Genomic DNA, 144,179 nt, shown 5'->3' with positions numbered 1-144,179 from the left:
TCCTATTTCATAAAGTCACAGTGATTATTATGTATATATATGGAGGACAACATGACGTATTTTAGAACTATGATAATAGTAATGGTTTTGTCTCTCGTATTGTATCTATATTTGATGAAATTTGGAAATTCCATTTTGGTGAAATATAGCAACGTGTTATAATTGGTTCGAAAAGGTCGTAAGCGGTGAAATAAAATGTTTGTGTCCTGTGATGTATGTAAGCTGATTAAAAATGCAGAAGAGAAGCTGGAGATCAATTTCACGTTTCAATACATTCCTGAAACACAACTGATTTCTCTTGCACGTCATTATATCCTAAACAATATGAGTAGATTCACAGCAATTGCATCGTTATAGAGATACCATTGAAACCTTGCTGTGTAGACAAACTAGACACACATCATACCAAATATAGCAATGAGTTTAGTTTTAGCCGCTTTTAGCAATATGCCAGCAATATAACACCAGAAATGGGCCCTTGTGGGTAATCGAACCCGAATCTTCGGTGTGACTAGCGAACGCATTAACCACTAAGCCACCCCACCGTCCCTACCAAATAAAGGAAGCTGTAGTCAGTGGTAAAAGGTGCTTAAAATACAATCAGTGATGTCGTTGTTGGAATTAATCCACACTCGACAGAAGGAACGGTTGGAGGTTTCCCCAATGGTTTTGTAAAGTTACCCACCCTTTTTGCTTACATAAACGTCGCATGCTCAATCATTCGGGACATTTTGAAATAGGCATTGTTTTAAGTTTGGTTGTATATGAGAAAAGCAGGAGGGAAATCCAATGCCTTTTTCGAGGGTGATTATGCAAAGAGGCTTGTTGTTCAGGCCTAGAACAGCGAGTAATATTGAACCTAGGGAAGCAACTCCGTCTTATACATCCCATGTAGGTGTCTCTACTTTTTGACAATGCTGACTTGCTTGAACTTTTCTACACGATTACACGTCCTCGTAGGATGCGCATCTATTGCAGTGGGCCATTATATAGCATCATTACATTACTTTCTTCAAGCTAATAAATACTTAGTCTAAAATGGTATATACAATTTACAATAAGGACTATTACATTTACAAAGTAAATATGGGCTAAAACACAAGTTTAGAAACAATTGGTTACATGCATACATATTTACATGAAACAAAGGGCAACTAATGTCTGTAGTTTTGTCAGAATATGATATCGGACATGAAATAGACAAGTTGCTGAAAAAGGAAAAGAAGAAAGTAGCTATCCACCTCAGATACACCTTGAGAGAACAGTGTAAAACACCCTCGGCCTGCAAGATGCTGATTTAGACATCTGTTGAGTCTTTTCGGCGCCATAATGATACACTTTGTGTCTTTATTTGGCATTTCAAAAAGGGATATTTTAAGAATAAATGTAATCTGATAGTAAATTCGAAACGGATCAAAGAGCAGGTAATCATATTGCAAAGCTTGATGATATGTGTAAATTGTTTTTCCCCGCTCTCACATTTACATTAGGTTTGAAAACATATGTGAGCCTCGTTAACAAGAATTGATGAGGTTTCATCTACATACAGTGTCGGGGAAAGAAAACTAGTCACATGGCAACTGGATTTGACCAAATATACTAGGCACATAAAGAAACTGTGCATACAAAAATTTAAAATCTAAATTTACCAAACCTGTGTAGACACATAAGGATTTAAACTCAGAGATTAGTGACATGTATCCAACATGCATGCACGTGCCACGTTCCGTGACGTCAGTGGGTTCGTCCTTGAGACGTGCAATACGTTGTTGCACGTGCATTCCGGGAAAGAGAAACAGAGCAAATGAATGTCACACAATACTGTCACTTTAGAAAGCTCAACCCCTGCCCTTGCGATCGTTCAAACAATTAAACAACTATTGAAACGCATAGCATGCCAAGGCTCACGTCTGCACAACGTCATGAGGCCATTGGGATGGTCTGTGGGGGAATGTCTCAACGACAAGTGGCTGCACATTTCCACTGCCACCGGAACACCGGTGAGACGCTACCAGAACACAAATGACGTCATCGATCGGCCACGTTCTGGACGTACACGTGTAACAACACCAAGACAGGACATATGGATAAGGGTTACCCATCTTCGCCACAGGTTTCAGACTGCAGTGATGACTGCACGAACCATCCCAGGACTTCGCCGTATCCACCCCAACACAGTTCGACAACGTTTACGTCATCACGGGATCAGACCACGAAGTCACGCCATACGGCCTATCCTGACACAATGTCATCGACAAGCTCGCCGAATGTGGTGCCGAAATCATGTCCGCAGACCCTTGTTTTGGTGGAGAAATGTTGTGTTTAGAGATGAGTCCAGGTTTAACATTTCCCATAGTGATGGACGTCCACGTGCCTATAGACGCGTGGGAGAACGTTATGCACAGGCCTGTGTCTTGGAGAGGAATCGCTTTGGTAGTGGTTCCGTGATGATTTGGGGTGGAATAACAGCACGCCAAAGAACTCCTTTGGTGATTGTTCAGGGCAGATGGACTGGTGTGGGCTACAGGGATCAGATTCTTCGACCTGTGGCAATTACTTTTCTGCAACGTCATGGCCCTGGGTTAACCTTCCAACAGGACAATGCCCGCCCTCATACGGCAAGGGTTGCTATGGATTTCTTGCAACACCACAACGTTGACTTACTGCCTTGGCCTGCAAATTCACCGGATCTCTCCCCGATAGAGCATGTTTGGGACGAGATGGATCGACGTCTACGCCGTCGTCCTCATCCGCCAGATAACGTCCTTAACCTTGCAACAGAACTTGAGAGAATCTGGTGTGACATCCCACAAGCCTTCCTTGCACGTTTGATAGGCTCTATGCGTCGTTGATGCACTGCTGTTCTCAATGCCGATGGTGGACATACTCGTTATTGAGCTTGTGACATGATCGTTTGACCCCTGTCCCGCTTGTGGACTCGTGACGTCATTGTGATTGACTTTTCAATTGAAATTCTCCCGACTTGTTATGGTCTCATGATCCCTCCATTAAAGTTTATATGTACCTTTGACATTGTTATCGTACTTATCAACTGGGATAATATTTTGACAATGCACAGTTTCTTTATGTGGCTAGTATACTTACAAACGTTATAATCAAACATTTCTAGGCTGAAAACATCTACAGAAACACTGCAAACTTAACGTCCAAAATACAACAATGATATCAGTTGCATCACCTTGAATAACCACTATCTCGTTTATTTCGATTTTAGTCACAATCAAACATGGATGTACTCTTTCTTTTCATTTGCACGACATTTACAGATCGAGGACGCAAGAGTTCATTCCAATATTATTCCCCAAAACAATTCCAATATATTATCTAACACCAGACCCTGTCATTTGGCAGGAGCAATATGTGCCATGTCACCGTTGCATTCGATGCTCAATGATCAATGCTTATCGGTATTCCTGGCCGCAAATAACAAGCAACGACGTGAAAGACGCATGTTCCTTCCATGACTGATCGAATGCACTTTCACAAGATATGGAGGCTACCCTGCTCTCGAGGCATAATCATATCAAACTCCACTTGTAAATATACAAGCACCAGAGGGAACACGTCCGTGATCAAAGTCCGGTTCAGTGCTATTACATAACAGTTGGGTGGAACAGCGTGGCAAAGAAATAACCATTGCTAACTGTCTGAGTGTTCAGTACCAATAGACTACGATGAATTAGCCAGTACTCACTACCTGGTTCATCATTATGTGGTTTGAGCTGACAACTGGTGCTTCTGGGTACCGAGATAGCAACATTAGCACAACAGCTTTCTTTTCAATATGATGTCACACATGTTGAGGGATGTGTTGGCGCATGTTCGTTACCATTATCTGGGTCCTTTTCACTTCATACAAAAATGTTAACAAGATGAGTGATACCCGTTCTGAGCCCCTATAAAAGGTATAAGATTGGCGCGGCAGTTAACACTGAAGTCCCCAGTGCAATTCCCACTAATAACATTCATTTTGAATTTGACATCTAGGTGAAACCAAAAATAATAAAGAAATATACCCCCAGAGACATATCATATCCTGAACACATTACAATGTCAAAACTTATGTGACACCGTCACTCTCTTCGCCAGTGAGTGGTCGATGGAACGCCTATTTGTTCCGTGTGTAACTTGTTCCATAGCTCTTTTTTCCATTTTAGAACTGTTAATTTTCCTTTTTGGAAATGTGCCAACTACAGTTATTATTTCCATTGTAAAACTGTGTATGTTCATGTCTTGGTTTTCTTATCAAAAGCCTGAGTTCTGATCTGTCATGATCTTCTTTTCACGTGTGCAGACCAATGAATTATTCCTTTTACAATGCAGATTAGTGCAAGCTTACATTAGACCAGTTGCTTGTACACCCCTATGTACCATGAATACCTCGTAGACCATGAATAATGTGGCACTGGTATACAGGTTTGATCCACTAAAGAAAATTCAAGGCCGATATGGAAATATCATAACTCGTTTGTCCACTGTTTCTGATATGACCCGTTAGATATACACGTAAGGACCTTGCAATAAGAGCACAAGGATGGTAAGGAGTGAAAGAGGATGTAGGAGACTTGGCGAGTGATCGCCAGTCAAAATTGCTGTCATGCTGTACCTAGACGATCATCAGTCAACGTACACTGCTGTGGCCTGTTTCCTGTTGCGTTACAGCCAGGCTGTGGAGATAAGTAGCTTCCAAATATACTAGCGTATAAAAGAAAGTACACACCTGGTGTTTTGGGACTATTCCCAATAAAATCATAAATGTTTTTCTGGCAATGTTGTAAATGGGCACAATGTCTGTGGTATTTTGGAAGCCCTTGCACAATGTTTGTGACAAGGCAGAATCAAAACACTATTTAAATATTAATGCTGTTTTCATGAAAACCAAAAGAATCAGGTGTGTACTTTCTTTTGAACGTCAGTTTATGTTCCTTTTAAATGGAAGTCGTGTCTTCGTAATGTGAGACACATTACTATATAATTGTATTCGTCTTGATAAGTCCCGTCTGTTGGTTTGCTGGCAACCCTCGAGCTCATTACCTGAAAAATAGATATGAACAGAGACAGACACGATCATGTGTTTTGTTTGAAGAAACTGCAATGATAGACAATATACAGACATTTGATCGATATTTATGTCAGATACTTTACACTTTGTCAGTTCATTTTCGAGGATTGCTGTACCATTCTGGGAAGTGTGTTTATACTTATGTCGATCAGATACTGGTCAGTAGTCTGTTCTGTCAGAGTTTACTCGAAGCTCTTTAATAAAATTGTAAGTGTTTCGGTGTATGATTAGCAGTGACCAAATGTAGATTCATCTCCAGTATCCTGTTATAATTAGTAGTGTATCTTGGGGAAACACCTTCAGAAAAGTGATCGTGTGAAGCGACAATTTATTCGTGATGTGACAACCAGTTGCCCTTCAAAATAATAATACTTATCCAAAAAAATAAGTATTTTATTTGTGCCCCATGTGTTCAGAAAATTGACAAATATTAATAGCTTTGGTCGGTAACCAAACCACCTTAAAACAAAATCATGCTAATCGTGATAGGGTACCTTACATTATTCTTGACTGAATATTCAAAACAGTATTTACAACAAGTTTATAAAGTATTGTATTAGGACGAAACATATTTACAAGGAGTGTAACAAATTATAAAAGCTAAACGCTACAGGCTCTTTCGTCACTGCTGACCATACCAACTGAGTTCCTTTCATGAACAGACCGCCTCCGTGGTGTAGTGGTTAGAGCGTCCGCCCGGAGAGCGGAAGGTCGCGGGTTCGACCCCCGACAGCGTCATACCAAAAGATGGTACTTGTTGGTCCCTGCCTGGCGCTCGTCATTAATGGGTACATCAAGGACTGGTCGGCTCGGAGTCAGTATAATGTGTCTCAGTAGGGTATTCATGCTTCACTGCGGCATGGTATCTCAGTGGGCTAGCACTATAAAACCAGCTTCAGTCTGGGCTAGTACAAGCAGCCGCACATACACATACACACGCATGCACGTCGTCATATGAGCGAAATATTCTCAAGCACGACGTTAAACCCAATTTCACCTCACCTCACCTTTCATGAACGTAAATTCGACACATGAATGTTCGACACAACAGGTTTAACTGAAATTTATATCTGTGTGTAATACCTTTTTTATAGTTGCCTATGCTTCAGACAGTATAAGGAATACCATAAGTGATCATCGTGTGAACCTTGGGACGTACATACAGCATGTCAGTTTCAAGTCAATATCCATCACATTCTGCAAAACTTTTGTACACCGCTTTATTCTGTGACAGTTCTGGTGAAACACATTCGTAGTGTTGCGTTGTACAATCCTATAAGTATACGATTTGGGCTTTAAGGGAACTTTTATAAATTATACGTTCATACAAATTTCGTGGCAGAATCAATGCATCTCAAACAGCCGTACATCATTTTCCGCTCACAAACAGAGGTGCACACTTTTAATGTCGCGCCATAGTGCATGTTTTTCTTGCCTTATGCCCTCCACCCGCAGTTACCACCCCTTTCCAATCTTTTGACAAAACTAAGCCATTCAACTGCATACCGCTAAATAAAGAAAAGTACCTTTCCGTCATCTGCACATCACATTGATCCGCTGATGTCAAATACGAGAATATACTTTCGTTCGTATGGTAGGCAATACGCCACTCACTGATCAAGAGAGTAATAGCCTTGTATAGTAATAAATCTAAGCTTGCTGCCTGAACAGTGTTACATTTTTTCCACAGATTGTGACCGGAATAGGTTCAACAGAATAATTTCTAGTTAAGGGCTTTTATCTAATGTAGAGCTGAATAAAGATTTCCTCTATATGTCTCCTAAATGATCCCTTGTATGAGATATTAATTGTCAATCTTTACCTCTACAATAGTTTTAATGTATGGACTTTACCTTCATCATTGTTGTTCAGCTCACCCAGCTATGTTGTCTCCCCTAATACTGTATAATTTGGTAAAACAATTCTCCTTCATATCCCTGGAAAACCTCTGCTTTGCAAAACGTCATCCTCAAGGATATATAATCATGTATAAATGCGTTAGTTCAGGGTCATGAGGCAGCTACTGTGGTGGACAGTAATTACAAATAATCACATTCACAGTTTTATCATTTTGTATTGTATTGTATTGTATTGTATTGTTTTTAATACAAACTGACTGAGATACGACAGCTGTATTTACAAATGTTACATGTATATGACAATGTTCTGTAAACATAGTACGGATACGACAGCCGTACTGACAAATATTACATGTATATGACAATGTTCTGTAAACATAGTACGGATACGACAGCCGTATTGACAAATATTACATGTATATGACAATGTTCTGTAAACATAGTACGGATACGACAGCCATATTGACAAATATTACATGTATATGACAATGTTCTGTAAACATAGTACGGATACGACAGCCGTATTTACAAATATTACATGTATATGACAATGTTCTGTAAACATAGTATGGATACGACAGCCGTATTTACAAATATTACATGTATATGACAATGTTCTGTAAACATAGTACGGATACGACAGCCGTATTGACAAATATTACATGTATATGACAATGTTCTGTAAACATAGTACGGATACGACAGCCGTATTGACAAATATTACATGTATATGACAATGTTCTGTAAACATAGTACGGATACGACAGCCGTATTTGCAAATATTACATGTATATGACAATGTTCTGTAAACATAGTATGTAAACATAGTACGGATACGACAGCCGTATTTACAAATATTACATGTATATGACAATATGAGTTGGTTGACATTTAAAGTCACATCGACAATATTTCAGCCATATTGTGAAACCGACAGATTAATAAAAGACAATCATTAATGATATGAAAACCTGTCAACAAATGACAGTAAAATAACTAGAATATCACAGCTTTAGATTGAAAACAAGTCACCACAAAATGACATTTTATAAACTACACAATAGAAAAACGGGCTATATAACGCCATCAACTGACGGTAGATCACCGTACCAGAGAACACATCATGGAAAGCCATGTCATGACATTGACAATTGAATTACGAAGGATGTCCAATGCTCAATGCTCAGTGCTTATCGGTATTCCTGGCCACAGAAACATCGACGTGAAAGACGCATGTTCCTTTCATGACTGATCGAATGCACTATCACAAGCGTCCCCGCTCTCGACGCATCTGAGGCGATGATGGATGTCCTAAGTCTCTTTACTATGTGGTGATATATTTCATATCAAGCTCCACTTGTAAACATATGAGCCCCAGACAGAACAACGGCGTGCATCAAATATATTCTTTCCCACTACTTAGATAAGCTAAATTGCCCCCTGCCTAATGTTTACATTCCATCCGAACTACTTAGATAAAAGGTATTGTTCATTGCCTGATTGTTTGAAGATTGCCAAATGATAATAGGCCAGGAGCTGATTCTGACACCATGTGTATGAGTGTGGCCAAGTACCCAGCCAGTGACGACTACCTTGAGACCAATCCGTTCATCGCCCGTCTACTGGAACTGTGCTCTGATATTGAGTTAAATCCTGGACCACCAAATCGTCAGGTGAAAGATAAATCCAAGCAGGCGAAGCTTACTTTCAGTGGTGAGTGTGACTCGGAGGGTGAGTTCGAACCCAACGACAATGATGTGCTGGCAATGTTTAAGGAGATCAAGAAGGACATGGTGAATTTGAATAACAAATTTGATAGAGTTGCTGCCGAAATGGAACGTGAACATGAGCTGTTGAAACAGGAAAACATCGAACTTAAAGGAAAATTAAGAGAGTTGGAAAGTAGAATAGATAACACAGAGGCGCAGAGCAGACGGTCGAATCTAATCATTCATGGACTCATTGGTAAAGCTGGGGAGACATGGGACCAGTCTGAGAGACTTGTACGAGACTTCATGAAGGAGAAGCTGGACCTGGACAACGCCGAGTCTGTTTCCATTGAAAGGGCTCACCGTCTCTACTCAAAGGCTAAAGTGAGGCCATTGATCGTCAAGTTCACCCTATACAAGGACAAGCGTCGTGTACAGGAGGCGGCCAGGGCACTACTGAAAGGCAACGCAGAGCTCCGAGTGAGTGACGACTACACCGACAGGGTGAGGAAGATCAGGTCAGCTCCCTAGGATGATAAATGAACGAGATGCGGGGAAGGAAGCCTACCTCTCCTATGACAAGCTCGTCGTGGAGAACAAGGTATTCGTGCTGGACGATGTCAACGATGGAAACAGTATCAGGCAAGTTGCGACAAGACGTAGTAATCAGAGAAACAGAGTTCCGGTTGACCCTGGCTCCGGGAGAAACTCGGGGACCAGGGCCAGCCGGAGCTCTACCCCGCTGTTTTCCTCCGCAGGTCGCCAGCCAGCTGCAGCTGCAGATAGACGGGCTCCAGACGTGACGTCATCTCCCAGGGGAGACCAGTCCACATAGGGCGTCGGCCGTGGTCCCAACAGGGATGATCAACACAGCTCACACTGTGAGCTGAGTGACGTTTGTGTATGGAATATACCCGGACTCCTGTCGGAGTTAGACGATGGAGACTTTATTTCTTTTGTAGAAACATTTAAGCTATTTTGTTTGGTTGAAACCATGGTTCACGATGCAGACAAATTAAAAGACCTGTTCTCCAATTACTGCTGTTTCGCAACACCTGCCAAAAGGTGTAGTCAGTATGGCCGTTTTTCAGGTGGGGTAGCAATGTATGTGCATAAGAGCTTGCAGCACATCTGTACACGATTGTATCAGGAGTTTGATAATGTTGTTGTGCTGAAGCTGACATTTGCAGTTAGACAGTTCATACTATTTGGCGTATACATCCCACCGGAATATAGTCAGGTATATGATAAACAGGAGGATGACGGTATTGATTATCTAGAAAACAAACTATCAGTGGTTGCAGCAGATTTTGATTTGGGAAAACATGACGTTCCCGTGATGGGAGATTTTAACGCCCGAACCGGGCTACTTGATGATTTTATCTTGGAGGATGAGGATGATATCCGATTTCTTAATCTCGGTTCTCTGTACCATGTGGATTCATTCTGTCAGCCAAGGAGTTCGATGGATGAAAAAGTTAATAGGTTCGGAAAATCTTTAGCATCACTGTGTAAAGCTTGGGGTCTTCACATTGTTAATGGAAGAAAGCCAGCGGATAGTGATGGTTCTTTTACTTTTATTGGGAATAATGGTACTAGTCTAGTAGACTATTTCCTTGCATCAGCTAGTCTGTTTTCGTTAATAACGGATATGAGAGTACATTCTTCTACAGTGTCTGATCATTTACCTATATCATGCAGTTTGAACTACGAATCTACGTCTACGTATACTACGGCTTCAACTAATATTCCATCTTTTGATGTACTTAAGTTCCGATGGAAAGAGTATGGAAAACATCTCTTTAGTGCTAATTTTGAAAATATCAGAGCTAAAGAGCTAGTATCAGAGTTTACATCTCTTCTTGAAAAAACTGATGTTAATGGTGCGGTTGAAAAATTATGTCAGCTTTTCTACTTTGCTGGGAGCACTTTAAATCCAACAGGGGTTGCTATGAAATCTATGAAAAAACAACCGATTTGGTTTGATAAAGAATGTTCTTCTTTAAAACGTTTAAAGTATAGCACTTTAAAAAAGCTACGTATGAACAGAAACAGAGTCAATATCAATCAATACTTGGAGGCCAAACGTATGTTCCGGCGCATCTGTAACAAAAAGAGGAAACATTCATTGCCGAAGCTTTAAATAACTTGTCAATAGCTGTAAATAATAAAGACTGCAGAAGTTTTTGGAAACAATTGAAACGTCTCCTTGCTAGTAAACGTGATGAAAATAATATAACACCAAGTGAATGGTTTGTATACTTTAAAGGTCTTTTAAATCCTACTGATAGTCAAACTGAATTTGATCACGATGTTGCACATTTTCTTGAAAATCATGATAGTTTTCCATGTGAAAAATGCTTGAACATTGATATGTTATCAGATACCATCAGCCATGAGGAAATTATTAAAGCGATCTCTGATATTAAATCGGGCAAGTCACCAGGAATAGATGGCCTTCTGCCAGAATTCATGAAGAATGCACCTTCCCTTGCTGATCATTTCTATGCATTGTTTAATGTCATTTTAGATTCAGGAGTATTTCCCTCTGCTTGGAATGTTGGTTTACTGGTACCTATCTATAAACAAGGAAATATGTCTGATCCCAACAACTATCGGGGAATATCCGTGTTAAGTGTTATTGGTAAAATTTTCACTTATGTTCTTGAAAACAGCTGGGCCGAGTTTAATGCTTTACTTAATGAAGGGCAAGGAGGCTTTAGAAATGATTATTCTACCATAGATAATATGTTCTCACTCCATTCTTTAGTTCATAAGTACCTGCGTAAAGCAAAACATCGTTTTTATGTAGCTTTCATCGATTTCCGCAAGGCATTCGATCTTATTGATAGAAAAAAAGGTTATATATTCTACTTGAAAAGGGTGTACACGGCAAGATGTATAAAATCATTGAGAACATGTACTCAAATGTATGTGTCTCCGTTCGTTCTGGTAAATCTAGAACAGATTTCTTTTCAACCAATAATGGTGTTTGTCAGGGCTGCATGCTCAGTCGCTACTTTTCATCCTATTCATCAATAAACTTGCAGACGATCTCCATCATGGCAATACTCGTGGAATTTATGTAAATGAATACATAGAAGCCATTAAGATATTAAGATGACGTTGCACTACTAGGAGATAGCATTGTTGATTTACAAAGAAAATTAGACATTCTTGAAGATTTTTGTAACACGAGGGGCTTTGAAGTAAATCTGGATAAATCTAAGGTGGTTGTTTTTCGAAACGGAGGACGCGTTAAGAGAAATGAAAAATGTTTTTTTAAAGGTCTACCTGTAGAGGCCACCCCTTATTATAAATAATTAGGAATTGTATTTTCATCTCGTTTAGTTTGGTCCAAAGCCTGTGAAACGCTATCTTTACAAGCCAGACGTGCATGTTTCCCTCTGTTTCAACTGTTCACCAAGTATCAAAGTATGTCTTTAACTATTGCTAATAATATATTTGTCAGTAAGATACTACCAATTCTAACCTATGGAAGTGAAATTTGGGGCTATACTTATAGAATAGAACTTATAGAACGTGTATTGAAAAGGTTCATAGTGAGTACTATAAAAGATTTCTGTCACTCAGTAAAAAACTGCATCATGTGCTGTACTTGGAGAAATTGGCAGATATAACTCGTGTGTACATTACCATTCAAGGTGTATTAAATATTGGTGCCGAATTATTCGTATGGACTAAAATAGATACCCGAATGCCTGTTATAAGATGATGAAAGCCTATGATGATAACGGAGGCACAAACTGGGTTTCACATGTTCGAATGCTTCTTTTTACTACAGGTTTCTCCTATGTCTGGTTAGCCTAAGATTGTGGCGATGTAAATCACTTCATGTTTGAGTTCAAACAACGCTGTATAGATATTAATATACAACACTGGAATAGTAAAATAAGAAACTCATCATTTCTTGTAAATTATAGTACATTTAAGTCACTTCTTGAACCTGAACTGTATATTTCCTGTGGCGCATTAAACAAAGATCTTATGCGAATTGATCAAATTCCGATGCCAATCACATAACTTGAATATACAAAAACAAAGTTTTTCAAAGATAATTGTCCCATATAAAGAATTAGTTTGTAACAAATGTACTTTAAACGTGCTTGAAGACGAATATCACTTGTTGCTAATATGTCCATTTTATAACCGATGCAGATCCCAATGTATTCCAGCCTATTTCTACAGCCCACCTTCAATTGTCAAATTCCGAGCCCTTATGAAGATACACAGTGTCACTGTTCTTAAAGGAATATGTATATTCCTGAAGCAAAACCTACGTTAAAATAACTGTATTATGAATTATATTTCAACTCTACACACCATGACAATGTTGTATTACCTGTTGTACTCTTGGCCACATGGCCTTCAATTCTGAATAAAGTGAAGTGAAGAATAGGCCAGGAGCCAGGAGCTGAAAATTGACATATTGGTACCACTCAAAGGGACCAAAAGATTTAGTGTTTTTTATATTCCTTTATGTCTCTATATATCAAACATATACGATGGCTATGTCAGTTTGGTAGCTCAAACTCAGAACGAGGCTAAATCCAAGATGGCCGCAAAAAAACCCAAAACTTTCAAAAAGTGTCGATTCAAAGCTCTAATCGTGAGTAAAGTTCAATAATTAGGTTTGAAATGAAAAAAGGGAGATAAAATAGTGCTAACATGATTAAATAGGTTAAATTAATATCAAGTTGTGTTAATTGATACCTTTAAATCATATCGTTTCCGGATTTTGTAAGAGTCAAAATTGTAAGTTCAAAGAGCTTTTTCGAAAACTCATCATTTTATTTATTTTGAAGACAGCTCTTTAATTTCAAAGAGTGAGAGCACCTTCAAGTTCCTTAAATTGGTTAGTGATAGTCACTGTTTCGCATCATAAACATCAGCTGCATCATCAGTATCACTCTTCGGCATGTCATGGTCCTCGCATACCATCTTGTCACAAGTCTGGTTCCAACATATCACAGTGCATTTCAGTCCATTGGTAAGGCATTGACAACTTGGCAGCTTACAAACTGTTGTGCACTTGCAAGAAATGAACTCAAGAACAGGGAAATACGTCACGGCGTGTTTGTATCCATTAGTTGAATCATTAGTACCAGTATATTTACAAGTATAAATGTTATAGCAATACCATATAGACTATTGTAATTGCAAAGACGACAGTGTTCTACATCATAACAACGTCTCAAAAAGATTTTTGACGAAACCCCGGGAAAATCAGACCGAGAAAGTATAAAAGTGCTGAGTGTAAATTATGTGACATCAATATTGATCAAATGTCTGTGTACTGTCTATCATTGTAGTTTCTTCAAACCAAACATAAATCATGTCTGACTCTGTTCATTTCAACAAAAGGGATTGATCAAGACAATTAGAATTATATAGTAACACGTCTCACATTACGAAGACACGACTTCCATTTAACAGGAACATATCTGGAACCTGGAATTTCGACAGCCTGGTGGTAATGGCACATGAAACAGGTCATACTAATGTAGGCTGACTGAGGATGCTGCAACGTTGACAGGTGATCACTCATCAAGCCTCCTACTTCTTCTCCATACCACCCGCGTTTTATTGTTTCAAGGTCCATTACGTGTATATCTAACGGGTCATATCAGACACAGTTGACAGGTGATACATACCTTTTCAAATGATTTGTTCTCCCTTGACACACTGATAATCTGCATTTTAACGCTCACATTACAGCCTAACGAAATGGGAGAGAGGGTATAATCAACTAGGTTTAATGGACAAATATAGCAATTAGTGGGTTATTCTTTCCTTTCAGTGAACTGCAAGTAATAAGGCATGCAGAAATAACATCGGACTACACAACACTGGGGTCAAAGTGTTTAATTCGACGCAAAATGGAGTCGGGGTTTAAGACAAAGAAGCAATACTGACCCCTAAGTAACATTAATGGAATCACTGACATCGGTTTCTTGTATGGGAGCTCTGAGGAAACAAAGTCATCAAGATGGTCAGGGATACTGGTAACTGATCCTTGGCTTGCGTTAGACCCGATGGGGATGTCGGTTAAGAACATATCAGCCTCTGCTTGCCGTAAGGTTCGACTAAATTGATCGGAAGGTGAACTTCGTGTGGTTCATTTCAGGCACTCCCGACCTCACAACACACAAATTAAGGTTGAAAACATCTTTCTGTGAACAATTAACTCTGCATATTTACTGTGAATTGAGTGACACACTGATGAATCCTAGTGTAGCCGGGTGTGGTATGTAATGTCCAGCCGCTGGGCTGCTAGTCATAACAAGAGCAGTTCTTGATGAAAGATGAAGTTTACTTTGTTGAAAGTTGGGGAGGAAGGTTGAAAAGAGAGAACCTCTCTCCTATAGGAGTTCATGCAGAATAAGGTATGAATTAAGCCAAATAATTCAAATGGATGTAGCACATGGTTGAAGGCCATGTGCTCAGTCAGAGTTACAAAGTATGCTGGTAAATATTTGGATAATGTAGGAAATTATATTGTAATTAAATATATTTTACAATTATGAAGTTGTGAGATACCCTTTAATGAATAGCATTTGTTTACAGAACAAAGTACAGAAGATAAGAATATTGAAATCTTTCTCACCTGAAAAGAGAGAACCTCCCTCCTATAAGAGTTCATGAAGAATGCATGAGGAGGGCAGGTGAGAAAGGAAGTTCAGAGAGGGGAGCCAAAAGGCCAACCAGAATACAGGTAGCATCTGACAGGTGTCAAAGGAAGTCAGATGATGGACAGTTACATTAGATGGTGGAGAGGGGAAGTCTAGGAGAAGCTGGAGAACTCAGAGGCTGCTAAGGGTATTGAAGATTGAAGATGTTAGTGGGCTGACATTCAACTGCAGACAAGGACAACATACAATGAAAACAGCATGAAATGGTGTTGTTGATGATGATGATAATGTGGATGACAATGTGTATATATAGATCTGATGTTTATGATAAGACTGTGGGGGATTATGAGAGGGTGGTACTTAAGTGGTCATAACTCAGTCAGAGGTAAAGCCACCACCCTGCTACACTAGCATGGTGATAGTCTCATGTTCTGTAGACATAGCAATACTGTTTGTCCTGCCACAAGACACGTACGCCCACGACGTACATTCAGTACCTGGAGTGATCACCGTATGCTGGAGCAGACTAATTACGTCTACGGATTCAATCCAGAGGATGTCTCCTGCATTCCTCAATGCCAGTTATCAAAGTGTCTTGGTGTATTTTTAAGTTGATGTACACGTCATGGAAGGCCATGCCATTACACTGACGTTTGAGTGAGTGAGTTTAGTTTTATGACGCTTTTATCAATATTCCAGAAATATCACGGCAGGAGACACCAGAAATGGGCTTCACACATTGTACCCATGTGGTGAATCGAACCCGGGTCTTCGGCGTGACGAGCCAATGCTTTAACCAATAGGCCCCACACTGACGTTTGAGTTACGAAGGACGTTCACGGTGACACGGGCTGTGTGTGCTGTAGCGTTATAATTTGAAAACAAAAATTGATATTTGGAAGAAGTAACGTAGACTGTAAAGATCCGCAATAGGTTTGGTCTTCAGCAACCCATACTTGTCTTTAGAGGCGACTGACCCAATCCTGATTTGGTTGCTGCATGCCATTGTGTATCATTAGCGAAGATCGATGGTGATGTCAGTCACTTTCTGTCTGAGTCAGAATCGATCGTTTACAGACGGTCGCCTGTAGCTGGAACAAACAAACATCCGATACTCGAACAATGATGATTGCATCAGGGCACTGATAAGGGATACCACTCTGCATGCACGCACATACATATGTCCACAGTCTTCACTGCAATAGTCAGTTGACCGCTGAAGTATAAGCAACATTGCGGATATAACCACAAGATTTCCATCTTAAAGACCGTTAACGAAATATATATGGATCGATACCCGTTACACTCGTAGAATATCGGGGAGTAATTGAATATTAATATTGCATGAAACGCAAGGTGCACCATATTGGTATTTCAATAGTTATTACAGTTCAGGTGCAGGGTTAAGTCATGTTGCGATTTGATTCCCCAATGAAAATTTAATTTGCATTAGTTAACCGGAAATCCGTTGTGGGACAACAACAAACAACACGGAGATGGGATGTAATTAACGATTGTCCTCCAGAATTAACAGAGTTTACTAATCAGTAGAAACTACAACAAAAGTATACCAGCGGCAGTACCAAATAAGTCTCAGTAAAAAAGTCAAAGGCAGTGATCCTTGCATTAATTAAAGAGGGAAATGGTAATATTCACCCAACTTTCTATGCTTAGTGTCCAGAGTAAAACTGATTTCCACACAAGTGCTGGTCATCTAGTGACTCGAGATGTGATGTGATATAAGAGGTAAGATTTAGCTACCCTTAAATACCTAAGAAAAAAACTCCCTGGGTGAGAATGTAGTCGAAATCATTAACAGTACAGGTAGTCAATCGTATTTTGATGTATGTATGTTAAGTCTTTTTCTCTTCAAACATCGTTAGACTTCTCGTCCGTGTAATAATATATTCTTGTATCAAGAGCAGCTGCATACCTGATTAAGTCGACATCGTCAAGTCCCGCAAGGCAGGTCACGTGAGCCTGCAACCTTGGATTGTGTGATGGAGGGGAGGTATTTGGTCCTGTTGGTAGCCAACGCACAACTTTCAGATCAACAAGAGGGAATATAGGTCAACCGCACTACAGCTGAAACGCTAACATCTGGTATCACCATTAATCGACAGAGATTCAGACACATGTTCATGATATGTATTTGGAAAAGGAGAATCAACTCGGCTTGTGGTAAATATGTCTTATGGATGTGCAAATGTCATATTTACTTTGTTTGTAGTGTAACATCGCCCTCATAAAAATGTCTACAAAGAGCCTTGTGGTAATTTCAAATCTGTAAAATGAAACCATAGAAATGTCAGAAAATATGAGCAACAACCAACATACCTCATTACATAGTAACACTGTTTTATTTGGGATTACACATTCTCAGTAAAGTACAGAGTCTAGTACTTTTGTTGTGTTGAGTCTCATCCGGGATTCGAACTACCTCGGTAGCAGAATGGCTCTGTGTCCTGGCGATTAGGTGTGTGACTCTGAGGGTGTGGGTTCAAATCCCGAAAGGGACTCAACCCAGCAGAAGTACTAGAATCTGTACTTTACTGAGAAAGTGTAATCCCAAATAAAACATGCGTTACATTTGACCACTTACCTAAATGGCATTGTGAATTCATAGCTTTCGGTCGTGGGAGCCGTGCCAATTAACCTTTAACAGAGGGGTACACTCAGAGGGGTAAACTCGTGGTTTAGACTACCAGTTGTCAGACTTTGTGTGGAAGTGACTGTTCACTCATTTAATAAAATCAGAGTGAGCGAGTTTAGTTTTACGCCGCACTCAGCAATATTCCAGCTATATGGCGGCGGTCTGTAAATAATCGAGACTGGACCAAACAATCCAGTGATCAACAGCATGAGCATCGATCTGTGCAATTTGGAACCGATCGCATGTGTCAACCAAACCAGCGAGCCTGACCACGCGATCCCGTTAGTCGCCTCTTACGACAAGCATGGGTTACTAAAGGCTCATTCTAACCCGGACCTTCACGGGTTTCATAAAATCAGGTTTTATTGTGCAGTTCAAACTATACTAGCCACATAAAGAAACTGTGCATTGTCAAAATATCATCCCAGTTCATAAGTGCGATAACAATGTCAAAGGTACATATAAACTTTAATGGAGGGATCATGAGACCATTACAAGTCGGGAGAATTGCAATTGAAAAGTCAATCACAATGACGTCACGAGTCCACAAGCGGGACAGGGGTCAAACGATCATGTCACAAGCTCAATAACGTTCTCCCACGCGTCTATAGGCACGTTGACGTCCATCACTATGGGAAATGTTAAACCTGGACTCATCTGTAAAAACAACATTTCTCCACCAAAACAAGGGTCTGCGGACATGATTTCGGTACCACATTCGGCAAGCTTGTCAATGACGTTGTGTCAGGATAGGCCGTATGGCGGGACGTCGTGGTCTGATCCCGTGATGACGTAAACGTTGTCGAACTGTGTTGGGGTGGATACGGCGAAGTCCTGGGATGGTTCGGGCAGTCATCACTGTGGCGAAGATGGGTCACCCTTATACATCTGTCCTGTCTTGGCGTTGTTACAAGTGGACGTCCAGAACGTGGCCGATCCATGGCGTCATTTGTGTTCTCGTAGCGTCTCACCAGTGCAGAAATAGTGTTCCGGTGGCAGTGGAAATGTGCAGCCACTTGTCGTTGAGACATTCCCCCACGGACCATCCCAATGGCCTCATGACGTTGTGCAGACGTGAGCCTTGGCATGCTATGCGTTTCAATGGGGTTGAGCTTTCCAAAGTGACAGTATTGTGTGGCATTCATTTGCTCTGTTTCTCTTTCCCGGAATGCACGTGCAACAACGTCATGCACGTCTCAAGGACGAACCCACTGACGTCACGGCACGTGCATGCATGTTGGATACATGTCACTAATCTCTGAGTTTAAATCCTTATGTGTCTACACAGGTTTGATAAATTTATATTTTAAACTTTTGAATGCACAGTTACTTTATGTGCCTAGTATATATCATAAAACTTTATTCGTAATCTCTGTCAATTAGGACTAATGCGAGGTTTTTTCATGAAGTGGGTGCATCCTGCATTACTCGCGGTACTTGTCACAAATACTTACAAAGTGAACAGCTGATATGGCAAAATTAGAGAGTGAAGCTTAAGAAATAGCAGTTTCGTTTCTTAAATTTGTTTCTTTTTATTTAATAATTAATCCGTAATGATCATAGACGCTATATGTGTACAGCATTATGAAAATATGATACCATCTGCGACAGAAAATCAGCTACACACACCCTTAAAGCATATTTCTTCTTGCCAAATTTGTATAGATTAAGAATTCACGTCGAACGAAAAACTCATGTTAGACCAATTTTCAGTCGATGGGGTCTCACATGAAATCATGACGGCTGTAACGCAATTAACCAATAATACACGCTTCCTTGGAGGACTGTCTGATTGAAGAATTGCCCGTGTATTCGTGGCACTTGTAAATTTGTAAACCTTCCCATTGACACAGCTGAGGTAACCAAATCATTATGGCTGCAGTAAAAGTCATAGAAACAAAAACATAAAAATAATCTTGATTCTGGAATTGTTTGGTAAATTCGACACAATTCCGTAGTGAGCATTCACTATTCGATAATGTTGGAATAATATCATTTGCATGGTGAACGCACCCAATATGTACGGCTCACAAATAGACATGGCACTCAGCAGCGTGATTTCTTCCCATTGGATGATCCATCTGTTCAACCGGTCATGCCTCTGTCTTTTAAGTTGATAGACGGAACAATTGGCTTTCCGGTGGAACAGCACCGTATCTGCACAAGTTTTGTGTGGTACATTTCATGGCGGGTTTTTTTCCAAATAACATGATCCATTCCATAGGCGTTACGATTTTAGAAACAGGCACGTGGAATAGACCCATTTTACAGACAATTCATGTGTCAACGCGTACATACGGTCGACTAGGGAATTAACTCATACGGAAGACGAAGAATGTGTTGACAAAGACGAAGGAATGGTTCAGTTCAAACTTCTTTAGTTGGATACACAAGACATGGCAAAGAAGTATACAAGACGGAACTGAGCTGGGTTGCCGGCAGACATAAATGAGGTGAGCGGAGTTCCTGCTCAAACCCAGGGCGTTTCCTACAAGCGGCATTATCCTGCTCGCTGTCGTCCCAACACAGACAGTCGGACTCCTTGACAATATAGAGGTGAGCATATATACAGTTTTTGACAACAATGGACAGGCGAACACTCAACAATGGACAAATAGAGAAACAATAGCACTTCCTTGAACCAGTTGATGTGATGGCAGTGGGATTACCAACTAAGCTTATAAATGTCACATACAGTAATTATTGAAAGTGACAGAGTGGTACAGGGTGGCTGACAAGACAATGCAGTAATAAGGATTAAACATTCAGATTAAATAATTACAATTAAGTCTCACATGGCTTGGCTACATAGTTTCTGAAGAATCGTGTCAATTATTATGGATATACAATGTCTTATGAGTCCTGTGAATTACGTTGACAGATGAACAGACGCAGGAGACCTGCAGCGAGTCACTGAAGCTTCAGATCGATCTCGCTGTTGAATACTTTCATGACTCCTCTTGCTCAGTCGACATCATTGTATCCCTGTTTAGCATGGATAAAAACATAACGATCGTATCACAATACGGACACCATTGGAATACTGTTATGAAGACGAACTACATCGACATTACACGATTCTATATAACAAAACTGAAATCAGTGGGGAAAGATTAAAATACAATCATGACCAGAATAGAACCGTAAAGTACATTTGCCATTTTTGTTGTCATAAATGTAGCAGGCTTTATCTCTTGTGATGTTTCGGAGTGGACATTTGTACAAGATGGCGATCCAATGCTTGCATTCAGGCCTTGAACAGCGATTAATACTGAACTTGTCAGAGTCAAGTTATTCAGATACAACAACAACATATTCGTCTCATGTACCAGCTATGTGTCGCTGTTGTCAACTCTAATGGTGGAACCACTTGATGTTCACTCCAGTCAGACTTGTGCAAGGCCAGCATAACAACGAACTGCCGTCGCTACTTTCACATTGACTCGATGTAGTGATGGATGGAGGGACGGTGGGGGTAGCCTAGTAGTTAAAGCGTTCGCTCGTCACGCCGAAGACCCCGGGTTCGATTCACCACATAGGTACAATGTGCTGGTGTTCCCCCCATGATACTACTGGAATATTGATAAAGCAAGGTGAAACCAAACTCGCTCTATCTCTCACTCTGTGATGGTGCTATGAAATACAAAACTTCCATGTAGGAATGTTATCAACAAAACGCCATCGAAATTATTAACGGTTCCCTTTTCACTCTCCTTTTGTAATTAATATGAGTATGTCTTCTATGGCAATCATATATATCTGTGCAACCATTATGATTTGGGTTCAACCATTCCTGTAGTATTGCAATGAGATGAGTGTGTCAAGTTGAGTGTCTTTGTTTAAGGATTGATTTCATAATAATACTTTCGATATTGTAGTCAGATGTATTATCTTGTCATCTATGTATTGCAGTGGGCAGTTGTGATGCATCGTTACATTACTTTCTCCGAACTAATAAGTACTACAACGTCCATGGCTAGGGTATCCCCATGTGTGGAATAAGGAGCCGTGGGATTTGCTATAAGCTCTTAGGGAGATGTGCCATATAATGCGTCTGAATGTGTCATCCCGACCTGAGTGAATGATGAAGTATGTTAGCCACCAGGATTAAGCATGATTGCATACTTCTTGATAAAACAATAAGCATTCACGTCAGTGTCACATTCCAAAGTCCAAGAAACATGCGAGTCACATGTTGAGGACTACAGTAGTTATGCCACGAGGTAGTCTAGACAGGAAACATTTTCTATCCTCTCCCTCCAACTTATACGCATTTCCGTATTATGTTTAGCACTCTTCTTGATTACACGACTTTCGGTTCCAGGGGATTTAGTCTAACCTCGAATAACTGCTAGATCCGCTTTTATGAGAAAGAGTCAGATCTGAACAGCTGAGCCCAAACCAGAGGGATACTCACATAATATGTCATTTGTAATTCTGAAAAATGGGTTTGATGCTGGCCATATACAATCCTCCATCTTTCAACCCATTTCAGCGTGTGTTTTCCTCTATCATTTCTCTGTGAAACTGTGTTCCATTTTAATCACTAGTCAAGTCCTAACTTGTGGATAAATGGTTTGAATGACAGGAGGTCAACTGACGTCTTTACTTTTGGCACAATACGATTTAACATGAAATAGAAAAGTTAGTTGAATCGTTGAAAGGAGAGAAGAAGAAAGTGTCTAAAGCCACGTGATAGATCAATAGATATTCTTGTTCAGTTTCAACTGGACTCATGAATTTGGAGGTATTATCAGTGCGATTCACCATTCTCAAATACACATTGAGAGGACAGTGTAAAACACGCTGAGTCAGCAAGATGGTAATTGAAAAGTCGATTGAGTCTTGTTGGCGTGAAATTCGTGAAATACAATATGTATTCCTTTATTTGGCCTTTCAGTATATAACATACAAAGGAAGTAACTGGTGTAATCCGATACTGCAGTTGAAACGGGTCAGCTTCAATCCGAACAATCAAGGAACATTTAATTCAATAAAGTTTGTTGATAGGTGTAAATTGGCTTTTCTGGCTATCAAATGTACATTAGGTTTCTACACATATATAAACCTCATTAAGGAGACTTGATAAGGATAGACACTACTGGGCGAAAACAAAAGTGTACACATGAAAACTGGAACAAATACTTACACACGTTATCTGAACCTGTTTAGGTTGAAAACGGCTGCGGAAATACGGCAAACGTAAGGTTCAAAACACAAACAATGACACACTAATCAATCGACATGCTCATGCAAGACAATTAAACATTGCAACAATGACAATTAAACACTGTGACTATAACAATTAAACGTTGTAACAATGACAATTAAACTATGTAACAATGACAATTAAACAATGTAACGATGACAATTAAACATTCTGACAATGACAATTAAACATTCTGACAATGACAATAAAACATTGTAACACGAAATTGTTGGCTGAAGAACAATCATAACCATAAGGTTTACAGAGCAGAAATTAGAGAATAGAAAGCGCCTTTGAATGAAATAGATTAATACATGTACAATTTATTAAAATGTCGGAATAATACGTTGTGTCGTCAGAAAAAACAATGCATAATACATGCATGTATAACACGAGACCACAACTAAGGTCAAAGTATGTAATTGACACAAAATGTAGTCAAGGCTCAAGGCAAGTAAGCAATAGTCACCTGTAACGTTAATGGAATAGTGCCTACTGTTTCTCAATTATTTAGAAAGGATTTAACAGTCATTAGTGGGATTTTTTTTATAGTTGTGTGCATCTTTGTACAGTCACTTAAACTTTTAGAAAATTAAATCCATTTTCACAGATGTTCCTGTTCTCGAGGCCCCAGAGTTAGCGAAACCTAACTGACTATAGATCCTGGTGATATTGTGAAGCAGCTGTTCTGTGTCAGGTAGATGCATCAGGGATCATCCTGTTTGGTATTTGTAAAGGAAAATTCACAAACATCGGGGAAATGATTCCACCACTGCAAAGGAAGCTCCAATCATCTCCAATATTCTGAATGAATATGATTAAATGTCGCTCGAAAAGTTTTATGATTTATGATTAAGTACCTTTCATGATCATAACCAAGAAAGATTTCCTTAATGTTAACTGCAGATGACGTAATACCTTGTAATTTTAGCTGGTAGTTGGCACTGTGAATGTGTTTGTCTCAAATCTTTACATATATTTAACTCAATGGGTGTCATCTATAGAAGGAAAACCACGCAGAAATGGGTCAAAAGACGGAGAATGGTATATGACCAGTATCAAAGCCATTATCTAGCATTACATATTAGGTACTTATGAATGTATCCCTTTGGTTTGGGCACCGCTGTTTAGATCTACATCACCATCTCATGAAAGCGGATTCCAGGTTAGAATACTTCCTAACAACATGCAAAAGCTGTGCAACTGTTCACATAGTAAATGTATAGACTAAAGCTAAAATAAAGTGAAAAGCAGCTTTCTCTTTAGACTGTAGTTTTGTTTCATTTAATCATTAATCCAAAATGACCATACTAACAAGCTTTCCCCGCACTGAATAACTTGTTTGAATGGTATTTAGAACCTAGAGAAGAAGTTCATCCACTCATCTAACCATCTCACCTTGCTTATGAGATGTAGAGATAATCATCTCAACCCTGAAAGCCTTAGACTAACAAGTCCAGTCCACTCACCAACAGCCAGCAACATCCTCAAGAAAGCAGCCTACTTGTCCGATAGAGAATTCAACACCATCGCAAGACCAAGGCCCTCACCTTAACCAACACCATAGAACACCAACTCCAAAACATCCTCCATCCTGAGAACTACTTTTAAAAGCGCCACTTCCAGACAAAAGCAAACCAGAATCTAGACGCCCCAACAAAGAAGACCCACATCACAAAATTTGACAAGCTCAGGCCACCAACCAGCACCCGAGCCTCTCCATCTAGAAACGAATACCTAAAGAAAACTGTGATCAAACTAAGCAGCATCAATCGCTCTGAAGAAGGCTTGATAACGGGGTTAGTAGCGGTGTATTCTCTGTTTGCCCGCACTTTAATTGGCTTTAAGCGGATTAGGATTAACAGTCCAGTCCCTGCACAAGTAGAGTTCACTACCGGCGGTGTCCTCCCATTAGCCAACCGTCCCACTAGTTGACTGCACCAACAACTACCTTTGTAATACCTTTGTAATAAAATGGAATGATCCAAGAACAAAAATACAGCTTCACATCAGTGAACTTTAATGATCTGTCTTCAGCAAAGCATACATGTTAAAATGGTGACATATTGAATAGACACTTGAATAAAAATTCTTCTTCTGTTTTCAGCAAAGTATACATACATAATCTGTACACTTAAAATGTAAATGCTTAACAATATATATTATTATATATATATATGTCTTTTCTTAGCACTTATAGTGCGTTTAACATATTGTAAGCACTGGACACTTGAATAAAAAACATTCTTCTGTCTTCAGCATTATTATAACTTAAATTACTTAAATTCACAGTTCGCGATTAATGGTCAGTTGGGTAGAGGTAGCCAACAGCATCCAGAAATTGAACAGAGTTTTTCTGACCTGACTCAAGTTGATCCCACAATCGGACAAGTCTGTTTTCTTTTTCACGATACACTCGCTTTCTTCCCTGGATGGCAGCACCGAAGTTGATTTGGCGCATCTTGGCAGATTCAGACTTCTCAATCTGCTTGAGCAGCTCTACAAAGCGATAGATGTTTGGATGATGGTGTGTCAGAGTCTTGTTCATACGGTAGTGGAAGCCTTCAAGATTATTATTCGTTCGAGGCCCAACGTTGCGGTGGTGATTCCATAGAGGGATGGGGAATCTTGCATCATCATCAACCCAAGTTGTCACAATGTAGTTAAATCTCTGGACGTTGTCTACTTCTGGCGTACTGTCCATGGCGTCGACCCAGGCATCTTGCACATCACCTTCTGGTAACAGTGCCAGGGATGATGCTCTTCTGACCCAGAGTCTGGACAGCAAGCCCCAGGTCTTGTACTTTCTTCCAATTTGTAGAATTCTTGTTGTGAAGGTAACCTTCAAACGGTACCTGTTGTGTACCTCGCCTAGAGGTGACGTATTCCACTTCAATCAATCCTGCCATGATAAGAAGAGTGATATGCTAGAGTCTATAACATGGATTGTGAATGTGATTATTATGCCATGTGAAACAAATTATACAATTGTATGTATTTATGTATAATGCACAGTGCACATAAATATTTATTTCCTGGTGTGACATTTAACGGTTATTTTGTGTATTTGCTGATTTAAAATTTCATCATATTTGTCAGATAATTAATTTTCGTATATTTGTATATATGCAATATTGTGCATGCATATTATGTTACATCCAATATTTTCAAATGACTCATATTCGTACATTTGCGGGTGCTATATACAATAAACAAAATGTGATAAACTTTACTGTTTACCAGTAAGTGCTGGCATACTTACATTTCTACTACAGACCATAACTTTAATCCCCATTGTTGTAAGGATTAGTACGGTCCAGTAATTTTAATCCCTAAACAATATGTGTAGGCAAAAAGAGAACACCCCGTTAGTAGCTACACCGAAACGTCACTCATATTATATTAAAGAAGTTGTATATCCACAGAACTCTCCTCGTTGCCCGCACTGAATGTGATTATAGACCCTCGATGTGTACTCGTGTACACATGCATTATATAACTACATAATATGCATATGTTGTGCACCCTTAAAAACAAGCTTAAATTTTCGATTCTGTTGCATGTTGACTTTTTAATGACATTTACCTTGACAACAAACAAATCGTCCAGTCTAAATCCCGTGAACTGTGTCACTCGACAGAAGCTTATCTGTGACGTAAACATGTACTGTGTTAACTACGGTGTTGGGGCACCTTGTCATATGATCCAGGCTCAGTTCGAGGGGCGGTGTCGAAGCCTAGTGGTTAATACCCGGGTTCCATTCCCCGCATGTGTGAAGCCCATTTCTGCTGTCCCCGTCGTTATATCACTGGAATATTGCTAAAAGAGTCGTAAAACCTTACTCACTCACTCATTCGATGCTCAACCGAGTGTTTAATCATTGGTCGAATCACGCAAGGATCCTGGTAATAAGTCACTTGCAGAAGCGTGTACACATTTACCAAACATATCATGTCGCCAGCCTGGTGATGCTTGTTTCCATAAAGGAAGGAAAGTCTTGTTCTGTGAGGTTAAAGAACGTCTGTATTTTTTTGGAAACGATTGGAAACTCTCTTTTAATTTCGAGAAAACAAATATTGTAATCTTCAGAAGAGTCGGTCCCGTCGCTTCAAAAGAGAAATGGTTTTTCAATGGCAAATTACTGACTATCGCTAATCACTATAATTATCTTGGTTTTATGTTTTCTCTGAGAGGGTACGTAAGTCCCAAAACTGTCAAAGTCAATTTAAACGTACCAGGATATTTAAACTTAGTATTCTTGTTGTTTTAATTTTGGCTAACATTTCTTACAATCGCCAGCAGCTGAAGGGATTGTGTAAATCCAACATGGGTCCATGCAGGTAGCAAAGGTACTGTAAGTCCCCATAGTCCCTAGTATGGTGATCTACCTTCAGTTGTTGGCGATCTATAGCCCGTGTTTTATATTGTATTGTCTTCTTTAATTAAAATCTTTTAGTTTGACATGCTAGTTTTAAATTCTAATCTGTGATAATCTAGTTATTTTACTGTCCTTCCTTGACAGGTTTTTACAATTTACCATTACTTACTATGTATACAATTAATTGTTCTTGTCACGATATGGCTGAAATATTGCCGATGTGACGATAAATCGTAACTCACTCACTCATTATGTTTTCTCACACGATGAATTTTTAAAAAAGTGTTCTTGATTTGCAGTCACGTGCAAAGAAGGCTTTCATAAATGTTATGTCTGTTTCTCAGTATATATGTACCTTCACTCCAAACATATTTTTCAAACTGTTTGATTCACAAATTCAACCGATTATGTTTTATGGGTCAGAAGTTTGGGGGTTTCAGCGTCAAGAATGTCTTGCTGGTAAAAGATTTCTAAATGTTGGACAAGCAACGCAATATTGTATGGTTTATGGGGAATGTGGGAGATATCCAGTTTATATAAATTCACAAATCAGATGTTTAAAGTACTGGCTTAGGATTCTGGAAACACATGAACAACGAATGCCTAAAATAGCTTATAATATGCGTGTTCATCTCGATAACATGGGCAAGACACCTTGGGCTTCACATATTAGAAATCTTTTATTTTCTCATGGCTTTGGGTTTGCATGGTTAAATCAGACAGTGGGTAATGTAACTCTTTTTCTTAAACGTTTCCGAGAACAGTCAGTTAATATGTTCCATCAAGAATGCCATTCGACTCTCGAAAATAGTTCAAGGTATGATATATATAAGTCCTTTAAGAGCCTTATCCAACCAGAAATATATTTACCTGTATTGACATCAAGAAATATCAGACGCACATTTGTTCAGCTCCGACTAGGTCTATTAGATTTAAGTATTAATAAAGGTAGAACATTGTCTGTAGAAAGAAATATGAGAATTTGTCCATTATGCACTTCATCTATTGAAGATGAAATTCATTTTATATGTGTATGTCCATATTATGATGATCTTATATTTCAAGTAATTATCTATCAAAATATCCAACAATAGCCTTTATCTCTATTCTCACTTCCAGAAATGAAACTGCTATCCGTAACCTTTCTCTATTTGTAAAAAGGTTGTTGTCCTGAGAAATAATAGGTTATCCAAGTAATTTCATCATTGCCATTGTATTATGTACTGTAGTTATGTATATGTATGTAACGCCTTGTATATGGGCCGGAGGCCTTGAATACAATAAACTTGATTTGACTTGACTTGACCAGACTTGACTACAAATGCTATTACACAACTGAAGAATTTCAAGCGAACGGCAACACTAAATGTCGTTTGACTTCCTTCTGAGGAATGTGTCGCTTTACATTCGCATCGCAGCATGTTGGTTCGACTGTGTATTCTCCTGGATATTGTAGTCAGTGGTATTCTCGCTTTGCTCTGTCACCACAATTATTAGCTTGGACACCACGTAATCCAACATGCTGTGCTTGTTGTAAACAGTCGCCTTGTTCCAGTTGCAAAGACATGTCTATTATAATGTCTGGTCTAGATTACCCAGTTATTAGCCAGGATTCCACCGGATACGATGGCACCATTCACAGAACCTGACGACCTCGCCACCAGCGATCTGTTCAGACTAATGATCCGTTCACACGTTGCAACTCGTTTGTTACATGTTGCATACAACAAGTTGCACGTCTTGAGTTGCATGCAACATGCGTTCACACACAGGCCAAGATGTATACAATTTTCGGTATCGTGAGATGTCGTTTTACAAGTTGCTTAGCAACGCACTGTAGCATAGTCATGGCGTCCATATACAACAGGGATAGTGATGACGCTGTACTGGAAGCGGCGGTTGTCGCAATGTTCGTTGATTTTAACCATGGCAAAGCCGATCGTTCGTGCTGGGTCCGTCCCTGGATTGCAAGACGAAGTGATCTAGGAGCTTATAGAGCTTTAATGAGGGAACTTGAAGCTGAGGACACAAAAAGTTTTGTCATTTTTTTACGCATGGGCAGAGAGCGTTTTGATCAACTGCTGGGCAGAGTGTCACCGATGATAACCAAAGCACAGATCACCTCCTGTTTGTCGATCAGCTGTTTTGTGTTTATCAATAAGCAATCTATAAATAAACCGACCACTCCTGATTGCGTTAACACCTAATGTTTGAGCGCAAAGCTGCTGTCCCTAACCCTGTACAGAGTTGAGTGAGGCTCCCGAAGGTGTACCACATACGCTCAATAACGTTTTGATTATTCAAAATGTTTTAAATATTTGACAATATTAGTAGTGAAAAAAGTTTGCTGACACAGAATTTGTAAACTATTTCAAACCTGAATTTAATAACAACTTGTTCCATTTATTGCCAGGACAATTATAGGTATTATAAAATCCTATTATTAGTTTTATAAAATGGAACAAAGCGCCAATGAAATCAACTTTTATTTGGTATATATCAATTTATTTATTTGTTTATTTTCTACCCATTAATTTTTAGATAACAGTAATAAATGGATAAATTGTAAATGTTTGAAGTTTATAAGATACAACTAGATAATTACACATGTACAGAATGAATCATCTGTGTTTTTTTATTTAGGTGACAGTTACAAGTCTCTAGAATTCTTGTATCTGTTTGCAAAGAATGCAATTTGCAAGTTCGTCCCTCAAGTGTGTGTGGCAATTTATGAAACACTCAAGGACTTTCTGAAGGTAAGGTGCATGTCAACACTTGAATTCTTGATATTTTTCCCCATGTTTAGAAGATGACTAAATTAATCAAAAAGCTGTAATGAAACACAATATGTATTTATTTATGGGTTTAACTTTTGTAATTCTGTGTAAACATTGTTATTATAACGTCATGAGGTTTTTTTCAGATGTCCAAGCATTAAGAAGAAAACCAATAAATCCCATGTGATTTATCGAAACAATAATATTTATACTCATCATCTCAAATCACTCTTGTGTAAAACATAATATTATATAACTTAAGTTTATCACCAGTAGGGCTTTGTAATGAATGGGTTTGCTTCACTTGGTGTAAAAATCTACATAAATTACTGAAACAAACCTAACACACTCCCAATGATATTTGAACACCACTCGCACTGAAGTACAACAGAAAAGCCTTAATAATATGAATTATAATTTATTATTTAAACTTGCTGACAAATTTCTTGGGAATGAGCTTTGCAGCTGACCTTAAATAGTTTTTCTTCTGTGCATATATTAGGATTTCAAGTCAAGCTTCATATAAATATCTCAAGCAGTTATCTTATCAAGTTATGTTTTGTTTTAAAAGATAACATTAAGGACAGATGGCATGTGCACAATACATATAAAATGTTATGCTTCATTTTGATATTCAAAAATAAGTTGTTGTATTTTAATTTTCAATTCATTCGTTTTACTTAGGTAGGAAACTCGGGCCATCTCTGATGCCAAATATTTAGCAAAACATACTTCTCCATTATTTTCACTTTGTGATTTTCTGTTTTCAATTGACTCACGAATAGCTAAAACTTGGAGGGGAACACTGTCCTGTCGCTTTCTTTTAGATGGGGGTGGTGGAGTACAATCCATGGTATCAGCCTGCGCATTGTCTGGTTCCACATTTTCCTCCTCTAGAAACACTTGTTCCAATTGACTGGGTCCATCCTACTCAGTTGACAGTATGTTGGTTTCCTGTCAGATAATATTGTTAGTGTAAGTATATGGTATTATTTCGAAAAGTATTTATTAAATATCTAAAATTGATTTCAGGTGCCACAGTCAGAAGAAGAATGGCTGCACGTTACAGATGGGATTCGAGGAGAAGTGGCAGTTTCCACACTGTATCGGGGCTTTGGATAGAAAGCATATATCTATAAAATCACCTGCCAAATCAGGATCACTCTACTACAACTATAAACACATGTTTAGCATTGTACTCCTAGCACTTGTTGATTCTAACTATAGATCTGTGTATGTAGATGTTGGTGCAAATGGTAGGTCAAGTGATGCAGGTATAATTTGCCAATTCATCACTGTATTAGGCACTGAACAGTAACTCCTTGGCAATTCCAGATCCAAAGCCTGGAAGATGTCTTGATACTCCCTATGTGATTGTTGGGGATGATGCCTTTCCACTAAAAGATAACATCATGAAGCCATATCCGCACCGGGACTTAATATGGAAAGGAAAGTATTCAATTACAGACTTTCCAGAGCCAGACGCGTATCAGAAAATGCTTTTGGTATACTGACCAACCGTTTCGGGTATTTCAGGAGGAGCTTAACATTAACACCTGAGACATGTACAACGGTTGTTCTTCCATGTTTTGCTCTACACAACTTTCTGTGTACAAAAGACAAAAAGGACACAGAAACAGAAATTTTTCCATTGGATAATGGAAGCAGGTCCCAACCACTACGTCAACAAGGTGGCAACAGGAGTGCCGATAATGCAAGGCAGATTAGGGAAGAATTTGCGGGTATTTCTGTTCTAATGGCCAAGTTGATTGGCAGTGGATCACATTGTCTGATTCTATGCATGAAGTCAAAAGAAGTGTTCATATGCAACAAGCTATTTTCAACCATATCTGCAGCTATTTTCGAAGTCCGATACAGTAGAATGGCACTAATTATTTGATTTGTTCATGTTTAACTTATGTCAAGGCAGACAGTAACTTGTTTGTGTAATTAATAAAATTTGGTAATAGAATTCTATCCACACCAACGGATGTACAAGGTTTATGTAAAGTTTACATTCTCTTTTTATGTACCTGGCTTCTAAGAAAAGGATCCAACAGCTTAAACCATTCCCAGGTAGACTCATAGATATCCACTCGACCAGCCCCACTTTTCCGGGAGAGGGTTTCCTTCCTTGGTTCCTTGCAATAGTAGGTCCTCAGAGCAGAAATCCTAACTGGGACCTGATCCCCTATAATGAAAAAATGAAATGAAAATATTTTTATTTGACATATAAACATGATAAATGTATACTTTAATGTAAAAATTCTGGGTAACCTAACAAATATGCATTTATTTACATTTTACCCTGACCATGCTGACAGATCTCTAATAATTATGATAATGTAAAATACTGTAGATGTTTCAATGAATATTGCTGTAATGCTCAACTATTATTGATCAAAATGTCACTAAAATGTGAGGCACTTTTATCGTTGATTAAAAGTCAGATTTGTCTCATTTTTGGGGGGGTGGAGCTATACATTATGTTAATACTCAAAAATATTTAAGTTAGATAGGAAAACTTCTTTTATAGAACATTTATAGGCCTAAATGTCATCATTGGTTGAAAAACAGTCAGAAGAATTTCCAGTTATCTTATGTTAATAATTAAAACTATTCCTTGCAACTCGCTTGCAACTTGTTGCATGCAACAACAAAAATTCCAACTCCCCTGTTCACACTGTGAAATTTGTTGCATTTCACAAGTTTTATACAACTAGTTGCAACGTGTGAACGCACCTTTAAGCATTATAAATATATTTAAACGACATTATACACTCATCATTGTGATATTGTTATATTGGCATGTTGTGATCTTATGATCTTGTTATCTTGTGATAGGCATGAAGCATGTGAACGTGAAAAAGAATAGTTGTTACTGACATGTGTTATAAAGTAAGGACAATGTTTCAAAGGTTTCTATTACTTGCATTACACTTTAAACCGACTGACTAACCTCGGGCTTGGAACGACGTCCTGTTTTTCCGGAGGTTAAAATTACTTCTGATAGGCCTACGCAACTGAGTTTACGCTCAAATATTGAACGCCTTTGTTCCAGAATGCTAAACACATAACACTGTACCATTTCTGATCTAATTCATTTAGCTGTTGTTGAGTCAACGTCTTTGTCATGCAACGTGTATGGTTTCCGTGTTCATTTCTTCTCCTTACACTGACATCTATCGAACGTTTCGGATACAGACTGCTATTTATAGACAGCCCGTTCAATATTCGCACTGTTACCAATATTTATTCAACTTTGACAGGTTATTTTCAGTTTGTGTTTCATGTTTTCGCCCACTATAGCTTCCTGCACTCGAAATGGGTGGTTACTCTTACACAGATAAACGTACATTCTGTTATTGACCATGTCTAGTACTCTGAGTTCGAAAACACTCTTGCCTCTCCTACAAGTTGCAAGTCTTCTTAATGAGGAAGCCATGGGCAATGACTTGTTGCGAGTGCAGAAAGGTACCATTATTCCGATGAAGATGTCAGTCAATTACAGTATATTTGCGTCAGTATCAAAACAATGGTGATTATTGTGGTCATTACTACTGTCGTGATTTTATTGCTGAGAGGTTTTATAGCTATTGCAAAGCAAACACCACTTCAATTATTTTGAAACTGCTTAAGTGGTGAACCGTCCTTTTATACAGAAAACAACTTGACACACACACTCAAAACATGGGACTGGCCAACTATTGAGTACGTAATGTTCGACGTGACGTCAGAACAGGAAGCCTCACAAGCAAACATGACAAACAAGTTCTTATTTCATTTGAATCATTTGACGTTTACGACAAACTTAAAAATTCAACTGAGGTGACACAATGACAATAGAAAATCAAAATTTCCGCACTTAAACGTCAGTTGTACTTTAACACCTGGGCATGAAGTGAAATAAAAGCGAAAAAGCCCACTCCATATATCAAAGATGTCATTTCCCATTACACAAATCAACACCCAGGATATGCTTCAACAGGAAACAGTTCTCGGAACTGGGAAGCACTCATCCCAGTGTCGCCGTCGAGGGAGATCACTGTCCTCATTAAGGAGTGAAATCTTGTGCACCCAAACTGGGACTTCCTGTGGAATGGGGGAGGTTTTAAAGGAAGGGTAATATTCCCAAGCTCTTATTTTACCTTAAATAATCGCAAATATTTCATTTGTTGCAAAAGAGATCATATGCCCTTTCCTTCCACACACCAAGAATGTGTTACATGAAAGGAAAGAAGTACACTAAGAGCTGTTGTCAACGAAAGGAGTATCGTCCGACCATGGTATTTTGTTATAGTAACACAGGTTTCCAAAAATATAATATCTCAAGCTTTCAAGCTCTTGTTGTACTTTAAATAAGCGCAATTGCATTATATATCTTCCACACAAACGTCACACGTGCACACACACACACGCAAACACTCCTCTGTCAATCAAATGGTCGTCCCTTAATCAAGAAAATATATGCTACAGTATATACCAAATATCTTTTAAAGATATACCGTCATTAAACTCTAATACAACCTGAGGACAACTTGAGTTCAGTGCACATTTATCTATCAGCGTTATCGAGTAAGGTGCACGCAGTATATCACAATCAGAAGGAAACTTGAGATCGGAGACTGTCTTGGGCGATGTGGGTCATTGTTATTCAAATCGGCGCTCATCGTGTCAACCAAGGGATCTTCTGGTCAAGCTAAATTTACAGACTGACATCATATACTGGGAATATTGCACTCAGTATAGTTCTGTAAACGATGAAGGGTGTGTCTGGATTACTTTGTGAAGACATATTTACAGGCGACTTTTCAATGCCTGAATACGGAGCTAAACAGCAAACGAACTATAAAAGAAGAGAGTTTCAAAGTGAGTACATTTTCTGTCACAGTATATCTCTAGGTTTCATATTGAGAACTGTTTCGAAGCAGCCTATGATTGTTAAAGAAGTGATGTAATGGACCATGTGGTGAGGCACTGGTATTTGGTTGACTGCATGTGCACGTAACCCGCCGGTGTGAGGCGTTGCACATGAAGCATACACTGGTATGATTGACATACCCAGCTATTCTCAATAATATCAAGCTCAGCAACTACAGATGACAGCGCGACAGACAACTGGTAGAACGTTTATGCTCCCCAGAGTTCCGCCAACATAGAATCTGACTCCATGTGTCTTCACATCGGTGATGCTGAGGTTTTGTCCTCACACAGTGCGCGAAATCTGGGAGTAATTCTTGATTCCACCATGTCCATGGACGCCCATATTGTTTCTGTCAGCAAAGCTTGCTACTACAGCATTTTCAACATGAGCATCGTACGCAACTATCTTGACATTCAAACCTGCAAAACGTTGATGCACTGCCTAGTATCTTCAAAACTTGACTCACTCACTGTACGCCAACATGTCATCCAAATCAATTCAGAAACTTCAAAGAATTCAGAACTCCTCGCCCTCACTCATGACTGTCTCTACACTAAAAACTTTCCATCCTATCTCAAAGAACCTATCTCCCATTACTCACCTCGGCAGAATCTCAGATCCTCCAGTGACTCTCTCTTGACTCAACCAAAATCACTAATGGACTAAACGCGCCTTCTCTTTCGTCAGCCCACAACTCTGGAATTCGCTTCCCCAAAACCTCAGAAATACAACCACTAAAGACACCTTTAAATCACAGCTTAAAGGGCCACTGATCCAGAGCAATTTCCGTGGACTGGTTGTTGCTTTTGTTATTCTTTTTCTCCAGTGAGTACCCGGATGATATCCCAGAATTCATGACTGGTTCGTTACCTCTGCTGCGCCACCCTCAGGCGCAATTGATAGTATAAGTATAGACTGATCAACAAAGATGAAATCTTTTTACTCGATAATTGTGTGTTGATTTTGTTGTAAAATTGTGTAGACTTTGAATAATTTGGGTTCTTATAAAAAAAATATTCACTTTGATAGAAATGCTGATTTTGATGTAAAATAGTAATGTTGATTTTATAAAAATGTTAACGTAAATGGATGTAGAATTTGATTTAAGAAATAGTTTGACCTTGAATTTGGTGAGAAGCCTGATATAATAGCATTGTTTTGAAAGTAAGGCTAACTAAGTACATAGAGAGTCTTGGGGAGAGTAGTGAGCTTGGGTTCACTACTAGTCAATTTGGAAGTTGTATTAAATGGCATTATTTTGATAACAAATGAAAACAGTTTAACTTGCCAGTGGTAAAAAATGTTAGGACTGAAATAACGAAGTCAGTGTACGTCTGTATATTTTCTCTTATAGGTTCATTCTCCACTAAACGTGCATTTAACAGATAATGGCGTTGCTTTGGGATAATTATAAAATGTTTTGTTGGTAATGAGCAATTGATATACCAAAGTGTACCTTATGGTATGACAGTGTCAGAACATGTTTAACAGAAGTTATAGAAACTGATTTTATTTACTTTCAGGCTCTTAAATGTGCCAGCTTTACATAAATATGCATGTCGCTAGCCAACAGAGCAGTAACAATTATATATGTCATATTCGAAATAGTGAACAAATTGTCTTAATATAAGGTCTTAATGTTGACTCGATAACATAAGAATATATTTAGTACGATTCCAATACTTTAGTATGTCAGTGTTTTTCAAGCCAGGCTCAGAGGTAGGTGTCGCCAAAATAATTGACAGATACGTTACCTAAAATCATGTTGCATTATGAAATCAAAATTGAAGGTTTATAACAATAATTAGAATGTCATCTCAACCGCAAATGAATAGAAAACAATATTTAACAATCAGTGGATTGACGCATGCTTTCACAATATTATGTTTTTTTGAGAGAGTTCTCTCAACTGTAACAAGTACGCGAAAATATCAACAGATACGTTACATATGTTGCTTCCATTTTGGAATGACTCGTCCTACTTTCACCGACTCTCATACATGACCATCGTGCATGGAGTTTGTTGAGTAGTCTGGGAGTTATGGCCCTTTTCTGGCTTTAACTGTTTGTCCAACACATCTCAATACATGTTATATCCAACAGATACGTTAAGAACAGATACGTTACCAATACGTTACCACCGTGTCAAAATTTGACTTTTCCGCGTTAAGAACTCAAGTTTGACGTGATAATTAACGATGTTTATATCACAGAAGCATTTCTGGTTAGTAGGAAGGACGCATGAGAAGGAACGTCACCTATCTGAAAGGTATGTATTTATTGTCCATGCAATTTTGTTTCGTCGCCAGTCTAAATGTTGTAAAAACATGCTATATTGGGTTTTTGTTATGTTAACTATTTAATGCAAAGTTTATTTATAAATTGCAATTATAATTAGCTTACTGTAAAAACATGCATTGATGATTTACTGAAGTCTTTCATAGTAACGTATCTGTTGCACATTTTCAGCTGCACATTCTATCAGATTTCACTAACTTCACTAGATGGTAAAGCATGAAATTCTAGTGTTAGATAACCAACAACGATTCCTAAAGTCTAAATGGGGTTTTAGTTTCAAGTGCAGACAGTCATGGCCAAAACAGGGGTCGAAATTAAAAAAGCCTATCGAGAACGCAAGAAGAAATCTGATGATAACCAACGTAACTGAACCAGACCCTACAGCTCCTACAGTACTGCAGCATTTCTCGTTATCAGTATCAACCCCATCAGTACCACCTCTTCTTAGAAAGAGTAGCTGCACAATACAAAGCGCTCCATAATCTGAAAAAAAAATTGCCCAAAGGACATGCCGTGATACAGATGGACTTTGCGGACTTTATATGCTAGACCATGGATGAAATTCAGTCCGCATACTGGAATGCTACAGCAGCTTCATTACACCCAGTTGTTGTTTACTTCAGGAGTGACACAGTTTATTGAGTTTCGGTTTACGCCGCACTCAGCAATATTCCAGCTATATAGCATCACGAGTGACACATAAGAATTTGGTTTATGTGTCAGATGTCAGCTATCATAATGCTAATGCTGTGTACACCATCTTGCAGAAGCTGATACCTGAATTGAAAATTTTCCATCCAAAGCTCACGGATATCCAATACTGAATTGATAGTCCATCTTCCCTGTACAGAAACAGGTTTATGTTCAACACCATTGCAAAGCATACGGGATATATTGACAACATGCGAGCCAGATGGAATTATTTTTGATGTGGACATGGTAAAGGTCCGTGCGATGGGATATAGCGGACATCTAAACGTATGGCAGCACATGCTATCAAACAAGGCATAGGTACAATTCAGGATGCCCATAATCATTACAAATGGGCATCTGAGAATGAGAAAACAATCCGGTATATTTTCTACTCCCAGGATGAGCATGATGCTGCAGCAGCCTAATTGCCTCACTGAAATCTAAGACAGTCCCTGGAACTGTGAAGATTCATGTTGTACAGTCTTCTTGAGACAGGGTTATCTTTGTTCGAGAGACATCTTGTTACTGTGACAACCGTCTGAACTGGAATCAACCATGTGACGGATGGATTGCCCATGAGCTGACACCAGTAACAACCAACGTTACTGAACCAGACACTGCAGCTACTACAGACCTACAACAATCCACTCAACTCAACAATCCACATTATCAGATACACCTGGGGTTCTGCCAAAAGATACCGAGTTTACATCTATACATGTCTAACACCGCCCAAATGTGGGGGGTATGCTAGCTGTGAAGGATGATGATGACTGGTTTCCAGGACACGTGCTTGAGGTTGATATGGAGGATGCAGGTGCCTCTATATCCTTCATGGCAGAGAAAACTGTTCAAGGTAAAATCCGACTGCAATGGCCAGACCATCGTGATGCCATCTGGTGTACATTCCATGATATAATCATGCCAGTTGTAGTAACGTACCTTGGGCGATTCAGAAAGTATTACAAAATGGCACCAGATCTTGTTCAGTCCGTCCCAAATGCCAAGACCACTATGTGAACAGATACGTTACTGATTTCAGCTGCTGTTGTATCCGTAAGGGTTCACTGGTTTTGGTTTAGTTGTATCCTGCGTTGATCTCCTACATGTTAGTTTAAAGGTTAAAAGATAGTTAGTTTATATATGTTCGTTTTATAGTGAACCAGATACGTGACGTGGGAGTGACAGATACGTGACAATTTGAGTCTTGGTGAAAATAGTTTCTTGGAGAGGTTAAGGTAATATATTTTCATCTTTCTGTTCTTTAACCATATTGTGCACAGACAAATGCCTCATCTGGAGAAATATGTACATTCTTGGTTCAGTTCCCTTTTTTATGAAGAAAATGTTATGTTTGTAATCATTGAATAAATAGAGGAAGCTGTTTGTTCTTTTCACCCAAACGCTGTTCAGCATACTTCAAAGTACAACATTTACCCACTGGACATGTGTTTTGTACAACAAGACGTATCAACAGTTCAATAAAATACATCAATATCTGATATGTGCATGTTGTTTTGTATATAGTTCTCTCATCTTCCAAGTGATGTAGTAACGTATCTGTCCATACACAGAAAGGGGTATATGAATGTTGACCACCATAAAAACCAGCACAAGCATCGCACAGTCCAGCCACTTCAGAAACATGTTTCCCTGACGTTACCCTGCAGCTTGCCTAAACAAATGGTAATCTATGAGACACTTTATTTGTCAGCACCCACACCCACCTATATGCACGTTTAGTGGAGAATGAGCCTATAACCCTAATTAATTTAGGATCATATTTGTATGCATTTTGAAACTTAATAAAATGCACACGATATGCTTATACTTAGTGAATTTATAACATGATTGTAATGTCTAGACATGTTATAGATTGCCAACGTGTATCATATTTTACACACATGCCCTGAGTGCGACCTAGTGTATGCTGTCTGACTCATTACACTACACGGCAATTTGTTGAATGCCATAACAAATAAATAAAAACAAAATGCAAATATTAAAATTAAAACAGACTAAAGTAATAGCAACAATATCAGGCTATTACCTTGTTCGGGGAATGTATCCATCAATATCCACATAAAGGAAAGAGCTGCCATTCATCTGCAGCTGACAAAGTATCCTGTTCCATGTCATGTGTCTTTCAACAGTCTAATATGCGAAAAAAGTGATCTATCGTTTCAGGTTTTTCACATTGGTGTACAGTCGCATTGGTCACCAAGATAGCACACCTGGCATGATGTCCGCCATTCTTTAAAAAAGTAATATAGTTAGCCTATAATGAGCAATCAATCAATGTATTGGCGGTTAATCCTTTGAAGGAAGGGCGTTGTTTTTACACAAGCACTTTACGACAGGGTGTATTCAGTATAGATTAGTAAATCTACATACATAACACTATCAGACCTAAATTTATAATGATGAGTATTTACTTCAGACACTAGAAATGCCAAATGGGAACCTTTGTCGGGTAATCTGAGTGGTGTTATCACTAATTATACCTGTTATACATTCATTAACTGACCATCAAGTGAATGATGACAAATAACATGTGTAGGTTTACCACCAAACAGGGTTACAGCAAGAGAGTAGTAATCACTGTGTTTGATTGTCTGAAAAAAAAAAAACTTATGGGCCGACACTGTTTGGAGGATAAGAACGGAACTTCATTGTTACATAAGAAATATATACAAGCCTTTACTGTGTACTTAGTTAAAAACTGTATACACCTATGTACCTAAGTAAAATTTCACGTTTATTTTGCAATGGCAAAGTCGGGTTGTTTAGTTTATGGATTTAAATATATCAAATGAGTGTGTTTGATATCATAGCATAGGGAATAGACATCATATGTTTACATGATTAAATATTGAGGTAAAAAACACAAAAATAGGATCACATTGGATCAGTCACTATACCATCCAAACATTTGAAAAGCCTACACTGCTTGGAAACTTTATTACAATCAGACAAGAACTACCGTGGATATTTTCAAATAACTGCATCTGATGGGCATCCACCCTTCCTAATGTCCCACTGATTAGGTTGAAGAAATTCTGCCAAGGTGGCAGCTAGGTTTCGTAATTAGACTGTTGGCGAGAAACATTAATCGCTCTGGATCAGTGGCCCTTTAAGACTCACCTATTTCTATCTATGTACCAGTAGATAATCATTCTCTGTTTTAAGTATATATGTTCAGTTTTATCACTGTATTAGCGCCAGTGAGCATCTGTAAGGTGGATATTAGGCGCTTTACAAATGTAATATTATTATTTTTTACAGATTAAAGATAATATGCAGCAGAGAGGGTTCGGGTGATCATGGCACAGTCAGGCTGGTAAGGCTCGTCATCAGCTCAGGGCCCTTGCCCCCTCTACACGCAGCCCAGGCATCGAATGGGACTTATCCAAGAAAACACTGCCTAGACGAACCCACCAAGAACGTTCCGGAGAACAACGCTCCCCAACACTGCAGCCTTCTGCATTACCCAGAGTGTCAGAAGGGCTGTGCTCCCAGTGGAGAACCCAGGTACTCTCCTGATCTGCGCCGAGAGATCAGGAGGTACGTAACCAAGGGCAACGAGAACAATGGGGAGCCTGACGACGGTGTACTTGGAATGTAAGTTAGACATTTCAAAGGCGAGGTCCGCATATCTATCATGCTTTTCCTGAATCTTGTCAATCACGTTGCTGTCAAAAGGGACAGAAAATTCAATGATATAAATAAATTAATTGCCCTTATCAAAAAGGACAAGATCAGGTTTGTTAGCGGGACTTCTTCTGAGGCTGTATAGAAGTTTGAAAGCATCATTTTCCATGGTAATACCATGGATGGACCTTAGAGTCAAAGCCTATTATTATTATTAACATATAAGGCGGGTTGGACTGTTCTGTCCCGGAAACTGTGTGGTCGCTGACATCAGTTGTGAAACCTTCGGTCAAGAACATCCCAAATTAAAGACGTTCAATCAGTGTCACGACTGGAGATCTGACTGACGAGGGCAATGCGGCGACACCTTGCTGCTTCCATGCTGCTTTCTAGATCCTTTCAATATGAAACTATTTGTTTTTCTCGATGCACTATTGCAGAGGCGGCGTAAAGCATCACTCGCCATGCAGCTTCAACGTACCTCAAAACGGCACCCAATTACATTCATTCAGCCTTACTCAAGTCAGAAGGTAGACTAACGCTTAGTCCCTGAATATATATAAGTTTGATAGTAACAAATAAACCCATTTAAATTGAAAAGGAGCCCTAGTGAGTTGGGAGATCCTGGACCTGAGGAATTCTAGACTAGGGAGGGAAATAATGTGGTTCAGGGACTAGTCAGAAGGGTGAAATATTGCCGACGAAGTATAGATCGTTCAGTTACTTGTAACACAGACACAAGCATTGGGAATCATGACACAGAATTGCATTGAGTCTCATTGGGAGAACAGATCACTTCAAACGCATTCAGTGCGGTTGACCAGTCTGATGGGAGAGATTTGTGTCTCCGTCCGCCTACGGCCCAATATCGACCAAACCAGACGGTTGCGCCAGTCTCTGATTGGGATGTTATAACATTCCATGTATTCACTAACATGGATGTGAATAATTATGAATGGAACCTAATTACTGAGTGCATTTATTCTTTTTCTGTGGCTTTCATAAGAGAGGAGATGTTACATAAATACGAAATAATCCCATGGTATTCCATTAATTGAACCAGGATATTACATTGATGGGTTTTGTGGAAGAAGATATAGTCATCAAGCACGCAATAGAGCAGGGGCGTACATCTTGATAGCAACACAGATGATAAAATTGTTCAACATAATTTGTTGTTGAAGGCAGCATTCAGCACTATTGTAACGGCGATCAACATAATAATTAAATTTCGAGGAGACAATCAGGTTATTATCGAGTCACACACACTTTGGATGTAGATAAATGCTTCAGTGTAATGCTTTAAGGCACTGGAACGTTGACAAGTGTGAACCTCATGTAACGTGTTTGATAGCAACACAGCACGTCACCATACTACATAATTATTTGTTTAAGGTTTTTCGCCTCAGTGGCAAGCATGAGTGAAGTCAGGGTGGCCTGACCGGCCGATACAGGTAGTTGCCTTAACACATGTTGCTGGTGAACTTTATTTATTTCCCAGAGTTACTCAGGTATATACAGTTTGTTTGTAACGCCGCAATTCCAATAGCATATATATGACAATTAAAGCTTTTTATTAATTGTTTTAGTAATATGACTGCAATATGGGAAGAACGCTGTGACGCCAGTCACCAGTATTCCTGCTCTGGTAAACACACTGTTCATATCATAACAAGCGTCTAACGCGGCAGATCGACCCGATCCCTCCTTATGAAGTATAAAGTCTTGTGTTCATGAAACAAGACACCGTGCATTGAACTTTTTATCTGTAAATTCTGAAGATGAAGCAAGAAGCTTACCCCTGAAATCAGTTCGCTTAGAATTAACTTGTGCAATAGTAGAATAACAACACGTGACCACAAATAGTTGATGATACTGAAACACACATGGTTAGGTTTACAATCAGTAAAGGAAATACAGCGAATCAAACAGGCAGCGATATTTGATCATTTTGCCTCTATTCGTGTTTTTCAGTTGCTCATTATGACAAGTCAGTTATACATACGTTTTTAAACCAGTGAAACAGTTGTGGTATAAGTATTTTTATTGTGTTTTAGACCACCTCGAAGGATATCTGTAATCATCACTTTATTGCCAAGTATAGTGCGACGCAGTCTGACGTCTTCTTCCAACGTGACTGTGGAGATATCGAGGTCAGGTCAATGTGATCATGGTCACATGGCAAACGCTTGATTGAAAATAAAGGAAAATGGCACGATTGAAGTCACTGGCGAAAGACATTCATTGCACCTGTTTACATACCACTGGTTCGGTCCGATATCTATTCACTGGTCGTGTCGTGGACGTAGATTGAATACAGCTTGAACTGAATGGGGAAGTTTATTGTATGACAAGCTTGACAATATAGTGCCAACTAAATATCAGCTCCACCATTGATGGCATTGTCGACTCGTAAGGCTGACTCAGATTAAAGGGGGTCTCAGATTGAAGGGGCGTATCAGATAAAAGGCTGGATGGTCCGGATCACTGACCCCTACTCAGCAGTAATTAATTACTGATACAGTAACTACCAACTGGTACGATGTACGTTTCACATATCTGACTACAGTATTCTGTAGTATTCTGTAACAGAGGGTGACGGGGTAGCCTAGTGGTTAAGGCGTTCGCTCGTCACGCCGAAGACCCGGGTTCGATTCCCCACATGGGTACAATGTGTTAAGCCCATTTCTGGAGTCCCCCGCCGCGATATTGCTGGAATATTGCTAAAAGCGACGTATAACCAAACTCACTCACTATAGACAAACAAACTATATACATCGCAGGTGATCAGGTATTTGATAGGCTAACCAAGCAGTGTTTCCTGTTTGCTTCCAAGAGCCAACAACTTCTTTTTTCTCACATCGTACGTCTTTGATTTTGTCACCACCTCACAATGGTAAATAAAAGCGACACAACCCGTTCCGCATCCATACATTGTGTCTACTCAATGGAGGGTTGATCTCACAGGTCCGACTTGTCATGGGTATGTGTTTGAAAAGCACTGTCAATATAGTGATGGTTCCAGGTTTTCACGAAATGGTCTGCGTATCCGTTGACCGACCGGTGGCATCCGTCAGAAACATATGATTCCCAAGTTGAAATTCATGCTGTACTTAACAGGTAAAGAACTAGGAGGTACACAAACAACAAAGAATGATGATTGTCTTATGACGATATGTTTTTGTTAATTATAATATCACATTAATTAACCTTTAGTTGTTATGAGTCACAAAAGTTTAAATCGCTGAGTATGGATTTGAACTCCCACATTGACTACTCACAAACATTTTGTCACCGTAACTTCTAAACCATAACAATTGTAATTAACAATTTTATTCTAAATTACACGAATTTAACAAATACCTCTAGATACAAATCAGGGAGGGATAGGAAGGGAGAGAGAGAAGGGGGATAGAGAGAGGTAGAAAGAGAGATAGGGAGAGAGAGAGTCTAGTCTGTAGTAAACGTATTTGCCGCGAACCTAAGATATGTTTTCTGATATTACCAATATTTCTCAAATGCAGAAAGCAGACACGGGATATATGGCTGACATGGTTGTTCAGGATCACGAATAGCTCCTAGATCCTTCACTGTCCTTGTCACAGGCAGGGATGAATATAACCGATGCGAACAAAAGTTAAAGCAGTTTCAAGTTTCCTTAGTTCGATGCCTAGGAGCAAACAATCTGTTTGAAATTACATGAAATAAAACACAAATCAAGGCGAAGTGTTGTACATTCGATGCTGAGATCGTGTTTCTCGTCAGTTGTGAGTTCTCATTACACCGATGTGGCTGCTAATAAAGACCATACTCGATACTGAGGGGTCATTTCCCAAGGCTCAATCTAATGAAGTCTTAGTTTCAATATCACAAAAAATACGGATTATTAATAACCACTTTAAAGGCTCGGGTTGTTTTCTTTGCATGGATCGATCTCTCTGTTTACCACGTTATCAGTATTGCGTGATTCGCTTTTCTTTTGGAAATGAGTATATAATCATATATATAAATCAATTTATATCAATTAACAGAATACAAAACATAAGGAAAGAGGTTATGGTTTATCCTGCCAACTTCAATATGGATTTTTTTAAAGGCATTTAGAAATTTGACGAAAATGAATACATGACACGTTTTATGGATAACAACGTCTTCTTTATTCTTTACCTTGATCAGGTGAATGTTGAGTACATTTACCTGTTGAGTACATTCACCTGTTGAGTATATTCACCTGATGAAGGAGCAAGAATTAGCTCTGAAACGCCGTGTAAAGAATAAGGAAGAAGTTGTTATCCATAAAACGTGTCATGTATTCAACTTCAGTATGATCTGAATATGTCGATGACATGTACTCATGTTGATTAATCATATTTATCAAACTGAATTTTCAACTGTTAGCTATATATATACTCACAAGATTTGCCAACACCGCAGACAAAGTGTAACTGATACTGGTAACAAGAGCGAGCGCAGCTTAATAAGCCATGTTAGCTTGCGTAATATTGCTTTCTTAGTCAGGCTCATTTGATGATAAGAATAATGAGGTCACGTGAACGTTAATTTCAAACGTACTAAAATGTGTGAAAATAAAATTACATGAACCAAGTAAATCACATGATGGAAACAAATGATCATCTTGCTTGAGCACAGGTAACATGAAGGTGTAGGAACCGTTCATATACATACCCCTGAAATCCGGTATGATACATAAATGTCTAAGGTGTGTAAACATTTGCACATTTGAAAATTTACGTGTGTTTCCCCACCTGCGTAAATGTACATGTTTCCAACCTGAGAAAACTTAGAACGAAATCGGAAATGTCAGCACCCATTCAAATTCAAAGGATTGCATCGGAAATACTGTATGATCATGTATTTACTGGGGTATCTGTTTTGCAATTCATGTTTGGAAATACTTGACAATCCGGTCATGGCATACATGAACGAGGTACTTGTGCATACGAAAATGTACGATGAGCATATGTTTCAAAGGTATAGATTCATATGAAATATATGCCCGAAGTTAGGAAATATCTGAAAACATACGTAAATCCGGTCATGGCATGTATTTACTACTGTATTTACGTATATTTCAATGGTTTGCTCCCAGGCTTTTGGTCCTGTGTAGGTGTTACTTGTAACCAGGGGCTAGGTTCACAAAGCCATCACATAACCCTTAGACGACCATACGTCAATATCAATACATTAGAGATACGAAAGTCGCAGGTTTACGATCGCTTCCGTAAACAGGTCCCAGTCCAATTAGCACTCCACATACATAAGTCATTGCCAGATGGCAATATCTGCATTCATAACTCCAGATACTGATAATGAAATCCGGAGCTCTTCGCCTTCCCTCAGTATGGAAGGTCACACATTGCTACAACATAACACTTGACAAAAGTCATTTCACGGCAATGAGTTCAAGGGCATTTGCATAATGGCCATTTAAACGTCAAATGTGTTAATTCTTGTATCTGTGTGAATGTAAGAGGGTGAATGCCCACAGGAAATATGGTAATGTCACCTGGCATCCTCACAGCCATAAATAATTTAAACATTCTGTATAATCAACATCATGTGTGAAGTCGGTTTCTCTGCGGAACCGAAGTTCATTTTACTGCACAGTTACAGTGTGGAAACCGCTGAGATATCACTAAAACCTGAGGTCTGTGGTTGTATCAGATTCACCTGGCCAGACAAAAATGTCAGATCTTGTGTCTGCCGCTCGGCTTTATGGAGATTGCCTATCTTGGAAGTAGCTCACTACGCCCCAGTCTCACGTCAATATTGAACCCGGCACAGTAGTGGGCTAGATCGGAATCTCACAAGCTGCTACAAACACTCTAGCAATAATTTGTAACGTGAGGTTAAGACCAATTTCACTTCACCTATATATCACAGGACAGTATCGTCTTGTCTACGTGTTTCGCCCTAGGTCTGCTTGTCGTAAGAGGCGACTAACACGGAATCGGGTGGTCAGGCTCGCTGACTTGGTTGACACATGTCATTGTATGCGAAATGCGTAGATCGATGTTCATGTTGTTGATCACTGGATTGTCTGGTCCAAACTGGATTATTTACAGACCGCCGCCATATAGCTGGAATGTTGCTGAGTGCGACGTAAAACTTAATTCACTCACTCACTCGCCCTAGGTCATTGACACTTCAATCACTTCCGCCTGAACAAATGAAGCGATAGCGTCTGTGACCCCGTCTGAAAGGTCAGACAGAGACAGGGACCGGATTCTGAGCCAAAGGCCTGTGACTGCCGAGAAGGGTCGATGGTCATTATTTCTTATTACATTATTTCTTATCACATGGTTGCTGGCAGGTGTCCACTCTCACATGCTGATAGCGTGTACATGTTGGTATTCACTTCATGTCCTTTACACTGGGACTGGGGGGGGGGGGAGGCCTAGTGACTAAAGCGTTCGCTCCTTACACCGAGGGTTCTGTTCGCCTCTTGGGTACAATGTGTGAAGCCCATTCCTGGTGTCTTCCGCCGTGATATTGCTGGAATAGTGCTAACTCACTCCTTTTACTGAGCTTCAGTTAACATCAATTAAGCCTTTGCGGTGAAGCTGTAAGCTAGCTGTTGCTCACAGAATGTTGATTCCTGTTCTAAGGATGGCTAGATGTCATACTTTTCCAGCTACCATTGGTTTGTTTATCGCGGACAGGTTTTATTTGGTTGCCTGCCGCGGGCTTTTTTCAGTTGTATGAAAACGGGATGTGATTATATAACCCTGGTCCAGATAACTCATCGACATCGATCTACGCTATAACCAAGCCAGTGAGCTTCAAGTTTCGAATGCAGTTAGTCGTCTGTTTCCACAAGAATAGTCGCCTCTATGGACAAGCGTGTGTTGCTGAAGGCCAGTTTCCAGTAGCCTGATTTGCTACCTACCCCTTCATGTTGTTTAATATTGCCGATGTGACGTTAAATATTCACTCACTCACTCACTCACTCATGTTTTTTACTTCACAGCATGTATAATTGATGGCTGTACAGCACTTAGGCTTCGCAATGCAGACAGACAGACAGAGAGACAGACAGACAGTCAGATGTGTTTATTTGAGTCATACAATATTTACAAATGATACATACAAATTAAATGTATAAAAGGTAATGCACAAGCCATTCCAATCGGAATGAGAGACTTACACATACACATACACATACACATACACATGTACATACATACACATATACATATATATATATATACTCCATATACAGGCGTACATACACAATCGACACACGCACATGCACGCACGCACACACACACACGTCTACGCAATTGGGACACGATTACATGTGTCAACCAAGTGAGACTGACCACCCGATCCCGATAGTCGTCTCTTACGACAAGCATGGGTTTCTCAAGATCAATTCTATCCCGGATCTCAACACTAGAGGAGTACGGTGACATCCAAACTGAAAGGTCACCCATGCCTATCAACATTTATCGCATCTTACGACATCCGCTTGACACCGTGTTTGTGTCCAAACATCCCTAGCAGAGTTGCAGTGAATAACAAGTGTCAGCTCCATCCCCCAACCCATTGTTGTGGCGGTGTGGCGTGTAATGCTTGATGACTGCTACACGCTAGTTGATGGATAACGTTGCCTTCATAAATATGTAGGGAGGAAGCCGGCATTGAATGATTGATAAGATCCAATTATTGTTGAAAATTAACACCCCTCCTGGGATTACGTCTCCTATTAAACAAAGCCAAGGCTTGGGAAACATGTTCCATTACACCAATATACTAAATATATAGTATTACGATTTCGATAGAGGGCTTTTTGTATCACTATATCAACCTCGTCGTCGTTGAAGAGTGAGTGAGCATCACACGTATATTCGAAAGTCTCCAGCTGACAGTTCGGAACTACCACTCACTGCGTACAAATACTAAAAATTCAATCAATCTTATTCATACTGAAGGCCACAGGCCCATAGTATACAAGAACATAGTACACATATCATAGAAAAGAATAAGATAGTCACATCACAATATGTCATATCACATCAAAATGTATCACATCATATAACATCGCATTATACAAACTGTGTCGTATTACATCATATTACATCATATCATATCGCACCACATCATACCATATCATATCAAATAACAATATGAGTACATACATTCTATGAATTATTATGTTTATTTGTGGTTTAAACATATTTTTATTCATGAAGGTGAATTGGGATTGGTGAACAAGCATTACTGCTTATGTTAACACTGCTCCCATGCAACATATATACTTAACAGATTTATACCTCTATAATTATCAACATTATTAATGTTCCCGCTTTTATGAACTGGAATAATAATTCCAATAGTCCAAGACAATGGAAAATTACCGCTCTCTAAAATAACATTAAAAATCAACTCAAAGTAAGGTAATAAGATATTTTCAGAGTATTTAATAAATTCAGGTAAGATATCATCAACACCCGCTGCTTTATTTACCTTTAAGTGTCTTATACTATCTATAATTGCTTGTCTGGTAATAGGTGGATCTAGAATATCGTAGTCAATAGGTCAAAGTCAGTTGGTGTGCTTGTACGTACATTAGTACTGTCGTTGCCAACACTTACATCCTCCGTTACATCATTGCTAGTTGATGTAAACAATTGTTTGAAGTGTTCAAACCACTCACGGGTACTGATATCATGTTTAGTAGACAGTTTACCATTCAAGCCTTGAAGGATTGACCAAAACTCTTTAGAATTGATATGGTTTTTTAGTTTTATCTGTTTTTGTTTATAGTACTCTGTTCTTTTCTGCTTACACTTAGCGTTATATAGGTTTCTAACTAAATGATACTTATCTAAGTGCTGTTTGTCTTTTTAAATTCTGAACTGATTTAATTTGAGGCAACGCTCGGCTTTCAAACGCCTACATTCACTATCAAACCATGGGATGTTCTTACTAAAATATCTATGTGTAAATTTTCGTTTCATACCCATTGCAGCAGAGCAAAAAGCCTCTGCAATATATTCTATACTCTGATTGATATCACTAAAGGCTGTATCTAAACATTTATCGAGTAAGTCCTGCACACAATCTGAGAACATATTTTGTCTAAACTCATCCGATATTTCTTCATTCCAAACAAACTTATAACTATGATTCAAACTATCTTTTATTACATCATATTCCCGTTTGTGTGTTGTAATCAGTTTCATTGTGACTGGGAGGTGCGTGGACTCTGTGCGAGACTGTATATTGAAGTCAGTACAAGACGAGAACAGACATGATGATGCAATAATATAATCAATTACGCTGGCCCCCCTTGACCCAAGAATTGTAAAATCTCCAATATTTGTGTCTGCTCCGCATCTCCCATTCATGATATGGATATTCAAAACAGCACATAATTCTACCAAAGATCGTCCAAATGAATTAACAGTTTTGTCGACGGAGAATCTTGCGAGGTTAAATTGATCTACTAGAAATTTCCAATTTGACGTGTCTGTTTCTATATATTCAAGTTTATCATCCTCAATAAAGTCCGGGTCATTTCCTGTTCTCGCATTGAAATCTCCGCCACACAAAACAGATGCATCTGGATGATCCGACAATATATCTACTAGATTTTCCTGTAACAACTGAATCCCGTTTTTACAATGTACGTTTGTCTTTTCATACCAAGTTGACCCCTCAGGGTGTACATATACACAGGAATACAACAGATCTTTATCGTTAGCTAATGGGTTATCAAATAAAATGTTAACTGCATTTTCAGTAATTTTACACCATTTATTATATTGTCTAAGACATTTTCTAACTAGCACAACTATGCCACCTGATAATCTGCCGCGGTGAGATAACTTATCTGCAGGTTTCGTGAACGTGACATAGTCATCAAATATATTATCAACATCACAGTCATTAATCCACGTTTCGGTAAGTCCGATAATCTCAAATGTTTTGATATACATGAGGAACTCATTATCGGTTAATTTAGATGATAAGCCAGACACATTCCAAAAAAGAAATGATTGATGATAAAACTCATCAGGTGACGCGGTTGACTGAGCAGAGGGTGAGTGATGCGCCGTACAATCACTGGGTGGATCAGTGTCAGTAGTTAGACCCTGGCCACACCCCTATTGGTACCGACCACGTCTAGAGTGAGACCTGGGGTTTCTAGAGATACCACCCCCAGCCTGTGGCCCCGTGGGTAGCGCCTCATTGCTCTCACCTCCTGCACCCCCTGAGGCACTCAATCTCAACCCTAGGCTGACTCAACAGTTTATTACCCTTGTAATAGTACCTGTTATCAGGGTCACTCTGTCTCAGTCTATCAAGCTACTGTTTCTGGAAATGGGTTAGGTCGTTAGCAAACCAATTTTCATGCCTCTGAGGACATCACGCAGTTTGACTGACCTCCACTTGTCCTCCCAGCGACACACGCGCACGATCATAGGTCTTGTCTTATTTGAGTTCTTACCTAACCGATGTGCTCTCTCTATGTCACGTGCATCAAGTGGGGACATATCTTTCACTTTCCTGGCGTTATTAAGCACTTCCAGTACTTTACGTTTACTCTCTGTGTAAGTCTCATTAGGCGTCTCCTCAATACCATATAGAATCATGTTGTTTCTCCTCCCCCGTCTCTCCTGGTCTTCCATCCGAAACTCTAGGTGCTCAACATAACTCTCCAAAAAGTCATGTTTCTCATTCAGTTTATCTGTATCTGATCTTATCTCCTCCCGGTCTTTCTTACCCTTTTCCACCTCACGTTTCACATCTACAATCTCAGCTCTTATAGATTGTATGTCCGCCCTAATTTCTTTGATTTCACCTGACAGTCTATCTCCAAAATCGTTTATATGCTTAATGATCTCCTGCTTCAAATCGTTAAGCTCAGAGCTAGGGCCTGGGTTCATCTCTATATCTCCCGACACCATCAACTGTATCTGTACTACTCTAGCTGGGATATATAACTGCTCAGGGAGTGTGACGGTGGGGCTGTGAAAATAACATGGTTGACTGAACACATCACTTCGCACATCACTAAAAATAAAACACTATAAACACCGTTTCCATAAACAACATAACACTATAAACACCGTTTCCATAAACAACATACGGTGTTGTTCTATTCACCCCTTCTTCTTAATTTGTGATACCACTGATGCAGTAGGTTGCCAAGCAGTGTTTCACAACACCGTCATTTTCTTAACTCTTTCAACACCAGTCAACCAGAGGCATTTACTGCCATGACACCGAGTTCCCAGAGACTCTGAGGTCATAGATGAAGCCTATGTTTATGAAGGAAATTATAAGCTTGTAAAACGTTATTGCTACTACATCCCATACACCAATTAAAAATCTAATTCTACTGTTGATAAATATGAAGTTTATTTTTATAATATTATTCAAATAATACAACTACAACTTAAATAAATTTATTTTTGAATGAAAATGCAAGCTTACATTTATAACGTCCAGATAAACCACGAAAGAAGCAAAAACTAGAGCGATTTTTTTCCATTTGTGACATGTCATAACATGCCCGTGCCTTTTTATTTTATATTTTCATTTTTATGTAATCAGAAAATTATTATAAAAAGATTTCTTAAATAATATGTATGGTCGCCTATTTCCCGATATCTGTAGCTTTTCGCTCGGTAACATGACATAACAACGGAAAATACCTCCGTTTTCGAAGCTTCGTATGAATAACAAGCGAGGCAAATCGTTTGATGTCGGGCATAGTTCGAAAGCTCAGAACATCAACAATATCACTGTACCCTTGCCCAGAGTATTTTCAGTTGTAAGAAGCGATTTGATTGGATGAAGATTGGTTTCTAATGACGTTTCTTCATTGTAAGCACTTTTTACTCACGTTTTACTCAAAATAAGGTTGCAGCATTTTTGAAAGAAATACATATTTATGACAAAATATTGAGCTGATCTCCTCTTTTTCTGCGACATTTAGTATTATATATATGCACATATTGGAGCTTTTACAAATTGATGCGGCATAAAACAACAGCTACTCATTCACTATGTCTCTCATTCTATTTGACTGGGATAGGATGCTAAGCTCTGAGCAATCAACACATGAGTGACATTCCCAGCTGAAACGACAATGCTGAATCGATGTTAGATGAGGTGCTTCAACATTGAAATGTCAGTCATTTTTAGTTTTAAAAGACGCGACAATGTTGACATTAAATCAATCTCAGGTATCAACGTTGAACAATGTGGGTTTCCAGGTATATTATAAATAATTAAATATCGAAAGGCCAATGTGTAACCTTTGTTGACAATAATGGCATTTCATTACATCTCATATATTGAAAGGCGAATGTTGATTCAGTTAATTAATTATTGTAGGTTTTATAACATATTTTCATTGGCATTGTTGACTAGATATTTACATCTGAACATATTTTTAAATATCGAAGGCCAATGCTGTCTTGTAATAAATTTCGATATGTAGATTCTTTTCAGTGTTGAGGCACACCAGCTATTTGCGTTATGGCATATATACATTGCTTGAGTTGAATGTAGGAGCTGAATGGGCCGAAGATATTACCAGAAGATAACGTTACCGGTAGATGGCGTCATACAGCCCGGCAGGACGAATTGTAAGGGTGTGTTTAACTCTGTATCTGGCCAGTCTCAGAGCTGTTATTAAGGTTAAGACCTCATTACTGACAATAATTACAAACATGCAGGCTGCTCACCGTGTTGGGAGTTCTGACAGTATATGTCCGTCTCTTAAGGGGACAAAACGGACCAGATACCATGTCTGAGTGTGGTATCCGTGGTAACTGACTCACGAAGATACCACGAGATAACAGCAGAAGAGTAAGATACAGTAGTAGTTGTTCTGGTCGTAACAGTAGTGGTGGGGGTAGTGGTAGTAGTGGACGTCGACATACAAGAACAATAGTCTTGAAAACTATATATGTCAACTAATCTCAGCAATTTACGGCAGTACCATCACTGTACCAGTAGCAGGATAGCAAGCATATCGATGAAATGACCGATGGTCGTGAGCCAGCTCTAACAATTGATTGTCTGAACGCGTGATTACGCTAGGAGATGGACATGATTACATACTCAACTGTGTTCACTCTCTCCGCCAAACACTTCCTTCGTTAACCATGTATATTTATATCAACCTATTACGGCCGTTACGGTTCATGTCTACGTCTACACAATGGGATTCAGTAAATGCATTCAGGTTCCCCTGTTACTCCTCCTACAGACATTTTACGAGCGCAACATTTGATTGCCCACTGTCACTGATTCTCTTCCTTCTTCGATTACCACTACTGAGTCCATTAAGTTTTGAAGTCGCTTTTATTCCAGCAATATCACGGCGGAAGACACCACAGATGGGCTCCATGCATTGTATCCGTGTGGGGACTGGAACCCAGGCCTTCGGCGTGATCGAGGAGGGGTCACAAGTTCGCGTCCGCTACTTGACCACACCACGCGGTCACCTTCAGTCCCCGCTCTGACGGCGGTCTGTAATCGAACACCCAGTCTTGACTATCCTCACTAAAACTTTGTTGTTTAAGACCTCAATCTGTACCATTCCAGCTCTGATTTGTAATTAATCGCGTCTGGACTCAGAAAACAACTTTCCAACCCAAATTATTGAAAAATTGTGATTAATATTTTGTAAACGTAAATAACTTAAAGTATGCTAGTCGATAGTCTGAACTTTGACAGAACAGAACAGAACATTTTATTCTCTAAAAACCCACCCACGGTGGTACATGAGAATATAAAGATATACAATTTAACATAAGTATATAATCAAGATGGTGGATAATAGAATAGTTAGATAGAGTATTATTATCACAATTCGTTTACAATTTCATGGCGTTTGACAAGGCATTTAAAAATTTAGCTAGGTTTTTCAAATGCTTTGTTTTCTTTATTGAAAATAGCCGTTTCAGTTTGAACAGATTAGGCCATTCGCAGTAATAATTTGGAATATACATTATCCGCTGTTGGAGAAGAGCTTCGCATTTAAAAAGGTAATGGAATTCGTCCCCAACTGACGGAGAATCGCAAAGTTTACAGAGTCTATTTTCTCTAAGAATGTTGTATCAGCGTCCTGTTTCTATCGGTAAATTGTGATTTGATAACTTAAATCTAAGAATTGGATTATGTATAACTTTGGGAAGGAAGAGGTAGTTTTCAAAGCATAGATTGTCTTTAACATTTTGGTAAAATTTTCCTTTCGAACAAGACGCTAGTTCACATCGCCATTGTTGTAAATATTGATCTTTGAGTATTGTTTCTACTTTTGAAACCAAAACTTCTGATGAGCATAGGAACGGGTAATCATACATTTCTGAGAGTCCGCAATCATCTAAGATCCGTTTGACAAATTTAAACCATTTCAATTTAGGTAAAGTGTTTGGAGAAGAAGATATAACGAAATTGAATAAAAGGGTCGATAATTTCGTTTTAAAAGTGTTTGTAGCTAGTTTATGCCAGTATGATAATATTCTTTTATATATCTTAATATATAGCGGATATCTTCCTAATTCCCCATAAAACATGATATTGGGGGTTGAGTTTCGAAGACCACAAGCATATTTTAGAAATTTTAAATGAGTTTTCTCTATTATTGACATTTGAGAGTCAATCTTGTTGCGAGTTGATTGGCATTTCCTGATTGCACTACCTTGGTGTGACACTACACACAGAAGATTTCCCCTCAAAACAACGTCGGAATTCAGATTAGATAGGTGTTGGATTACCAAGATTTAATTAAATTAAAGGTGCATACATTATCGGGTGAGACTGATTGTCATTTTACTCACATATTCAGTTTGTCGTGAATTTTGTTTATCTGACGTTGCATCGAATGGAGCCGTTTTCTGTTGCAATAGTCATTGTTTTAAACAATGGGGGCAGAAGGGATGATGTGTGTTCCATCTAGAAAACCTGTTACTCAAGGAAAGCCTCCTGTCTCTACTGTGTATGAGGACTTCGGATTTTCTCTAAATCAAAGAACTTCAGGTTTTTGATCATTATAAAGGTTTGTACTGTGTTACATACCGGTACCACGTTATACCAAACTGGTTTAGTTGATGACATCAACCGTTGGATTACCTGACTCGTTTATTTACAGACCTGTCATGTAGCTGGACTATAGTTGAATGCTGCGTTAGAAAACAAATCCAAATATGTACTGATATTATTTATCAATGCACGATAAGCATAAGTCTCCCTTGATATGTACAATATGGAGGGGCGATTAAACAACAAACAAACAGAACAGTAGCAGCAGGAATATAGTAGTGGTAGTAGTAGTTGCAGTAGACGTAACAGGGGAAGCATCAGATGAAGTAGTATAATTGGTCGTTGCGGTAGGGGTAGTAGTTGTTAGTAACCGTAGTAGCAGCAAGAATATGAGTAGTTGTAGTCGAAGAAGGAGGAGAAGCAGTGACAGTGGACAGACAAATGTTGCGCTCGTAAAATCTCTTACTTTGCACACACATTTGAATTCAGCAATCACCGTCATGCTCGACAAACACATTGAAACACGTCACTCCACTGTGTGGAAACAGATTAAGTGAGTTGCATTTTTAGCGTCTACCAACACGGCGGGGGGACGCCAGAATTGTCTGTACACGGTTTATGGATGTGACAGCCGAACGCTTTAGCCAAGTCCACCTCACCGCCTCTGTCTGAAGTGAGTGAGTGAGTTTATTTTTACGCCACACTCATCAATATCCCACCTATATGGCGGCGGTCTGTAAATAATCGAGTCTGGACCAAACAATCCAGTGATCAAGAGCGAGCGTGACCACCCGATCCCGTTAGTCGCCTCTTACGACAAACATGGGTTACAGAAGATCAACTCTAACCCGGAACTTCACGGGTCCCTGTCTAAAGAGATCGATACACTAGAGATGAATACACCATGAATATATATATCTTAGGTAAGTCAGCTTATATTGTGGCCAATTTACCATTGATTTTTCTTTTCCACAAAGCTGCGAAACTTCTAGTTTTATAATGTTTGGAGCTTTCTAAAACGAGTTTTTGCACGATAATTCTATAAATACAATTATAAACTAATTAATATGCGTTGTACATAAATTCTGAGTGAAAATTGTCTGCAAGTAAACACAAATGGAGACTTTCTAATCCCTGCTGATAGTGATCAATCCTGGGATGATTGAGGAAATTGTGGTGGCATCAGATATTTCCTGTCTGACTGGAGATGCGGGAACTAACACACTTATCACTATACCCTCATGTGTGTCATCACCTTCAGTTGCTAAACGCCCACTCCCATCATCAGTGTAGTGAGTATCACTGCACATGGGGCCGTAGGGTAGCCTAGTGGTTAAAGCGTTCGCTCGTCGCACCGAAGTCCCGGGTTCGATTCCCCACATGGGTACAATGTGAGAAGCTCATTTCTCGTGATATTGCTGGAATAATGCTATAAAAGCGGCGTACAACCCAACTCACTCTCTGCACTGTCTGGCCGGAATTATAATTCATCCCGATGACCATTACACTACCCATGTCCTCATGTAGATCTGGGGTACAAGTATAGGTTAGAAGACGAGGACGCGTTCTGTAACCGTGGATTAAGGCGGTTAGAGCCCGAGGCGCGGAGCCGAGGGCTCTAACCGCCTTAATCCACGGTTACAGAACGTGTCCGAGTCTTCTAACCTACTTAGAGCATGCACACAAATATTGCTTTTAATAAAATAAAAGAGTAATATTTATTTGGTACGCGTCTGTAATTTAATGAATGGACTATAGTTTTTTAAGCGCAAGCAAGGTTGTGGTGCGGTCGACTTATGTCATGAACGGCACGTGCTAATGTGTGTTATATTCTGTATTCTACCTAAAGGCACGTACGGTCGTATCGTCGTTAAATCAACGCTAATATGTCTTTACCAGTTATCGAAGGTCGTCTTGAGAAAGCGGCCCGATGCTCTTTAATTAATCAGCTTCAGGGGTACATAGGATTTCATTCCGGGCCCTCATCAAGGATGGTTAATGAACCGAGGACGTAAAGCACGTGCTTTTCGGAAATCTCACCTTTACAAACACACTGTCTCCGCGCACATGTCTCTTCATTACGCAGCAGGTATGAGTGGGACCGACAGCGGCGATACGTTAATTCCAGCTTCACAGTGTGAGTTTTTGACAATAAGTGAAAACTCTGGAGATGATGAAATTCTATGCACAGCACTGGAAACTGCGGAGGAAAGGGATCTTCTTCAGCAACATTACAGCGATATTAGTGACGTGGAGGAAGAAGTGAGAATGTGTTTGGCGGCCGTAGTGGGAAGCATAGTGATCATGAAAGATTTTCTGTACCGTTGTTGGATTCTGAAATTGCAGGATTATGCGAGACAAGTGTGCCTCAAAATACCAAACAGAATTTACGTTGGGCCTGTGGTCTTTTTGAAACTTGGAGAAATTCACGTAATCAGAGAATTTTACGAGGGGAAACATCCGGACAGCGTTTAAGTTTAATATCTCACAAACTCGAGGATCTGAACGACGATGAACTTAATCAGGTTCGGTACAACCCCCGAACGGGTACTTGAACCCGTTCGGGAACTAACACCCCGATCGGGATAATAAACCCGTCCAAAAAACGCATAAAAACCGCAAATTTACACTCGCCCAGCCTCAGTACACAACGGCACAATCTGGTGAGTTGTTATATTTGTCAATGAAACCGCCAACGTGGCGACGGTGGCACACGTGTGACCAAACGATGCCGCATTTGGGGCGCTAACCCCCCTAACCATAGGCCCCCTGTCAGAACTAATACACATGACAGGCGCAAAAAGAGTCAAATAAACAACATGATGTAATGTTATGAAAAATGCAAACATCACTCACCACGCTACATGTCTGGTCCGGAAGTGAACACCAAGCGCCCTCTGGTTGCCTGTGAAGGGCGATAAGCCAAACAGGACCGGCGGACACATCACTGGAGAGTTAACCAATGCAAGTGGGTAAAAAGACGTATAGGTGAAACAAGAACTTGGTGGTGGTTGAGGGTGGCGTGCTGTTCGGGGTGGGTGGAAAGGACTATTTACATAAATATGGGTGGGAGGTGGGGTTTGGGGGTTGTCATCACAAGCGACCATCTGCCCCCTCCCCCAAGGCATGTGTGTAAGGGACTATGTACAGAAATAGAGGGGGGGGGGGGGGGTATGAACAGACACCGAACCCCCCGGCCATGGGTGGAAGGGACTATGGACAAAAATGGAGTGGGAGATGTGGGGGTATACACACAGTTCGAAAACCCCCGACCTCCCCAGACATGGGTGCAAGGGACGATGTACATAAACAGATACGGATGGGTGTGGGGTGTGGTTGGACACAAAAAAAGGAAATGATACAGCATCCCTACCCCAAAAATATGAATTCACATTGTCACATTCTTCACATTGCAGGTAAAAAAAATGACACCAACGAAGAGATGTAGTTGTTCCAAACACGATGATTTTGTGAGTGATGACAATTACCACATTTACCAGATTAAATCCAGAAAATACCGCAAAGTTGTAACAGAAACGCTGTCAGACAATGGATGGTTGAAGCCAAAATCAACATACTTATGTACGGCCTGTGCAGAATATACGGAACGCGAATTAATTGGCAAAAGACCTACCGACCAGCATCATGTGGATGCATTAGCAATTGTGTTGCAAGGTCTTGCAGACAACATATACAGTGACAATGTCATCACAAAAATCATAACTGCAGTAGGATCATCACTCAGCCAGGATTTGAGTGAACATACAAAGGCCATTTCTGGACTATATAGACAGACAGAGACGTATGAGGCTGATCTTGCCACCAACATATTGTCCAAATTGTCAGACAAACTCATTACACTGTTTTCTGCACTACTTGGTAATGACGTACACCATCTATCCAAGAAAAACAAACTTCTGTTTGTGCGCAGTATAGAAAATCTATGCAGTATCAGTACATCAAGTATGATCACACCTGTGGCCTTCCTACTGAACATTCTGTGCTATTTCGCCAGTGGGAGTAAGACAATAAGTAACCTCATACATGCAATGACACCTGGTGGGTCATATAGCAGCATCAGAAACTGACTGGAAGTTGGTACCCTCATCCCCAACGAGTGCCCTCAAAATACAGATATAGTGGTTGTCTTTGATAACAACCAAGTAATACAGAGGAACTGGCGAATCACGATCAATTGTAAGACAAAGCAGAGTGTAATAACCAATGTGATGTACATTTCAAATCCTGCCACTAACATACAAACCAATCCCGATTTGTCACCCTACCTATGGCTGTCATACTCATCATGGCCGTCATACCATGCATTGTTGAAAGATTACATGGAAGCAGACAACATGATCAATCATCTGTTCGATGAATTTGTTGAGTCACGACTACACACCTTAGTTAAACAACAGATACAGACAGCGGAAGGCACCTATATGAATAACTTAGATTCTGACACCCAATTTGTGCTACCGCAATCAACTAAAACATCTGCTGATCCATACAGTTTTCTACCTCATAATCACCCTCAACCACCACCTCAAATGTCCCTTGGAGATCCTATCATGTGCAATCCAAACAGCTATGATAGTTTACGAACAATCCTCACCACCCTTCAGGAAACGACAGCACTGGGGACAGTACGTCAATGGATAGGCCTCGTGTGTGATGGATCACCTTACAGTCTGTTGTCCAAGATGTTAAGTAACTGGTTCATCTGTCCACGATGCCAGTCCGAAATACACACTGGGTAAGCTGCGTTTGCTAAACACTTGCAACAGATGCACAACAGTTATCTAACAGATGCAGACATGAAACAACATCTCATGTTCAAACATTTCCTCCTGATACCTGGCCCGGGACATATTGAACTGAATTTAACGAAAGCTATCTTCAAACTACTATGGATACCATGCATCAAGCACATTGCCCTTCTGTGCGGGTTCAGAACACTACATGCCCTTTCATACGCCCAATCAGCAGCAAATCACCATAAATCATGGATGTTCATCATCATATACATGTATGGAACACTTGATGAGCTCCTTCTGCCATATGTACGTGCATGTTTGAGCAGCCATAGCCCATTAAGTGCTCAACATCTCAGGAGATGGATGTTTGAAGTGAAGAACCCAAAACACCTGTTTGTATGGAATGTTGTCCGAACCTTCATCTTCCCGATCTTTACATACCGCTCCTCTGTTAGACGCAACTCTGCTAGGTACATGTTGGACTCGCGGTCTGTGGCATCCACTATATTTTATGGCTTAAACTGCACAACATACCAGGACATAATTTTGAAGGATGACATCCTCCGACACTCAGCTCATCAGGATATTCATGATTTCACACATGCAACCGAAGTCATCAGTGCGTCGGGACATGTCAGTAGAGGGGAGGGTGCGTCAGGACTTGTCAGTAGAGGGGAGGTTGCGTCAGGACATGTCAGTAGAGGGGAGGGTGCGGATTTCATGTTCGAAGCCAGGAACCGTCGGGTCAAAATGTGGATGCCACCAGGTGTCCCAACAGAACATTCGTGGAGGAGGAGTTGCAGGATAAGCTTGAAAAGGTATAATGACATTAGTATCTGCACGTATGCACAATAAGAAAACAACAACTTTAAATATACTGAAATGTTTATTAATATACAGCACATTTGTCCACAACTGACTCTCTTCACATTCTCTCACAGTGACATACTTGATGATTTAATGTATGATTCATGATAATACAAATGAAGGATGGCATGATGTATTAACATTGATACTTGATGGGAATGTCATGATTATGTGAAGGACAAAAGGATGATAGAGGCTGTAAATGACGTTTTGATGATCTGTGAACACCCATACATGAACAATGTGCCCAATAGGAACATGCATTCACACCACTTGCATACTCACACCCCACCCATTCAATCAATCGCACATCATTCGCACTCCCATACTGAACACCACATAATGGACAAAAAGTTTCATCGCTTTTAGATTTCTTTGTCTTTGTTTCCTGGGTTATTGTAGCACTTTTTCGTTTATTATCAGTGTCAATGTCAGTTAGCGTTCCTTTAGAATCGCAATGTAGGATGTGGCTTGGCTCAGGGATTACTAACCTCCTGACGGACTGCATCCGTGTGTGATATCTGAAGGTATAACAAATCCAACTGTAACATCACTACATCATACATAATACATATATGTCCATAATGATAACGACCAGTCAAACAAGTGTGATGCTAAACCATTGATATCCAATGTGATCGGTATGCATTTACAATCAGTGTCTCAGTAAATTCAACTCCCATCATACTACCGATCATTATGACTGATGTAGATTGGCATAGCAGACGATTATTTATGACAGCGAATCCCATAGAGTTATGTCCCTTCCAGCACTTTTTACGGTTATCCTCTATGAATGTGTTTATTGAAAACCAAATCGTTATACATCGACAACACCGCGTGCGACAGTTGTCGATTTACGCAGTTATGCTTTGAATCCATTTCTTTTACATGTGCCAATATTCCAATGTATGGAGCATGAGTTGTAGTGCATTATTGGTGATGGCAATTTGATTTTCATGTATCATTGGGGTGCTGAATGTAGTGCGTATTTGACGATGGTTATCATAATGTGACAAATAGTTTTTGTTACATTTTATATTTTCCTGCTTAACATAATGACAGATGTAGTTATACCGAGTGCATTTATGAATCCTCAGTTGGGGAGGATCTGTGTGTTAATCATTTTTGGTTACTTACCTCACCAGCCATCAGTTTGTTGTGCAACCCACGGGTGACAGGACTATGGATAGGTGTACTTACATGTGTATTATGTAGCAATTCATTCACAATCACAATTTCATGCCATTCATTTATCATGCATATGTTACACATATCAATATTCATGTAAAACCCACCTGATCATCTAGGTGTGAAATAAAGGATTGGGCCTCCCCACCCATCTCAGGCTCAATTGTGAGCGTTATCCGGGCCCCGGTGATGATATGTAACTCTTTAGCCTGCAACACATTCATCATATGCATGTGACTGATTACTTGGTGGCCTGGGACGTATGACTAATCATGTTACATGTATTGCAGATGCTCGAGACCGTTCTGGGGACCGACCACGACGCCTACCAGTCTTCCACTGTTAATGAAGATTCATTACAGTGTGAAATTCTGGGATGGCGTCGTTGGCTTAGACGTGTTGGACACTTCCAGCGACCAATGGAGATCCAACCTCACAGCGGGCTCCATCCTGGGGACTTGTTGGATCTCCATTTGGTAACATGTCGACACCAGTGTTATGAGAACAGGCGGTTGTACATGTAAGTGTGTTGCATACAGTACCGTTATTTGTGGTGGATGATATATATGATTGTTCACAGTGGTGTACTGTACATTATATTTATTGCAGTGAACAGAGACATAGTGGTGGGACCATTTTGGCACTGCCCAGGGTAATTATCACCGCAGCTGAGAGGGAGGAATCGGAAAAGCCCAGTAACATGAGCAGGGCGCAGTTGGCGGCGGCAATTGATGGCATTGTGACATCAATGGAAGTGAATGGAGGCATCATTTGTAGACATGTTTTACTGGATGCTGTTTATGTACGCAGCATGGTGTCTTTACATTCATTAATGGTTTATAGAGCTGTGGTTTTCCACATTTCAATTGTTCTGTTCAAGCGTTATCCACACAACGGACGGATATTATTGTTCCGTACACGCCAGCAATCGTTATGTGTCATGTTTTATAGCCTATTGGGCAGGTGATACAATTTTTGGGTCCATTTGTTCATGTGCATCATCTGAGACCGATATTGATGTCGATGATGCATGTTTCACACTTCTTCATGATGTATATGCACATTGTTTCGTTATTCAGACACAATTTCTGACGTATTTAATATGACTGTGCCTTCTTCCATCCATCCTATGTCTGTTTTCATTGTGATTTACGATGTTTCCTTGCATCTTAACTTTAAGTGTGTTGTTGTGTCATAGGCATCATCGCACAGTATGTCATTACGTGTTATTTCGAGTGTTCATCTTCCATCATGTGAACCATGAATTTTTGTGTATTGCATGCAGCCTAATGCAGAGGTGACAGAGGCCCACAAATCTCTGAAATCCAAGACGAAGCCAGAGATGGAAGCGTTTTTGGCCCAACTCAAAGCTATGGTGGATAACGATGACAGTGGTGAGTAACTATTTCATGTTTCAATAATTACATACCTTTTCCAGGAGGGTCTTCCTTCGCTTGTAAAAGCTTTTGGCACGGCTGTCCGGATCCGTGATATAGTCCACCCGAACGGGTCCCGTGTGGTGATTGGTGCCTCTTCTTGGGACCCGTTCTTCTCCAGCCTTTCTCCACGTTGCTTTGTTTTTTTGCTCCTATGGTTAAATTTTCCATGACTTATTCCATCATTATCATTACTATTGTTAATTTTGTCAGCCTTTCATCATTGCCGGGGTATTTCGGGTTTTTTTATCTCTGATGCTTACGTTATACATGTTGTGTTCAGCGTCCCAGTATATATGTTGTATTAATTATTTCATTACTTGGCATCACCCTTTCCATTTCACTACATGCAACATGATCATCTCAATCTGTACACGTTGCACACATGTCACGTACGATTACGCCTCCTTTGACCTTTCATTGACGTAGCTCACAAACACGATTTGTGTCTTCACTGAGCTTCCATCATTTCCAGCAGACGAACCGGTGGTGGAGTTGTTTCCCCCTCCCACGGACAACTAGAGGGCGCTTGCGACTTCCTTGGCGCCAACATTGAAAACGTGGTGAGTGAACAGTCTATTTTTGCTAACATTGTGTCATGACATGATGTCATTTACTTATTTTGAGGGCATTTTGTGTATTCGTTGTGAACGGGGTCCTCTGCTTTGTGGGGGTGGCGCCCCAAATGCGGCGTCATTTGGACCCACGTGTGTTACTGTGCAGTGGTGGGGGGCTTCGTCGATTATTGTGAACACTCACCATTGTGCGCCGTTGTGTACTGAGGCTGGGCGAGTGTAATTTGCGGTTTTTATGCGTTTTTTGAACGGGTTTATTATCCCGATCGGGGTGTTAGTTCCCGAACGAGTTCAAGTACCCGTTCGGGGTTGGACCGAACCTGTTAATTACTCTCTGTGTCGTTTTGTATGCGAGGTGCGCAAAAGCGATGGATCTGAATATAATCCGAAAAGTCTCCGACAGTTAGTGCTGTTATTGAACATGCATATGACGAAGTGTGGTCGGGATTTGAAATTCCTGTCGGATAACGTTTTTCTCGAACTGCGAAATATATTGGACAGTGTAATGAAAGAAGGATCGAAACGCATTGGAATTCGTACCAAAAAGGCCAAGGTTATTTCCTATGAACAAGAGAAAACTATGTGGGATATGGGCATCTTGGGAGTTTCATCACTACAGGTTCCACAAGAAAAAAAATGGTGATTTCCAAAAATTTCCAATTTGGAAAGATGATATTTCCAAAAATTTCCAAAATTGGAAAGATGATATTTCCAAGGCTTGGAAATCTTTGGAAATTTAGGAAGGATTTTACCACTACTTCTTTCAGTTTCTCCTTTTCCCAAGGATCCCCGTGAGTGTATAGACTGTGTATTCGTCCTCCTAGGAGTGTATTCGTCCTCCTATGCGATCAACTATAACCAGGGAGACTATAAGACGTTGTAGATTATTCCTGGTATAACTTCTCTCGTCCTGCATCCTGGTTGTTCTAGGTGTCAAAATTGGCATTAACTGTCATATTTGCCCTGATATGGCTAGCATTTTCCAAAATACAGTTTTAAGTGTATGGTTTACTTATTATCCACAAAAGCGCAAATAGTTTTGACCTGTCACGGTTTGCATAAACACAAATTACATAGACCTACGTTACATCATTGATTAAATAAAAGTTTACCGACCCACTGACTGACTGGCCATTGTTTATTACATGTCATAAAAGTGAACCCTTGCCAGGGAATAATAGGCTTATTGTAGTAGAATACATTCTTTAATGGTACCCTCTAATTAACACCTGACACAAGGGATGGACCGTTTAGGTGGTTTATCATTATGAAATCAACAGTCAACAGACCATGAAATGTTGTTTTAAGACTGTGAGCGAATAGAGAGCAACCCGTTTGGGTTTGTGGTCAGAGACGGTGTTATGCAGTTGGTGTATTCCACGAAATATCATGAACTTAATAATAGATAATTGGTTATATTGTCCACACACAGGCGGACTGGGGCAAAAGAACCCAAATGAATCCCTTCTTAAAACTTCATAGTGTAACTAATTAATTTGGTCATATACAATAAAAGGTGACTAAATGTTTAATTTTAGATAACGTTAAATAATTTCTAGAGAAACCACTACACAAGTTCATATCACAGATGATTCCAGAGACAAATAGTTTATGAGATTCTAGTTTATGAAAATCATTAAATTCCAACCAAGCCAATCTGTTCTCTAATGCTCGGGAATTATTACCACTTACATACCATAGTTTGAGATGTCGACTCAGGAAGCCGACCTTCGATTCTTATAAGGCTCAGGACATTGACAAGGTACGCTTTAAAGTTTGGGTGTTATTTTAGCACATGGCTAATCTCATGTGACGATGTTATTACAAGCTGGTGGTTGATGGAAGTGAACAAATCGCGCACACTGAAGCCGACCGTGTAAAAACATGATCAAAACAATCATATGGTAAACACATTTAACAAGGCACTGATCCAGAGCAATTTCCGCACTGGTTGTTGCTTTTGTTATTGCTTTTCTCCCTGAGTACCCGGATGATATCCCAGTACTTTCGATTGGTTCGTGACCTTTGCTGCTAACCCGCATGCGCAATTGATCGTTATAGGTGTAGATTGATCAACAAAAATAAAATCTTTTTACTCGATAATATTTCCATCATTTTGAAAATGAAATGAAAACACTTTGAAGTTTAATCATCTGCCAGTGGTAAAAATGTCAGGACTGAAAAAAACGAAGTCAATGTATGTCTATATATTTTGTCTTATAATCCTAATTATTATATTGCCATATTTGGCATGCATTTTGAAACTTAATAAAAGCATACGATTATACTTATAGCGTATTTATAACATGACTGTAACATCTAGACATTTTATAGAATGCCAACAAGAATCATATTTCACACACACCCTAGGTATGACCTAGTGTATGTTGTCTGTCTCATTACGGCGAAAACAAATGATTCTGTTGAATGCTACCACAAATGAATAAAAACAAAATGCAAATATTAGAAATAACACACCGACTAAAGTCTGCAACAATGTCAGGTTATTACCTTGTTCGAGGAATGTATCCATCAATATCCACATAGGTTAAGTCCCGATTTTGACAGCCTCAAATTTGGATATAGGAGCCAATAGAGCTTTGGTCTGGATGTGTATGCTGTTTGTCCCCTCTTCTGACAACAGTCCCATCTGCTGTTGTAGTGACTGAGGCTGTTTTCAGGCACTGATATCTCCATATAATGGTACCATTCCTGCTGGCAGTTCGTCTCCAGTATTAGTTTGTATTAGTGTTGAAGAATTTTACTTGTTCTGTACTTCTCTCAGGTGATTGCATTAACATAACTACCCTTAATTGGTGCAGCTAGTTATCCCAGGTTTGAGAGCGAAACTTCGCGAATCAGTGACCAAGACGCTGTCAAAAATGGGACACTACCTTCACATAAAGGAACAATATGCCATTGATCTGCAGCTGACAAAGAATCCCGTTCCATGCCAAGTGTCTTTTAACAGTCTAATACCCGAAAAGGGATACATCGATTCAGTTTTCACATTGGTGTATAATCTCATTGGTCAACGAATTGCATGATGTCCGCCATTCTTTAAAAGGTAATCTAATTAGCCAATAATGAGCATTAAATCCACTTGTGTTTTTCTTGGCTTGGTCATCTCCTCCCCACACTCCCCACCCACCTCGCACCATTGTCTTGCTAATTAACATGGTCTGGTGATCCTCTTACGCCTTAAATAAACAACTTGCCCGACTGGCAAAAGAGGAACACCCCCATCAACTTACTGGCGGTTAATACATTGAAGGAAAGATGTTGTTTTTACACAGGTACAGGGTACAGGACAGGGTGTAATCAGTATAGATTAGTAAATCTACATACATAAACATTACCTTTTGACAAATCCACTGTGCAAGAAAAAAGTAATTAATCAATCAGCGTGTTATCGGTTAATCCATTGATCAATGTTTGTTTTGTATCTCAGCTGATAATTCGTCTTGCTGCAGTTCCATGAGCATATTACATAACATGTAATACATTTGTCACATCAGACCATCAATTCATAATGCTGAATACATGTATTTACACCAGACACAAGAAATGCGAAATGGGAACCTTTGGCGGGTAACCTGAGTGGTATTACCATCATACCTGTTATAAATGCATTAATTGACCATCAAGTGAATGATGACAAATAACATGTGTAGGTTTATACCACCAAACACTCAGCTAGTTACAGCAAAGGGGATAATAATCGCTGAATTGCATGCAATGTTAATTGCCTGAAAAAAGTTATGGGCCGACACTGTTTGGAGGATACTGAACGAATTACATTGTTGCATAAGAAATACATATAAGCATTGGATGTGTACTGAAGTTAAAATTGTATATACCTGAGTACATTTTCATTTGTCATAAATATAATATGTAATAGACATCATATGTTTACATGGCATGATTAAATATCGAGGTAAAAAAACACAGAAATAAGATCAAATTGAAAAATTGGATCAGTCACTATGCCATCTATGCATTAAAAAATCCGAAAAGCATATACACTGCTGGTATACTTCATTGCAATCAGACAGGAACTACTGGGGGTATTCTCAAATACATGTAACAGCATCTGATGAGCATCCACCCTTCCTAATGTCCCGCTGTTTGGGTTGAAGAAATTTTGTCAAGGTGGCCAGAAGCCCAGTCCCTGTGTCCGTCACGGTCGAGGGAGCAGATACCGACAAGCTTGCAGTTTGGTTTGGTAATTAGACTGTTGGCGAGAAACATTAATCGCTCTGGATCAGTTCCCCTCTAATTACATTGGGATATATACATGTAATGAGAAGAAGCATGAAAGTGTACATTCGATTTCGAAATGGCTAATGCTCAACTTGAACATAAGTTTATTCCTACACCTCGTTGGTGCAATATGCCGAAGGCCAAAGACAACCCACGACGAAGAAATACGGATACCTTGAACGACATCTTCAAGAACTGAGACACCAGTTTCAAAATAAAATGGAATGTTAACTGTTAGACAGTTTGCTGATTCAGCGTCTCTTCTTTCACATCTTTAATATATTTATAATGTACTTATAAATGTGTATGTATATTTATAATTATGTAATATTTTGAAACATTTCATAATATGATGTTATATAACTATTTATAAAAAAAGCCTGTAAAATGTAGCATGTTGTAACATGATTAAATAAAATCTGTCCATATAGTCTCCGTTACCACTGTGGCTTCGCCTTCTATGTTTTTATGTGTTTTATATTTCAATGTTTATATGCTGAGACTGAAATGAAACACTATCTTTATACATATATTTGGCTCGTTTTCTCATTAGGTGTGCTCTCATTCGCATAATCCGAATATCCTCTTCTATCAACACGTAGGCCTATCATTGTCTCTATCATCCAATGTTAATTTGCTAACGGACGGGACATCAACATTTCTCTTAACTCATCTGTTTGGACCAAAGGTCGATAGAGGGAGTTTCCATGTATATTCTCACGCCGTTATCAAGATAACAGTTACCAGGTGAACAGAAGTATATATGCATAGTGACTAGCAGCAAATTAACACCAGGTGATTCAGCAAGTAGCACATCGTTGGGGGCATGAGGAGAGTAAGATCAACAAGTCTAAATCCACTCTTTGTCCAAGTGATGGAATCAATCAACATTCAATCAGCTTGTTTATCCTGAACGTTGTACATCGAAATGCCGCTCTATGCAATAAACAGGGAGTTGTTATCACATAAGTGGTATGTTTCGTTGTGTATCCCCATACTGTTTACTGCAGTATAAGTGAAATCTGCTTCACTTTTATGAATGACCAATCTTTTGAAGTTGATTTAAGTTCTACTTAAGTAAACTGCTACCTAACAGATTAATCTCAGATTAAAACATCTCATTCCAAAGTCGTGTTTTCTATTTCAGGTACTAAGATATACTGAATTTTTACATATTAGATATAAATCTATCGGTACCAGTTTGACGTGTCTGGTCATGAGTTAACTAACATAGTGATTATATATTTTTGACCATTACACGTGTCATTCACACGTCCACGATGCCATTCTAATGTTCTCTGATCCATTTCATCATACAGCATTTATGTCATTCAATGTTTTGAAGCTCATATGAAAACATGAAAAATGTTACTGTTCCAGTTCCTTTTGAAGAGTGAAATTATTTTTGTTCCTCAAGTGTTCCATCCAATATAGTCATTATGGTTACAATCGGCCTGATTTTAATTAATACCTATCAAGTTATAGATGTTATACACGCTGCGTGCATGCACACACACACACACACACACACACAAAACATCCGTAATTTGTGAATTCTGTTCGACGATAAAGAAATATCTAATTTGATAAGAATCTCTCTATAAATTATCAAAATGTGGAACAAACTTCCGTATACTACCATTTCAGAAACATTGCGATATTGACCATGGAATAATGTTAACAATATGCAACCAACCCAATGTAGTACAATACAATTTTCACCGCCTGTGCATACCACACTGTTGACGAATCTCTCAGGTGTGTTAGAGCGATAATCACATCGCGACATGATTAACAAACCTACAGCTCAGCAGATTTTAATAACTTACCTTTTAATAAGAAAAACAAGATTTATGGATGTCTACTTCTTTATTGTGAATAACACGAAAGTTTCGAGCATATGTTTGCTCCTTCATCAGGTGAAAATCAGGTCACAGTAATGCATTCCACTTCTTAATGCCCATCAAAGATTTAACTTACTTCCAGAGACTTCTTTAAGAGGCATAAGGCCAAGGCAGTAGGCCTTGTTAATTGGTGACTCTTAACTGCCTTGACTCACTCATCAATCAACAAGGGATTAGGTCCTGGGGCAAGCAAAGAACAATAATTTACCATCACCCACCAGTTATCTCCCCTTGTGGACATTTCCAAAATTGTACATTTTTGGAAATCTCATATTTCCAAAATTGGAAACATTGTTCTTGAATATGTCATGCTTTTTGCATATTTCATGCAATTCGAACAGCAACTGTTTGACTCGTTATTCCTTTTAACACATCCTTGCACTTTGCTATTGCTAGAAGACTCTGAAAATTTACTTAGGTAAATAGGTAAATACAGTTTTAGCACACAGCAAATGCTTATATGTATTTCTTTTGCAACAATGAAGTTCTGTCCGTATTCTCAAAATAGTGTCGGCCCATAGGTTTTCACATGCAATTAAAATTGCATGCAGTACAGCAATTAATACTCCCTTGTTGTAACCCGTGTTAGGTGGTATAAACCTACACATGTCATTTGTCATCATTCACTTGATGGTCAGTTAATGAATTTATAACAGGTATAATTAGTGGTAACACCACTTAGATAACCCGACAAAGGTTCCCATTTTGCATTTCTTGTGTCTGGAGTAAATACTCAACAGTATAAACATCGATCAAAGGATTAACCCATACTTTTATCTTACACAGCGGATTTGTCAAAAGGTAGTGTTTATGTATGTACATTTACTAATCAATACTAAATACACTCTGTCGTGTGTCTGTGTCTCGTAAAACAACTTCCTTCTTTCAAAGGATTAACCGCCAAGACATTGATTCTCATTATTGGCTAACTAAATTACTTTTTTGTAAAGAATGGCGGAGATTATGCAATTAGTTCCCAGGTATGCTATCTTGGGTGACCAATGCGACTATATACCAATGTGAAATACCTGAAACGATATATCACTTTTCGTGAACATGTATTAGACTGTTAAAAGACACATCATTTGGAACAGCTGCAGGTGAATGGCATACGGCTCGCTTTTGTGGATATTGATGGATACATTCCTCGAACAAAGTAATAGCCTGACATCATTATAACTACCTGTTTTAGTTTTAATAATTGCATTTTGTTTTTATTCATTTGTCGCAGCATTCCACAGAATCCATGATTTCGCCGGTGAAGTAATGAGACAGACAACATACACTAGGGCGTGCGTCGCGAATTATGATTTACAATGTCTAGATATTCAAGTTAGTAAAGGCAGATCGCCTGATAATAAACTAATTAGGATTATAAGACCAAATAGAAAGACGACGTTGACTAGTATCTACATACTGGTGAGTGGACATTAACCATGGGAATGTAGCAAGATATTTATTAGCGCGGTATGTCACTTCGACCCCCACCTCGCTTCGAGGAAGAAATCGTTATGTTATAAGTTGTGTCATGCCAAATCCTGTTGGCCATGATTCCAATACATATTTAACTACGAGTAGAAAATAGTTTTGCTTTTCTAACTTGATGAAAACAAACCATAATCTCATTAATTCTTTAACAGACTTTAGCCCGCCATGTTACGATTATTAAAAATGGCGAAGCACTGTCGCGAACATCCATGAGTCTGAGAATAAATGCTATTTAGGTTTGTTTTCACCGAAGTTAAAAATCAAAACTACTTTCTACTGGTAGTACAATATGTATTTGATTGATGTCCAATAGGATTTATGCGTGACATATCTTATATCATAACAATTTCTCTCGAGGAAGCGAGGTGGGTGTCAATATAACACTACTTACAATATTATTGTCACTTCCACCACGACCTCGCCTCGAGAAAGAAATCTTTATGCTTCAAGTTGTGTCATGGATAAATATGTTTGGTCATCAATCATATATATATTGTACTACAAGTAGTAAGTAGTTTGATTCTTTAACTTCAGAAGCGATCTGGACAAATTTAAGATATCGTTCCAAGCTTCCACAACGCTTGTTTCGCACTCACAAACATAACTCATTTACTAAATGATTTAGCACGAACTGCGCGGGTCCGGTGGAAATTAGTGCATGGTGACACCATCACTTTCGACCCCCAGGACGGCAGCATAGCGATTGACAGCAACGCATAGCGATTCGTTTTGCTTTGAGTAAGTTTCGTTGTTCAGACCATCCTTTAATGTTGGAATAAGGGCAAAAGTAAATATAAAACAACATGAGTGATTCTACCCTCTGTGTATTGTACTTACCATTGAATCAAAGTACCAATCCTTTATTGAATGTTCATTCTACTGTGATCTGAGAAACAGCCTTCTCCCACAATACTACATAAATAATCCATGTGAAACATTGACAAAAAGAGCGAAGTTTTTGAATATAGAGTATAAGATTAAATTAGACATTGTACACGTTAGCATACAGCTTAATATTATATATGGCTGGATTGTATTTTCATCTTTATAATTGTAAAAAGGGTCGGTGGCCCTTGTACGAAATTAACTCTCACTGACTAGATATAAGCTTATGATGATACATATTTAAACTCAACGTGACAAATTCACTTTTCACCCACAACATTGAACACTTAAAATGTGTTCACTGCAATTTCGTCTAGTCAAGTCGATAATCCTTTCGTTAACCCCTTAAACAATCATTACTTAAACAACACCAAACATCAAAGACTACCGCCAGTCGCCTTAACGACCCCATGAAACACTCATGCCGCCCCATGCCACTATTGCAATTAGCCCATGCAGAACAATAATTTACCATCACCCACCAGTTATCTCCCCTTGCGGATATTTCCAAGATTGGAAATTTTTGGAAACATCATCTTTCCAAAATTGGAAAGTCTTGGAAACATCATCTTTCCAAAATTGGAAATGTCTTGGAAACATCATCTTTCCAAGACATTTCCAAGCTTGGAAAGATGGATTTTTTTTCCAGTGTTCTTTTGGATACAATGCTGTACCTCATTGGAATAAATTTTGCACTCAAAAGCGTCGATGAGCACAGGAATCTTACAGTTGACAATTCGAAATTGACAAGGATGACACTGGAGAATTTCTTCTTTATTCTGAGAAGACTAGTAAGTTTTACCAGCGTGGACTTAAGGATTTTGGTGTTCCTCCAAAGTGTGTTCGTGAATACGCCAGTGAGGATCGTAACAAGTGTGTAGTTGCGATATTCAGAAAGTACTGTAGTCTGCGTCCGACCAACTCCCGTGTCATGTATTTGCGACCACTGGTGAAGCCCAGAGATGATCAGTGGTACAGTCAGCAGGCTGTTGGAAAACACACTCTGCAGCAGACAGTTGGCAAGATGTGGAAACAAGCAGGCTTTGAAGGTAAGTTTTACCTTTTTAACTTTTCATTAAACTTGTGAATGTGGTGGTTTTTGGTTTCACAGTATGGCGTGACCATATTTCTGATTGAGGCTGCCCTTGTACTGTTAACGTAAATTGACAAGGCTTCTGTATGACTGTTCAAAGGGGCGGTATTGAAAAGTGTTGAACATATAGCCATATTCCTTACTTTGTTAGACTAGCAATAACGTAAATTGTCTTATTGCAGGTTTTTACAGCAATCACTCACTCAGAGCCACATGCGCCACTCGACTCTTCAGTCAGGCATTGATGAACAACTAATCGCCAGAACAACGGGACATCGGAGTACCGCTGTGAGAGAGTACAAGCGAGTTAGTACAGCTCAGGAGAAAGAACTGAGCAAGGTGATCCAAGGTGGCGGTGAACTTCCTAAAAGACGACTCCAGTGTCGACGTAGCTACCCCTACCACGCCCGCAGTCTCGCGAAGTGTGACGGACTATCGCGTCGCGATTTCAGTGTCTGTTGTCATTAAAAAGTAATAAAAAGTAATTATAGTCGAAATTGTTCTTTTCATTTGAGAAAGTAATTCCGTCCGGGTTGTAACCGCCACATCGGATGGTTATAGTATGGTCGGATGGTTATAGTATGGTCGGATGGTTATAGTATGGCCGGATGGTTATAGTATGGTCGGGTGGTTATAGTATGGTCGGGTGGTTATAGTATGGTCGGATGGTTATAGTATGGTCGGATGGTTATAGTATGGTCGGATGGTTATAGTATGGTTATAGTATGGTCGGATGGCTATAGTATGGTCGGATGGTTATAGTATGGTCGGATGGTTATAGTATGGTTATAGTATGGTCGGATGGTTATAGTATGGTCGGATGGTTATAGTATGGTCGGGTGGTTATAGTATGGTCGGATGGTTATAGTATGGTCGGATGGCTATAGTATGGTCGGATGGTTATAGTATGGTCGGATGGCTATAGTATGGTCGGATGGTTATAGTATGGTCGGATGGTTATAGTATGGTCGGATGGCTATAGTATGGTCGGATGGGATGGTTATAGTATGGTCGGATGGGATGGTTATAGTATGGTCGGATGGCTATAGTATGGTCGGATGGCTATAGTATGGTCGGGTGGTTATAGTATGGTCGGGTGGTTATAGTATGGTCGGATGGTTATAGTATGGTCGGGTGGTTATAGTATGGTCGGGTGGTTATAGTATGGTCGGGTGGTTATAGTATGGTCGGATGGTTCTAGTCGGATGGTTATAGTATGGTCGGGTGGTTATAGTATGGTCTGGTGGTTATAGTATGGTCGGATGGTTATAGTATGGTCGGGTGGTTATAGTATGATCGGATGGTTATAGTATGGTCGGATGGTTATAGTATGGTCGGATGGCTATAGTATGGTCGGATGGCTATAGTATGGTCGGATGGTTATAGTATGGTCGGGTGGTTATAGTATGGTCGGATGGTTATAGTATGGTCGGGTGGTTATAGTATGGTCGGATGGTTATAGTATGGTCGGATGGTTATAGTATGGTCGGGTGGTTATAGTATGGTCGGATGGTTATAGTATGGTCGGGTGGTTATAGTATGGTCGGATGGCTATAGTATGGTCGGATGGTTATAGTATGGTCGGATGGTGATAGTATGGTCTGGTGGTAGTATAGTATGGTTATAGTATGGTTATAGTATGGTCGGGCTATAGGTTATAGTATGGTGGGATGGCTATAGTATGGTCGGATGGTTATAGTATGGTCGGGTGGCTATAGTATGGTCGGGTGGCTATAGTATGGTCGGATGGTTATAGTATGGTCGGATGGTTATAGTATGGTCGGGTGGCTATAGTATGGTCGGATGGCTATAGTATGGTCGGATGGTTATAGTATGGTCGGATGGTTATAGTATGGTCGGATGGTTATAGTATGGTCGGATGGTTATAGTATGGTCGGGTGGCTATAGTATGGTCGGATGGTTATAGTATGGTCGGATGGTTATAGTATGGTCGGGTGTTTATAGTATGGTCGGGTGGTTATAGTATGGTCGGATGGTTATAGTATGTATGTCGGATGGTTATAGTATGGTCGGATGGTTATAGTATGGTCGGATGGTTATAGGTCGGATGGTTATAGTATGGTCGGGTGGCTATAGTATGGTCGGATGGTTATAGTATGTTATAGTATGGTCGGATGGTTATAGTATGGTCGGATGGTTATAGTATGGTCGGGATGGGTTATAGTATGGTCGGTGGCTATAGTATGGTCGGATGGTTATAGTATGGTCGGATGGCTATAGTATGGTCGGGTGGTTATAGTATGGTCGGGTGGTTATAGTATGGTCGGGTGGCTATAGTATGGTCGGGTGGCTATAGTATGGTCTGGTGGCTATAGTATGGTCGGATGGTTATAGTATGGTCGGATGGCTATAGTATGGTCGGATGGCTATAGTATGGTCGGGTGGTTATAGTATGGTCGGGTGGTTATAGTATGGTCGGGTGGTTATAGTATGGTCGGATGGCTATAGTATGGTCGGATGGTTATAGTATGGTCGGATGGTTATAGTATGGTCGGATGGTTATAGTATGGTCGGATGGCTATAGTATGGTCGGGTGGTTATAGTATGGTCGGGTGGCTATAGTATGGTCGGATGGCTATAGTATGGTCGGGTGGTTATAGTATGGTCGGGTGGTTATAGTATGGTCGAAGACACAGGAAGCATGCTCTAGTACGGCGTTATACCCCATGCTTGTCGTTAAATGCGACCAACGGGATCTGACGGTCAGACTCGCTGGCTAGCTTGATGCATGTTCTCTTATCCCATTTGGATCAATGCTCATGATGTGAATCACTTAATTTCCCGGTCCAGACTCGGTTCTTTACAGATCGCTGCCATACAGCGTGACAACTGCCGAGTTCAACAACAACAGCAAAACTTAACCGGAGCAAACTGATAGCGTTTATCAACGCATTGTTACATATGAGTCTCCCTTCTTATCGAGTGGCGATGGGTTAGCCTAGTTGTTAAAGTGTTCACGCGTAACGCCTGGGGTCGTGGTCGAATAGCCACATGGATGTGTGAAGCTCATTTTTTGCGTTCCTCACCGTAAGATATCTAAGCTCGCTCACTTTTCAAATGTCAGTTACCAGAAAATCAACCGTCAGTCACACGACACATGGGGGAAAGAGAATTGCAATACATTCTTACTTCCCAACAGTGGTATTTACCTAAACATGTTGTACATCCCAATCACATCATTTCTATCACTGTATACCCTTTACTGACTTCCCAACAGTGGTGTTTACCTAAACATGTTGTACATCCCAATCACATCATTTCTATCACTGTATACCCTTTACTGACTTCCAACTATGGTCATTCACTCTATGTAAACATGCTGTGCAAACATTATGTATACCCTATTTAACTTAATAACACACCAATCTATTGTGAAAACAACTCTATGGCTTCCTGTACATACTATATATACCTCTGTTAAAACAACTCTATGGCTTCCTGTACATACTATATATACCTCTGTTAAAACAACTCTATGGCTTCCTGTACATACTATATATACCTCTGTTAAAACAACTCTATGGCTTCCTGTACATACTATATATACCTCTGTTAAAACAACTCTATGGCTTCCTGTACATACTATATATACCTCTGTTAAAACAACTCTATGGCTTCCTGTACATACTATATATACCTCTGTTAACCCCCTGGCTGCCGAGTTTTTTTTCAGGCGCACATTTTCATACAGTTTGAAAAGTGAACGTTGTGCGAGAATTGCTCTCGCGTCGTCCTGGATCTACGTAAGGCTATAAAATTACACAGAAATGTAGAATATTAAATTTCCTATCCGTTGGTATAAATATAAGTGCAACTACCTTGGCGGTTTGAGAAATAGACCTTGCTAAATGTTGTCCAAATTTTTGTTATGCGTTAAAAAACAGTAAATTTCTCCGCTTTTTATCGCGAGACCGATAAAAAGCACTGTGCTAGGAATTTTTAATGGGGCATCTTTACGGAAAGTGTGAGCTAAGAAAATACAGCCTGATATCTGAACGACATAAGTGTATATGAATTGGGTTTATGTGCTTGTGCATAACGTTATACGCTCAACATTAAAATGACTCGCAATAAATGTCAAAAATGTATTTTCTTCTATGACGCCAAACGGCGACAGAGAGGTCATAAACGATATAATGATAAGGGGCATAACTCCGCTTATGCGTAACACTAGGTCAATGTAACTCAGATCACTTGGAGAAAATGTGTTGTGGATACGGACGCTATATTTTCGTTATTTTATATTCATGGTGAACCTCACTATTCCAATTCAAAGTTCCCCAATGTGAACGGATGCTTTGGTAGTTTCACAATTTATAAGAAAAGATGACAACGTATTACATGTGAAAGCACGTAATAGCGATTTGGATGGCCCTATCCGATATATAAGTTAGTTCTTAGATTCCCATATTCTCCTGTTTGTGTAGATGTAATTTGACTAATTTTGCATCGTTATTACCAGAGTACTAGCCATATCTTCAAATGTAACGAAATTGCTGAAAATAATACAACATTTTAGTTGACGCCATCGCTTGTTTTATGCATTTTGCGACGTTGGAAAACGACGACACTGGTATGCTGATTAGCATATATCTCACTTAATTTCCATTCATTGTATAAAAGGTCTAGACTTCTATGTCAGAATTTAACACTCTTTAGACAAAACATAAAATGACTGATTTTTCCATTTAAATAGTGTCCTGAATATATCAACAATTAGACAGTTTGACAGCGCGTATCTTATTGTGACCAACACGCACCTGTTTGGCATCAATTTAACGTAAATAGAAATAATATTTCACAACACCCGAATATTTTGTTTGGGATAAGAATTTTGTTTGTTTATGATTATGAAGCTATTTCTCTTCATACGTGATGCAATGAAAGATGCATAAAGATAGCTTTTTATATATGGAACTATATATTAGAATATGGATATAAGATTTGTCCGAATTAACACATGAGATGGTATATATATTTTTCAACAATTTTCCTATAAGTAGTTAGAGTTTGATATCCTGTCTTCACAATATTATTTAATCGAATATGAATTGAATATATTATCGAAAACAATGATAGAGAATCATAAAACGCTTCCAACAAACGCCAAGACCTTGCCGATCTATATGCATCATTCTTTTGTCTATAAAACGACACAAAATTATGCAATGAACAAGACAATTCCTTTAAATATGTGTGCATGTACATTTCATACCATATATAAATCATTGTCATGAATATTATCAGTTTTGCATATAAGGTTGAATTATATCACCGTTCATTAACCTGTTCATATGAAATTGCAATATTAGTCCAAATAAATTGAATATTGTACATCATAGGAACTAAAGTAATTGCAGTTATGGCTACGCTTGATCTTCTAACACTTGTGTAAAGGTTTAAAATATGGTGTATTGCAATAAATATGTCAATTTCTTATGTAAATATGATTCAAACAATCAAAACTTTCAAAGAATAAAACACCGTAAACCCTATATGCATGTATGATATGATATTGAACAAGGCTAAATGTAGATACTGAAGTCAGTTTCCTGAAAAAGTATCCTAACTATCCGCAAAATATACATCATAATACTGACAGTGTAATCGGAAGGATATGGCAATTGTGTTTACTCTTGTTCAACCGACCTTCACCTCAAAGAAATTGCCTAATATGTACAACAATGTTGACGATGACATCACTACCGCTGACCGATTTCTTACAAAATGGCGGCTTTGCTGACAAGGGTACACAGGATTTTGCGAGGACCCTTCCACTGATTCAGGGATCGCTTTGTACATAAATATGAGATGTAAGTAATCAGAATGATTCTGACTATCTGTGTATTGTTATATGTTTTATCGCTTTCACTATAATGAGAGAAAAGGACAGAAATGCAGATAATTACCGTTGTCGCTCTGCGTGATTTGGCGCCAGTCATGGCGCCACGCTGCACGGAAACTTTGACAATTTCTTATGAATTATCAAATCATTGCATTGTATCTATTTATAATTTCCTATTTCTTGCTACGATACTCTTTCCATGTATATTCTAAAGGTATTGAGCCATTGCAAGCAATGAATAGACGGATGAATGTTGAAAAATTCAGAGAAAATGCTGCGCAGTGTAAAATCGAATTTGTCTTTGTTTACATTTCACACAAACGCAGTCTTTCAAGCACAGCGTTCGCTTTCACACCCAATATGTTTCGTCTCATTTTATCTAGACAGTTATTATTGGTGACACAGACCAGTTTCAAATTGATTCTAAAATGTATGGGGAATTCAGTGATGCATTTTTCAAGCTGAATATGAAATATACGCGATGTAATAGGCGCCTCAATACCGCCTTCGCTAAACGGATTTTGTAAACACTATCCAATATGGCGGAAAGCTCTCACGGTGTTCGTGTAAGTGCATTTTCGAAAACATCCCAACCGATTCTAGATTCATCGGCAACGTTTCAGAATTATAATTAGCGAAATCATGTAAAACTGATATCAGTGATCATAAATATGTTATTTTTGAAATTCAATACTCACAGTAATTATCCGATTTTCACATTGCAAAACATACAGCAAATAACGCTGTGAATCGCGATTTCATACTGTGTCAAAAATGTCGCCATTTTCGATGAAGCCTATTTTGTAAGGTCATTTTCAGCACTTGAGCTTTGTTTAAAATAATAGTGGATGGTATCAAGAAACAGGGAATTTCCCGCAGAATTCGAAACTGTGAAGTGTATTTGTGTGCGTGGGATATTTTGATTTTTATTCGACTTCAAATTGAGGGTTGAAGGGGAAGGACATATATGTCCCTGTGGCATCCAGGGGGTTAAAACAACTCTATGGCTTCCTGTACATACTATATATACCTCTGTTAAAACAACTCTATGGCTTCCTGTACATACTATATATACCTCTGTTAAAACAACTCTATGGCTTCCTGTACATACTATATATACCTCTGTTAAAACAACTCTATGGCTTCCTGTACATACTATATATACCTCTGTTAAAACAACTCTATGGCTTCCTGTACATACTATATATACCTCTGTTAAAACAACTCTATGGCTTCCTGTACATACTATATATACCTCTGTTAAAACAACTCTATGGCTTCCTGTACATACTATATATACCTCTGTAACTACTGACTGGCATTCACCTGATGATTAACCCACAATGCCGTGTGTAAATAAAACAAAGTTGCACAGTGTCTTGTATTACCATAACAACTTCTACATGCCTATCAAACATCTGAGAATTGTAAATTTAGGAAAATTAAATGTAAACTGTAAGTGTCATGGCTGTGCCATGTCATGTTTTACATTTAATTTTAACGAAAATGTATTCTGTATTGTGGTACGTTTATGGTTTCCATAGGTGTTAATTTATATTGAGAACAATCAAAGGTCATTTTAATTTATCTATCCATGAATGAGTCACTCTAACAAGGTCTATAGACTATAATAGACTTGCTTACCTCATAACAACATTGGTATGGTTAAGCTATCGTGACCAGTGGAGCGGATTGAACAGGTCAATGGATGTAACTCGTGTGCTCGCTGATGCGTTAAGAGGCAGTTGTGCATACCAAGCTCACAGCAATCCGAACCTGTCAGCACTGGGACAGACCTAGACTCACCGCCATGTAAGATTGTACGTCGTGATTGAGGTAAGTTGTTTTACGTGTTTGCTATTACTGTTCTCAACATTTTCTCAGTACTAAATATTAATGAGCGTTAGCACGTGATATTTCATTAAAGAGTGATATTGTACCGACGTTGTTTCAGCTGATACTGTTTATATCAGCATATATTGTTGAACTCAGTTCACGTTAACTGTGCATTATCATCAATTCAAGAAACAGTTGTTGGCACATACACTACTATTTAGGTGTGAAGCCTTGTCCCGTGCATTGATATCCACGATAGTATGTGGGCTTGCCCTCATTTCGCCTACACTCTTTTCAAAACAAATGTATGCACCACTGAACAAGGAATGTATTAATATATTAGCCACATAAAGAAACTGTGCATTGTCAAAATAGTATCCCAGTTGATAAGTACGATAACAATGACAAAGGTACATATAAACTTTAATGGAGGGATCATGAGACCATAACAAGTCGGGAGAATTTCAGTTGAAAGTCAATCACAATGACGTCCACAAGCGGGACAGGGGTCAAACGACCATGTCACAAGCTCAATAACGGGTATGTCCACCATCGGCATTGAGAACAGCAGTGCATCGACGACGTATAGAGCCTATCAAACGTGCAAGGAAGGCTTGTGGGATGTCACGCCAGATTCTCTCAAGTTCTGTTGCAAGGCCAAGGACGTTATCTGGCGGATGAGGAAGACGGCGTAGACGTCGGTCCATCTCGTCCCAAACATGCTCTATCGGGGAGAGATCCGGTGAATTTGCAGGCCAAGGCAGTAAGTCAACCTTGTGGTGTCGCAAGAAATCCAAAGCAACCCTTGCCGTATGAGGGCGGGCATTGTCCTGTTGGAATGTTAACCCAGGGCCACGACGTGCAGAAAAGGAATTGTCACAGGTCGAAGAATCTGATCCTTGTAGCCCACACCAGTTAAGTTGCCCTGAACAATCACCAAAGGAGTTCTTTGGCGTGCTGTTATTCCACCCCAAATCATCACGGAACCACCACCAAAGCGATTCCTCTCCAAGACACAGGCCTGTGCATAACGTTCTCCCAACCGTCTATAGGCACGTTGACGTCAATCACTATGGGAAATGTTAAACCTGGACTCATTTGTAAAAACAACATTTCTCCACCAAAACAAAGGTCTGCGGACATTCGGCGAGCTTGTCGATGACGTTGTGTCAGGATAGGCCGTATGGCGAGACGTCGTGGTCTGATCCCATGATGACGTAAACGTTGTCGAACTGTGTTGGGGTGGATACGGCGAAGTCCTGGGATGGTTCGGGCAGTCATCACTGCAGTCTGAAACCTGTGGCGAAGATGGGTCACCCTTATCCATATGTCCTGTCTTGGCGTTGTTACACGTGTACGTCCAGAAAGTGGCCGATCGATGACGTCATTTGTGTTCTGGTAGCGTCTCACCAGTGCAGAAATGGTGTTCCGGTGGCAGTGGAAATGTGCAGCCACTTGTCGTTGAGACATTCCCCCACAGACCATCCCAATGGCCTCATGACGTTGTGCAGACGTGAGCCTTGGCATGCTATGCGTTTCAATAGCCGTTTAATTTTTGAACGATCGCAAGGGCAGGGGTTGAGCTTTCCAAAGTGACAGTATTGTGTGGCATTCATTTGCTCTGTTTCTCTTTCCAGGAATGCACGTGCAACAACGTATTGCACGTCTCAAGGACGAACCCACTGACGTCACGGAACGTGGCACGTGCATGCATGTTGGATACATGTCACTAATCTCTGAGTTTAAATCCTTATGTGTCTACACAAGTTTGATAAATTTAAATTTTAAATTTTTGTATGCACAGTTTCTTTATGTGCCTAGTATATTTCAATACAAAAGGGCAGAGAAGGGTAGTGCTTGCTGGGCACTCAAGGTTAAATCATTGTTATTTTCTTACGGATTGGCAGAGGTTTGGTTTCAACAGAGTGTTGGATGGGCTGATTTATTCTTACATCAGTTTAGGCAAGGATGTGTAGACATTGAGAATCAAATCTGTCATGAAAATATTCAATCTTGCTCTAAACTCGAACTGTTCTTTGCTGTAAAAGATCATTCTCAATATCATAACTGGGTTCGATTTATCGATGTAAAATTATTTCGAATTAATGTTTTAAATTTTCTTGGATCTAATCACCGTCTTCTAATAGAAACGGGCAGATATTATAGAATTCGACGAAATGAACGTGTTTGCCCATTTTGTATACTCATGCCAATAATGGTTGTCACCCCCTTCACTTTGTTTTAAGTGGAGAGGGGTGGGGTGAGGGGTTGGGGTGGGGAGGGGTGACAACCATTATTGGCATGAGTATATTATACCAGTTGTCGAGGATGAATTTCACTTTTGCCTCGCGTGTCCATTTTACCTTGATCTGCTATCCAGTCTCATACACAATATTTTCACTTGTTTCCAACTCGCGAGAAAATGGTCTTGTTATTTTGCTCCACAAATCATAACATATGCAATAATCTGGCAAAATATATATTCCTTGCCGCTAAGAAAAGTGATTCCTTTTTCAAAGGGATATCTGTGAAATGATCTGTTAGTTACATTAATGTCCCTAATGTACGTGTATTTATATACAGCCCTCATGTCACAATTGTAGTCCATCATGCTCTGTACTTGTATAATGGGCCCGGTGGCCCCTTTACTGGAATAAAAGCAACTACTACTACTGCACATCATGCAAGTGCAACCCATTCTTGCAAATTTCCGCCCTTTTCGCACGAAGGCGAAAACAAAAAACTGCCCATGTTTTTTCACGCCAAAAAAAGTCGCCTTCCTGCGAAGACACGGCTGGCCAACCTCTATACTAAAAAAGTCACCCTGAAGAGAATTAACTTGATCAATAAAAAACAGACAAGTACTACCTTTGTGACGTGTACTTGCAGTGCAGTGATGTCATAGCAATGTAAAGTCATCGTATTTTTGACGTCATAGCGTTGTGAGTCATGTAATTGATGACATCAGTAACAGTATTCATGCAACAACATTTTGAACATTGTCAACACATATTGTGGCAATAATGAGGATCAGCAGTTCATTGTATCATGATCTTGTGGCTATATCTTCAACATTTAATTAAGATTTTATACATGGCCAACAGCGTCAAGATATACGAGCTTTTACTCTCCCTTGTGTTAACAGTTAACGATTTTGGTACAAGACAAAACAAAATTAAATAAACGACATCGCCTACATTAAAATTACCAATAACCATTTTTTAAATGTAAATGGACAGAATATAAATAGAGCGATATATACACACATAAATAATTCATTACTTATATAGACACCATCTTCTTCGTAAAATATCAAAACAGCCTTTGGCACACAACAAACTTAAATCAACGTGTGTAAAGAGCACTTCAAACTACCTTGCATGTGCTGAAACATTAGAATTGGGACATCTTGCAGTACGTCATTTATGACACTCTCAGGTAAGTGGGGACTTTGGCGAGATGCCAACTCGCTCGATATCGTTTCCAGCAACGCTTTCAGTCTATACCTTGCGACTTCCATTTCACCTTACTCAGTGTTTATCACATACACATCAAAGGAATTTAGTACACGTGGTTGTACACGTCCAGTTATGTGTCCGCCCACTTAGACCAGGTCATTGAAGTTCATTGCAGTTAACTGGGTAGCCATGTTTGTTTACAAAATACGATTTTATCAAATTTAGACAATGTCTTATTACTAAACATGTTGTTAAGTAAACGACTCCATATTGTTCATTAATTATGAAATGACGCATTAAAAAAGCATCAAAATCGAAATCCTGAATGTTTTTTTCTTCTATTTTAATATCTCGTTTCAGTGCAATTACAGCACGATAAATTCATCAATGAATCGATGAAATATTATGAATGAACGTAGTGGTGTGAAAGTAGTTCCGGCATGTAATGAAAATGTAGAAATATACGTTCCACCAATCAGCGTCGAGAGTCATATATCAAAACGATATTACATGGGATGTAAACACCCGTGTGGGTAATAACGACGGTTGTAACATAGGTGGGCGTTTTACATGTATGGCGAAGTTCCATGAAGTGTGTAGACTGTTAATACCTGAGTGAGTGGTTTAGTGCAGGTAATGGCGAAGTTCCATGTAGTGTGTAGACTGTCTTAATACATGAGTGAGTGGTTTAGTGTAGGTTATGGCGAAGTTCCATGTAGTGTGTAGACTGTTAATACTTGAGTGAGTGGTTTAGTGCAGGTTATGGCGAAGTTCCATGTAGTGTGTAGACTGTCTTAATACATGAGTGAGTGGTTTAGTGCAGGTTATGGCGAAGTTCCATGTAGTGTGTAGACTGTTAATACTTGAGTGAGTGGTTTAGTGCAGGTTATGGCGAAGTTCCATGTAGTGTGTAGACTGTTATACCTGAGTGAGCGGTTTAGTGTAGGTTATGGCGAAGTTCCATGTAGTGTGTAGACTGTTAATACTTGAGTGAGTGGTTTAGAGCAGGTTATGGCGAAGTTCCATGAAGTGTGTAGACTGTTAATACCTGAGTGAGCGGTTTAGTGCAGGTTATGGCGAAGTTCCATGAAGTGTGTAGACTGTTAATACCTGAGTGAGCGGTTTAGTGCAGGTTATGGCGAAGTTCCATGAAGTGTGTAGACTGTTAATACCTGAGTGAGCGGTTTAGTGCAGGTTATGGCGAAGTTCCATGAAGTGTGTAGACTGTTAATACCTGAGTGAGCGGTTTAGTGCAGGTTATGGCGAAGTTCCATGAAGTGTGTAGACTGTTAATACCTGAGTGAGCGGTTTAGTGCAGGTTATGGCGAAGTTCCATGAAGTGTGTAGACTGTTAATACCTGAGTGAGCGGTTTAGTGCAGGTTATGGTGAAGTTCCATGAAGTGTGTAGACTGTTAATACCTGAGTGAGCTGTTTAGTGTAGGTTATGGCGAAGTTCCATGTAGTGTGTAGACTGTTAATACCTGAGTGAGCGGTTTAGTGCAGGTTATGGCGAAGTTCCATGAAGTGTGTAGACTGTTAATACCTGAGTGAGCGGTTTAGTGTAGGTTATGGCGAAGTTCCATGAAGTGTGTAGACTGTTAATACCTGAGTGAGCGGTTTAGTGTAGGTTATGGCGAAGTTCCATGAAGTGTGTAGACTGTTAATACCTGAGTGAGCGGTTTAGTGTAGGTTATGGCGAAGTTCCATGTAGTGTGTAGACTGTTAATACCTGAGTGAGCGGTTTAGTGCAGGTTATGGCGAAGTTCCATGAAGTGTGTAGACTGTTAATACCTGAGTGAGCGGTTTAGTGCAGGTTATGGCGAAGTTCCATGAAGTGTGTAGACTGTCTTAATACATGAGTGAGCGGTTTAGTGCAGGTTATAGTGAAATTTCATGAAGCGTGTAGACTGTTAATACATGAGTGAGCCGATTTAGTGTAGGTGTGTGAGTGAGAGAGTTTCATGTGAAGTGAAGTTTCCTGAGTGGCGGTTTAGTGCAAGTTATGGTGACGTTGCATGGGTGTGTAGTCTTTTAATACCTTAGTGAGCGGTTTAGTGTAGGTTATGGTGAAGTTTCATGAAGTGTGTAGACTGTTAATACCTGAGTGAGCGGTTTAGTGCAAGTTATGGTGACGTTGCATGGGTGTGTAGTCATTTAATACCTTAGTGAGTGGTTTAGTGCAGGTTATGGCGAAGTTCCATGTAGTGTGTAGACTGTTAATACTTGAGTGAGCGGTTTAGAATACCTGAGTGAGCGGTTTAGTGCTTATTAATACCTGAGTGAGCGGTTTAGTGCAAGTTATGGTGACGTTGCATGGGTGTGTAGTCTTTAATACCTTAGTGGCGGTTTAGTGTAGGTTATGGTGAAGTTTCATGAAGTGTGTAGACTGTTAATACCTGAGTGAGCGGTTTAGTGCAAGTTATGGTGACGTTGCATGGGTGTGTAGTCATTTAATACCTTAGTGAGTGGTTTAGTGCAGGTTATGGCGAAGTTCCATGTAGTGTGTAGACTGTTAATACTTGAGTGAGCGGTTTAGTGCAGGTTATGGCGAAGTTCCATGAAGTGTGTAGACTGTTAATACCTGAGTGAGCGGTTTAGTGCAAGTTATGGTGACGTTGCATGGGTGTGTAGTCTTTTAATACCTTAGTGAGCGGTTTAGTGTAGGTTATGGTGAAGTTTCATGAAGTGTGTAGACTGTTAATACCTGAGTGAGCTGTTTAGTGTAGGTTATGGCGAAGTTCCATGTAGTGTGTAGACTGTTAATACCTGAGTGAGCGGTTTAGTGCAGGTTATGGTGAAGTTAATGAAGTGTGTAGACTGTTGATACCTGAGTGAGTGGTTTAGTGAAGGTTATGGTGAAGTTTCATGAAGTGTGTAGACTGTCTTAATACATGAGTGAGAGGTTTAGTGCAGGTTATAGTGAAATTTCATGAAGCGTGTAGACTGTTAATACATGAGTGAGCGATTTAGTGTAGGTGTGTGGTGAAGTTTCATGAAGTGTGTAGACTGTTAATACCTGCATGAGCGATTTAGTGTAGGTGTGTGGTGAAGTTTCATATATAGTGTGTAGACTGTTAATACCTGAGTGAGCGGTTTAGTGCAGGTTATGGTGACGTTTCATGGGGTGTGTAGTCTTTTAATACCTTAGTGAGCGGTTTAGTGTAGGTTATGGTGAAGTTTCATGAAGTGTGTAGACTGTTAATACCTATGTGAGTGGTTTAGTGTAGGTGTGTGGTGAACGTTCCATATAGTGTGTAGACTGTCAATACCTCCGTGAGCGGTTTAGTGTAGGTGTGTGGTGAAGTTTCATATATAGTGTGTAGACTGTTACTACCTGAGTGAGCTGTTTAGTGTAGGTTATGGTGAAGTCTCATGTAGTGTGTAGACTGTTAATACCTGAGTGAGTGGTTTAGTGTAGGTGTGTGGTGAAGTTTCATATATAGTGTGTAGACTGTTACTACCTGAGTGAGCTGTTTAGTGTAGGTTATGGTGAAGTCTCATGTAGTGTGTAGACTGTTAATACCTGAGTGAGTGGTTTAATGTAGGTGTGTGGTGAAGTTTATGAAGTGTGTAGATTGTTACTACCTGAGTTGGCGGTTTAGTGTAGGTGCATGGTGAAGTTTCATGAAGTGTGTAGTTTGTTAATACCTGAGTGAGCTGCTTAGTGTATATGCATGGTGAAGTTTCATAAAGTGTGTTGACTATTTATACCTGAGCGAGCGGTTTAGTGTAGGTGTGTGGTGAAGGTTCATGAAGTGTGTAGACTGTTAACACCTGAGTGAGCGGTTTAGTGTAGGTTATGGCGAAGTTCCATGTAGTGTGTAGACTGTTAATACCTGAGTGAGTGGTTTAGTGTAGGTTATGGCGAAGTTCCATGAAGTGTGTAGACTGTCTTAATACATGAGTGAGAGGTTTAGTGCAGGTTATAGTGAAATTTCATGAAGCGTGTAGACTGTTAATACATGAGTGAGCGATTTAGTGTAGGTGTGTGGTGAAGTTTCATGAAGTGTGTAGACTGTTAATACCTGAGTGAGCGGTTTAGTGCAAGTTATGGTGACGTTACATGGGTGTGTAGTCTTTTAATACCTTAGTGAGCGGTTTAGTGTAGGTTATGGTGAAGTTTCATGAAGTGTGTAGACTGTTAACACCTGAGTGAGTGGTTTAGTGTACGTGTGTGGTGAAGTTTCATGAAGTGTGTAGATTGTTAATACCTGAGTGAGCGGTTTAGTGTAGGTTATGGCGAAGTTCCATGTAGTGTGTAGACTGTTAATACCTGAGTGAGCGGTTTAGTGCAGGTTATGGTGAACTTTCATGAAGTGTGTAGACTGTTAACACCTGAGTGAGTGGTTTAGTGTACGTGTGTGGTGAAGTTTCATGAAGTGTGTAGACTGCTAACACCTGAGTGAGCGGCTTAGTGTACGTGTGTGGTGAAAGTTAATGAAGTGTGTAGACTGTTAATACCTGAGTGAGCGGCTCAGTGTAGGTGTGTGGTGAAGTTTCATGAAGTGTGTAGATTGTTAATACCTGAGTGAGCGGTTTAGTGTAGGTTATGGCGAAGTTCCATGTAGTGTGTAGACTGTTAATACCTGAGTGAGTGGTTTAGTGTAGGTTATGGCGAAGTTCCATGTAGTGTGTTGACTGTTAATACCTGAGTGAGTGGTTTAGTGTAGGTTATGGCGAAGTTCCATGTAGTGTGTAGACTGTTAATACCTGAGTGAGTGGTTTAGTGTAGGTTATGGCGAAGTTCCATGTAGTGTGTAGACTGTTAATACCTGAGTGAGTGGTTTAGTGTAGGTTATGGCGAAGTTCCATGAAGTGTGTAGACTGTCTTAATACATGAGTGAGAGGTTTAGTGCAGGTTATAGTGAAATTTCATGAAGCGTGTAGACTGTTAATACATGAGTGAGCGATTTAGTGTAGGTGTGTGGTGAAGTTTCATGAAGTGTGTAGACTGTTAATACCTGAGTGAGCGGTTTAGTGCAAGTTATGGTGACGTTACATGGGTGTGTAGTCTTTTAATACCTTAGTGAGCGGTTTAGTGTAGGTTATGGTGAAGTTTCATGAAGTGTGTAGACTGTTAATACCTGAGTGAGCGGTTTAGTGCAGGTTATGGCGAAGTTCCATGTAGTGTGTAGACTGTTAATACCTGAGTGAGTGGTTTAGTGTAGGTTATGGCGAAGTTCCATGTAGTGTGTAGACTGTTAATACCTGAGTGAGTGGTTTAGTGCAGGTTATGGCGAAGTTCCATGAAGTGTGTAGACTGTCTTAATACATGAGTGAGAGGTTTAGTGCAGGTTATAGTGAAATTTCATGAAGCGTGTAGACTGTTAATACATGAGTGAGCGATTTAGTGTAGGTGTGTGGTGAAGTTTCATGAAGTGTGTAGACTGTTAATACCTGAGTGAGCGGTTTAGTGCAAGTTATGGTGACGTTACATGGGTGTGTAGTCTTTTAATACCTTAGTGAGCGGTTTAGTGTAGGTTATGGTGAAGTTTCATGAAGTGTGTAGACTGTTAATACCTGAGTGAGCGGTTTAGTGCAGGTTATGGCGAAGTTCCATGTAGTGTGTAGACTGTTAATACCTGAGTGAGCAGTTTAGTGCAAGTTATGATGACGTTACATGGGTGTGTAGTCTTTTAATACCTTAGTGAGTGGTTTAGTGTAGGTTATGGTGAAGTTTCATGAAGTGTGTAGACTGTTAATACCTGAGTGAGCGGTTTAGTGCAGGTTATGGCGAAGTTCCATGTAGTGTGTAGACTGTTAATACCTCAGTGAGTGGTTTAGTGCAGGTAATGGCGAAGTTCCATGTAGTGTGTAGACTGTTAATACCTGAGTGAGCGGTTTAGTGTAGGTTATGGCGAAGTTCCATGTAGTGTGTAGACTGTTAATACCTGAGTGAGCGGTTAAGTGCAGGTTATGGCGAAGTTCCATGAAGTGTGTAGACTGTTAATACCTGAGTGAGCGGTTTAGTGTAGGTTATGGTGAAGTTAATGAAGTGTGTAGACTGTTGATACCTGAGTGAGTGGTTTAATGTAGGTGTGTGGTGAAGTTTCATGAAGTGTGTAGACTGTTAATACCTTAGTGAGCGGTTTAGTGCAGGTTATGGTGACGTTTCGTGGGGTGTGTAGTCTTTTAATACCTTAGTGAGCGGTTTAGTGTAGGTTATGGTGAAGTTTCATGAAGTGTGTAGACTGTTAATACCTATGTGAGCGGTTTAGTGTAGGTGTGTGGTGAAGTTCCATATAGTGTGTAGACTGTCAATACCTCCGTGAGCGGTTTAGTGCAGGTTATGGTGAACATTCATGAAGTGTGTAGACTGTTAATACCTGCATGAGCGGTTTAGTGTAGGTGTGTGGTGAAGTTTCATGAAGTGTGTAGACTGCTAACACCTGAGTGAGCGGTTTAGTGTAGGTGTGTGGTGAAAGTTAATGAAGTGTGTAGACTGCTAACACCTGAGTGAGCGGCTTAGTGTAGGTGAGTGGTGAAGTTTCATATAGTGTGTAGACTGTTACTACCTGAGTGAGCGATTTAGTGTAGGTTATGGCGAAGTCTCATGAAGTGTGTAGACTGTTAATACCTGAGTGAGTGGTTTAATGTAGGTGTGTGGTGAAGTTTCATGAAGTGTGTAGATTGTTACTACCTGAGTTGGCGGTTTAGTGTAGGTGCATGGTGAAGTTTCATGAAGTGTGTAGTTTGTTAATACCTGAGTGAGCTGCTTAGTGTATATGCATGGTGAAGTTTCATAAAGTGTGTTGACTATTTATATCTGAGTGAGTGGTTTAGTGTACGTTATGGTGAAGTTTCATGAAGTGTGTAGACTGCTAGCACCTGAGTGAGCGGCTTAGTGTACGTGTGTGGTGAAGTCTCATGAAGTGTGTAGACTGCTAACACCTGAGTGAGCGATTTAGTGTAGGTTATGGCGAAGTCTCATGAAGTGTGTAGTCTTTTAATACCTTAGTGAGCGGTTTAGTGTAGGTTATGGTGAAGTTTCATGAAGTGTGTAGACTGTTAATACCTATGTGAGCGGTTTTGTGTAGGTGTGTGGTGAAGTTCCATATAGTGTGTAGACTGTCAATACCTCCGTGAGCGGCTTAGTGCAGGTTTTTGTGAACTTTCATGAAGTGTATAGACTGTTAATACCTGCATGAGCGGTTTAGTGTAGGTGTGTGGTGAAGTGTCATGAAGTGTGTAGATTGTTACTACCTGAGTTGGCGGTTTAGTGTAGGTGCATGGTGAAGTTTCATGAAGTGTGTAGTTTGTTAATACCTGAGTGAGCTGCTTAGTGTATATGTATGGTGAAGTTTCATAAAGTGTGTTGACTATTTATACCTGAGCGAGCGGTTTAGTGTAGGTGTGTGGTGAAGTTTCATAAAGTGTGTTGACTATTTATACCTGTGTGAGCGGTTTAGTGTAGGTGAGTGGTGAAGTTTCATATAGTGTGTAGACTGTTAATACCTGAGTGAGCGGTTTAGTGAAGGTGTGTGGTGAAGTTTCATGAAGTGTGTAGACTGTTAAGACCTGAATGAGCGGTTTAGTGTAGGTGTGTGGTGAAGTGTCATGAAGTGTGTAGACTGTTAACACCTGAGTGAGTGGTTGAAGCTCACAATACATTTGTACCTCACAAAGCAAACATAATGAACTTCAACCTGATACTATTGGAAGTGTCTACTGAAAATCTAATCCATTGTTTTCTGCACCCTTTAAAGCAACTAATCTCATCTATTTAACGCTGTTATCTTCGTATCACGGTCACGTGACAACTCATCCAAAAACTCGTTCCAGTTTGTCCAATCAATTGCTATAATTAAACTTACTTATCGATTTCAACCAACCAAAACTGTAATTAAAGATTTATTGTATGTTTGGTCAATTGAAAGAATTCCACCCGTGTTTGTTTGTGCTTAGAGTACGTTTTAGAGTATAAAATGAGGTCAACGATTTGATATGAACACCATCTCCTTGACTTATCACTCACGCACTTCTCCATCCTTCTCTAAGGTGAGCTCTCTTGTATAAACCCTACTAATTATGGCAACTGAGTGAGTTTATTTTTACGCCGCTTTTAGCAATATTCCACCAATATCACGGCGGTGACACCAGAAATGGCTTCGCACACATTGTATTCATATGGGGAATCGACGAGCGTGACGAGCGAACGCTTTAATCACTGGGATACCCCACCGCGCTAGGACAAATAATACACATAACTATTTTTGTGCATAATGTTCTTCCGTGAATATTGTCATGCGTAATATCGCAGTCATTATTGAATATGTAAGTAACTTAGATGTATTGCGAAAGGTCGTGCTCATTATAGAGCAAATCAAATCATTAGTATATATACATATATACACTTACATGCATCGCTGAACTTACTGCTCTAACTAAAGATAAATGATGTAGGGATGGGATACAGCTGCAGTTGTTATTCACGTGGTTTCGTTGCTTTTTGCTGATAGAGATGGATACGTTTAAAGACTTTGTGGAGTGGAGCTGTATTGCTTTAATTGTTAAATCGAAGTAAACAATGAAATAACCCCGACAATTACAGCAACTGAAACGAAAATAGACTATCAAGTGGGGGAACTTATTCTTTATGTCACAACCGTCGCAATTTTCACATGTCGGGTGGATTTCAGATTATCGTGGAAGTCACACTAGTAATATAGCAACGCAGAAAAAGACGATATTGATACGTATCTTGCATAATTAGAAAAAAACACGTTCATGTACTACTCAGGTAAAATGCAAAAAGGGGTCATCATGAATAAAGATCTGTGTAACATGTATACTGTAATACAGGTTCTTTGGCGTAAAGCACTGTTCACCCAGTGCTGTACAACTTGGTATATGGCCAGTGAGGATTCTTGAGTACTGGTTTCAGCTTCTTCAAATGCATGTAATAGCTCTATTCGCCGGAGCCAATGACGACGAAGGCAGCTGTCTGGGGTCAATCTTTTATTCAGGGTATTGTGAGTTTTTTCTAGTGATCCAGCATGGTCTGATAACTTAGTGGAACATTTAGCCAACAATATAGTGGACAATAACATGACATTTCAACACATCACATGTTGACATACTTAATATATCGATCATAAACCACGTTGAAATAACAAAAGTCATGTTCAGTACATTATGTTCAATACACCAGATTTAAATGGCAATAGATTTCATTTCATTACACTGCATTGAATTATGATACAAATTCCCATTTATAATATTGCATAATTACATACACATTCTCACATTACATATAAAGAATAAAACCAAGAGTGACACAGCCTAATACCATGTAACAAACTCATTAATACACAGCATTCACTCACGTGTATATGGTATACAGCGTTTCAAGACCACATGGCATACTGCAGCATACACGCTACTGTCTGTAGTACACAAACAGTACAGCTATTCATTCAGTCACAAATCACACTTTTGGGAATGATAATGTGCAAGGAATTATATTATGAAGTGGAATAATTTAATTTGGAAAGTAACTGTAAATTTGTAAAGATAATATTTCAAAAAGCTTATTTAAACTATTGTAAATTATTAATTTTAATTTATTAACTACAAGAAACTACAATGCAATTATAGTTAAAGATACAATATTATTTTACTATCAATTGGATTATAATACTTGTCTTACCTGTACCAACAAGCACTGTAAAAATGCCACGCCAACACAAGATGGCTCACCTGTCAATCTCTGTGTCCCAATGTGAAGTGAAGGTTAATTGCTCAGGTGCAACATACAGAACCAACTGTTTGCCAATTAACCAATCAGAAATCAGCATAACTGACCACATGATAAACAATTGCTAGTGTCGTGACCTCACATGACACAACCTTGAACTATGAGCCTTGCCTGACAGCCTTGACCTTGTCAAGAGCTAAATATATACAGTGATCTCAGAACAAATGCATTTCTCTTGAAATGCTACCTTTGTCATCAATATAATTGATGAACTCTCTCACCACACATGAAATAAATAACCTATAAAATACTACAACCAAAAAACCTTTATGAACTATTTTTCATATATTATTTATTTGCATTTTATGACTTATATTAAAATAATCTCAACTGCAACATAGTGACTTTCCTAAAAGTACAACTGGGAAATTGATACAGAGATAGGTCTGCCGAAATGCCAACAGGCGAAGGCGACCTCCAAAGTTGCCAAAAAGTCGCCTGTTTCACTCTCGCCCGCCAACGAAACCACAGACAGGTTACGTAACTCTGTCGCCAGAGCACTGCAGTGACGTCATATGAGGAACGATTTTCAGTTAGTTGTATAGAAAGTGTGTAGCACGCTCATCATTTTGATGATTCCTCGACATCAACGACGACATGCAGAATCGTTGCTTTGTCGTCAATTGGTCCTAGGGGTCGAGCGATGGTGTCACCATGCACAGATTTCCACAGGACCCCGCAGTTTGTGTATGTAGATACTAGTCACTGTACGTCTTTATGTTTGGTCTTATAATCCTAATTAGTTTATTATCATACTTGTATGCATTTTGAAACTAAATGAAAAGCAGACGATCTGCTGATACTTATAGTGAATTTATAACAGAACTGTAATATTTTATAGTTTGCCAATGTGAATCATAATTCGCACACACACCCTAGTGTACAGTGTACTCTGTCAATACCGGCATCAGTCGGGACCAAGTAAAAATGCCGGTTTTGACAGAGTGCCGGTTTAGCTAGGTTCGCTTATGACGCCTGCGCACACGGAAGTTCGCTGTCGTACTGTCACTTTAGCATTAACAAGATGTTTGAATAAGAAACAAGGCAGTGTCTGAATGCACATTCATGTTGTTTAAATCAAATAAAAATGTCTGAAATCTCTTATTAAATTTCAACTGATCATATATTATCGGCAGAATTAAAATTATAAACTATTTTTTCGCAATGTTATTGCAAACAACGATTCTTGTTTATGCTTCGCAGCGGGTCTACAATAGCATTGTCAAAGAGCAAAGTAACGATGTTTCAAACATCGAGGAAATCATTAAATAAATTGAAATCAACAATAACATTCATAAAAGTTGTCAAACGTACATATAAAATTACTATTTCCATTCTTTGAGCGATCATGCAATGTAAGTCAAGTCACTGACAAGTTACATCTCGGCTTTCACACGATGCTTAATGTGAAAATATATGCTGAAGCATTTTTGTCATAGGCCATAACCTAGCACGATATGTCCAATGCGTTCCATGATTTACGATAGGTAGCGATGTCTTTCTTAATATGTTCAGAATAGCATTATTTTACCCAAAACTTTTCGCCTTAATCTAAAACTTTTCGCTTTTAGGGGACGGTATCCATTTCCATAATATGATTGGCTGCTTAGGTCACGTGTCTGATTTTGACCAATCACGACCCTTATAAGCAGAGTGTAGTGAAAAAGCGTCGTTAGAAACCAATCTTTATCCAATAAAATCGCTTCTTACAAATGTGAAAATACTCTCGGCAAGAGAACAGTGATATTGTTGATGTTCAGAGCTTTCGAACGATACACGCCATCAAACGATTCGCCTCTATGTAAGTGACACGTGCCACTCACTAATTAACAAGAAACTGATTGACACTTCCGTTTCTGAATAATCACGGAGTAAATACCAGCGAATCAACAAAATGTAAACACTTGCTTGTTTATACAGTCAAACTGCCCACTACATGTATTAATTACTCTATGTAAGTGTTACGCACTACCACTCAATGATTAACAAGGTACTGATTAACACTTCCCGTTTCTGAATAATCTCGGGAGTCACAACGAATTGTGTTGTTACATCATTTGGACCTAATTGCATCAAAGGGTTACGCCGTCTTTCATGTGCCGGTTTTTACAGATTCGTTTTCATAACAACTTGTTCGTTGGGACTGAAAAACAATGCCGATATCCTGAATAGACAGATGCCGATGTTTACAGAGGTTTCTAAATGATAATAACGTGCATTTCTGCCGGGACTGAAACTTTGTGCCGATGTAGACAGAGTGCCGGTGTTAAGAGAGGCCGGTATTGACAGAGTCCACTGTATGTTGTCTGTCTCATTACACTTCACGGCGAAAACAATGATTCTGTTGAATGCTACGACAAATGAATAAAAACAAAATGCAAATATTAAAATTAAAACAGATTAAAGTTATAGGAACAATGTCAGGCTATTACCTTGTTCGAGGAATGTATCCATCAATATCCACAAAAACGAGTGATATGCCATTCATCTGCAGCTGTTCCAAGTGATGTGTCTTTTAACAGTTTAATATACGAAAAAGTGATAAATCTTTTCAGGTATTTCACATTGGTGTATAGTCTCATTGGTCACCCAAGATAGCACACCTGGCAACTAATTGCATAATGTCTGCCTTTCTTTAAAAACAGTAATTTAATTAGCCAATAATGGGCAATCAATCAATGTATTGCCGGTTAATCCTTTGAAAGAAGGACGTTGTTTTTACGCAGACACCGACACGACAGAGTGTATTCAGTATATATTAGTAAATCTACATACATAAACACTACCTTTTGACAAATCCGCTGTATAAGGTAAAAGTAATTAATCAATCAGCGTGTTATCGGTTAATCCTTTGATCGATGTTCACAATGTTGAATATTTACTCCAGACACAAGAAATGCCAAATGGGAACCTTTGTCGCGTAATCTAAGTGTGTTACCACTAATTATACCTGTTATAAATTCATTAACTGACCATCAAGTGAATGATGACAAATAACATGTGTAGGTTTATACCACCTAACACGGGTTACAACAAGGGAGTATTAATTGCTGTATTGCATGTGAAAACTTATGGGCCGACACTGTTTTGGGAATACAAACAGATTTTTACATGACATGATTAAATATCGAGGTAAAAAAAACACAGAAATGGGATCAATTTGGATCAGTCATTATACAAATAAGGCCTAACGACACCAAGCGATTTTGACAGAATCGTCTATGAAAACAAGTTGTAACTCGGAAACTAGGCAAAGCAGGAGACAAAATTAAATGACAGTAGATTGTGCGAACATATAGCTTTCATTTTCCACAACAGTTGTCACGATTTCAGGTTTTTACAAACCTGTAAACAAGATAATATACCCCCTGAAATGTAGATTCTGCATCGGCCCTCATACCTATTCCTCATATGACGTCACAGAGACGCCCCGCTCTGATTGGTTGAAATTTCGTTCGCGGGTGAGAATTGTGCACTGTTCTCAAAAAGGTCGATTTAAGTTACTTAAAGACCGAAGTGAGTAGTTTTAATGACGGGGTTTCATTTATAGCGATGCGAGTTAGTGATTTATGTATTTGTACCCCCCTAGGGTATATGTGATCTTTAAACCATGCCTTACGCACCACACTGGTGGATCTTTAGTCACCTTGGTTAGTCAATATAGTGGCCTAACTTTGTTTTGCTGGCAGCCGGTTTCTATCATTTGTTGTTGTGTACATTGTTATCCTTTTATCGTTCATTAGCAGAATTATCGTCCATTTTGAAAAGGAACCCCACACAGTCTACGGTTATATGTGTTACAATTGGAAAGAAGATGTCAATATACTCTGCTCCACCTTAACCCGACAACGACTATGGTGTCATTGCTTTCACACTTCAAACGTTACATGTTTGTTAACAGTTTTAGCATTGACTTATTGTTGTCATTCTGATGCTTATCCCAGCCCATGCCCGACACAGTTCTGTAAAACAACTTTTGGGGATGACGTGTTTTAATTCACAATATCCACTACACAGCAAAGGTGATGGGTCAACGTAGTGTATACAAACTTGTACTGGCAGCGGGAACAAACTGATTGTGTTTTTGTGTAGTACAGGTACATAATAAAATACATGGATACGCCCATGACCATAAAAAGCATTATGGACTCAACAGGTGCGCTACTTTTAATTCCAGACTGGAATCGGGCTCAAGACTTATTTGGGCAGTTTGGCAATTGAACATAGGTGCACATACTTTGAACACAGGTATTTAATGCGGTGTTTAATCAACACCCACTCTAACAATTACCTCATTTAGAATTCGATAATCTGACTCTCCATGGCCTGTGTGTCATTGTCCTTCATTTGTTCCTAGTATCACGCATGAGCGCATGAAGGATGTATCAAGTAATATTTCCTCTGGGCATTATACTCCAGGTCAAGCAGCTGCAGAAGGTGAAGTGTGTCATGACCCTAACGATGCTGCAGTCACGACGTAACCGACGATGTGCAGTGTTGATGACGACCTGTGGTACACTCTTGTTGATCAGCTGGTGTCTATACAACAGGTGAAACACATTCCTAGGGGAATATATTAACATGTTGATTGGGTGTTTCTATATCTGACAGGAAAATCCAGGGACCCGAGTCTAACAAAAACAGTGAGCTAGCCTTGATCCATTTACCCCTACACGGTACCTATATTCTCAAATAGAAGGGTAATTTCCACAAGAACAAGACACCTGAGAGGATTGGTCGATTTCGACAATATCTTGAGCATGGGCTTATGAATGATGATCAAATAATGATGATATAGCACGCTTTTCTGTATAGCACCGTACGTGTATACCATTGATTTCTTATTACATCAATCCAGTTACCATATTAACTTGTTAACTGTTTCCATATCATGCTGCAATACTTTGTTCCATGTGTATATTTCTATTTTGTCAGTTCCAGCAGTACTGGTATGGTGCCAACATCCATCTCAGTCGTGTCGTCAAAAACTGAATCAGAAGGGAAAGAAAATGATCGAGATATATCAATTCAGGCACATTTCACACATCCAAGGAAAAGACTGCACCTGCCACTTTCAAGTGACACTGGCGTTGCTGATCCGCTTTATTCCGAAGTACACATCACTGGAATGGATCAGTTTCAAGTCGGAGACGTCATAAATGTCTCCATCATGTTGAAGGACGAAGAGGGCAAAAGAGTTGATACAGGAGGAGATGACGTACGGATATGGATGAAATCTATTGATGGCAGATACAGAACTTCCGGCCACGTCGTTGATCACGGAAACGGAAGCTACACAGGAATTATAAGAGCATTCTGGGAGGGACATCCTGTCATTCTGGTATCTATTGCTTGGACAAGACAACTTCTAAATATCAAAGACAGACTTCGTTCAGCAAATGCTCCATACACATTCATATATGCTTTGTTCGGAAAGGGGCCTTTAAGGGAGGTAACTCGATGCAACATAACCAAGACAACAGAGAAAATGTGTAACTATACTGAAAGAAATGGCGGACATCCATGGTTTTGCGAAAGACCCCAAACAAAACTTCTTTCATGTTCGACGTTGAAAAGCCACCAATCAGTTGTAGCGGGTGATTATCACACACCTGCCGAAAAACTCTTCATAAAAAGGTGAGCCTGGCGATGTTTTCACACCCCTTCCCCTGTATACGTTGTTTTATCATCCATAATGATTTATATCAGGATTTCGGTTACTGTAATACACGTGAAATATATAATAATTGTAACTGTAACTTCATGATCTCAGACTTGAAAGCTGTGTGCATGATTCTCAAAGTAGGTAAACCTGAAACCAACTAAAGTCATCATACAGTTACGTTATGCTGAAATACATAAACAATTCAGGCACTATATAGCAGCGAAGGTAACTGAAAGTTAATAACACATTTATTTTAACTTCCTCGAAGATTATAAATGAAGTCAAAACGTTTGTAACTGATATCTTGTTTTTGTCTTTGAAAGACATCCTCCTCATCAGATTTTACGGAGAATTACCACGTCCATAACTCGAGGTAAGCAATATACTCCTTCCACGCTGAAGAAGAGCACACGCTTGGTTTTATTTAGTTCAGAATAGTACAGTTAGTTTGCATCCGTTCAGAATAGTAGTTAGTCACAAAAGTGCTTTCACTTCCATTTTGGATGGAGGAAACGTTAACATGACGTTGACCACAATTACCTCACCCAAACCCACCTCTGATCAATGTGGTCCGTGACGATCCGGGTTAGAGTAAGTTTATAGCAACCCGTGCTTGTCTTAATGAGTCGACTTAATGGCCGTTCATAATTTATGGCTTATGCATTCATCGTATACCCTCTGCGAAGGTCAACAAAGCACATGATGTCAATCTGGTCCAGACTCGATGATCGACAGACCGGCGTCCAACAGCTGGAACACTGTTCAGTGCGGGGTTAAACCTAAAAACACAAATCTAATCATGTCATTCTCCATTGTACTTTTAATACCCTTTCTGAGATATTAACTATAGGTTTATAAACACGGCGTTTGTCTCGTCTTAAACATGTCATCTGTTAAATTCCTCCCCGTTATATTGCTGCAATATTACTTAAAGCCGAAAACACCATTCTCACGCACTCATCTCACATGAATATCACAATAACATATTAAGTAATATAAATATAGCTGTAGCCAGTGACGATAACATTTCTTATGGACAGGTACCTTTCGCCCTTTGTCACGGACCAGCTGTTCTGAACTACCAGCAAGTCACACCTGGAAGGACGACTTTTCTTCAGGGTACAGCTCACGTGACAACAAAACGACATCCTGGTACTCTCAACACTGCCGGTACTCAATACAACATACAGTACTGGACTATAAGCGATGCCTAACAAACAAGCGCCTGTGGCTGTATGGAGATTCTACAACCAGGCAATGGTTTGAATACATTTCACGTTTCCTTGGGAAGGAGATGGTTCTTTACGAAAAATACAAGCCACAAGTAGCTTATCTAAGCGACACAAACAGCTCAATTTTCTGTGGACCCCATGAATTTCCTTTCAACACAGGGAATGGCTGGACTAACGCAATGTTTAACAAACCCTTGAAACAGTACCTTGATAAGATTCCAAGCTATTCCAGAGATATTGTAGTGTTTCATGTATTAGCTCATCTGGTCAATTTTGGACCTGATGTTTTTAGAGGTCATATTCGGAGGAACGTGAAAAGCATCAGAGAATTTATTTTGAGGGTCCCAAAAGCAATCGTGGTAGTCAAAGGAACGAGCACCTTCAGACGTTTTGAAAGGGATAAATTTGGAGACATGAATGCTATGTCGTATGATCCAATCTTGAAAGAAGAATTTTCTTTGATCAAGGACCGAGTTATCTTTCTTGATTTTATTCCGATGACTTTGGCATTTGAAGTTCCGGGTTTACATCCAAATGCAGAGGTGGTGAAACTCATGGTCCATCACTTCATGGGGAGTGTGTGTGGAAGAAACTAGTTTCTTGTGTGACAAAGATCTTGGTATTATTAAATAAAGACAACGGGTTTGTGTTATATATTTGGTCAAGGTAGAATGTATACGTATGGGTCAATGAGTGAAAATGTAACGGTGCAAGGGCATTATGTCAGGGATGCATCTGGGAGGCTGTATTATATGCTATAGCTGTTAGTGAAATCTCTACCCCAAATCGAAGATAAACCAGTGTGCAAAATGTTACGCAAATCAAGTTGAATTGTCTTTGTTGAGAGAAATACATGTAATAAGAAAAGAAATCTTTAGATATAGCAACACTTCAGTAATTACCAAGTCATTCATGTTTTTGGACCTATATCTTTTCAGGCTAATCATCGTAAAATCCCGAGGTGTTTATGGTCAAACGCCCCGTTTGCTTTCTTGGAATTCGTAAGTTAACGCGGCCACGTGACTGACAATTATTAACAAATAATGAGGAACGGGAAAAACCGAAAGATCTTTTGTGATAACGAATCGTTATATTTCCATACAAACTCAACCATTTTTATCGATCGACGAACTGTAGGGCCAAGGCGACCTGTTTTGCTAAGTTACAGCCCCGGTAAAAGTTCAGATCTTTTTAGACTGTGGAAAGATGGATCAAAGTAATAACATATTTGTTCAAACCTGGAAATAGATCTAATGGTAGTGTAACAACATATGTTTCAGTCTCTGCCAAGAATGTTAGAAGTAACGAAACCGTCATGTTGAAGTTGCTAATGGTCCCACTGACACCCCTTCTGTTCATGATGAAATGACAAGCCACGTTGTAGACACCCAAGAAAATACAGTAAAGGATGAACCTGCCTCAAAGAAACATCGTGTTGTTTCACCCAGAGAAAGTGTAATGATTTATTGTTGCAGCGTTATAGGTCATAGATAGACAATTGTTTTGAAGCTTCTTGCAATGTATTTGGTTCCATAACGAGGACGTCATTCATGGGTAGGGGGGTGTGTGTGGCAGTGTTATAGTTTTGTGCTGCAGGACAATATTTTTGTTGTCGTAGGTCCTGCTAGTGTAGTTTCAGATATACCTGTTTATGTACAAAGAACACACCTTTAGATGTCGAGATATGAGCAAACTGAGAAGTGGTCGCCCAATGTTACAGTACAGGTGAAGCATGCTCCAGCAAAGATTATCAATGAAGGCACAGATACTAACCTTACAATAGTCAAAAATTGAAATTGTTTAATGCGATTTGTATATATACGTCTGAAAGTCAGTATAGATGTATTATATACTTCCATGGTATATATGCGTGTAAATTTAAAAAATGTGATTTGTATTTATTTTATTTGTTCTGGAATCTATGTTGTAATAATCATGTTATGTGCAGCATGTACTTGAAGCAGGGGCAGATAACTGGGGTGTACCATGTGTCTCAATCTTGGTGTATTTGATTTATGACATGCTACCTCAGCAAGTGTACATTGATGCCAACTTGTTCAGGGTTTCATGTTGAAGGAGGACATTATACCCTGGTGGATTCGTTCCGCAATAATCAATGTGCAATTATACATAAAATAATAAATGCCACCTCACACCCTGTAGCCTCGTGCTTTTCATTGCTGATGAACCTCAAATCCCACGGTATAGGTACCACAGCTGATCCAATGGCATAGGTACCACAGCTAATCCCATGGTACAGGTACCACAGCTGATCACATAGCATAGGTACCACAGCTATTCCCATGGTATAGGAACCACAGCTATTCCCATGGTATAGGTACCGCAGCTAATCCCATGGCATAGGTACCACAGCTGATCCCATGGTATAGGTACCACAGCTAATCCCATGGCATAGGTACCACAGCTGATCCCATGGTATAGGAACCACAGCTATTCCCATGGTATAGGTACCACAGCTAATCCCATGGCATAGGTACCACAGCTGATCTCATGGTATAGGTACCACAGCTAATCCCATGGCATAGGTACCACAGCTGATCTCATGGTATAGGTACCACAGCTGATCCCATGGCATAGGTACCACAGTTGATCCCATGGTATAGGTACCACAGCTGATCCCATGGTATAGGAACCACAGCTGAACTCGATTTGGTTGAACACTGCTTTTAGGAGTATTTCAGTGATTTCAAGGCTTGTCAAAATCAAAAGTGATTCTGGTCACGAATGTTGACCAATTTGGTAAAACCCACAATTAAGGGAGTGGTGCAGACAAACACATATACAGAGTCAGAGCGAATATTTTGGCCATCGGACGCAAAACTCACAGCATGTTGTGTACCTGAGTATCGTTGGTCTTAATCAAATGGTTTTTTAGTGGCTCTCAGATAAAGGTTACTACTTATTACAATTATTTGTTGTTTGTGTTTCTCAAATAGATTGTCATGGACAAAGTGTGTTGATACGTTAGCTATCAAAGGTAATAAGGCTCTATTTTTCATCACAAAGTTACTTTTTAAGTTCCCAGGATTGCCAGCTAATATTTCATTTAAATTGTCTGACATTAAAATTAAACCTGTATGGTGCCGATTTGGGGGGATATCAGATATATTTAGTGCTAGAATAATTTTATACTAATTTCTAGCTAGGGTTTAGCAAATATAATTCTAGTAATGCTGTTTTGGCGTGGTAGACATCAATTGTATGTAGATTATCATGTTAAATGTGTGAACTATTGGTGCAAACGTTTGAGGATGGAGTGTAGTAGGTATCCCAGGCAGAATTATCTTTTAATGAAACGACTTGAGGAATCTGGCAGGACAACATGGGCAAGTTGGGTAAGGCAATTACATTTCAATTTCGGATTTGATGATGTTGGCTGTTTCAGGATATTGGAAATGTGGATATGTTTTTAATGCTTTTTATCAACGCCTACGTGAATGTAATATACATGTTTATTTTAATAACATAAGTACATCTGATAGGTTAAAATATTATCTCCAGTTAAAATCGTGTTTTGATGCAGAATATTATATCATGAATATTAGATATTGGGAGTTTAGGAGATATTTATGTTTGTTTAGATTAGACGAGTTACCTATTCAAACAACTATTGGTCGTAGGTAGGGTATAGATGAATGTTTGTGCTTCTGTAAGAATTGTAATGATAATGTAGTTGAAAATGCTATACACTGTTTGTTTGTCTGCCCAATGTATAATTTGATAACAGAGTAAATATATACCATCTAGATTTTCTGATAACCCTACTTCTTATTATTATAAGTTACTAGTACGCAGTAAAGATCATGAAATTATTCTAAATGTAGCAAAATATGTTAAATATTGTTTCTCTCCGCAGTGTATAATCATTGTGAGTATATTAATGTTCAATGATGTACATGGGCCGATGGCCTAAAAACGAATAAACGAATAATATTACCTTAGGAGTATTGTTGTTCTTAATCAGTTTATCATAGAATATCATCGAACATTTAACTTTTGAGAAACCACATTAATAATGTTTAGATTGATTTAAGCAAATAATTCTGTTTTCTAAAAGCTGTCTCCAGTTCTTTTGAATGTTATTTAACAAATGTCGAGTTCACATTTTGTATCTATGTGAACTGGGCTTGATGGAACAACCTCCTATGCTAAATACAGGCGAGGATAGTCTTGACTGCACACGTGAGGTTGTGAAAACTAGAAATGTTTCTGGGTGTCGTCTGCATACAAGTGCAGACCCAATCCGAAATATCTCACTAAGTCACCGAGTGGGATGTGTATATGGTGAACAACAGAGGACCTAGGACGGGCCCTTGGGGAACACCAAGCTCTAGCTCCTGGTAGTATGATATTTGTCCATTCACAACGACGGAGGGTTGTCTGCCTGAGATGTATGATCGGAACACGCTAGAGCGGTTCCTTCTACACCACAAGAGTTCCGGCAAAAACAGAAAGACGCCGGGCGGAACGAGCGTGGCGTAAGTTAAAATTCGAGATTGACCGTCAAATATACAAGTCTATGAGGAGTAAGTGTCGTAAACTTATTCAAGAAAGCAAACGTGCATACTGCAGACAGCAGATTGTTGATCTTGCTACAAACCAAGTCATCTTCAGACATGCTTGAACTAACTCATGGGTGGGAAAACTGAGGTAATCCTGCCGACATCAGCTACTGCTTCTGAACTAGCTGAACAATTCAATACTTTCTTTGATTCTAAAATCAAAGATATCCGGAATACTCTTCTCCAAGGCTCCCAACAGGTCATGCACCAAGAGGAAATGCCGTTTAAAGGAACTCTACTAGTTGACTTCCAACCCTTTACAGTATCTGAAGTTCGTGCTCTGATCAAGACAGCCAACGTTACTACATGTCAGAGTGATCCAGTCCCAGGTCAGGTTGTAGTGGAGCATCTCGACATATTACTACCGACCATCACAGATATCATCAATGAAAGCTTGTAGTGGAGCATGTCGACATATTACTACCGACCATTACTACAGATATCATCAATGAAAGCTTGTAGTGGAGCATGTCGACATATTACTACCGACCATCACAGATATCATCAGTGAAAGCTTGTAGTGGAGCATGTCGACATATTACTACCGACCATCACAGATATCATCAGTGAAAGCTTGTAGTGGAGCATGTCGACATATTACTACCGACCATCACAGATATCATTAGTGAAAGCTTGTAGTGGAGCATGTCGACATATTACTACCGACCATCACAGATATCATCAGTGAAAGCTTGTAGTGGAGCATCTCGACATATTACTACCGACCATCACAGATATCATCAGTGAAAGCTTGTAGTGGAGCATGTCGACATATTACTACCGACCATCACAGATATCATCAGTGAAAGCTTGTAGTGGAGCATGTCGACATATTACTACCGACCATCACAGATATCATCAATGAAAGCTTGTAGTGGAGCATGTCGACATATTACTACCGACCATCACAGATATCATCAATGAAAGCTTGTAGTGGAGCATGTCGACATATTACTACCGACCATCACAGATATCATCAGTGAAAGCTTGTAGTGGAGCTATCGACATAATACTACCGACCATCACAGATATCATCAGTGAAAGCGTGTAGTGGAGCATGTCGACATATTACTACCGACCATCACAGATATCATCAGTGAAAGCTTGTAGTGGAGCATGTCGACATATTACTACCGACCATCACAGATATCATCAGTGAAAGCTTGTAGTGGAGCATGTCGACATATTACTACCGACCATCACAGATATCATCAATGAAAGCTTGTAGTGGAGCATGTCGACATTTTACTACCGACCATCTCAGATATCATCAATAAAAGCTTGTCGTCGGGAAATTTTTCCAAAATTGTTGAAAGATGTTATTGTTAAGTCTTTCATCAAGAACGAGAAACTTGATGTTAATGTCATGAAAAGCTACAGGCCAGTTTCTAACCTCTCCTTCCTGTCCAAGTTGATTGAAAGAGCCGCCACAAAACCGCTGATGGGACAACATATTGGACTCTTTTCAATCTGCATACCGACAGCATCATTCCACTGAAAACTTACTGCTGAGAGTGGTCAATGATCTTAGATCACAGCAAAAATAACTTGGTTTCCGCATTGGAAAGTGGACTGAATCTTAAGTTTCCACCTAGAATCCAGTGAGTTTCCGTTCTTTTACATTGAGTTTCCGTAATGACGGAAACTTACAATTACCCACTTTCTAAGGATTTCCGCAAGGTATTCGTTACCCACACTCCAACAGGTTTCTGCAAGGTATCCGTTACCAACACTCCAACAGGTTTCCGCAAGGTATCCATTACCAACACTCCAACAGGTTTCCGAAAGGTATTCGTTACCCACACTCCAACAGGTTTCCGCAAGGTATTCGTTACCAACACTCCAACAGGTTTCCGCAAGGTATTCGTTACCAACACTCCAACAGGTTTCCGCAAGGTATTCATTACCAACACTCCAACAGGTTTCCGCAAGGTATTCGTTACCAACACTCCAACAGGTTTCCGCAAGGTATCCATTACCAACGCTCCAACAGGTTTCCGCAAGGTATTCGATACCAACACTCCAACAGGTTTCCGCAAGGTATCCGTTACCAACACTCCAACAGATTTCCGTTGAGTTTCAGTTAACTTTGAATCCATCAGGTTTGCGCAAGGTTTCAGTTATTAAGACCCCAACACGTTTCCGCAGAGATTCAGTTACCAACAATCCGACATAATTTCCGCATAGTTTCAGTTACCAGTTTCAGGTTCACAGGTTTTCATATGCGTTTCATAGAGCAAATTTTAAACTTTCTTATTTATTCATATTATAAACTCTTGTTGAAAACAATTTAAGCAATTTGTTATAATCATAACGTTTACATACGATTCACTGTTTTATTTTCTCAACATGAATATGAATTAGCATTTAAGGCAAATAAATATCATACATATAACTAATAATATAGCATTAAAGAACAGAGCAAAACATATATCTCAATCCAGTTTAAGAAATCATCTATCATTTATAACAAAGTAGTAATGTCATCAGTTAAACTTTCATTCAGTTATTATTTGGAAATAGCATTTTAAATATGAAATTTGTCACTAAAATCATGCTAGTGGTGAAAAACAATAATAACATACAACTTTAACACAGTAATAAAACATAGCTGCATCGGACATTTATTTGCACGCCTTGACATTCAGCCACACACTCTCTGTCACTACTATCGCCAAACATCCACTATGATATTCATCACACACACACACACGCACGCACGCACGCACGCACGCACGCACGCACGCACATACATACATAATGCTTTGCTTTTTTGTTGAGTTCTATTGAAATGTGAGCTATTCAAAATAATGAAACAGCTGAATCATAACAGTGACTGTGTTACTGTGTTTGTTTTGTTTTTTTCATGTAAAATGAAATAAATGGTACTTCACAATTGTAAGTTTCTGTATGTAGAATGGTGAGTGAGTGAGTATCAAAGTCATATCGGCAGCCATGCTGTGACTATGGAAGTCGTAAATTTGCAAATGTGTTTATGAAATAAAAACAAGCTTATATACTTACCTGTCTGCGAAGGACGGTAAAATAACTAGTCTATCACCAATGTCCACGGGGTACAGAAACCTAGCGGAAACCTACATTACCCAGTATCCAATAGGTTTCCGCAACAGCGGAAGCTAAGTCATTTTTACTATGAATGTTTCAGCGAATTGAATCTAAATGGAAACTCATAATGACAGTTTCAGTTGTAGAACCTTGACGGAAACCTAGATTTGTTAGTTTCAGTTTTGTAAACTGTGCGGAAACTCTCATTGCCTGTTTCCGGCAACTGAAATCTAGCGGAAACCTAAATTACCCAGTATCCATTATGTTTCCGCAAGAGTGAGTGAGTTAATAATTAACGTCACATTGGCAAGATCCCAACTTTCCGCAAGAACGGAAACTATGTTATTTTTGCTGTGGATGTATCGTGGATAGTGGAAACATGGCTACACTGGTACTTTTGGACTTAAGTGCAGCATTCAATACAGTCGATCATAAGAAGCTGCTACATACTCTGGAACATCACGTTCGAATAGGTGGTAGTGCTCTGTCATGGTTTTCCTCTTACCTGACAGTACAGAAGCCAGGCAGTGTTAGTAGCTGATAAACTCTCCACGAAGTCCACTCTATCATGTGGTGTCCCTCAAGGCTCCGTTGTGGGACCTGTCCTCTTCCTCCTGTATATTAATCAACTTTCTGTCATCATCAAATCCTTCCATACCTCCCACTACGCCTATGCTGACGATACCCAGCTTGTGAGTACCTTTACACCAGATACAGCAGCAGCTACTTTCAAGAACATTGAAAACTGCACAACCCAGATAAAACCATGGATGACAAGTAGAGTTTTAAAACTAAATGATGATAAAACTGAAGTATTACCTATTGGCAGATCACAACAACTGAAGATTATCACAAGTGATAGTAAAACAAAAGGTTCCTCACAGGTTCCTTTTTCTCCTTTGGTGCAGGATCTTGGTGTATGGCTAGAGTCGGATCTCGCCATGGATGTAAATATCGACAGACTTTGTAAAACCTGCTATTTCCATTGCGCAGGATTTGGAACATCCGGGAGTACATCACAGAAGAAAGTGCGAAGATTCTAGTCAGATGTCTAATTTCCTCCAGATTAGATTATTGCAACGGGCTGCTTGTAGGTCGTAACAGGGCTCAGCCTAAAAGACTACAGAAAATACAGAATACGGCCGCCCGCATCATTTCGTTACAGTCAAAATCATGTCGCATTACTCCAGTCCTCAAATCAGTTCATTGGCTCCCACATTAAATCACGTATCAATTTTAAAGTTCTCTGCACTGTCTCCAAATGCCTCCACAACCAAGCCCCATCCTACCTCACTGACTTGATCGCTGTATACACTCCAGACAGAACTCTTCGATCTCAGAACCAGCTCCTACTTACTGTACCAATTTTCCGACTTTCCTCATATGGTAAACGATCGTTCTTTCATGCAGCCCCATGACAATGGAATTCCACATCAAAGTCCACATCAAAGACTCTGATTTTCTGACAGCTTTCAAATCACGAGGCACCCATGAAGGGCCACCTCCTCGTGGTGGGTGCTGGGTAACGCTAAGCGCCCTTCAACCCCCCGTTGTGGACCCGGGGGGATATTTGGTCCACCAACCCGTTTGCCGTGGGTTGCGCCCCTGTGTCGGTGGAGGACGGGAGGCTGGTGGTTGAGGGCACTGGTTCCAGGAACAGTGTTCCTTTGCCCAACACACCACTTCGCCCCTTACTTCACCTTGACGAGTGGTTGAACTGGCCCGGTTCAATCAATCGGCTGGTCACGCCAAGCCCTGTGCATGGTTACTAATTTTGCACATTTTTAGTATTGGGTATTTGGTCGTTTACACTTTCAGTGTATAAATTATGAATGTATCTAATTGCCTAGAGTCCCATGCCAGAAGGCGGTGGCGGTGACCAGGGAGTCACTTCAGTTAAACGTTTTAGCAGGAAACGAAAGTCAACTTTTATCAAAACAAATACTTACCTTTTGACATTTTGTTTGAGTACTCTTCCCAAATTTATTAAAGTAGGATACTGTAATATCGGAGTGGAGGTATATGTACCAAATCCACTCCGGTGTTACAACTGCCAGAAGTTTGGACATGGTGCGAGGTCTTGCACTGGCAAGTCAGTATGCTCACGCTGCAGTGGTGCTCATGGCAGTACTGACTGTACTAATGACATCAAGTGTGTCAACTGCGGTGGTGAACATCTGGCACCATCGAAAGCTTGTCCAAAATTTGAGTATGAGACCAAAATCCTGAAATTGAAATGTACTAACAATATCTCATACTTTGAAGCCAAAAAATTGGTACTAGCTCAATCAAAACCAGCTACAGGTCTCACATACTCTGCTACAGTTCCATCTCCTGCTCCTTCTTCTGTTTCAACTGTTTCAATTTCTTGTCAGACAGTGATATCCTGGATTAATGACGCCCAGATAACCTTTGATGGCACGACTCACTCATCACAAGATGGTCAGCGCTCATCAGCCTCCCAGACTGAGGAGACCCATCAATCACAAACTTTGGACATTACTTCCAGTCAAGCTACTCAGAGTGCTGCTCGTCTTACTAGCAAAGAAAAGAAAAAATTGAGAAGACAGGCCAGAACTCTTCAACATTCAGAAGAGCATTCTCCTCCTGTGGCGGTTCAGAATCTTTTTGATCCGCTTGACATGGAGATCACTCCTTCACAAACAGGGTGTAGGAGTGGCGCGGCCTCGCGCTCACGATCTCCAGTTGAGCCTCCCTAAACATTTTTTATGGCATTAATACAATGGAATTGCAGAGGCCTTAGGAACAATTTTAATGATCTACAATTATTATCGCAAGATCGTACACCATCAGCTTTTAGTCTACAAGAGACACACCTAAAAAGTACAGATCGATTTGAATTGCGTCGGTACAATTCAATTCATTCATTCTCACCTCCAGGTGATAAGGCCACTGGTGGTGCTTCTATTCTTGTGAGGCAGGGTATTATCCATATCCCGGTTCCTCTTAAAACCAATCTTCAGGCTGTTGCTGTCCGTCTTACTTTACAGATAACCTTTACACTTTGCTCTTTGTATATTTCTCCTTCTTCAGTTCTTCAGCAGTCCGATCTTCAGGATCTATTTGACCAGCTCCCGAAACCCTGTATTATCATGGGTGATCTTAATGGACATAACCCTCTGTGGGGAAGTTCCACAACTAACACTAAAGGTAAACTCCTTGAGGATTTCATTTCAAATAATAATTTATGCATATTTAATGATGGATCAGCCACATATTAGCATCCTGGTACAGGAACATATTCTGCACTTGATCTGTCACTAACAGATCAAAACATTTATAACGAATTTGAATGGTCGGTCCACGACGACCTGTGTGGAAGTGACCATTTTCCCACAATGCTTTCCGCTATAAACCCTAATGATGAGCCTCCTACAACAAGGCGGAATTTTAAAAAGGCCAATTGGCCTTTATTTCAGACTCTTTGTTCTGACCGATTGAAATCTGACTGTTTTGTCAATGTTATTGATCCTATTCAGTTGTTCTCGGACAAGCTAAATATAATAGCTGATGAAACTATTCCTAAGTCCTCTGCGACACCACACATCCGTAAACCATGGTTTACTGATGATTGCAAACAGGCCAGGAAGTGTAGGAAGAAGGCAGAGAAATACTTTCGCCGGCATCCTACAGTTCATAATTTAAGTAATGTTAAAATCACTAGTGTCAAGGCTCGACGTGCTTTTAAACAGAATAAGCGTCCGTCTTGGCGAAATTATGTTTCCAAGATAAACTCACGGACACCGATTTCAAAGGTGTGGAACATGATACAAAGGATAAAAGGTAAAGGTTCCAAATCTACTATTCATCATCTGAAGGATGGTGATAATTTGTTAACTGATCAGACTGACATTGCCAAAAAGGTTGGTGAAACTCTCGCCAAACATTCGTCTTCCTCCAATTATGTCCCTGAGTTTCAGAAACAGCAGAAACAACAGCAGAAGAAAAGAATAAATTTTACCTCAGACAATGGAGAAGACTACAATTCTCCTACATAACACTGTTACGCTCAGTAACAACAAAACACATTCATGATCAACATTGGGACACGCTGCTAGGTGTGCACGGCCGAGTTTATTTCAATGTCACATTCAAATTCAGTTTACACTGACAAATATTTCACCCAGACTAGGTACAATACATGTTAAACTTAGCAGTCCGTTGCTGAAGCCCGACACGTAAAACCAGAGATAAACCTTCATGAAGAAAAACTCTGGAACCGTGTTCCCTCAACGTATGCAACAGCAACCTGTACTGGAGGGTCTGCAGCAGACTATGTTCACCTTAGATATAAGGTACCTTACATGTGTTGGAATAAACCTTACAAAACATTCATATTTTGATAATGTAAATAAACAGGGCAATGTGATAACATCACCATTACTGATAAATAGAGTCCGTGTTTAATAAATACTCCTCTCTGTTACAGCAGTATAATGACTCTTCAACCAACAGTACAACACCAATCTTTAAAGTAACTGTATTATAATGGCTCTTCAGCCTCAAAGGGATATACAAATAGAGATGAATATATCGGTCATTATATCTGACGTCAGTTATTATAAAGGCTCTTCAGCCAGCAACATATATAAAACACCATACGCTTAGATGCATGAATAGAAGTATTATAACGGCTCCTCAGCCTAACAATATATACAAACATTGTATTTGCTTCATTTCAATATATGAATAGAAGTATTACGACGGCTCTTCGGCCAACGAATAGACACATATAATGTAATTCCTCCATTTCAGTATATGAATAGAAGTATTATAACGGCTCTTCAGCCTAACATATATACAAATATATTGTAACTCCGTCATTTCAAATTATGAATAGAGGTATTATAACGGCTCCTCAGCCCAACAATTCTACACTACATCAATGTACAAATCGCCACTGTCATTGGGTCCAAAACAATATCTTCCAGACTACCCAATGACAGTTCAATTTTCACAGCAGAAGCAAACGCAATACTAACAGCTCTTAAATATATTAATAAACACCGTAAATATAAACAATATATCATCTTTTCAGATTCTCTTTCGTGTCTTCAGGCTATTAAAAATCTATCTTGCAAACATCCACTTTTATTAGAAATTATTGAATTGTACAATGAACTTGCTACTGGCCAATGCGACATCGTCTTTTGTTGGTTGCCCAGCCACTTTGGCATTTCTGGGAACACGATGGCTGATGTTGCTGCTAAGGCAGCCCTCTACAAATCTGTGACACCACTTCTTATCCCATACTCTGATTATAAAGCTAGCATTAGAACCTACATCCGTGATCTGATGCAAAAGAAGTGGGACACCCAAGTAGGTATCAATAAATTACATGCAATAAAACCCTTTATCGGTTACACTTACTTGGGTTGTCAGTCCAGATTTGAAGAGGTCATCATACGACGATGTCGTATTGGCCACACAAGATATACGCATGAGTACCTATTGAAAGGTGAGGATACTCCGTTTTGTATCCCTTGTGATGAACGAATCACGGTCAAGCATGTCTTGCTTGACTGTGTTGAATATTCCATCACAAGGGATATTTATTTCAAAGTAAAAACTATGAAGGATCTTTTTAGTCATATAAGTTCTCATTTAATTATTGCCTTTTTAAAAAAATTAGACTTAGGAACTGCTTTGTAAATAGATATATATTTTATTATTGGTAGTTTAAATTAGTAACTGAGATTGTGAGTGGCTGTACCCTCAAAGGGGGTTGAAGTAGCGTAAAATTATTGTCCTCCTGAGGGGGTGCGTAAGTCCAAAAACTTTCAAAGCCAATTTAAGTGCACCTGCTTTTTAATCGTAGAATAAGTGTGTTTTTAATTTATGGCTAGATTTCTCTTCTGTCGCCAATGGCTGAAGGGATGGTGTAAATCCAACTAGGGTCCATGCAGGTAGCAAAAGTAATGTAAGTCCCCATGGTTCCTAGTATGATGATCTACCTTCAGTTGTTGGCGATCTATAGCCCGTTTTTATATTGTATTGTTTTCATAAATAAAATAGTTTTACATGTTCATGCTAGTTTTAGACTCCATCTGTGATAATCTAGTTATTTTACAGTCCTTCGATGACTGATTCTTTAGCAACTTTAATTTATTATTTTTATAAAACATTTCTCGTCACTATATGGCTGAAATATTACCGATGTGACGTTAAATATTAACTCACTCACTCATTCAAATCACGACTTAAGACTTACCTTTTCCCCTCTGTATATAACTGACTCTCTCCCTCTCCCCCTGCGCTTTGAGCATGCACTAGTGTGTGGATTGTAGCGCATGACAAATGGCCATTATCATTATTATTATTATGTTTTACACATTAAAGATAGTATGCAGCAGAGAGGGTTGGGGTGATCCTGGCACAGTCAGGCTGGTAAGGCTCATCATCAGCTCAGGGCCCATGCCCCCTCTACACGGAGCCCAGACAACGAATGGGACTTCTCCCAAGAAACGCTGCTTATTTGAACCCAACAAGAACTTTCTGGAGAATATGAAGGCTCCCCAACACTGCAGCCTTCTGCATTACCCAGAGTGTCAGAAGGACTGTACTCCCGGTGGAGAATCCGGGCACTCTCCTGATCTACGCCAAGAGATCAGGAGGTACCAAACCAAGGGCACCGGGAACGATGGGGAGCCTGGCGACAGTGTACTTGGGATGCAAGCGAGACATTTCAAAGCCAAGGTCCGCATATTTATCATGCTTTTCCTGAATCTTGCCAATCACACTGGTGTCAAACGGGACAGAAAATTCAATGATATAAATAAATTCATTGGCTTTATCAAAAAGGTCAAGATCAGGTTTGCTGGCTGGAATTCTTCTGAGGCTGTATATGGGCCTATTCCACAGAAAATTGAAAGCATCATTTTCCATGACGCCCTTGACATGTTCAGGGTCGTACCATGGATGGACCTCGGGGTCAAAGCCACAGGCATGTCGGAGACGCTAGTAAAAGCAACGAGCCATGCCATCATGTCGTTTAAGATATGCTGTTTGTGTCAAGGAAGGGCAGCCACTGACAAGGTGTTGGACAGTCTCCGTGAATTCATTGCAAAGTCGACATTTCATATTGATATTTTCTTTAAGAATCACATTTAGGCGATTGCGAGTGGGAAGTGACTGGTCCTGAACAGCAAAAAGGAAGCCGACTTCATACAGGCGAAGGAGTCGGTGGGATTGCTATTCTGTTCAACACACGGCATGTACACACGATGCAATGGCTTCTCAGAAAGCTTCTCCACAAAAGACCGACTCTGGGAAGACTTGGTGAAGGACTTCACCTGGTTTACTCCCATCGCTGTACCGTTCAGCAGTACATCGCCATCAACAAAATCAATCTCAAATATCAGATTCTGTCCAACAACCTTGGCACGCTTAAAATAACTGTGGAATTCCTTGCTTTCATCGTGAGTCTTCACATGCATCACTAGAGGATCATCCGATAAATAAATATGTGCAACAGTACACAATAAAATTCTATCATGAAGAGCCTCCACATTAATCAAACCCCGACCTCCAGAATTGATTGGCATGTATAAACGGTTAAGAGAGGAACGAGGGTGGTGGGCTCTGTTATCAGACATGATCCTTCTGGTCAGACGGTCAAGACTCTGGATGTCTTGTTTTGTCCAATCAACTAATCCAAAGGAATAGGAAAGGACTGGCACAGGAAAAGTATTGGTGGCTTTGACCTTGTTTAGAGCATTTAGCTCTGAGCTCCAGATTTTCTTTAAACGAGATTTGTACTCGGCCCGAAGTTTGTCTTGAATCTGGGCATTCTGGAGCTTGTCTCGAACTTGCATTCCAAGAAAGGTGTAGGCCTGATCTTCCACAAGATGCTCAATAACTCCTCCCCCTTGTAACTTGACCGATCCATCATTAGCTTCCTTGCCACGTTTCAAATGAAGAGTATTACATTTGTCGAGTCCAAATGTCATGCCAATATCATTAGAAAAGGACTCGACAAGGAGAACCTGCTCTTTCAAATTGGAATCTCCTTTGGCAAGGAGCTCGATGTCAACCATGTAAAGGAGATGAGTAAGAGGTGTTGGGGATCTGTGCTGAGGAGGTCCGGGATGGTAACCCTCCTCTTTATTGAGCAGAAAGCTCAAAGAATTTAAAGACAGACAAAAAGCAAAGGAATAAAGGAATCCCCCTGAAATATTCCCCTTCTGATTGGAATAGATTCCAAAGTCTGCACCTGCCCTTGCGAGTACACCTCAAGTTGAGTCGACCAGCAACTCATTAAAGACTTGAGTAAATCAAGTAGTCGCTCAGGGAGGTCAATACAAAATGAAGAGACTTCAGACTCCATTCATTAGGGACAGAGTCGTATGCTTTTTTGTAGTCAATCCAGCATATGGAGAGGTTGCGGTGATATGTTTTAGCCTCTTCCAAACTCATTTTCTGTACAAGAAGTTGATCCTTGCACCCCCAACATCCCCTTCTTGGCCCCTTCTGCTCTCTGTAAATTATATCATTGGAAGAGCGGTATGATGACACGAGGTTTGTCAAAAAACCCTGTGGATATTTTGTATTGTGTATTCAAACATGTGATAAGGCGGAATTATTTTTAAGAGAAACCACCCCCAGTCAGTATCTGGATCCAGTTACATAGTCAGGGACAAGCGACGTATACCTGTCATTGAAAGTGACAATGACTCCGAGTGAAATGTTGCAACTGCCATGCTTCGCTTTGAACTGAGAGAGTCGAATTCCTTGGAAGTTTCTTCTTTGAGATCGAAAGATATATTTTTTTCATGATTTCTTCAATGAAGTTAACATAAAATCCCACCAAGAAATGATGAAACGTATGTAACGCATAATTTAAAGCAATAAATGTTAGCACTTCTTTTTATGTGCTTGTTTTTTTATGACGTAATGAAGCCACTCGTTCCCTCTTCCATCACTCTTGTTCACTTGGATGTATTCATACGCAAGTCTGTCTTCAAACTTGTTACAGGTTACACAAAGCCATTTAACTTCCCACTGATTACAAAATCTACAGTAACATTGTATTTGTTCTAAAAAATTAACTTAGATATCAGCGCTTTGAGCATACCTTCATGGCGTGGATATAGCGCATTATAAGTGCCATTATTATTATGTCTTGCCCTGCTGCCCAACCGACAACATACGCCAGGCTGTTCACGCTGCTGAAGACAGAGGTGCAGCAGATTCTCAAGGAGGAGGAAGATCTAGGCTTAGCTTTACAGTACAAGGAAGATGCCCAAGTGCAGAGTTGGACCGAGGACAAACAACAATTTGGAGGGATTTCATGCTCGTGTGAACAGACGTCTATAACATCAGCACCCAAACCTGTACCGATTTGTGGACCTGATCCAAGCCATAGAGACATCAGAAGGCGCTAAGTTAACGCAGATTGACTTTGGTGCCGCTCCACCACCCAGGAAGGTGTACATAGAGTCTGAGGGGAGACGTGAAGCTGTTCAATTCCTGGATGCTGTTGGACACCTATTGAACCTGGACTGACAATATTGCACTCTACTTAAGAAATACAGTTCGCTCTACCACCATGTATAGTGTAATAAAACACACTTTCGCCCTGAACTATTATAGTTAAAGTACGAGGACGCTTGCGTCCGAGTGCTTCCACGTTATAATAGTTCAGGGCAGAAAACAAACGACGGTATCGGTGACCTAAATTAAGGATCCTTGCAAAGGGCTAACTGGCGCGCTGTTCTATTAATGTGTCGTAAAACATAAACGTAAGGTTTCCACCAGTGATGTTAGCTGCATGAAGCAACTGCAAACCAAGAAACGGGATGCAACGGAGTAGTTTACTGTAGGAGGCCGTACGAGGCGATAACAACTGACATGCATCGTGACGTCGCTTACATTGTGACGTAATGTAACATGGTTCGATTACGAGTGGCACACTAGAATGGCGCAGTGACGGGATAACGTCATTCAATTGTTACGTCATCAAAAAACTATACCTTTATTGTCTGATAATGTATCTTTTTTTCGATTGTTCTAACGGCTAGGCATCTTAGAATTTCTGTTATTTGTTTTATGGGCCATTCCTATTTCATTAAGAGGTGACAGTCAGGGGATTAGCTGTGCACTCAACCAGATAGTTTGTTGTTTTAACCTGTCTGACAAATGGCACATCTGACAAATGGGAGGATACCCTCCAGGCTGTTGCTTTTCCGAGTAGAGGAAGGTAAACAGACCAACCCCTATTCTGCACAAAATGTCAACTGTTTGAAGATGTTACAATACAGCGCTAACTATTAAAAACTATGGTCAAATTTAATTACTGGGCGGAAGTACATTTTAAAAAAATTACACAAAATCACCCAATCAGCTGTCAGATTATTCAGTTTGCACTAAAGGTTCGGGAATACGGATTCTCATTTGTTGTAGTGTAACCTGTAGGTGACGTTTCGATCGGGTTTTTTTATTTCTCTTGAACGACAAATTAAGTGTGATATTGGATTATAAATAGAATCTCACCCTCGTGTCTAGTGAGTGAGTTTTCTCACTTTTATCAACTCGTGGATATATATTTGATATTAAAACACACTCGGGTGATATTCTCTATAGACCACATCACAGCGTCTCATCGCGAAAAGAATGGTCGAACAAAATGTTTTCATGGAACAAGAATTCTTTATTTCAGTCTGTCAGCATCTTTGGGATCTCTTCCTCGGCGTCATGTCACTGATTTCTGTAATCCTGGAGATGTATTCCTGCAGGGCCTTTCAACACCACTTTGCGTTTAGCTGGAAACATCTTAGGACGGCCTGAACATGAAGAGTGAGTGAGAGAATGAGCGATGAAAAATGAATTAGTAAAAAGGTAAATACACAATGCATTGCCAGGGCAAGATGAAAATTGTCTTCACATTTTCACAAAACCCGGTGTCATGGCAATATGATAGTGATTCACAAAGGCAGTGGGATAGCCTAGTGGTTAAAGCGTTCGCTCGACAGGCCGAAGACCCGGGTTCAATTCCCCACATTTGTGTACCCCACCCCCCCCCGTGATATTGCTGGAATAGTGCTAACAGCAGCTTAACTCACTCACTTACACTCACTCACTGATACATTTTAGTGATATCTTGTTGCTTTTCGTACATACCTACAGGTGGTGGTCGACTGTTGAACTCATAATCAGGACTGAAGATGGACTCTGAAAAACAAACAAACCTGCATCAGCACAAGTAGTGATACACCTATCCTCGACACCAAACTCTGTACCTAATATCTGGTTAGGATATATGTGAAGAATATTTTCCGCCATGTTGTTCGAACTATATGTGGAGGGATCCACAGTTATGCGGCTTAGTGAACCAGACAATACCATTACTCAGTACGGAGTTCACGGATACACGTGGAGTTTCGTCTGTATAGTGTCTCTGGGGACTAAAGGGGCAGATGGGTGTCCCCAATACTGTTTTACTCACCATCGAGTTTTACAATGTTTGGAAGGATATGATTATTAACAGAGATTAATTATGGCTGTGTCCACGAACGGTGTTGAAGAGCCGTAACATTATTGCATGGTGGTGTGTGGAGGTACTCCAGCTAAGGTACTGTAAGTCCACGTGGCCCCATTCAGGTGTTGGCGATCTGGAGACCGTTTTAATGTTGTATTGTCCCAAATCGTCATAGAATTGTTAAGTTAAATGCTAATTTAAATGTCTCGAATTGTGATTATCTAGAAGCAGAAGTGTTTGTGGTCAAAATGTGGAGATTATTAGTGTATGAGACAGAAGCCAAGAAGCTGGGATTGGTCAAGTGAAATTGGCTGAACCTTTTATACATGATTTTGAGTGGACGGATACATGAAAGAAGAATGCCTGCTGAATGGGAGAATGTTTGTATTATTCAATAAGTGCTGAGTGACATCGGTTGTGGAGCGACGTGCAGAGAGACAATGTGCGTGGAGGGGTGGTGTGTGGAGGGGTGTGTTGAGGTGGTGTAACTCCAGCTAAGGTACTGTAAGTCCACGTGGCCCCATTCAGGTGTTGGCGATCTGGAGACCGTTTTAATGTTGTATTGTCCCAAATCGTCATAGAATTGTTAAGTTAAATGCTAGTTTAAATGTCTCGAATTGTGATTATCTAGTTATTTTTACTGTCCTTTGTCGGCAGAATTTGTATTCAGATATTATCTATTGTTAATGTATTACCTGCTTTAGTCACGATATAGCTGAAATATTGCCGATGTGACTATAATTTGTAACTGGCTCACTCACTCCACTCACTATTCACTATCCCAGGACGCACACTGGGCCAGGACACTGAAATAACCGAAACATACAAGCAGGTAAACATATGTTTTTCATACTTTTCTTTTTTGTTTATTGTTTAACACCGCTCTCAGCAATACTACAGCAATATGGCGGCAGTCTGTCAATAGTCGAGTTTGGACGAGAGTGAGTGAATTTAGTTTTACGCCGCACTCAGCAAAATTCCATCTCAAAATCTGTGGTCTGTAAATGATCGAGTCTGGACCAGACAATCCAGTGATCAACAGTATGAGCATCGATCTACGTAACTGGGATACGATGACATGTGTCAACCGAGCCACCGAGCCTGACCACCCGATCCCGTTAGTCGCCTCTTACGACAAGCATGGGTTGCTGAAGATCAAAATCATTGCAGTGACTGACATTATGTGCATCGATCTACGCAAATGGGATACCATGGCATGCATCATGCAAGTGAGTCTGATCACTCGATCCCGCTAGGCGCCTCTCACGAGCGTGTGTTGCTGAAGACAGGTTGTATTCTTGTGGTATCGAGATTATCTATGTTTTATCCACTCTGTGACGGTTCATTGTGGAGGTGGTGTAAATCCAGCTTGGGTCCATGCAGGCAGATAAGGTACTGTAAGTCCTTTTTGACCCAATGTGAGTGAGTTTAGTTTTACGCCGCACTCAGCAATATTCCAGCTATATGGCGGCGGTCTGTAAATAATCGAGTCTGGACCAGACAATCTAGTGATCAACAGCATGAGCATCGATCTGCGCAACCGATGACATGTGTCAACCAAGCCACCCAATCCCGTTAGTCGCCTCTTACGACAAGCATGAGTTGCTGAAGGTTTTTTCTAACCCGGACCTTCACGGGGTTTTGACCCAATGTGATAACACTAACAAAACTAAGAGAACTGAAACGAAGATAAAATGGTGACAGAGATAAATGTCTGTAACATTAATTCGGGGCATGTATAGATTGATATCAGGTGTGTCCACTGTGTCCACTGTGTCCACTATGTCCATTATGTCCACTGTGTCCCCTGTGTCCACTATGTCCACTATATCCCCTGTGTCCTCTGTGTCCACTGTATCCACTGTGTCCACTATGTCCACTATGTCCACTGTGTCCACTATGTCCACTATGTCCACTGTATCCACTATGTCCACTGTATCCACTGTGTCCACTATGTCCACTATGTCCACTGTGTCCACTATGTCCACTATGTCCACTGTATCCACTATGTCCACTGTATCCACTGTGTCCACTATGTCCACTGTGTCCACTATGTCCACTATGTCCACTGTATCCACTAGGTCCACTGTATCCACTGTGTCCACTATGTCCACTGTATCCACTGTGTCCACTATGTCCACTGTATCCACTGTGTCCACTATGTCCACTGTATCCACTAGGTCCACTGTATCCACTGTGTCCACTATGTCCACTGTATCCACTGTGTCCACTATGTCCACTGTATCCACTGTGTCCACTGTATCCACTGTGTCCATTATGTCCACTATGTCCACTGTATCCAATATGTCCACTGTGTCCACTATGTCCACTGTATCCACTGTGTCCACTGTATCCACTGTGTCCACTATGTCCACTATGTCCACTGTATCCACTATGTCCACTGTGTCCACTGTGTCCACTATGTCCACTATGTCCACTGTGTCCACTATGTCCACTGTATCCACTATGTCCACTGTATCCACTGTGTCCACTATGTCCACTGTGTCCATTATGTCCACTATGTCCACTGTATCCACTAGGTCCACTGTATCCACTGTGTCCACTATGTCCACTGTATCCACTGTGTCCACTATGTCCACTGTATCCACTGTGTCCACTGTATCCACTGTGTCCACTGTATCCACTAGGTCCACTGTATCCACTATGTCCACTATGTCCACTGTATCCACTGTGTCCACTATGTCCACTGTGTCCACTATGTCCACTATGTCCACTATGTCCACTGTATCCACTAGGTCCACTGTATCCACTGTGTCCACTATGTCCACTATGTCCACTGTATCCACTGTGTCCACTATGTCCACTGTGTCCACTGTATCCACTGTGTCCACTGTGTCCACTATGTCCACTGTATCCACTGTATCCACTATGTCCACTGTGTCCACTATGTCCACTGTATCCACTGTGTCCACTATGTCCACTGTATCCACTGTATACACTGTGTCCACTATGTCCACTGTGTCCACTATGTCCACTATGTCCACTATGTGATACATGCATGATACGTTGGCGTTAAACAGGAACATAACAAAACAAACAAACAATACCACAGAAACAAGCAAACAATACCACGGAAACAAACAACATCTGTGGACGAAGTAGTTTTGATTGATTGTATTGTATGTTGTCTATGATGAGAAAAAAACAAGTAAAATTCCATTCAAACAATGCACCGCCAGGGCAGGATGAAGATTATGTTCACCTTTTCACAAAACCTGGTATCGTTGCAATGTGATACGGATTCAGAAAGGCGGCGGGGTGGCCTAGTGGTTAGAGCGTTCGCTCGTCGCACCAAAGATCCGGGTTCGATTTCCCACATTGCTACAATGTGTGACGCCCATTTCTGATGTCCCCCGCCGTGATATTGTTGGAATAAAAGCGGCGTAAAACTAAACTCACTCACTCATAAATTTTAGTGATATCATGTCCCCTTTCTTCACACACTTGGATTCAGTGTTGTTAGAATACTGTACTCACCAACAGGGCGGGTCACGGAGAACCCTGAAATACAAACAAACCTGAATCAGCACACGTACTGATGCCTTACACCCAGGTGTGATCATGAATATGATCAATTTACCACTAAAGGGCCTTCCCTAGAAAACGGTGTCCTCCCATTACGCAGACAGGCAGTTCGCAGACGCTTTATAACAACAACATTTACGGTTCAGTGAACAGATTAGCTACTACCTGCTTTTATATTCAATAGTAATTGATAGTTAAAGAATTTTGAGAAGAGAAGACAGATTATCATTTAATAACAACAAAGTTCTACTTACACTCAATCAAACTTCTCAGTAACGAACCTGTTTCAGAATCACCCTACTCTATTCACTAGACAGTGGACTGTTCCATTATGCCACTAGGTGTTACCCTAATTAACCTTCTGCTTCAGTGTCTGTCAACTGACTGTCTGTCAAATGGGTGTCTGTCAAATGGGAGATAACCTAGAAAACATGTCCCCGATATCAAACTGTGTACTTAATATCTAGTCAGGATATATGTGTAGAGGTGTTTCTCAAAGTCACCCGCCATGTTGTTCGAGCTATATGCGGAGGGATCGTGCGGCTTAGTGAACCAGACAATATCATTACTCCGTGTCTGTCCGATGTATTGTGTACTTAGCGGAGACACGTGAAGAATAACGTTTCTATAGTGTCTCTGGGGACTAAAGGGACAGATGAATGTCCCCAACAGTGTTCTACTCACATTTCTTGGGCCCACGATACACACTCAACTGGGCCACTGAAACAACTGAAACATACAAGCGGATAAACATATGTTGTGCGTACTTTTCTGGTTTGTTTGTTGCGTAACGCCACTCTCAGCAATACTGCAGCAATATGGTCTGTCAATATATAGACAAATAAAACATTTCCATTTTTCCAAACGATGGAAAGTCACTCTTCCATCATAAACATAATAAATGTTCTTTATGGATTTTTGTAAGTTTGAGCAAAGTCTGAGCAAGTCAGAGCAAACCCACGCTTGTAAGGATCGAGTGATCAGATTCACGTATCCCATTTCCGTAGATCGATGCACATGATGTCAGTCACTGGAATCTCTCGTCCAGACTCCATTATTGACAGATCACCGCGTGTATGTGTGTGTGTGTGTGTGTGTGTGTGTGTGTGCGTGCGCGCGCGCACACGCAAGGTCACATGAAACACTTTATGCCATACCTTCAACATTGCAATTATGCGTTTTGTAGTATTAAATGTATCACTCTGTATTAGCATAGAGCTTTAACAACAAGACAGATATGGTTTATAGGAAATATAGAAAATATATAATAAAAATAAATTTTAATGTTTCAGCCAGGATTTATTATACTTAAAAAGTGTTATTCTAAAAGCCTGTCTAAAGAAACATTGGCGGTTCTTAAATGTCAGTTAATTTGAAGAGTTACTTTGAGTAACTCAGTTGAAGAGTTATCAGACATAATATCCTTTTTATAAACTTTAAAACCATGTTTAGAAATATACATTTGGAAAGATCACAAAAAGAAGAGAATCATTAAAAAATATGTGTTCAACAAAATATTCTGTTTTGTCTCATCAGTAGCATTTTTGGAAGTACGTTCAATTATTTATAAACAGCAATGTGCGAGTGCTTCTGGGACGTGTATTACTATTACTTATCGTTCTTGTTTGACATATTTCTGGTCTTAGAACACTGATATGTAATCCTTGTGGAGGGTGAGGAATCGCTATTTGACGGCTTGTCCCGAAATAACTCGAATTGGTCAAGAATGACTGCTGTTTGACATTAACTAAACATTTCCTAATCAATACACTCCCCATGATATTCAGACGGAAATGACATCATAGTAACTCCAATACCTTCCATTCAACTTTCATTTGATATTTGAAATTTTTTTAAGCCATCATTGGATTGTTTTCTGTTGGTGGAATAACATTCAAACACTTTCAACGTCTTTACTCAAAACACAGTTGAGCTGCAGGGTGTCTCAGGCTTATGTAATACTTGTCATCTTCATGACCTTGAAGTCCTTACAGCCATTGTGGAATTGTGGAAGTAGCTGTTTTCGGTGAGTTGTGGCGTAACTTTTGAAATAATTATCCGATTGTGACTATTTATAGCTCATTTTGTAGGGAAATCATCTAGCTTTCGATTCGTAGGCCTCGGCGGGTCTTAAACACATTTTACGTGGTGAAATCTAACTTTGATTGAGGAGAGGGTGGTTTCGTCGTTACATCCCTTTCCTTTTATACAGTAATAGGGTTGGGTCTATACACCTATATGTCTTTCTAACGCCGTTTCTAAGCGAGACACGCCTCTATGCTTACAGCCTTATGAAAAGACACGGTGGTATAAGAGACAAGAGGCGAACTTACCTGGAACCATCAGAAGTAACAGCTTCATGTTGAATAACAGCGGCATGTTTAGTCGTCAGGAAAGTAGTTTTGCCCATCAATACGGCAGCCTTATAAAGATTTACACAGCACGGATGACATTTTCATTGGTTCAAGCTGTGAATGCTATGATTCCGCTTGCGAAGTGTCATGTTTCGGTAAAAGAATATTTATTGAGTCTGAATGAATTTGGCGGAAATTATTTATGTAACATATATGAATGTTGTCACATGAGAACACAATAAACATAATATCGCTATACAGATTAAAAAAGGACTTTTCAGGTTTTTCTCGACTTTTAATTAACATAAATGTAGCATTTATTCTTCGCCTTATGGTTCTTGAGAAGAGATTTGGAAACTGTACATGAAATTGATTTGAAAAGATTATGAAATCTGGGATGTTTCTTAAGCCTGAAAATGTATGGAACATCTCAAATCTTCACCAACAAAAGTGATGTTAAAGTAGAAGACGATTAATTACCATAACGACTATTTTGGGGACAAGCAGGTACATGTTTATTTGACAGCTCCGAATATATCCGTATTTTACAGCCGAACACTGGGACACAGACCTTCGCGTAGGATTTGTGAGCTGTCCATTTGTTATTCGTATTCAACATTCCCCTCACATCTAACAACTTTTCTTGTTGTTTCCTATTTACATATAAATCACACAATCTTGTCAGAAACATTGGCATTCACGTCAGATTTATCACTGTGTATTAAAATGAGTCTAAATGGTTAATTAGATGTCAGTTTGCTCAATTGTTTGGAATTCTCATGAATGTACAGGTACAAAATAGCCTGCGAAGGTTTGGTCCGCTCTGATTTTGTATCTGTCCGTACCATTTTTGGTTTTACCAAACTGGTCAACATCCATGACACGATGGCATACATCAACCAGGTATGTGACTCTCATCACTCGATCCCGTTAGGCGCCTCTCACAGGCAAAGTTTCAGTTATAAAGAATTCAACACGTTTCCGCAGAGTTTCAGTTACCAACAATCCAACATAGTTTCCGCATAGTTTCAGTTACCAGTTTCAGGTTCACAGGTTTTCATACGCGTTTCATTGAGCCAATTTTAAACATTCTTATTTATTCATATTATAAACTCTTTTTAAAAACAATTTAAGCAATTTGTTTTAATCATAACGTTTACATATAGAACAACAGACTATATAATAAGATTCACTGTTTTATTTTCCCAACATGAATATGAATTAGCATTTAAGGCAAATAAAGATCATGCATATAACTAATAATATAGCATTAAAGAACCGAGCAAAACATATATCTCAATCCAGTTTAAGAAATCATCTATCATTTATAACAAAGTAGTAATGTCATCAGTTAAACTTTCAGTCAGTTATTATTTGGAAATAGCATTTTAGATATGAAATTTATTTCTAAAATCATGCTAATGGTGAAAAACAATAATAACATACAACATAAAAACACAGTAATATAGCTGCATCGGACATTTATTTGCACGCCTTGACATTCAGCCACACACTCTCCGTCACAACTATCGCCAAACATCCACTATCATGATATACATCTCACACACACATACACTCACACACACGCACGCACGCACGCACGCGCACACGCGCGCACACACACACACACACACACGCGCGCACATACATACATAATGCTTTGATTTTTTGTTGAGTTCTATTGAAATGTGAGCTATTCAAAATAATGAAACAGCTGAATCATAACAGTGACTGTGTTACTGAGTTTGTTGCTTTTTCATGTTAGATGAAATAAATGGTACTTCACAATTGTAAGTTTCTGTATGTAGAATGGTGAGTGAGTGAGTATCAAAGTCATATCGGCAGCCATGTTGTGACTATGGAAGTCGTAAATTTGCAAATGTGTTTATGAAATAAAAACAAGCTTATATGCTTACCTGTCTGTGAAGGACGGTAAAATAACTAGTCTATCACCAATGTCCACGGGGTACAGAAACCTAGCGGAAACCTACATTACCCAGTATCCAATAGGTTTCCGCAACAGCGGAAGCTAAGTCATTTTTGTTATGAATGTTTCAGCGAATTGAATCTAAATGGAAACTCATAATGACAGTTTCAGTTGTAGAAACTTGACGGAAACCTAGATTTGTTAGTTTCAGTTTTGTAAACTGTGCGGAAACTCTCATTGCCTGTTTCCGGCAACTGAAACCTAGCGGAAACCTAAATTACCAAGTATCCATTATGTTTCCGCAAGAGTGAGTGAGTTAATAATTAACGTCACATTGGCAAGATCCCAGCTTTCCGCAAGAACGGAAACTATGTTATTTTTGCTGTGGATGTATCGTGGATAGTGGAAACATGGCTACACTGGTACTTTTGGACTTAAGTGCAGCATTCGATACAGTCGATCATAAGAAGCTGCTACATACTCTGGAACATCACGTTCGAATAGGTGGTAGTGCTCTGTCATGGTTTTCCTCTTACCTGACAGTACAGAAGCCAGGCAGTGTTAGTTGCCTATAAACTCTCCACGAAGTCCACTCTATCATGTGGTGTCCCTCAAGGCTCCGTTGTGGGACCTGTCCTCTTCCTCCTGTATATGAATCACCTTTCTGTCATCATCGAATCCTTCAATACCTCCCACTACTCCTATGCTGACGATACCCACCTTTACACCAGATACAGCAGCAGCTACTTTCAAGAACATTGAAAACTGTACAACCCAGATAAAACCATGGATGACAAGTAGAGTTTTAAAACTGAATGATGATAAAACTGAAGTATTACCTATTGGCAGATCACAACAATTGAAGATTATCACAAGTGATAGTAAAACAATAGGTTCCTCACAGGTTCCTTTTTCTCCTTTGGTGCAGGATCTTGGCGTATGGCTAGAGTCGGATCTCGCCATGGATGTACATATCGACAGACTTTGTAAAACCTGCTATTTCCATTTGCGCAGGATTGGGAACATCCGGGAGTACATCACAGAAGAAAGTGCGAAGATTCTAGTCAGAAGTCTAATTTCCTCAAGATTAGATTATTGCAACAGGCTGCTTGTAGGTCGTAACAGGGCTCAGCCTAAAAGACTACAGAAAATACAGAATACGGCCGCCCGCATCATTTCGTTACAGTCAAAATCATGTTACATTACTCCAGTCCTCAAATCACTTCATTAGCTCTCAAATTAAATCAAGTATCAACTTTAAAGTTATCTGCACTGTCTACAAATGCCTCCACAACCAAGCCCCATCCTACCTCGCTGACTTGATCGATGTATACACACCAGCCAGAACTCTTCCATCTCAGAACCAGCTCCTACTCACTGTACCAATTTTCCGACTTTCCTCATATGGTAAACGATCGTTTTTTCATGCAGCCCCAAGACTATGGGATTCATTGCCAGTCCACATCAAAGACTCTGATTCTCTGACAGCTTTCAAATCAGGATTTAAGACTTACCTTTTCTCCTCTGTATATACCTGACTCTCTCCCTCTCCCCCCTGCGCTTTGAGCATGCACTAGTGTGTGGATTGTAGCGCATGACAAATGGCCATTATCATTATTATTATTATTATTAAGAGAAACCACCCCCAGTCAGTATCTGGATCCAGTTACATAGCCAGGGGGGTCTTTCAGCACAAATATCAACAACATTTCCTCTAACAAGCGACGTAGACCTGTCATTGAAAGCGACAATGACTCTGAGTGAAGTGTTGCAACTGCCATGCTTCGCTTCGAACTGAGAGAGTCGAATTCCTTGGAAGTTCCTTCTTTGAGGTCGAAAGATATATTTTTGTTCATGATTTATTCAAATGACGTTAAAGTTAACTTAAAATCCCACCAAGAAATGATGAAACGTATGCATCGCATAATTTAAAGCAATAAATGTTAGCACTTCCTTTTATGTGCTTGTTTTTTATCACGTAATGAAGCCACTCGTTCCCTCTTCCATCACTCTTGTTCACTTGGATGTATTCATACGCAAGTCTGTCTTCAAACTTGTTACAGGTTACACAAAACCAAATAACTTCCCACTGATTACAAAATCTACAGTAACATTGTATTTGTTCTCAAAATTAACTTAGATATCAGCGCTTTGAGCATACCTTCATGGCGTGGATATAGCGCATTATAATTGCCATTATTATGTTTTACAGATTAAAGATAATATGCAGCAGAGAGGGTTCGGGTGATCCTGGCACAGTCAGGCTGGTAAGGCTCATCATCAGCTCAGGGCCCTTGCCCCCTCTACACGCAGCCCAGACAGAAAATGGGACTTCTCCCAGGAAACGCTGCCTAGTCGAACCCACCAAGAACTTTCCGGAGAATATGAAGGCTCCCCAACACTGCAGCCTTCTGCATTACCCAGAGTGTCAGAAGGGCTGTACTCCCGGTGGAGAACCCAGGCACTCTCTTGATCTGCGCCAAGAGATCAGAAGGTACCAAACCAAGGGCACCGAGAACAATGGGGAGCCTGACGATAGTGTACTTGGGATGCAAGCAAGACATTTCAAAGGCGAGGTCCGCATATTTATCATGCTTTTCCTTAATCTTGCCAATCACATTGGTGTCAAAAGGGACAGAAAATTCTATGATATAAATAAATTCATTGGCTTTATCAAAAAGGACAAGATCAGGACAAGGTGTTGGACGGTCTCCGTGAATTCATTGCAAAGTCGACATTTCATATTGATATTTTCTTTAAGAATCACATTTAGGCGATTGCGAGTGGGAAGTGACTGGTCCTGAGCAGCAAAAAGGAAGCCCTCGGTTTCACATTTAAGACCAGCCGACTTCATCCAGGCGAAGGAGTCTGTGGGATTGCTATTCTGTTCAACACACTGCATGTACACACGATGCAATGGCTTCTCAGAAAGCTTCTCCACAAAAGACCGACTCTGGGCAGACTTGGTGAAGGACTTCACCTGGTTTACTCCCATCACTGTACCGTCCAGCAGTACATCGCCATTAACAAAATCAACCTCAAATTTCAGATTCTGTCCAACAACCTTGGCACGCTTAAAATAGCTGTGGAATTCCTTGCTTTCATCATGAGTCTTCACATGCATCACCAGAGGATCATCTGATAAATAAATATGTGCAAAAGTACACAATAAAATTCTATCATGAAGAGCCTCCACATTAATCAAACCCCGACCTCCAGAATTGATTGGCATGTATAAACGGTTAAGAGAGGAACGAGGGTGGTGGGCTCTGTTATCAGACATGATCCTTCTGGTCAGACGGTCAAGACTCCTGGAGCTTGTCTCGAACTTGCATTCCAAGATAGGTGTAGGCCTGATCTTCCACAAGATGCTCAATAACTCCTCCCCCTTGTAACTTGACCGATCCATCATTAGTTACCTTGCCTCGTTTCAAAGGAAGAGTATTACATTTGTCGAGTCCAAATGTCATGCCAATATCATTCGAAAAGGACTCGACAAGGAGAACCTGCTCTTTCAAATTGGTATCTCCTTTGGCAAGGAGCTCGATATCATCCATGTAAAGGAGATGAGTTAGAGGTGTTGGGGATCTGTGCTGAGGAGGTCCGGGATGGTAACCCTCCTCTTTATTGAGCAGAAAGCTCAAAGGATTTAAAGACAGACAAAAAAGCAAAGGACTAAAGGAATCCCCCTGAAATATTCCCCTTCTGATTGGAATAGATTCCGAAGTCTGAACCTGCCCTTGCGAGTACATCTCAAGTTGAGTCGACCAGCAACTCATTAAAGACTTGAGTAAATCAAGTAGTCGCTCAGGGAGGTCAATACAATGAAGAGACTTCAGAATCCATTCGTGAGGGACAGAGTCGTATGCCTTTTTGTAGTCAATCCAGCACATGGAGAGGTTGCGGTGATATGTTTTTGCCTCTTCTAAAATCATTTTCTGCACAAGAAGTTGATCCTTGCACCCCCAACATCCCTTTCTTGCCCCCTTCTGCTCTCTGTAAATTATATCATTGGAAGAGCAGTAAGATGACACGAGGTTTGTCAAACACCCTGTGAATATTTTGTATTGTGTATTCAAACATGTGATAGGGCGGAAGTTTTTGGGATCAGTCAAGTCTCCTTTTTTGGGAAGGAGTATTGTTCGACCTTTGCAGAACCATGGAGGAACATCACCTGTGTCCACGAGAGTATTAAAACAGTGTAGTAATGGTGTTTGGACACAGGGGAACAGTTTCAAATACCGATTTCGAATGCCATCAGGCCCTGGAGCTGTATTAGATTTGGACTTTTTTATAACACTTTTCAGGCAATCTGGTGAGATGTAACAGACAAACGACCTAGTTACCTTCTCATGCATTGCATGGTCATAATCACGGACCCATGGTGCCTCAAGATTACAGTTGCCGGGTACAGACCACAACTGTTTCCGAACCTTTCATTGGCATCCATGGGAGGCCGTTTGTCATGTTCACCATCACCCTTTGCTTTCAGTTGCCTGTAGAAGTGCTTTTCATTGTTTCTAAACAGTTTATTTTGTTTAATGAATTTATTTTTATTTTCCCATTGTTTCTTTCTTTCAGTCCAAACCTTTATTTTTGCCTTAAGGGAATCGACAATTTGGAGAAGTATCTTTTCTTTCGTTGTTTTATATTTCAGTTTTAATTTTCTCCAAATTGCCTTTTGTCTTTTTGACATTGGACTGCCTGATGATCTTAACTTCAGGCACAGCTCTATCCAGGAAATGTATTTTCTAGTTTCCGTTAGTTTTACTTGAAACCGGTTTTTCTTTGGTGTAGTCTTCTTAGTATTGGATGTGTTTTCTTTGGAAACTGTGTGAAGTTCCTCCAAGGTTCGAGCGGCAGCATAGACACAACAATTAACTTCATGTAATGAACAGTCCTATGAAAGTTTCATAGAAATAATATCATTTAATAAATTAATTTCATTTTTGGGAAAAGATTCATTTGTTTGTTTGATAGGCCTCCGATTTTCTAAAGGTATGCCAGATATTTCATCATAAATAGAATGAAACAAAATATACACAGGATTTTCATAAAGATCTGCAACTGAGGAAGAGGAAGAGTGAGGGTCTGAAATTTCGGGGCCAATTGGCTCTATGCCGGAAGAGTTTCCATCAGCAAGAGGAAAGAGGTTGACATGGACGTCCATTCGAAGTTTTGGGTCTGCTGCCACTTGAGCATTCTGTTCATGCAAAGGTTCCTGACGGGCACCAGTTGTGGGTTGAACTGGCTCACGGGGCAAGAGATTTTTCAGCCGCCGGAATTGATCTCGGATATTTTGCTCCGTCAGGTAAGCATACATGGGCATGGCATTGTCCCAATGCAGCTTCAGCGACTTGCCATTGATACGTGGATTTTCAGGCCATCCTGTCGCTCTCGCACACTCAAGTAGTGTGGTTTTAAGGTGGTTTGACCAAGATATTCTTGGTCGGGTTCTGTGCCTTCCCGGCACCCATGAAGGGCCACCTCCTCGTGGTGGGTGCTGGGTCACGCTAAGCGCCCTTCAACCCCCCGTTGTGGACCCGGGGGGATATTAGGTCCACCAACCCGTTTGCCGTGGGTTGCGCCCCTGTGTCGGTGGAGGACGGGAGGCTGGTGGTTGAGGGCACTGGGAGCCTGGAACCGTGTTCCTTTTGCCCAACACACCACTTCGCCCCTTACTTCACCTAGACGGGTGGTAGAACTGGCCCGGTTCTATCAATCGGCTGGTCACGCCATGCCCTGTGCATAGTGAATATTTTTGCACATTTAACTCTTTTGGGGGTTTTGGCCATTTTGATTGTGTATTTATAAATTCTTGATCTATTTAATTGCCTAGAGTCCTATGCCAGAAGGCGGTGGCTCATGGGCCAATCTGGCACTATTGACCTCCGGGTTCTGTTTGTCTTCAGGTAAATGTCTAGGGCGGAACCAGCCTTACTTTTATTCTGTTTGATTATTGTAGCTACCCGTGTCTCTTTTGCTGGAGTATAGCATCCCTGTAACCCTGGCGTTCGTAGTCGGCTTCCACTTCGACACTGTCCTTGTTGACACTCCATGGTGGGTGGGGAACAGGGATGTTGAATGATTTTCCTTATCATGGCATCCTTACAATCCACTGGTTCTCGATCGACAACTAAAAGAAGGCATCTAGATACCCAAATTATTTCTTCTGATGACGAAACTGCTTCACAAGGTAATGCTGACTCATGGCCACGGTTTCTGGTGGTCGATGGAATTGACGGGACACCTCTTAAGATTAATCCTTTTGTTGTGTCCAAGGCTGTTGAAGGGATTTGTGGAGACGTCAAGAACGTAACGCGTCTACGAAACGGATCCCTGCTAGTCGAATGCTCAAGGCGACCACAGTCTATGAATTTACTCAAAGCTACCCATTTTGGAACCACAGAAATTTCTGTCTCCGTTCACAAATATCTAAATTCTTGTAGAGTTGTAATCCGTGATCGTGCCAGATGTCTGTCTGACATGTCCGAGGATGAGATTGCGCTAGAGCTGAAGTCTCAAGGAGTGACGTCTGTGAAAAGATTTACCAGGAAGGAGCAAGACAGGGTTGTTCAAACGACCACTTATCTCATTACATTTGCCCTACCCAAAGTACCGTCTTCAATCAAGGCTGGTTATTTCAACATTGGAGTGGATATATATATACCGAATCCACTCCGTTGTTATAACTGTCAGAAGTTTGGGCATGGGGCCAGGTCCTGCACTAAATCTCCAATATGCTCCCGTTGCAGTAAAACTCATGAAGGTATTGATACCTGTGTAGATGATATTAGGTGTGCTAACTGCAATGGTGAGCACTCCTCCTCTTCAAAATCCTGTCCATTCTTTCAGAAACAATCACAGATTATCAAACTTAAGTATACAAATAACATTTCCTTTTCAGACGCAATTAAATTAATGACAACTCAAACTCATCCAACCGCACCGCCACTTTCTCACTCTTACTCTACTGCCGTTACTTCCTCCCAGAACAAAGTTGACGCAGCATGTCAGACAGACATCTGCTGGGTCACTGACGAGCAATCAGTTCTAACCGAAGGCAACAAATCGTCAACGTCGGCATCACAGACTGTGATTCATTCTGAACCAAAAACTGCACCAGTACCAGACACTGAGATTGGAACCGAGGCAGTGAAACAATCACAAAATAAAGTCAAACTTACAAGCAAAGAAAGGAAACTATTAAAGAAGAAAAGTTCTAGGGCACTCAAACCTGTGGAGGTGCCATCCCCATTGACATGCCCTGTAGAGATTCATAACAGCTATGAACCTTTAGACATAGAAGTCAATCCATCTCCGGTTACCCTGTCGTCACAGGACAGGCGGAGGAGCTTATCCTCCTCACATTCACGTGAGAGATCTCCAATTGTACCACCATGAGTCAGTTGGCGAATATAATTCAGTGGAACTGCAGAGGACTTAGAAATAATTTTAATGAGATACAGTTGATAGCTCAAGACTTTTCACCATCGGCATTATGTCTACAAGAGACTTATCTTAAACGTACTGATACAGTTGATCTAAGGCAGTACACATGCCACCACTCATTTTCTCCTCCAGGGGACAAAGCAACTGGGGGTGCTTCTATATTAGCCAGAAATAATGTCATTCATAGTGACATTCCCCTAAATACTAATCTTCAAGCCGTAGCTATCCGCATTACTTTGCACATTGCATTTACCTTGTGCTCACTGTACATTCCACCTTCATCTGCTCTTCACCAATCTGATCTTCAGAATCTATATGATCAACTACCTAAGCCCTGTATCATCATGGGCGATTTGAACGGGCACAACCCTCTATGGGGCAGTACAAGTACAAGCAATAAAGGTAAAGTAATTGAAGATTTTATTTCTGATAATAATTTATGTGTGTTTAATGATGAATTAAGCACCTATTTGCACCCTGCTACAGGAACCTATTCTTCACTTGATCTGTCCCTCGCAGATGCGAATATTTACAACGAGTTTGAATGGTCTGTTCATGATGACCTTTGTGGAAGCGATCACTTCCCTACTGTCCTGAAAGCTATCAGACCGGATGATGATTCCCCTTCATCACGGTGGAATTTCTCCAAGGCCAACTGGTCCTTATTTGAAATAATGTGTGTGGACAAATTAATACCGGACAACTTTAATAATGTATCAGATCCAATTCAGCTGTTTTCCGCTGAACTGAATGAAATTGCTGACCAAACAATTCCTAAGTCCTCTGCAAATCCTCACATTCGTAAACCATGGTTTAACAACGAATGCAAACAAGCCAGGAAATGTAGGAAGAAGGCAGAAAAATATTTTTGCCGACATCCTACTGTTCATAATTTGAACAATGTTAAAATTACCAGTGCCAAGGCACGACGGGCATATAAGCAAAACAAGCGCCATTCTTGGAGAAACTATGTCTCCAAAATTAATTCGCGCACACCCATGTCTAAGGTGTGGAACATGGTTCAGAGAATAAAAGGCAAAGGCTCCAAATCTGCTGTTCATCATCTTAAAGATGGTGACAATTTAATAACTGACAAATGCAACATTGCAAATAAAATTGGCGAAACTCTTGCCAAAAATTCATCATAGGCAAATTATGTCCCTGAGTTTCAGAGATATCAGAAACAACAGGAAAAGAAAAAACTTAATTTCGACTCCAATAACGGTGAAGATTATAATGAAGTGTTTTCATTACATGAGCTACATACTGCTCTTGAGCAAGCTCATGACACTGCAGCGGGTGATGATAATATACATTACCAGCTATTGAAACACTTACCGGAACCATGTCTGATGACACTTTTAGATATATTTGACAAAATATTGACGTCTGGAGAATTTCCTCCTTCATGGCGTAATGCCATTGTAGTCCCAATACCAAAACCTGGCAAGGATCATACTGATCCGTCTAATTATAGACCGATCTCTCTAACTAGCTGTGTCTGTAAAACCATGGAACGTATGGTGAATAATAGATTAACTTGGTATCTTGAAACCAATAACCTCATAACAAATATTCAATGTGGTTTCAGATAAAATCGTAGTACCATTGATCATCTGGTACGCTTAGAATCCTTTGTTAAAAATGCAATCGTCAATAAACAACATGCTGTATCAATTTTCTTTGATCTTGAGAAAGCTTATGATACAACCTGGAAGCATGGCATTTTGAAGGATTTACATGATTTTGGTTTAAGGGGTCGTTTACCTCTTTTTATTTCACAGTTTTTAACCGACAGGCAATTTCAAGTCCGAGTGGGTTCTACCCTGTCTGACCATTACAATCAGGATCAGGGTGTCCCACAAGGCAGTATTTTGTCTGTAACATTGTTTAGCATTAAGATCAACAGTTTATCCAAGGTTTTAAATGATTCAATTGATGGATCACTTTTTGTGGATGATTTTAATATTTCTTGTCGCGGCAAGAATATGCATACCATTGAACGGCAACTACAGTTGTGTTTAAACAAAATACATAAATGGTGTCTTGAAAACGGCTTTAAATTTTCTAAATCAAAAACTAATTGCATACATTTCTGCCGTAAATATAAACCACATAAAGACCCAGAACTGTTTTTAAATGGCACTCCAATCAAAGTTGTAAAAGAGGCCAAGTTCTTAGGTCTCATTTTCGACTCCCATTTAACTTTTCTTCCGCATATCAAATCCCTGAAAACTAAATGCCTGAAGGCACTCGATTTATTAAAAGTCGTGTCTAATTCAAGGTGGGGAGGGGATCAAGCTACGCTCCTACACCTTTACAGATCACTTGTCCGCTCGAAGCTTGATTACGGCTCTATCGTATATGGTGGGGCCTGCAAAAGCAACCTCAAACTACTTGATTCTATCCATCACCAGGGTCTAAGACTTTGTCTTGGGTCTTTCAGAACCTCTCCCATTGACAGTCTCTACGTTCAGGCCGATGAGCCATCTTTAAAACTTCGCCGTATCAAATTGTCCCTACAATATATCACAAAGTTATATTCTAATGAATCCAAACCTGCTCACACTTGCGTTTTTAATCCTCTTTATGAGGATTTGTATAATAAAAAGCCTTCACTTGTCCCACCTCTTGGGATAAGAATCCAACAATATATTTCTGCTGCTGGCATTGACTTGGAGAATATATCTCCTTCCCGTCTTCTTTCTTCTCCTCCTTGGCAATTGGTTAGGCCACAAGTCGACCTAACACTCACTAAATTTAAAAAATCAGAAACTAATGACTGACAATATAAACAAGAATATAATCAATTAAAAAGTAAATATAATACATATAAATCCTTATTTACAGATGGGTCCAAGGATGGTGGCGCGGTTGCTTGTGCCACTGTCATTGGGTCCAAAACAATCTCTTCCAGATTACCCACTGACAGTTCCATTTTCACAGCAGAAGCAAACGCAATCCTAACAGCTCTCAAATATATAAATAGACACCCTAAATATAAACAATACATAATCTTTTCTGACTCTCTGTCTTGCCTTCAGGCTATTAAAAATATTTCTTGTAAACATCCACTTTTAATATAAAAATTATAGAATTATATAATGATCTTGCAACTGGCCAATGCGACATCGTCCTCTGTTGGTTACCCAGTCACGTTGGTATTTCTGGGAATACAATGGCCGATCTTGCTGCAAAGGCAGCACTCAACAAGTCTGTGACACCACTCTTATTCCTTACTCTGATTACAAAGCAAGCATTAGAACCTACATCCGTGATCTGATGCAGAAGAAGTGGGACACCCAAGTAGGTATAAATAAATTACATGAAATAAAACCCTATATTGGTTACACCTACTTGGGTTGTCAGTCCAGATTTGAAGAGGTCATCATACGACGATGTCGTATTGGCCACACTAGATATACTCATGAGTACCTATTAAAAGGTGAGGATCCTCCATTTTGTATCCCTTGTGATGAAAGAATCACGGTCAAGCATGTCTTGCTTGACTGTGTTGAATATTCCATCACAAGGGATATTTATTTCAAAGTAAAAACTATGAAGGATCTTTTTAGTCATATAAGTTCTCATTTAATTATTGCCTTTTTAAAAAAATTAGACTTGCTAACTGATTTGTAAATAGATAGATATTTTATTATTGGTAGTTTAAATTAGTAACTGAGATTGTTAGTGGCTGTACCCTCAAAGGGGGTTGAAGTAGCGTAAAATTATTGTCCTCCTGAGAGGGTACGTAAGTCCCAAAGCATTCAAACTAAATTTAAATATACCATTAGTTTTAATCGTAGAATATGTGTTATTTTAACTTATGGCTAATTTGTCAAAACTTGCTGACGGCTGAAGGGATGGTGTAAATCCAGCTAGGGTCCATGCAGGAAGCAAATGTACTGTAAGTCCCCATGGTCCCTAGTATGGTGATCTACCTTCAGTTGTTAGCGATCTATAGCCCATTTTTATATTGTGTTGTCCCCCATAGTTATAGTGTTTTAGATTCAGTTACTAGTTTTACGTATATATCTGTGATGATCTAGTTGTTTTACTGTCCTTCGTTGGCAGAATTTTATAATTTCACTTAAATTGTTGATCTATTTATAACTTGCTTTAGTCACGATATGGCTGAAATATTGCCGATGTGACTTAAAATCTTAACTCACTCACTCACTGTGCCTTCCCCTGGGGCAAGTCCCATCTCCAGTATGGTTGGTTTCACTACCGGAGGAAGGCTGACTGGGCTGCGGAAGTGAATCTAAACTTTCCTTTTGGCTGTCTGTAACCCAGTGAAAAACCAGCTTCGGGGGGTCAGCCCTAACTGGGTGATGCACGTTTGGTTCAGGGAATATAATTCCCCTATCTAGGCCCACCACGGAGAGGCGTACATCATCAGGCCCCCATTATTATTATTATTATTATTATTATTACCTATTACATGTACATGTGTGCATAGAATGGCCATAAAGAAGCAATAAAAATATAAAATATGAACACTTCAGGCGGTTCAATCCCATTTGTCAGACGTGCCATTTGTCAGACGGCCCAATTATCAGACACACCAGTCAAGTGTGACCAGTGCCTGGACTTACCCACTAATTAATGAGCTGCTCCAAACTGTGAACAGAGTAGGCTACTCCCCGCTCTCAAGTTCGTTAAGTGATACAGATTAACCAGATTATGATTATATTTGTAATTTGCTTTTGATCAGTGTGACGGGTTGCATGTGTTGTAGTAACGAAATTTGGAGTAGTTTGTTCAACGATATGGAATACAGGAAGTACGTGAGGCTCAGTAAAGATTAATCAATAGGTTTTAACTGAATTTGTTTTGCATTATTTTATTACTTAAATGGATTAAGCTTCTCCAAAACATAAGTATAATCTCACATGTACTATATAACATGATCTCTTAAGTCAGTAAGATATCGCTGTAATGGCTGGTATACGCAGAGTTGAATGCATTGAGTCTCAGAGAGGAACCCCACAAGTACTTCTTGATGGCTTCACCTACTCTAAGGATAGAACCAGAGGCCAGACCACACACTGGAGATGTATCATCAAGACATGCCGAGGGAAATGTTCCACTGTTGCGGACTTCCTGAAAGATTTCTCGCACCACTGCCATCCGCCTAGAGATCCGACTCAAGTCCAATTTGTTAGCAGTTTGCGGGAACGGGCCAGAGACGATGTACCCACTTGTCTTCGCCCTGCTGCCCAACCGACAACATACGCCAGGCTGTTCACGCTGCTGAAGACAGAGGTGCAGCAGATTCTCAAGGCCGTTTGGAGGAAGATCTAGGCTTAGCTATACAGTACAAGGAAGATCCCCAAGTGCAGAGTTGGACCGAGGACAAACAACAATTGGAGGGATTTCATGCTCGTGTGAACAGAAGTCTATAACATCAGCACCCAAACCTGTACCGATTTGTGGACCTGATCCAAGCCATAGAGACATCGGAAGGCGCTAAGCTAACGCAGATTGACTTTGGTGCCGCTACCTTACCCAGGAAGAAGGTTTACATAGAGTCTGAGGGGAGACTGCTCCGATTGAAAGAGAAGCTGACAAGTGGCCAGAAGACATCTGTTCAATTCCTGGATGCTGTTGGACACCTATTGAACCTGGACTGACAATATTGAACTCTACTTAAGAAATACAGTTCGCTCTACCACCATGTATAGTGTAATAAAACACACTTTCGCCCTGAACTATTATAGTTAAAGTACGAGGACGCTTGCGTCCGAGTGCTTTAACGTTATAATAGTTCAGGGCAGAAAATAAACGACGGTGTCGGTGACCTAAATTAAGAATCCTCGCACAGGGCTAACTGGCGCACTGTTCTATTGATGTGTCTGCCCCCCTACGTTAAGACGAACGTTACCAGAAGAAAACAAATGATAACAGTTTGATGACGGTTTACATTCGGATTAAATATCTTCTCTGAATTATTTTAATTACATCTGTCATTAACGTAAACCATATGGGGCAATATGAACGTCGCATTTCTACTGCCAACGTAAGTTTAGATCAGTGCATCCAGATGAAGCTGAGTAGTCAAGCGACATTCCACGATTGCATTGTGGGAATGTAGACAATGCGAACGTTACCGTGTCGCCGAAAGCTTGTGAGTCGAATTGACACATTTTAACCGTCGTAAAACATAAACGTAATGTTTCCACCAGTGATGTTAGCTGCGTGAAGCAACTGCAAACCAAGAAACGGGATGCAACGGAGTAGTTTACTGTAGGAGGCCGTACGAGGCGATGACAACTGACATGCATCGTGACGTCGCTTACATTGTGACGTAATGTAACACGGTTCGATTACGAGGGGCATACTAGAATGGCGCAGTGACGGGATAACGTCATTCAATTGTTACGTCATCAAAAAACTATACCTTTATTGTCTGATAATGTATCTTTTTTTCGATTGTTCTAACCGCTAGGCATCTTAGAATCTAATATAATCAGTTCTGGCTGATTTCATACTGATTTGCTTACTTGTACTGGATGTGGTCATTATTTTGATTGTTATTATTATATATATTATATATATTA

General features: G+C 39.8%; 2 protein-coding genes across 2 annotated transcripts; one reads left to right on the top strand and one right to left on the bottom strand.

Annotated features, from left to right (window-relative positions):
* Positions 1 to 25,465: 25,465 nt before the first annotated feature.
* LOC124262479 lies at positions 25,466 to 25,870 on the bottom strand. Its single transcript, XM_046696985.1, has one exon. It carries the CDS (start codon positions 25,868 to 25,870, stop codon positions 25,466 to 25,468), a length of 405 nt encoding a protein of 134 aa, XP_046552941.1.
* A 35,618-nt stretch (positions 25,871 to 61,488) lies between these two features.
* On the top strand, positions 61,489 to 107,148 carry LOC124262478 (NXPE family member 3-like). Its single transcript, XM_046696984.1, has 8 exons — positions 61,489 to 61,563; positions 64,023 to 64,208; positions 65,018 to 65,126; positions 65,628 to 65,731; positions 100,714 to 100,844; positions 101,230 to 101,931; positions 102,283 to 102,332; positions 103,000 to 107,148. Exons 1-8 carry the CDS (start codon positions 61,489 to 61,491, stop codon positions 103,785 to 103,787), a joined length of 2,145 nt encoding a protein of 714 aa, XP_046552940.1. The 3' UTR covers positions 103,788 to 107,148.
* Positions 107,149 to 144,179: the final 37,031 nt, after the last annotated feature.

The sequence above is a fragment of the Haliotis rubra genome, unplaced genomic scaffold (genome assembly GCF_003918875.1).
Source record: "Haliotis rubra isolate DU_JTF1 unplaced genomic scaffold, ASM391887v1 Scf84, whole genome shotgun sequence".
Taxonomy (NCBI): domain Eukaryota; kingdom Metazoa; phylum Mollusca; class Gastropoda; order Lepetellida; family Haliotidae; genus Haliotis; species Haliotis rubra.
The sequence above is the reverse complement of the archived record's forward strand: the minus strand, read 5'-3'. Positions and strand labels throughout refer to the sequence as shown.

Coding starts and splice junctions, on each gene's coding strand:
- LOC124262479 (XM_046696985.1), bottom strand. CDS start 25,870: ATGGACAGTACGCCAGAAGTAGACAACGTCCAGAGATTTAACTACATT.
- LOC124262478 (XM_046696984.1), top strand. CDS start 61,489: ATGTGCAATCCAAACAGCTATGATAGTTTACGAACAATCCTCACCACC. Junction 65,732..100,713: donor GCGCCAACATTGAAAACGTG/GTGAGTGAACAG, acceptor ATTATACTCCAG/GTCAAGCAGCTGCAGAAGGT. Junction 100,845..101,229: donor AGCTGGTGTCTATACAACAG/GTGAAACACATT, acceptor CTATTTTGTCAG/TTCCAGCAGTACTGGTATGG.